Source organism: Theropithecus gelada, chromosome 1, assembly GCF_003255815.1.
Source record: "Theropithecus gelada isolate Dixy chromosome 1, Tgel_1.0, whole genome shotgun sequence".
Classification (NCBI taxonomy): Eukaryota; Metazoa; Chordata; class Mammalia; order Primates; family Cercopithecidae; genus Theropithecus; species Theropithecus gelada.
In genome coordinates this window covers 14,405,415-14,549,593 of record NC_037668.1, presented here as the reverse complement: position 1 = coordinate 14,549,593, position 144,179 = coordinate 14,405,415, and the positions used below count along the sequence as shown (strand labels likewise).

General features: G+C 41.0%; 2 protein-coding genes, 2 non-coding genes and 4 pseudogenes across 6 annotated transcripts; 3 read left to right on the top strand and 5 right to left on the bottom strand.

Moving 5' to 3' along the window:
- Positions 1-33,641: 33,641 nt before the first annotated feature.
- LOC112618590 (olfactory receptor 6P1-like) lies at positions 33,642-34,605 on the bottom strand. The gene is given in 3 exon segments (XM_025375796.1): positions 33,642-34,426; positions 34,429-34,563; positions 34,566-34,605. Coding segments are annotated over 3 exon segments (960 nt in total).
- A 12,127-nt stretch (positions 34,606-46,732) lies between these two features.
- On the bottom strand, positions 46,733-66,333 carry LOC112612340 (annotated as a pseudogene).
- A 2,341-nt stretch (positions 66,334-68,674) lies between these two features.
- LOC112618736 (neuroblastoma breakpoint family member 6-like protein) lies at positions 68,675-79,149 on the bottom strand. Its single transcript, XM_025376159.1, has 5 exons — positions 78,972-79,149; positions 76,617-76,719; positions 73,691-73,926; positions 69,661-69,712; positions 68,675-68,720 (listed from the first exon to the last, which is right to left on the bottom strand). Exons 1-5 carry the CDS (start codon positions 79,147-79,149, stop codon positions 68,675-68,677), a joined length of 615 nt encoding a protein of 204 aa, XP_025231944.1.
- A 12,209-nt stretch (positions 79,150-91,358) lies between these two features.
- Positions 91,359-97,814, bottom strand: LOC112618636 (annotated as a pseudogene). Its single transcript, XR_003118108.1, has 2 exons — positions 97,549-97,814; positions 91,359-92,429 (listed from the first exon to the last, which is right to left on the bottom strand). The product of XR_003118108.1 is annotated as an uncharacterized LOC112618636 (transcript).
- TRNAN-GUU lies at positions 92,504-92,577 on the top strand. The gene has a single exon. It is a non-coding gene; the product is annotated as a tRNA-Asn (tRNA).
- Positions 97,815-98,517: 703 nt separating the features above from the next.
- On the top strand, positions 98,518-98,681 carry LOC112614755. Its single transcript, XR_003117127.1, has one exon. It is a non-coding gene; the product is annotated as a U1 spliceosomal RNA (small nuclear RNA).
- Positions 98,682-127,811: 29,130 nt separating this feature from the next.
- On the top strand, positions 127,812-128,889 carry LOC112618578 (annotated as a pseudogene).
- Positions 128,890-140,572: 11,683 nt separating this feature from the next.
- On the bottom strand, positions 140,573-142,711 carry LOC112618605 (annotated as a pseudogene). The gene is made up of 2 exons (XR_003118104.1): positions 142,679-142,711; positions 140,573-142,611 (listed from the first exon to the last, which is right to left on the bottom strand). The product of XR_003118104.1 is annotated as a protein FAM45A-like (transcript).
- Positions 142,712-144,179: the final 1,468 nt, after the last annotated feature.

Below are 144,179 nucleotides of genomic sequence, written 5' to 3'. Positions count from 1 at the left end.
TTTCTTTTGCTGTGCAGAAGCTCTTTAGTTTAATGAGATCCCATTTGTCAATTTTGGCTTTTGCTGCCGTTGCTTTTGGAGTTTTAGACGTGAAGTCTTTGCCCATGCCTATGTCCTGAATGGTACTACCTAGGTTTTCCTCTAGGGTTTTTATGGTATTAGGTCTAACATTTAAGTCTCTAATCCATCTTGAATTAATTTTCGTATAAGGAGTAAGGAAAGGATCCAGTTTCAGCTTTCTACTTATGGCTAGCCAATTTTCCCAGCACCGTTTATTAAATAGGGAATCCTTTCCCCATTTCTTGTTTCTCTCAGGTTTGTCAAAGATCAGACAGCTGTAGATGTGTGGTATTATTTCTGAGGACTCTGTTCTGTTCCATTGGTCTATATCTCTGTTTTGGTACCAGTACCATGCGGTTTTGGTTACTGTAGCGTTGTAGTATAGTTTGAAGTCAGGTAGCATGATGCCTCCAGCTTTGTTCTTTTGACTTAGGATTGTCTTGGAGATGCGGGCTCTTTTTTGGTTCCATATGAACTTTAAAGCAGTTTTTTCCAATTCTGTGAAGAAAGTCATTGGTAGCTTGATGGGGATGGCATTGAATCTATAAATAACCTTGGGCAGTATGGACATTTTCACGATATTGATTCTTCCTATCCATGAACATGGTATGTTCTTCCATTTGTTTGTGTCCTCTTTTATTTCACTGAGCAGTGGTTTGTAGTTCTCCTTGAAGAGGTCCTTTACATCCCTTGTAAGTTGGATTCCTAGGTATTTTATTCTCTTTGAAGCAATTGTGAATGGAAGTTCATTCATGATTTGGCTCTCTGTTTGTCTGTTACTGGTGTAGAAGAATGCTTGTGATTTTTGCACATTAATTTTGTATCCTGAGACTTTGCTGAAGTTGCTTATCAGCTTGAGGAGATTTTGGGCTGAGACGATGGGGTTTTCTAAATATACAATCATGTCATCTGCAAAGAGGGACAATTTGACTTCTTCTTTTCCTAACTGAATACCCTTGATTTCTTTCTCTTGCCTGATTGCCCTAGCCAGAACTTCCGACACTATGTTGAATAGGAGTGGTGAGAGAGGGCATCCCTGTCTTGTGCCAGTTTTCAAAGGGAATTTTTCCAGTTTTTGCCCATTCAGTATGATATTGGCTGTGGGTTTGTCATAAATAGCTCTTATTATTTTGAGGTACGTTCCATCAATACCGAATTTATTGAGCATTTTTAGCATGAAGGGCTGTTGAATTTTGTCAAAAGCCTTTTCTGCATCTATTGAGATAAGAGATAATCATGTGGTTTTTGTCTTTGGTTCTGTTTATATGCTGGATTATGTTTATTGATTTGTGAATGTTGAACCAGCCTTGCATCCCAGGGATGAAGCCCACTTGATCATGGTGGATAAGCTTTTTGATGTGCTGCTGGATTCGGTTTGCCAGTATTTTATTGAGGATTTTTGCATCGATGTTCATCAGGAATATTGGTCTAAAATTCTCTTTTTTTGTTGTGTCTCTGCCAGGCTTTGGTATCAGGATGATGTTGGCCTCATAAAATGAGTTAGGGAGGATTTCCTCTTTTTCTATTGATTGGAATAGTTTCAGAAGGAATGGTACCAGCTCCTCTTTTACCTCTGGTAGAATTCAGCTGTGAATCCATCTGGTCCTGGACTTTTTTTGGTTGGTAGGCTATTAATTATTGCCTCAATTTCAGAGCCTGCTATTGGTCTATTCAGGAATTCAGCTTCTTCCTGGTTTAGTCTTGGGAGAGTGTAAGTGTCCAGGAAATTATCCATTTCTTCTAGGTTTTCTAGTTTATTTGCATAGAGGTGTTTATAGTATTCTCTGATAGTAGTTTGTATTTCTGTGGGGTCGGTGGTGATATCCCCTTTATCATTTTTTATTGCATCTATTTGATTCTTCTCTCTTTTCTTCTTTATTAGTCTTGCTAGCAGTCTCTCAATTTTGTTGATCTTTTCCAAAAACCAACTCCTGAATTCATTGATTTTTTGGAGGGTTTTTTGTGTCTCTATCTCCTTCAGTTCTGCTCTGATCTTAGTTATTTCTTGCCTTCTGCTAGCTTTTGAATGTGTTTGCTCTTGCTTCTCTAGTTCTTTTAATTGTGATGTTAGAGTGTCAATTTTAGATCTTTCCAGCTTTCTCTTGTGGGCATTTAGTGCTATAAATTTCCCTCTACACATTGCTTTAAATGTGTCTCAGAGATTCTGGTATGTTGTATCTTTGTTCTCATTGGTTTCAAAGAACATCTTTATTTCTGCCTTCATTTTGTTATGTACCCAGGAGTCATTCAGGAGCAGGTTATTCAGTTTCCATGTAGTTGAACGATTTTGATTGATTTTCTTAGTCCTGTGTTCTAGTTTGATCGCACTGTGGTCTGAGAGACAGTTTGTTATAATTTCCATTCTTGTACATTTGCTGAGGAGTGCTTTGCTTCCAATTATGTGGTCAATTTTGGAATAAGTGTGATGAGGTGCTGAGAAGAATGTATATTCTGTTGATTTGGGGTGGAGAGTTCTGTAGATGTCTATTAGGTCTGCTTGCTGCAGAGATGAGTTCAATTCCTGGATATCCTTGTTAACTTTCTGTCTCGTTGATCTGTCTAATGTTGACAGTGGGGTGTTGAAGTCTCCCATTATTATTGTATGGGAGTCTAAGTCTCTTTGTAAATCTCTAAGGACTTGCTTTATGAATCTGGGTGCACCTGTATTGGGTGCATATATATTTAGGATAGTTAGCTCTTCCTGTTGAATTGATCCCTTTACCATTATGTAATGGCCTTCTTTGTCTCTTTTGATCTTTGATGGTTTAAAGTCTGTTTTATCAGAGACTAGTATTGCAACCCCTGCTTTTTTTTTGTTCTCCATTTGCTTGGTAAATCTTCCTCCATCCCTTTATTTTGAGCCTATGTATGTCTATGCATGTGAGATGGGTCTTCTGAATACAGCAAACTGATGGGTCTTGACTCTTTATCCAGTTTGCCAGTCTGTGTCTTTTAATTGGACTATTTAGTCCATTTACATTTAAGGTTAATATTGTTATGTGTGAACTTGATCCTGCCATTATGATATTAACTGGTTATTTTGCTCGTTAGTTGTTGCAGTTTCTTCCTAGCATCAATGGTCTTTACAATTTGGCATGTTTTTACAGTGGCTGGTACCAGTTGTTCCTTTACATATTTAGTGCTTCCTTCAGGATCTCTTGTAGGGCAGGCCTGGTGGTGACAAAATCTCTCAGCATTTGCTTGTCTGTAAAGGATTTTATTTCTCCTTCACTTATGAAACTTAGTTTGGCTGGATATGAAATTCTGGGTTGAAAATTCTTTTCTTTAAGAATGTTGAATATTGGCCCCCACTCTCTTCTGGCTTGTAGAGTTTCTGCCGAGAGATCTGCTGTTAGTCTGATGGGCTTCCCTTTGTGGGTAACCCGACCTTTCTCTCTGGCTGCCCTTAAGATTTTTTCCTTCATTTCAACTTCGGTGAATCTGGCATTTATGTGTCCTGGAGTTGCTCTTCTCGAGGAGTATCTTTGTGGTATTCTCTGTATTTCCTGAATTTGAATGTTGGCCTGCCCTACGAGGTTGGGGAAGTTCTCCTGGATGATATCCTGCAGAGTGTTTTCCAACTTGGTTCCATTTTCCCCCTCACTTTCAGGCACCCCAATCAGACGTAGATTTGGTCTTTTTACATAATCCCATACTTCTTGCAGGCTTTGTTCATTTCTTTTTCTTCTTTTTTCTTTAGATTTCTCTTCTCACTTCATTTCATTCATTTGATCCTCAATCGCTGATACTCTTTCTTCCAGTTGATCGAGTTGGTTACTGAAGCTTGTGCATTTGTCACGTATTTCTCATGTCATGGTTTTCATCTCTGTCAGTTCATTTATGGCCTTCTCTGCATTAATTATTCTAGTTATCAATTCTTCCACTCTTTTTTCAAGATTTTTAGTTTCTTTGCGCTGGGTACGTAATTCCTCCTTTAGCTCTGAGAAGTTTGATGGACTGAAGCCTTCTTCTCTCATCTCGTCAAAGTCATTCTCCGTCCAGCTTTGATCCGTTGCTGGCGATGAGCTGCGTTCCTTTGGAGGGGGAGATGTGCTCTTATTTTTTGAATTTCCAGCTTTTCTGCCCTGCTTTTCCCCCATGTTTGTGGTTTTATCTGCCTCTGGTCTTTGATGATGGTGACATACTGATGGGATTTTGGTGTGGGTGTCCCTCCTGTTTGTTAGTTTTCCTTCTAACAGTCAGGACCCTCAGCTGTAGGTCTGTTGGAGATTGCTTGAGGTCCACTCCAGACCCTGTTTGCCTGGGTATCAGCACAGAGGCTGCAGAAGATAGAATATTGCTGAACAGCAAGTGTACCTGTCTGATTCTTGCTTTGGAAGCTTCCTCTCAGGGGTGTACTCCACCGTGTGAGGTGTGGGGTGTCAGTCTGTCCCTAGTGGGAGATGTCTCCCAGTTAGGCTACTCAGGGGTCAGGGACCCACTTGAGCAGGCAGTCTGTCCGTTCTCAGATCTCAACGTCTGTGTTGGGAGATCCACTGTTCTCTTCAAAGCTGTCAGACAGAGTCATTTCCATCTGCAGAGGTTTCTGCTGCTTTTTTGTTGTTGTTGTTGTTGTTTAGCTGTGCCCTGTCCCCAGAGGTGGAGTCTACAGAGACTGGCAGGCCTCCTTGAGCTGCTGTGAGCTCCACCCAGTTCCAGCTTCCCGGCAGCTTTGTTTACCAACTTAAGCCTCAGCAATGGCGGGCGCCCCTCCCCCAGCCTCGCTGCTGCCTTGCAGTTAGATCGCAGACTGCTGTGCTAGCAATGAGAGAGGCTCCCTGGGTGTGGGACCCTCCCGGCCAGGTGTGGGATATGGTCTCCTGATGTGCCCGTTTGCTAAAACCCTTGGTAAAGCGCAGTATTGGGGTGGGAGTTACCCGATTTTCCAGGTGTTGTGTGTCTCAGTTCCCTTGGTTAGGAAAAGGGATTCCCTTCCCCTTGCACTTCCCAGGTGAGGTGATGCCTTGCCCTGCTTCAGCTCTTGCTGGTGGGGCTGCAGCAGCTGACCAGCACCAATTGTCCGACCATCTCTGGTGAGATGAACCCAGTACCTCAGTTGAAAATGCAGAAATCACCTGTCTTCTGTGTCACTCATGCTGGGAACTGGAGACTGGAGCTGTTCCTATTCGGCCATCTTGCTCCGCCCTCCAGCAATTACATTCTTAATTCTCTTTCTTTTTAAAATTTTGACAGGATTTAGTTTTTATTCATCTCTGTGAGCCCTGGTATTATGCTAATGTCAACAGATGTTTATAAAGTATACTCCACTAAAATTTATCTGAAAATTCTAACAAAAGCATTTGAAACAAGGGTTAGAGAGGTCAATTACAGTTTCACTCAGAAAAAACAATAGCACTCTTGATTTATTCAATAATTGTTTTTTAATATAGCATGGGTCACAGGTATGCTAGTTTTTCAACTAGGTCAACACTGACTTTTTTTGTGTGTGGTAAGAACATTTAACATAAATCCACCCCCTGGTAAAATGGTATTGGTAACTGTAATATATTACACCATTCTTGCATTGCTATAAAGAAATACATGAAACTGGGTAATTTATAAAGAAAAGTGGTTTAGTTGGCTCATGATTCTGCAGAATTTATAGGAAGCAGAGTGCTGGCATCCACTTGGCTTCTGGTGAAGCCTCAGGGAGCTTTCAATCATGGTGGAAGGTGAAGCAGGAGTGGGCACATCACATGACCAGAACAGGAGAGAGAGAGATGGGGGAAGGTGCCACAAATTTTGAAATGGCAAGATCTTGTGAGAACTTGCTACTATCATAAAACTAGACCAAGCCATGTGAAGTTCACCCCCATGACCGAAACACTTCCCACCGTCAGCACTGGTGATTACAATTCAATGTGAGATTTGTGTGGGGACAAATATCCAAACTATGTCAATATTTCTTTGGCTCCTCCCAAATCTGTGTCCTTCTCACATTGCAAAATATATTTATGCCTTCCTAACAGTCTATGGCTTTGCAGGGTTCAGTCCCCATGGCTGTTTCCGTGGGTTGGTGTTGAGTGCTCTTGGCTATTCTATGTGCAGAGGGCAAGCTACCAGTGGATCTTCCTTTCTGGGGTCTGGAGGGTGGTGGTCCCCTTCTCATAGCTCCACTAGGCAATGCCCCAGTGGGAACTCTGGTGGGGGGCCCAAACCCACATTTCCCTCTGCATTGCCATAGTAGAGGTTCTCTGTGGGGTTCTCCACCCCTGCAGCAGGCGTCTCTCTGGGCACTTAGGCTTTTCCATATGTCCTCTGAAATCTAGGCAGATGGTGCCAATTCTCATTCACTCATGAACTCTGTGTGCCTACAGGCTTAAAACCATGTGCAAATTGTCAAGGCTTACAGTGGCTTGAATTCTCCAAAGTGGCATGTTGAGCAGTACCTGGGCCCCTTTGAGCTCCAGTTGAAGCTGGAGCAGCAGAATGCAGGGAGTAGTGTCATGAAGCTGTGTGTGGCAGTAGGACTTCTGGGCCTTCAATGGAAGGGGCTGCTGCAGAGGTCTCTGAAATGCCTTCAAGGCTTTTTCCACATTGTCTTGGCTATCAGCACTTGGCTCCTTTTTAGGTATGCAAATTTCTTTAATAAGTGGTTGTTATACAACCTACTTGAATTCTTCTTCCCTCAAAAGCTTTTTTGTCCTTTGCCACATTGCCAGGCTGCAGATTTCTCAAACTTTTATTCTCTACTTTCCTCTTGAATATGCATTTCAGCTTTAAACGCATCTTTGTGCCCACATCTGAGTGTAGGTTGTTAGAAGCAGCCAGGTCACATCTTGAGTGCTTGGCTGCTTAGAAATTTCTTTCATCAGATACCCTAAATTATCATTTCAAAACTTTAATTTCCACACATCCCTAGGGCATGAATAGAAGGCAGCCAAGTTCTTTGCTAAGGCATATCAAAAGTGACCTTTGCTCCAGTTCCCAGTATGATCCTCATTTCCATCTGAGACCACCTCAGTCTGAACTTCACTGTCTATATCACGCATCAGCATTTGGGTCACAACCATTTTACAAGTCTCTAAGAAGTTCTAAACTTAACTTCAACTTCCTGTCTTCTTTTGAGCCCTCCAAACTCTTCCATTCTCTGCCCATTACCCAGTTCCAAAGCTGCTTCTACACTTTCAGGTATCTTTATAGTAATGCCCCACTCCTCTGTACCAATTTCTTGTGTTATGCCATTCTTGCCTTGCTATAAAGAATATACCTGAGACTGGCTAATTTATAAAGAAAAGAGGTTTGATTGGCCCATGGTTCTGCAAACTTAACAGAAAGCATGGTGCTAGCATCTGCTTGGCTTCTGGTAAAGCCTCAAGGAACTTTCAATCATGGCAGAAGGCATAATGGAAGGAGGCACATCACTTGGCCAGGGCAAGATCGAGAGAGAGAGAGAGAGAGAGAGAGAGAGAGGAAGGGAAGGTGCAACACTTTTAACTGACCAGATCTTGTGAGAACTCAGTTACTATCACAAAGAAAGTACCAAGCCATGAGGGACTCATCCCCATGATCCAAACACCTCCCACCAGGTCCCATCTCCAGCATTGGGGATTATAATTCTACATGAGATTTAGGTGGAAACAAATATTCAAACTATATAAAATCATAATGTTTTACAGTTGGTTTCTAGAATTTGTTTATCTTATGTAACTGAAACTTACATTCAACAAAATGGAACTCACATTTTCTCCTCCTTTGCCTAATGGCAACCGCTGTTCTACTCTGTTTCTATGAGTTTGACTAATACTGTATCACTTTCTCTTCTGGGCATATATTCAAAATAATTAAAATTGGGATTTTAAAGTGACATTAACAATCCCATGTTTATTATAACATTATTCACAATAGCCAAGAAAAAAAATAACCTAAATGTTCATGAACAGATTGATGGGTTAAGAAAATGTAGTATATACTTACAATGGAATATTATTGAATGTGATTAGTAATCTTAGAAAAGACAAGAAAAAACTTGTTGCCTTTTCTCTGTTTTTCACCATGTGAGGCTATAATTAGAACACAACTATCTTAAAACCTGAAGCAAGCCCCCTTAGTAGATGCTGAATCTGTGAGTAGTTGAGCTTGGACTTCCCTCCCTGCAGAACTGTGAGAAATAAATGTTTGTTGTTTAAGCCACCCAGTCTATGGTAATTTGTTATAGCAGCTGGAACTGATTAAGACAGATGGTTTTCACCACATGTTCTCACTCATAGGTGGGAATTGAACAATGAGATCACTTGGACACAGGAAGGGGAACATCACACACCAGGGTCTATTGTGGGGGGCGGGGGAGGGATAGCATTAGGAGATATACCTCATATAAATGACAAGTTAATGGGTGCAGCACACCAACATGGCACATGTATACATATGTAACAAACCTGCATGTTGTGCACATGTACCCTAGAACTTAAAGTATAATAATAATTTAAAAAAAGATTAAAAAAAAGACAGATGGTTTTCATTTCTGTGGCATCAGTGGTAACGGCTTCTCATTTGTTTCTGATTTAATTTATTTGAGACTTTTTTTTTAGCCTACATACCTTTTAATCATTTTTTTTATCTTTTCAAAAAACTAATTCTTGGTTTTAAATATTTTTCAATTGTTTTAATATTCTCTATTTCATTTATTTCTGCTTTAATCTTTATAATTCTTTTAGGTATAACGTTAGATGGCTTATTTGAGATCATTCTTTTTTAATGAGAGTGTTTCTTGCTATAAACTTTTCTCTTACTGCTCTTTTTGCTGCATTCCATAATTTTTTTTAATTTGTCCTGAGATACTTTCTAATTTCCCTTTGATTCCTGCTATGACTCAATGGTTGTTCAAGAGTATGTTGTTTAATTTCCACATATTTGTAAATTTTTCATTTTTTCCTACTGTTTGTTCCTAGCTTCATTCTATTGTGGTTAAAAAATATATTTTTATGTGTATCAGTCCATTCTCACATTGCTACAGAGAAATACCTGAGACTGAGTGATTTATAAAGACAAGAAGTTTAATTGACTCATGGTTCTGCAGGGTCTACAGGAAGCATGATGCTGGCATCTGTTTGGCTTCTGAGAAGACCTCAGAAAAATTACAATTATGGTAGAAGGTGAAGGGTGAGTAGGCATATCACACAGCCATAACAGGAGCAACAGAGAGAGTGAGGAGAAGGTGATATACACTTTTAAACAACCAGATTTTATGAGAACTCACTCATTCATTATCACAAGAACAGCACGACGGGGATGGTGGTAAACCATTTATGAGAAATTCATGCCCATGGTCCAATTGCTTCCCATCAGGTTCCACCTTCAATACTGGGAATTACAATTTTACATGAAATTTGGGCAGGGAGACAGATCCAAACCATATTCATATATGATTTTAATCTTCTTTTATTTTTTGAAACTTAGCACATGATCTTTCCTGAAGAATGTTCTGTGTATTTTTTGAGAAGAATTTGTATTCTGCTGCTGTTGTCTGGAATATTCTGCATATGTCTATTAGGATCATTTGATCTATTACATTGTTCATGTCCACTGGTTCTTTATTGATGTCCTGTCTGAATGTCCTATCTTTATTGCTATCACTGTGTATTTCTTTCTTCAGATCTGTCAATATTTGTTTTATATGTTTATGTGCTTAGATACTGGATGCACACACACTCATATTTAGATTTATAATTAGTGTATCTTCTTATGAATTGACCCTTTTCTTCCGTCCTTTCTTCTATTGTGTAAAAGTAATCTTCTCTGATAGTAAGTATTAATTTCTTACTTTTTATTTTTTGTGTATTTCTTGCAGATTTTTGAGTTGCTGTTACTGTGAGCTGGTAAATGACATTTTATAACCAAATATTTTAAATTGATGTCTACTTAACTGGTTATTTAAAAAGAAAAACAAATAAACAAAGAGAAAACAAAAAAACCCCTACACTTTGACTCTATTCTTCCTGCTTTTTGAGTTTTTGTTGTTTTTATTTATAACTTTTTCTACACTCTACCTCTTAAAAAGTTGTTGTAGTCATTATTTTTGATAAGTTTGTATTTTATTCTTCCTATTCAAGATATGAGTGGTTTACACACCACAGTTACAGTGCTAGAGTATTCTGTATTTACTTATTTATTTACTATTAGCAGTGAGTTTTATACCTTCAGGTGATTTTTTTGTGGTTCATTAATGTCCTTTTTTCGGATTGAACAACTCTCTTTAGCATTTTTTTTTGTAGGATCAGTCTGGTATTGATGAAATCTCTCAGCTTTTGTCTGTCTGGGAAAGTCTATTTCTCCTTCATGTTTGAAGGATATTTTTGCTGGATATAATACTCTAGAATAATAGTCTTTTTTTTTAGCCCTTTATATATATCATCCAACTATCTCTTGGCCTGTAAGGCTGCCACTGACAGGTCTTCTGCCAGACATGTTCAAGCTCCTTTTTATGTTATTTGTTTCTTTTCTCTTAGTGCTTTTAGGATTTGCTCTTTATCCTCGATCACTCAATTTTGATTAATAAATTGCTCAAGATAGTTTTATTTGAGTTGAGTCTTCTTAGTGTTCTGTGACTCTGTATCTGGATATTGGTATCTTTCTCTAGATTTGAAAAGTTCTTTGTTATTATTTGTTTGAATAAACTTTCTACTCCAATCTCTCTACCTCCTTTTTAAGACCAGTAAGTCTTAGATTTGCCCTTTTGAGACTATTTTCTCACTCTTGTAGATGTGCTTTGGTTTTTTCTCTTTTCTCCTATGACTGTGTATGTTTATATATCCTGACTTCAAGGTCACTAATTCTTTCTTCTACTTTATCAATTTTTCCATAGAAAGACTCATGCATTTTCACCTTTTTGATTGAATTTTTTAGCTCCAAAATTTTTGTTTTTTTATTATTTCAATTTCTTTGTTAATTTGCTCTGATAGAATTCTGAATTCCTTCTCTATGTTATCTTGTGATTCATTGAGCTTACTCAAGACAGCTATTTTGAATTCTCTGTCTGAAAGGTCACATATCTCCATTACTCTGGGATTGATCACAGGAGACTGATTTAGTTTGTTTGGAGGGGTCATGTTTTCTTGGATGTTCTTGAGGCCTGTGAATGTCCAGCAATGTCTGGGCATAGAGGAGTTAGGTATTTGTTTCAATAGCACCAGTCGGGGCTTGTTTGCACCAGACCTTCTTGTTTTCCATGTATTCAAAGGGAAATGAAGGTTGGGTTGTAAGCCTACTGTCACCACAACAATATCAGCATGAGGGGGCCCCCCAATCCAGTCATGCTGGGACTCTTTTGGACTTCTGGAGTCACTGCCTTAATGGGCTTGGGTAGAATCATGGAGAATTATTTGGATTACCAGGCAAAGTCTATCACTCTCTTCCTTCATTTTCCTTTCATCAAAAAGTCTCCTCTCTGCACTGGGTTGCCTGGAGTTGGGGGAGGGCTGATGCAAGCACTTCTGTGGCTACACAGCTGGCATTCTGCTGGGTGATACTTGAAGCCAGGAGAGTACTAAGTCTTGCCCATGGCCTGTGGAAACTACTGCCTATCTACTGATGTTACTTATTCAAAGCCCATAGACTCTTTAGTCAGCAGATGATAAATCCTGTGAGGACTAGGTCCTTCCCTTCATGGTAGCAGGTTCCCTTCTGGTCTAAGGTGGGTCTAGAAATGCTATCTGGGAGTTAAGGCCTGGATGGGGTCTTCAGGAATTTGCTTGGTGCTTTGCTTTACTGTGGCTAAACTGGTACCCAATGTACAGGACTCTTCCCTCTCCTTTCCCCAAGCACAAAGGGTCTCTCCCCAAGCTGTGCAAACACTCCATTGGCCACCACAGTTTGTGTCTTACTGGGTCTTGTGTGCCCCAATTGCACTGCCTCCAAGCACAGTACAGCACTAGGGCTTGCCCAAAGATTGCAGTCCTTAGGACCTAACTACCTCTGAAATCTATTTTCGGTCCCAGACCACATTAGTGAGCTTGTGGTAGAACCAGCCAGAACTTAGTTCCCTCCTGCCAGGGTTGATCTAATTGCTTCCTCCATGGGTGCTGGCAGAATTCTGTCCTGTGTTGAGCTCTGCTGTGACAGAGTAGCGTTGAGTTTCAATGCATAGTCTCCTAATCACTTTCACTTCACTGTCCCTTCCCCAAGCACACAGATTCTTTTCCATGTGGTGCTGCCAGGGATTGGGGGAGAGGTGATGTAGGCAAAGGAAGATTATCTTTCCTAATCTCTTCAATGCCTCTTTCCTTGACATTGTTAACAACAGATACTGTGATTGCTCACCTGATTGTTTGGTTCTTATGAAGGTGCTTTCTTGCATGGATGATTGTTCAATTTGGTGGTCCTATGAAGGGACAATTGCTGGATGGTTCCAATCAACTATCTTCTTCCCATGACTTGACACTTTTGTCATTATATAAAAAGCCTCTCTTTCTCTTATGATAGTTCTTTACTTAAAGATTTTTTCATGTAATGTAAGTATGGCCACCCCTTCTGTCTTTTGGTTAACATTTACTTAACTATCTTACTTTCAGTTCACGTGGGTCCTTAAATACAAAGTGAGTCTTCTGTAGATAGCATAAAGTTGGATCTTGTGGTTTTTAAATCAATTTAGCCTATGCCTTTTAATTGAGGTGTTCAATCCATTTAAGTTTAATATAATTATTGATAAAGATTTATTGTTGCCATCTTGTTTTCCATTTTCTGTCTTATTGTTCTTTTGTTTCTCTTTTTCTCTTTTGCTCTTTTCCTTTATGATTTGTTAATTTTTTGTAGTGATATGCTTTGATTTATTTTTAGTTTTCTTTTGTGCATATTGTGTACTATTTTCTTTGTAGCTACCATAAAACTTATATATGACTTTTCAAAGTTACGGGTATTAATTTCAAGCTGATAACAACTTAACTTCAAATGCATACAAAACTCTAAACTTTTACTCTTCCCTTTATACATGTTATTGAAGTCACAATTTACATCTTTTTATGTTGTGTTGTGGATACCTTGACAAATTATGTAGTTTTAGTTATTCTTAATAGTTTTACCTTTTAAATTTTATGTTGGAATTAAAAGTGATATTGCTACATCACCATTACAATATTACAGTATTCTGTATCTGTCTATATACAGATGATTCCCTATGTACAATATTTCAATTTATGATTTTTTTACTTTATGATGGTACAAAAGTGATACACATTTTATATACTCCTTGAACATATGATTGGGGTTATATCCAGATAAATCTGTTGTAAGTTGAAAATATTTTAAGTTAAAAACACTTTAACTTAACTTTTAACTTAAAATATTGAAACATTGTACATGGAATCATCTGTATATAGACAGATACAGAATACTGTAATACTGTAATGGTGATGTAGCAATATCATTTTTAATTCCAACATAAAATTTAAAAGATAAAACTATTAAGAATAACCAAAACTACATAATTTGTCAAGGTATCCACAACACAACATAAAAAGATGTAAATTGTGACTTCAATAACATGTATAAAGGGGAAGAGTAAAAGTTTAGAGTTTTGTATGCAATTGAAGTTAAGTTGTTATCAGCTTGAAATTAATACCCATAACTTTGAAAAGTCATATATAAATTTTGTGGTAGCCACAAAGAAAATACTGTACAATATGCACAAAAGAAAACTAAAAAGAAATCAAAGCATATCACTACAAAAAAATTAACAAATCATAAAGGAAAAAAGAGAAAGAGAAAAAAAAAGGACAAAACACTTTTAACTTAAAATATTTTCAACTTATAGTGGGTGTATCAAGATGTAACCCCACAGTAGGTCAATGAGAATCTCTATTTACTTTGACCAGTGAGTTTTATACTCTCATATGCTTTCACATTTCTGTTTGACACTCTTTTTTGTCAGTTTGAACTCTCTTTAGCATTTTATGTAAGGTAGGTCAGTTGATGATATACTCTTTCGGTCACTGTTCTGTCTAAGAAATTACTTATCTCCACGTCAATTCTAAAGACGGTTTTGCTGGACATAGTATTTTTGATTAGCACATTTTTTGAAAAGCATTTTGATCTAACCACTTAGGAACACGGGATGAGTTTTGTTGTAATCATACAGTATTAACTCTTAGTAGACTGTGAAAATTAAAAATGTTATACCATTTACATGTTTCTAATTGCCAATTAATTATTCATTCAGTTAAAAATTAATAAAGAAAATATAAAATTTTATATAAGTATTTTATTATTTATTTATTTATTTCAATAGCTTTGGGGGTACAAGAAGTATTTGTTTACATGGATGGGTTATATGATGGTGAATTCTGAAATTGTAATGCATCTGTCACCTGAGTAGTGTACATTGTACACAATATGTAGTTTTTTATTCCTCACCTCTCTCCCATCCTCCCATCTCTGAGTCTTCAAGGTCCACTACATCACTCAGTATGCATTAGCATACTCATAGCTTAGCTCCCCCTTATAAGTGAGAACATATGCTTTTTGTTTTCCATTCCTGAGTTAGTTCACTTAGAAAAATGGCCTCCAGCTCCATCCAAGATTCTGCAGAAGGCCTTGTTTTATTACTTGATGGTTGAGTATTCCAGGATGTATATATACCACATTTTCTATATTCACTTATTGGTTGATGGACACTTATGTTGGTTCCATATCTTTGTAATTGTGAATTGTGCTGCTATAAAAATATGTGTGCATGTGTCTTTTTCATACAATGACTTATCTTTCTTTGGGTAGATACCCACTATTGGGATAGCTGGATTGTATGGCAGATCTACTTTTAGATCTTTATGGAATCTCTATACTGTTTTCCACAGAGGTTGTACTAATTTACATTTTCACCTCCAGTGTATAAGCGTTCCTTTTAAATTTCTTTAACCACATCTACATCAACGTCTATTGTTTTTTGACTTTTTAATAATGGCCATCTTGTGGAAGTAAGGTGGTATCTCATTGTGGTTTTAATTTTAATTTCCTTGATGATTAGTGATGTTGAACATTTTTTCATATGTTTCTTGGCCATTTGCATACCTGCTTTTGAGAAATATCCATTCAGGTCCTTTGCCCACTTTTTGATGGTATTATTTCTTTTTCTTGTTAATTTGTCACTACTTGTGTGCCAGTATCATTCTGCTTTGGTAACTATATCCTTGCAGTATAATTTGAAGTCCGATAATGTGATGCTTCCAGATTTGTTCTTTTTGCTTAAAATTGCTTTGTTTGTTAAGTCTCTTTTTTGGTTTTATATACATTTGAGGATTGTTTTCTTCTAATATTGTGAAAAATGATGTTAGTATTTTGATGGAAATTGAATTGAATCAGTAGATTGCATTGGGCAGTATGGCCATTTCCACAATATTGATTCTTCCCAGCCATGAGCATGGGATGTGTTTGCATTTGTTTGTGTCATCTATGATTTCCTTCAGCAGTGTTTTATATTTCCCCTTGTAGAGATCTTTCACTTCCTTGGTTAATAATATTCCTAGAGTTTTTTGTTGGTGGTTTTTTTTTGTGTGTTTTTTTGTAGCCATTTTAAAAGTGTTTGAGTTTTTTATTTAATTCTCAGCTTGGTTGTTGTTGGTATATAGCAGTGCTACTGATTTGTGTACATTAATTTGTAACCTGAGATTTTACTAAATTTGCTTATCAAATCTAGGAATCTTTTCAAGGAATCTTTAGGATTTTCTATGCATACAATCATATCATAGGGGAACAGCAATTGTTTAACTTCCTCTTTTCCAATTCAGATGTCCTTTATTTCCTTCTCTTGCCTGATTGCTCTGGCTAGGACTTTCAGTACTATGTTGAATAGAAGTGGTGGAAGTGGGCCTCCTTGTCTTGTTCTAGTTGTCAGAAAAAAATGCTTTCAACTTTTTCTATTCAGTAAAATGTTGACTGTGAGTTTGTCATATAATATGGCTTTCATTATTTTGAAGTAAGTCTCTTCTATGTGTAATTTGTTGAGAGTTTTTATCATAAAGAGATGCTGTATTTTATTTAATGCTTTTTCTGCATCTATTGAGATGATCATATGGTTTTTGTTTTTAATTCTGTTTAAGTGATGTATTTTAATATTTATTTATTTATTTTATTTTATTTATTTTTTTTGAGATGGAGTCTCACTCTGTCACCCAGACTGGAGTGCAGTGGCACGATCTCAACTCACTGCAAACTCCGCCCCCCAGGTTCATGCTATTCTCCTGCCTCAGCCTCCTGAGTAGCTGGGACTACAGGTGCCCACCACAACGCCCAGCTAATTTTTTGTATTTTTTAGTAGGGATGGGGTTTCACCATGTTAGCCAGGATGGTTTTGATCTCCTGACCTTGTGATCCACCCACCTCAGCCTCCCAAAGTGCTGAGATTACAGGTGTGAGCCACCATGCCCAGCCTGTATTACATTTATTGACTTGCATATGTTAAACCACTCTGCATCCCTGGGATGAAACCCACTCGATCATGATGTATTATTCTGATGTGCTGTTGGATTAGTTAGCTAGTATTTGGTTGATAATTTTTGCATCTGTGTTCATCAGGGATATAGGTTTATGGTTATTTTGTCGTTGTTGTTGTTGTTATGTCCTTTCCGGATTTAGGAATCAGAGTGATAATGCCTTCATAGAATGATTTAGGGAGGATTTTCTTTTTCTCAGTGTTTTGAGATAGTTTCAGCAGGTTTGATATTAATTCTTATTTGGATGTCTGGTAGAATTCAGCGTGAATTAATCTGGTCCTTGGCTTTTATTTGTTGGCAATTTTGTAAATTGCTAATTCAACCTCACTACCTGTTGTTGGTCTGTTCAGGGTTTCTATTTTTTCCTGATTTAAACTAGGAAGGTTGTATGTTTCTGTAATCTAGGAGGGTTGAATTTATCCATTTACTCTAGGTTTTCTAGTTTACATGCATAAAGATGTTCATAGTAGTCTCAAATGATCTTATGTATTTCTGGGTGTCAGTTGTAATGTCAACAGTTTCATTTCTAATTGAGCTTATTTGAAACTTTTATCTTCTTTTCTTGGTTAATCTAGCTAATGGGCCATCTATTTTGTTTATATTTTCAAACAACCAGTTTTTTTGTTTCATTGATATTTTTGTATTTTTTTGTTTTAATCTCATGTAGTTATAATCTGATCTTTGTTATTTCTTTTATTCTGTTATCTTTGGGTTTATTATGTTCTTCTTTCTCTATTTCCTTGAGGTGTGGCTTTAGGTTGTCAATTTGTGCTCTTTCACACTTTTTGATGTAGGCATTTAGTGCTATAAACTTTCCTCTTAGCACTGCTTTTGCTGAATCCCACAGGTTTTGATAACTTGTTTCACTATTATCATTCATTTCAAAGAATTTAAAAATTTCCATCTTGATTTCATTGTGAATACAAAAATCACTCGGGAGGAGATTATTTAATTTTCATGTATTTGTATTGTTTTCATGATTTCTTTTGGTGTTTTATTCCAGAGTGCTCTGAGAAGATACTTCATATGATTTTAATTTTTATTAATTTATTGAGACTTGTTTTGTGGCCTATCATACGTTCTATCTTAGAGAATGTTTCATGTGCTGATGAGAATAATGTATATTCTGCACTTCTTGGGTAGAATGTTCTGTAAGTATCTGTTGAGTACCTTTGTTCTAGAGTGTAGTTTAAGTCCATTGTTTCTCTGTTGACTTTCTGTCTTGATCTGTCTAGTGCTGTCAGTGGAGTATTAAATTCCCCCACTATTATTGTGTCACCTTCTATCTTATTTTTTAAGTCTTATGGTGACTGTTTTATGAATCTGGGAGCTCCTTGTTAGTTGCATATAAATTTAGAATTGTAATGTCTTCTTGTTTGATTGATCATTGATCATTTTGTCATTACATAATGACCTTCTTTGTCTTTTTTTTTTTTTACTATTGTCACTTTAAAGTCTGTTTTGTTTGAATAAAGAATAGCTACTTCTGCTCATTTTTGGTTTTCATTTGTGTGGAATATCTTTTTCCACCCCTTTACCTTGAGATAATGAATCCTTACATGTTATGTGGGTTTCTTGAAGATAGCAGACATTTGGTTTATGATGTTGCTTTTTTTTCTTTCTTTTTTTTTTTTCTTTTTTTGAGATGGAGCCTCACACTGTCTCCCAGGCTGGAGTGCAATAGCGTGATTTTGGCTCACTGCAACCTTCGCCTCCCAGGTTCATGTAATTTTCCTGCCTCAGTCTCCCAGGTAGCTGGGATTACAGGTGCACACCACCACACCAGGCTAATATTTGTATTTTTAGTAGAGATGGAGTTGCACTATGTTGGCCAGACTGGTCTCAAACTCCTGACCTCATGATCTGCCTGCCTTGACCTCCCAGAGTGCTAGGATTATAGATGTGAACCACTGTGTCCAGCCTGGTTTATGACTTTTTTATCCATTCTGCCATTCTGTATGTTTTAAGTGAAACATTTAGGTTATTGACGTTCAACATTAATATTGAGATATGAAGTACTGTTCTTCTCATCTGTTAATTGTTACCTAGATACTTTGTTTTTTCCATTGTGTTATTGTTTTATAGGCCCTGTGAGTTTTATGTTTTCAAGTGGTTCTGTTTGGGTGCATATAGAGAGTGTGCTTCAAGATTTAGAACTCCTTTAAGAAGCTCTTGCAGGCCGGGCGCGGTGGCTCAAGCCTGTAATCCCAGCACTTTGGGAGGCCGAGGCGGGTGGATCACAAGGTCAGGAGATCGAGACTATCCTGGCTAACATGGTGAAACCCCGTCTCTACTAAAAATACAAAAACCTAGCCGGGCGCGGTAGCGGGCGCCTGTAGTCCCAGCTACTTGGGAGGCTGAGGCGGGAGAATGGCGTGAACCCGGGGGGCGGAGCTTGCAGTGAGCCGAGCTCGCGCCACTGCACTCCAGCCTGGGAGGCACAGTGAGACTCCGTCTCAAAAAAAAAAAAAAAAAAAAAAAAAAAAAGAAGCTCTTGCAATGCTGGTTTGGCAGTGTAAAACTCCCTCAGGATTTGTCTGAAAATGACTTTATTTCTTCTTCATTTAGAAAACAGTTTTGCTGGGTACAAAATTCTTGGTTGACAGTTATTCTGTTTAAGGAGGCTAAGGATAGGACTGCAATCCTTTCTGGCCTGTAGGGTTTCTCCTGAGAAATCTTCTGACAGGTTTTCCTTTTTAGGCTATCTGATGCTTTTGTCTCATTGCTCTTAGAACTTTCATTTATGTTGACTTTAGATAGCCTGATGACCCTGTGCCTTGTTTATAACCTTTCCGCAATGAATTTCCCAGGAGTTATTTGAGCTTCTTGTATTTGGATATCTAAATATCTAACAAGGCCAGGGAAGATTTGTTCAATTATTTCCTCAAGTAAGTTTTCCAAAGTTTGGCTTTCTCTTCTCCTTGAGGAACATCAATTATTCTTAGGTTTGCCATTTTAGATAATCCCAGATTTCTTGGAGACTTTCTTCATTTATTTAGATTCTTTTTTTTATTTATTTTTGTCTGCTTGGGTTAATTCAAAAGCCTTGCTTTCAAGTTCTGAAATTCTCTTTTCCACTTCTTCTAGTCTATTGTTAAAACTTTTCACTATTTTGTAATTCCCTAAGCATGTCTTTCATTTCAATTTGGTTTTGGAAATGAACTAAATTCCATTTGGTTTTATTTATGATATTTATCTCTCTAGGAAATTTTTATCTATATCCCGAATTGTTTTTAAAATTTCTTTATGTTGGTTTTCACCTTTATCTGGCATCTCCTGGTGTAGTTTAATAATCAATCTTTTGAATTTTTTGTCTGGTATTTCTATGTAAGTATTCTAATAGAAAATTTAGTGTAAAAAATTACATGCTTCCAAATTATTGGGAAGTTTGAAAGAGTCAAGGGACTATCACTAGAATTTTGGCTTTCAAGAACATATGATAACTGTAATCCACAGGTCAAGAAAACATTGCTGCTACTGGTGGAGCCAACATTTTTTTCAGCTTTCTCTAAATACCTAACAAATCAAGGGAGCAGAAACTGAGTCTAACTTCCACAATATAGTGTCAACACACAGATTTCTATTATTTTGCTTCTCTGTAGATGCAAGATAAAAGAAAAGTGACTTTAATTTTTCCTTCCATATTAAGTATCATAAGGAAAACCAGGCAGAGAATGAAGTTGAAAGACAAGAGAAAGAATAGTTAAGAAAACAAGTAAACTGGATCTTAATCATCTTAGCCTACAATCCACAATTTGCCTACAGCTCATCATCTGATGTTCTGATGTATATTTTGATATAGGAGGTTACAGATTCCTCTTCCTGTTTATATGCTAAGTCTAGTTTGAGTTAAATTTAAAAATTTTGCAGTATAAGACTTAATCTGGAAAACTTTTCAAATATATAGCTGGGGGACTAACCTACCTCATCTATTTCTTACCCTAGGATTGGGTAAAAAGGCCTGTGAAATCAATCACACATTGTTTTAACTTTTAGCCAAAAAAAAGAGATTTTTTTAAACTTTTAAATTCAAGAGCACATGTACAGGTTTGTTATACAGGTAAATGTGTGTCTTGGGGGTTTATTGTGTGGATTATTTCATCACCCAGATATGAAGCCTGGTGCCCATTAGTTATTTTTCCTGATCCTCTCCCCTATCCCACCCTCCACCCTCCAATAGACTCCCATGTGTGCTGTTCCCCTCTATGTGTCCATGTGGTCTCATCATTTAGCTGTCACTTATAAGTGAGAACACATGGTATTTGGTTTTCTGCTCCTGCGTTAGTTTGCTAACGATAGTAGCTCCAGCTCCATCCATGTCCCTGCAAAAGACATGATTACATCCCATATATGGGAGACATAAGACTGAGAATGTTTCAGCTTTTTGAATTGCTAAGAACATATATTTAAGGCTTTTACCTCCATTTTTTTCTGCAATTTGGATAAAGCCACAGCAATGAAAAAGAAACATAGCACATATAGTGAAACTTAATCAAGTGAAACAGAGAAAGAAAAAGTATTTAGTTATTCATTCAAGAAATACATATGTTACCTTTTTACTATGTATCCTAAATGATGGGGCTAAACATTCAGCAAAACTTTAAAAAGTAACCCCACAAACCAGAAAATAGAGATATGTAAAGGAAAACATGTAATGATAATTACACAGAAATTTCTAATATATGTTAAGAAGAAAAAGTAAATTATAAAGGGGGTGTTTTTCAGAGGTTGACCTCTGAATGAAGACTGAGCATAATGAAGTAATTCAAGTCCCTTTCTCTGAATATAGAAATAAAAGATATTCTTTGTTTGCACACTTGAACTATATTGGAATATTTGAGATGAAATATGTATCATACTAAGTTTACTGGAAACCTGGTTAAACTCTAGTTTAAAAAGGAATGGCTATCTTTAATTTCCTGGAAAATTATCCTCAGGTGTATGAGACTGTGATCAGAGGCAGCTACTGGTTTGGGGTCGTGGCCAAGTTCACCCCAAATTGTGTCAAGAAGTATTCCAATCAATGTGACTAACTATAGTATTTTTTTTCCAGGTCTATTTCCATCCTGATACTTTAGAGGTTTTTGGACAGTTTTCTTTATAGAGTTATGCAGTACCAAGGCTGGAGATTTGGCCAGCATCCTGTGGGGAAATGTTTATTTGGGAAGATGCAATGAGCAGATCAGATGTCCAAAAAACACCCCAAAACTCAGCTGCAAATGGAAGAAAAAAACAAAAACCTGTGTGAACATTCGAAAATTGCTGGAAGCAGCAGTAGCTGCTGTGGGATCTCCATAGGTAACCTGTGACAATGGTTAGTATAATTGGAAAGAAAAAGACTCTGAGACAGGAATCCTCTCATTTGGGAGTTTCTGCTGCTCTGAGGGCAGCTGCTGGGAACAATGCCAGGAAAGTCCCTGCTGGGAGCCACTGACAGAAACTGCAACAAATAGAGTCAGGCTGGGGAAGACCTGGATGCTAAGTGCCTTCAATTCTCTCTTCCATCCCCTTGCAAGTCACTCATAACAAGCTGAGGGAGAACAGAGAGGGCAGATTTTCCTCTGTTATCTCAGAAAGGAGGAAGAATAACAATTTCCAGGAAACTTGACGATCTGGACACTGTGTTACCTGAGTCCAGGAATGAAAAGCTCGACCTTTAACCTAATTTCAACTTCAGGGTAACTCAACAGTGGCACACAAATGTAGACAGGTACTTAATTGTTTTCTCTCCAATCCCAAGTCCCTCTCATCTGTCTTGAGTCAGACTATTAGAGAGTTGCAGGAAAGAATGAGAATAACTGGGGGATCACCCAAGCCCTCTAGGAGGTTACCCATCATGCTTTACTCCCATTCGCAAATGCTGAGGCGGACCCTTGATTGAAGATATTTTCACCTCCAGAAAGCTAGAAAAAAGCAGAGTATCACTTCTGTGACCTGCACTTAAGCACTCCAAAATTTGTCTTCAGTCTCTAAATATATATTATTTGCTGCTGTTCTTCAAGATTTCAGCTCTGTCATCAAAACATTGCTCTTTTCCCCATCCCTCATGCTGTGCTCCTATGCTCCTCTCCTTGGCATAGCAACTGAATTGTTAGGCTTCAGATGAACACAGACTAAAAGAGAGAACTTTGTTCTTTTTTGACAATAATACAGCAAGACTTTGTTTGTCCTGATGAAGTCTAAGAAAAAAAGAGCTTCTGCTTCACTAAAAAAGGCCTCATAAAAAACAGGCCTGCATTATCTCCTGTAATATGGTTTATATGGTTTTTTCTGTATTCGCTTGTACTTCCTTAATTTACAATAGCCTTGAGCCTCTAAGAGCCACCAGGGAACTTGGAAGAGATGATCAATTAATTACCAATGCCATTTTTTTCCTTTTTTTTTTTTGAGACGGACTCTCATTTTATTACCCAGGCTGGAGTGCAGTGGCACAATTTCCGCTTACTGCAACCTCTGCCTTCTGAGTTCAAGTGAGTCTCCTGCCTCAGCCTCCTGAGTAACTAGGATTACAGGCACCTGCCACCACACCCAGCTAATTTTTGTATTTTTAGTAGAGATGGGGTTTTGCCATGTTGACCAGGCTGGTCTCAAACTCCTGACCTCAAATGATCCACCTGCCTCAGCCTCCCAAAGTGCTGGGATTACAAGCTTGAGCCACTGTGCCCCGCCTTCTGTTTTTTATTTTATTTTATTTTTCTATTAGACCTGTGAGATTTTGGATCTGTGGTGTTTTCTGCATCCCGTTTGCTAAGTGAGAGAAGTACAGAACTGTGCCAAAAATAATATTGCGATAATGACTCCCTGGAGTTTTGGAAAGTATAAGTACCAAGCAACATATTGGGGCCCCAGCTAATAAGAGACTAAAGAAAACTTTTCCAATGGTGATTTGGGAAATGCTTCTCATAATTATCAGAAGAGCAGGTAGGGATACTATCCCGGCCCGCGGGATCGTCACTGCAGGCCCTGGAAGAGGGGGTGGGAATTTGGGGAACAAGAGATACGAGAAATGGAGACAAGACAGTGCTCTGATCAAGTCTTTCTTTTAATGGCGGTAATGCAGTGCCTTATATACACTTGGAGGGGAAGGGGTTGGGCCAAGGCGAAAATGATCTCATCGCGGAGGGTGTGGCCAGATAGGTATTGGTTTCTCTGGTCGAACGTCATGTGGCGCCTGCGCTGTCAGGTAGCAATTTTCACGGGCGCCGGAAAAATGGGTGAAGAAGAAGCAGGAAGAGCGCCATCTTTTATGAGGTATTAATACAGGGGAAAAGGCAAAGATAGGGAGGAGGTGTAAGGTGGAAATGAATAAAGCTCAGGCGTTTTTAATCGTCAATTAGTATTCGCTATGGCCGGGGCGTGCAGCTCCGGACAGGATACACAGTTTGGGGCCTTGAGAGGTTAATAGTAGAAAAAAATAAAATAGTGTTATTTCAATATAGAAATGGTTGTGATAATATTAATTTTTGAGTCTCGTCTCATTAGAAGATTTCACTGGATTACAATAGCTATGTTATAGGGGACATAAGAAAATAACCCTGTTTGTATTATTTTATGTGGGAAGTGGAATGAAGATAGTATGTGAATTTACTAACAGAAAAATACCAGTCACCATGATAATTTTAGAAAAGCTCTTATTCTCCCGTGAGTTTTAGTTTGTTTATCTAGTTACTCAGTGACACTGAAATAATATGACAGCTTGAAAAATGGAAGCTAGTATAGGGCTTGGGATAAAATAGAACCTCACCAAATGAGCTACAATAAGCTACTGCTTCAAGCAAATGCCATAAAAAATGTTCTCTTGAGCCCATAGCACTGACTACTTCTCTATGAGCCATCTTAGAAAGACTGATTCCTTAAACAACACTTCTCTGGGTAACTGAAAAAGGAAAAAATAGATTCCCATGACTCTCCATCAAGAATGAGCTTTCAACATTTCACTCATTTTTCATTCTCAAATGTCACATGACAGTATTATCTGGTGACAAAGGTATATTAGAAATGTCTAATAAGCGATGAGGAGGTAAAAAAAAAATGACTGTCTAACTTGTCATTCTTTACAGACCTTCTGCTGTTTTTGAATCTCACCATCCTAACATTCCATGGACAAAAAAATCTACTGCATAAGCCTCAGAGATGGCAACTGAGGAGGTAAATAAATTGCACTCCTCAGGGAAGATCCTGGTGCTATTTGTTTTGTTAGTCACCAGTTAATACATAAAGTATTGTGAAGAGCCAGACTGAGAGACAAAAAGATAAAAGTAAAAATAAATGCCACAGTAGGGAAATTCATGAGAGCTAGATCTGGTTCATATTCCACAACTCCTTGGTCGTGTGAAAGATCAAAATGTGGGCAGTACAATTATAAATATGCAATGTGATCTAGTAGGTTTCAAACTGGCTCTTTATTCCCATCAATTTCCTTTTGAGGCTTAAAATTCCACCATACCCTTCATGAGCTTAAATAATGCCTTTTACAGATGCCCTTTATATAATAAAATATTTAATAATCAACTAATTAAACAAATAGCTTTTAGATAGCAATTTGTTTGTAAATGTTATGGGGAATATAAAATTACTCCCAAGGCCTTTATGCTCTGGTATATGAAAAAATGCATTTCAAGATCATGCAATTGACTATTCAATCATTGTATATTAATAATTTTTGTGAATAGCACTGTGCTGGGCACTAAAGAAAAAAATTAAATTTATATAACTAATTTTATGAACTTGGAGTTGCACTTTGTGAACTTAGAGTTCATGTCTATCTTCTGTGATTCACTCTAGTGTAGAATAGAAAGTTGCTAAATAATTTAAAAGAAAGAAAAGTTAATATCACCCTTATCTTCAGAGACCAGAGTTGCCAGAGGTTATAGTTCTATTTGGGTTATCAAAAATGAATGCAAAGTGGGTAAAGATTTTCCAGGTAGAGGGAAAGAGATGAGCAAATCACAGAGGTGAGATGCTGTGAGATGAGGAAACATAGTCTTAGTAAGAAAAAAACCTCATTTTTTTAATTGGAGCATTTAAGAAGAACAGTTGGGGAGAGGAGAGAACACTTGGTGAAGAAAGTAAGATGCTTTAGCATCATTCCTGCTAAGAATTATACTTTGCTTATACAACCTAAGAAAGTTGTGTAATATAGACAGTAAGTATTTATTAAATGTGTTTATTTAATAAAGTAATTAAATTAACATGTTAATTTCCTGTTTGCTATTTAAAGTAGGCAATGTGAAAAAATCACCTAGACTTAAGCACTATAAGATATGTAAACATGTCACTGGAAACAAATGTAATCTGAGTATTTTGAAACAATACAATGAATAGATATGATCAGTAGGGCATTTACTACTACAAGTTCTACCCCCTTCTCTGATTTATTGTTTCTCAATCCATAGTGTAACTAACTCTCTGCCTCTTTTAGGGTAAACTGTCTGTTCTTTCATTTTTGTTCCCTGTAGGTCAATCTCTGGGATCAAGTCAATCAAGCTAACTTCTCCTCTGTCGAAGTTCCTGCTTCTTGGGTTCTCCAGCCTTGAAGAAATCCAGCAGATCCTTTTTCTGTCTGCTTGTGCCTATATCTGATTGTTCTGAGTGGAAATATCCCCACTGTCACTGTCATCCGCTGGCTCAAAGCCTCCACATACAAGTATACTTCTTCCTAGGGATCCTCTCCATTTCTGGGACATGCTATAGCTTTGTCATTCTGCCCAAGATGCTCATAGATGTGTTGTCTTTGCTCAGAACAATCTCATTTATTAACTGCCACTCCGATGTTCTTCTTTCTGGGTTTTGCTGTCACTAATTTCATGCTCCTGGGCATGACGGTTTATGATTCCTATGTTGCCATCTGCCATCCACTTTACTACCCTGTCCTTATGAGCTGCCAGATATGTAAACAACTGGCAGCAACATGTGCTGTGATTGGTTTTTTCGTTCTCACTGATAGGCTCCTTCTTAGTTTTTCAACTGCTTTTCTGTGGCCCAAACAAGATCAACCACTACTTCTGTGACATCTCATCAGTTATTTGGCTTACCTGTACTGATACCGACATCAGGGAGCTAGTCATCTTCATTGGTGGAATTCTAGCACTTATGGTTTCTCTGATTTTATTTGCATCTCCTATGGCTTCATTGTTCACACCATCCTGAGGATCCCATACGTGAAAGCAAGCAAAGAGCCATTGTCCATTAAGGCTGTGCCTCCTTTGTCTACCTGCGACCATCAGCCAAATAATCATCCAGCAAGAACAGGCTGGTGATGGTGACCTTACACCGTTGTGACTCCATTGTTGAATCCCATGGTGTATAGCTTCAAGAATAAGGACATTCAGATGGCCATTTGGAAAGTGATTTGCCAAGGAGGAGTTCCTCCTAAAGCTGTAATAAGATTATTTCGCATCTACAGAAAAACTATTTCAGAGGACATAGTGATAATTTTAATGTTAATAATACTCTTGTTTTTCATTTACATAGCACTTTACTAGCCTCATAGTACATGCTTCCCACTATATTATTTCAGTGAGCTTTGTGGGTTGCCATCTCAAACTCGGGTTTATTAAAAATCAGGTTCAAGCCTCAAATACTTTTCAAACTTGAACAAATAAGTATTTTGATTTCTCAGTATACTTAAAGAATGGTTTTAGTTTCTTTGGTGACAAGTAAAACATCATGGGTTGTAATTTAGTATAGAAGATTCAACTATTACAACTTCTCTATAGTCTAGAAAAATGTTAGTAAGACACTTTACAACAAGATTATAAAGAAAATGGAACCAATATAATGGATTTTTTTTATAATTATGAGCTACCCGTGTCAGAGAGAACCCGGAGCTATCATTTCCACTTCTCAGTCATTGTAGGATTCTCATCTGCAGCATTCTAGCCTCAATTATTTACTCAATAGGGAGTTATATCACAGTTAAATATTTCTAAGTGTTACAAAATTCTACTTTTATGTATCATCCTCCTTTTGCTCCTATTGTCTCTAGAGATGTACAACTTGCATATAATATTTAACCTACACAGCAACAATTCAAATATTTGAAGAAGCATAATGTATGCCTCAATTAAACACTTAACCTACCTGAAGATGCTTTTGAACTGCATGATATATCTGAGTTCACAGGCTCCTCAAAATCCTGGTTATCTTTCTCTAGATTCTTTATAGATACTTTCCACTTTGTTAATAGTGTTCTTAAAATGACTTACCAGGAAATGAGGCAACACTGCAGGTGACTTAAGATAATCACTTTCCTTATTCTGGAAGTCAATTTTATGTCAATACAACTTAAAGTTCACTACTTCTCTATCAGTTCTACCACATATGTGCTCTCCTCTGACGCTGAGGTTGCTTAGACTAAAGAGTTTAATGTTATATATCTACAACCCTATGATTATGAAACCTATTATGCTTAGTTTAGTTTAATTTTATCCTTTAAAACAATATTATATTTGGAATTTGTTCTTTTACATTATTGTTTTTGATTTTAGCATATAGTTTAAGAATATGAAGGTCTTTTCACATCCCATTTATAATATGCAAAGTACTGGTGGCCTCTCTTATTGTTTGCTTGTATCTCTTCTAGACTTGAATAGTAAACAGTATTTGTATTGTATGAAAACACAATTAATAGTGGTTGCGTGGATTCCAATAGTTATTTACACTCAATGGCAAAGAGAACTATGGCTGAATACTGATGCCTGGCAAGGGGTGAATGTGAATCATGGTAATATGGTCAGATGTTTCATACATTTGTCTTAGATACTCAAGAAAATGAAATCACTTATCAGTCAGTCTCCACAAGCTCCATTTTGGACACCCTCATGCTTGATTTCTGCTCCATCACATCATGGGAATCATTGAAACTATGTTGTTCTTTAACATACACAAGTTCTAAAATGTAATAGGTAACCCTTTTAAGAAACATATTCTTGGGCCAGGCGCGGTGGCTCACACCTGTAATTCCAGCACTTTGGGAGGTCAGGACATTGAGACCATCCTGGCTAACACGGTGAAACCCCATCTCTACTAAAAATCCAAAAAATTAGCCACGTGTGGAGGCACGCGCCTGTAGTCCCAGCTACTCGGGAGGCTAAGGTAGGAGAATCACTTGAACCCGGTAGGCAGAGGTTGCAGTGAGCCAAGATCGGGCCACTGCACTCCAGCCTGGCGACAGAGAAAGACTATGTCTCAAACACAAACAAACAAAACACACATTCTTGGAAATAGTATAAAGCTGGTGGGTGAAGTAGAACAGATTAATTCATGATACCATAAGAATTACCTGGATTGCCAGATTACCTAGGCAACTTTGTAATTATCAGGATGGTAGAAGCAGGACCTGTGGGTGGATGGGACATGATCTTATGAAGTGAAAGTAAGAAATTCCCTGAGGTACCTGGAAAAGTTTCTTCTATTGCCACAGAGAAAAATGCCATGGCATTATTTTCTGTCAAGTCTCTCATGTCTCCCACCACATATCTCTTATAACCTTCCTTTGTGGCAGTGATATTCTAAAACAATTATGCCATTTACAACTATTCTTAATGCTTTTGTTACATGTTTTGTTGGTCAAGATTTACTTTTCTCTTCATTTTAACAAAAATACACTATGCTAAAAAGTAAATGAATAGCAAAACATACAGAGAATGATATTTCTCTGCCTTTTTTTTTTTTTTTTTTTCCTGTCTTGAAAAGCAGGAATTAAGAATCTAACATTCTGGCCGGGTGCGGTGGCTCAAGCCTGTAATCCCAGCACTTTCGGAGGCCGAGGCAGGCGGATCACGAGGTCAGGAGATAGAGACCATCCTGGCGAACACGGTGAAACCCTGTCTCTACTAAAAAAAATACAAAAAACTAGCCGGGCGAGGTGGCGGGCGCCTGTAGTCCCAGCTACTCGGGAGGCTGAGGCAGGAAAATGGCGTAAACTCGGGAGGCGGAGCTTGCAGTGAGCTGAGATCCGGCCACTGCACTCCAGCCTGGGCGGCAGAGCGAGGCTCTGTCTCAAAAAAAAAAAAAAAAAAAAGAATCTAACATTCTGTGAATAAACACAAAGAAAGAATGTGTATAAATTGTTTTCAGGTTGGATACTTTCAGACTGGTTCTATCTACCCACACTTACCCTTCAGTAATAGATCTAACAGAAAGCGGGAGCAAGTCAAAGGAAGCCAACCAATTATTCCTACAGGAAGGCATTCTTACTATCCCTTGATTTGTCAAGCTTTTTTAGGTAGGAAAAGCAGCCTTAGTATAGATATTGGAAAATAAAGGAGAGAAATTGACTGACTACAATAGTAATTTAATAAATAAAGCTGCCTTTAAGAGTCTATCAATTATTTACTCTTTCATCAACTATGTATTGAGTTTGACAATGGAAGTTACAATAATGAAAGATCCATTTTCTCTGCTTTCAAAATATTGAATCTACTACTTACTTCCCCTAAATCCTCACTCAGTAAGAGAGTAGTTTTCTTTTTTTCTTTTTGGCTGCATACCCTGTTATTATTCGTACTGAACCAGTAGTAACACAATATACGAAGTACATTCTCTTGGGCGTAAGGCCAGTATATAGGTGGGAATCCCGTAAGCATCAAAAGAAAAACAAGCTAGGGTTTCTGGATGTGCTCTAAAGTGGCACCTTCTAAGCTGCAGTATTTGTTCAACAGTGTTTTTCCAACAAAAAAGAGGATGTGCTCACCTGAGAAGCATCCTGAAGGGAAACACCGTTGCACTGGGCAGGGATCAGGAAACCTAGATATTCTTCTAATACAGTCTGTGACTGTGTGCTGGTTTCTTTTATTAAGTAAAAACTGTTGAAAGTTCTATTTATACACATTTTAAGTAATGCTTTTTTCTTTTTCTGTGGCCTCCTTTTCTACTTATTTTACAATTACTATATTCAAAAGTATGTTATGTAAAAGGCATTGAGTAAGTTAATGAATATCAGTAAGATATAGAATCCTATCAAGATGGATTAATATAAATTGTACTTAACTTTCTACCCTAAAAAACTAAAAGTTAGAAAAATATGTGACACAACAGTTTGTAAACATTAGACAAGAGACAGAATAAGACTGTTATTCTTGAGAAAAGAGAAATGATTTCCACATGTTATGACTTAGAAAGTATGTGTAGAGTACAAACCAAAGAAATGTGGACCCCTGTAACAGATCCTGACAATCCTAATTTTAGCTCTAAAGAAAAACTGAAGGTGAAAATGGGAGTTAAGAGAGTGAAAGAGAAAAAACAGCCCATGGTTAACTTCGGCTGGAATTATTCCAACACTTATGTCTCAGTATTATCCAGTTGAACATAAGTAATTCCATAGGACTTTAGTCCTGGACACTGTGTGACCATGATGGAGTGAGACAAAATATGTTAAAATCTTTTAAATATAAGAAATTTATATACTTCTTATATTTAAAAATATAACAACACTGAGCTAATACTAGATAATACTGAGACATAACTGTTGGAATAATACAAGCTCTATATGTGTATATACATGTGTATGTATATATATGTATGTGGATGGATGGATAGATAGATAGATAGATAGATAGATAGATAGATATGGACAGAGACAGAAAAAGAGAGAGAGAGATAGGCAGCAGAGGACACAAAAATATATCAAGTAGTCTTACTGAATTAAGGATTAGATTGGACAAAGATTGCAGAGAAGACTAGATTAGAGTATTAAGGAGACTAGATTAGATAAAGATTAGAGTATAAAGAAGACAAAGGGGCCATTTCAAGACAGATAACTAGAGAGAAGGGATTAGCACCCACAGAGGGAGGTCTAATAGCTGCAAAGGGATCTCCTCAAATCTTTGGAAGAGTGCTAATTTGTACATTTGTTAGAATAAACTTCTTGTAGAAGATGAACAACTACTGGGGAAGAAAAGGCACATACATTGTAGATGTAGTAAGGAGTCTAGATTCCTAATTTCTAGGGCTAGATTGTCTGAGTCACATCTTAGTGCCTTCTAAGACTGTTTAGACAGTCTGTTGGGCAGGCTTGTGAGGAAGAGAGCAAGGCTCACAGAGTTAACAGCCTTCCTTCCAGTGGAGGTTTCATAGGAACTGGATTCTGAGGAGGCTCTGCTGAATATATGGAAGCATCTTTACCGCCAGATGGTAACTCACATTTGTGTATGTGAAAGCACATTCACATCGTTCTGTCTGATCTTCACCATCGTGGAGTTAGCACCAATGTCACGGTGCTGACTTAACCCAAAGATATTAAATGTCTAGCTGAATGGTACACAGCTAAGTTGCCTGATGGCAGAATTGAAATTAAATAGCAAGTTTAATTTTTATAATCCACTGACTTTTGTGTATGAGTATGTAGAGGATGATCTATGAATTGGGTGAGGCTTTTTTTTTTCTTCTGGGAATTAAATTGTACCTTTAAAAATAGTTTTAATGGCTCTCTATGCAAGTAATGAAAATTTAAGGAGAATCAAAGGGCTGGGCTGAGAGCCAAGAGCCAGTTGAAGGTTCCAGTACTCTGGATCTCAAACATATTACCTAGCAGCAGGTTAAACCATCTCACTTTTTCTTGTAGCCAACTGTCAGTCACACATTGTGGACTTGTCTCATGAAATAATAGCATTTTAAAATCAGTGGTATTTTAATTCAAACTTCTTTTTTTTCCTCAGATAAGGAAATCCCAGAGTGATTTAAGTGATTTTCTCTACGTTTAAACAACTACATAGTGGCAGAGTAGCAATTTATTAATGATTACATTTTAGTCCCTGGCAAGCTTTAATCCCCAATTGTCTTACACAGTTCATTCAATTTAATTCCTTCTATGGCTCGCTGTTATCTTACACACTTCTTTCAAATTAATTCCTTATCTGACCCAATTATTATTAGCTCAGGAAGGACAAATCATCTTAAGTTTTAGCCTGATTTCAATAGAATCAATGCATTGATGGACACATGTCTTTTTCTCCCTCAAAACCTGTCTCAGAATAGGGAAATGTGCACTGACCAACAATCTGTGTTTATTGGAATTTGTTCAATTGCATATTTATTTTGTTTCATATATCTCATATCTAAATAGTCGTTGAATTTGATTCAAGATGCAGAAATTTGTGTAAATGAGCCTAGATTCAAGATAAGAAAAATTTCTCTAAGCAATTCAAGCAACTTTCCAAAAATCAAAGGAACTTGCTAGAATACCTATGATTCAGGCTATGAACCTGAGACATCCCAATTGCCATAGAGATATCTGCATCCTATCTATGGCTCTTCAATCTTCTTTCTTATGAAGGCATTTTCTGTTCTTAGAGTTCTTTGACTAGGAACACAATGTAAAATATTTGACAACTGGTATGGCCCTGGCACTAATTAGTTAAAACGGGTGCTGGCCACAGTGAAGGAGAAGATCTATATACAAGCTTTCTAGAACATTTTACCTACTACCTGGTCAATATTTGTTAGGTCAACAAGCTTTATATCTCCCTGAGATTCAAAGAAGGGAGATGGAGAGGATATTTAGTCATATTGAGTCGTGAATATACAGCTGAATATCAGCACTGCATCTCTCTCTGCTTTGACTTTCAACGAATATGAGTTTTGTAGCGGTAAAGTGTATTGATGAGATGATATGAAATTTAGTTCTTGGGGTATAACATACTTGTGCAGTTTCCTATGAAAGTGGGATTTGAGAATCTGGATCTTTGAAATTGTCACATTGAAGTCTACCTAATTTTTTTTCTTGACATGTCCACCAGTAAGTTCCCTTTTTTTCCTCACATTATATTTTCACACTTATAAAATAATGGGCTTGGTCTAGACTAGGGAATCCCAAACTGTCTATGAAATAGGAATTCCCAGGAAGTTCTGAAAACTATTCACAGCAGGGTCACATTCCAGACATACTCAGTAAGACTCTCCATATATTTTTTTGGTGGGGGGGAATCTTTATTTTAACAAATTTCCAGTTGATTATTGTGTAGCTAGTCCAACCTCAGTTTGAAAACCCTGTAAAAAATAAATGATTCGCAAACTTTCATTTCTATCAGAAGGTCCCAGACAATATTTAAAGAAAATGTTGGCAAATTATATTTGTGTTCCCTTTAAGCCCATTCTGATTCCTTAAGGAAGCCCTATTAAGATTCTGCAATTTTTGCCTCTCCCAGGACCTGTTGTATATCAGTCTGGAACATCCCTAGGATAGTGACATCTGCCCATCACTGTCTTCCTGAAGGCATCCTTCACCTCCTTGTTCCTCAGGCAGTATATGACTGGGTTGAGGGATGGTACAATGATAGTGTAGAGCACAGAGATAGTCGTGTTGTGGTTGAAGGTGTACATGGCCCGGGGCCGTGCATAGGTGAAGAGAGTGGAGGGATAGTAGATAACAACTACTGCCAGATGAGTGACACAAGTGGAAAAGGCTTTGCAGCGTCCCCTGGAAGTAGGGACCCTCAGGATGGCTGCAATGATGGCAGCATATGATGAAACCACAGCCAATAGAGGGAGGAGAATCATCACCAGGGCCAGAAGGAAGTCTACTAGCTCTGTTTGCTCCTTGTCAGAGCAGGTGAGGTTGAGTAGTGGGGAAATATCACAGACAAAGTGGTTGATAATGTTGGGTCCACAGTAGGACAATTGGGAAATAAAGAGACGCTTCATCATGGAGCTGAAGAAGCCACTGCCCCAAGAGGCAGCAGCAAGGTGAGTGGCCAGACTGGAAGGCATGAGACTAGGGTAATGGAGGGGTCCACAGATGGCCAGGTAGCGGTCATAGGCCGTAACTGCCAACAGCACACATTCAGTACAGGCTAAGGCAATAAAGAAGTAGAGTTGGGTCATGCAACCTACATAGGAGACTCTACTATCCTGGCTAAGAAAGGCTGCCAAAAGCTGAGGAATGGTAACATTGATGTACCATAGCTCCAGGAAAGAGAGATGACCAAGGAAAAAGTACAGGGGCAATGAAAGCTTTGACTGAGCCATATTGTGAAGACAATGAGTGCATTCTCCAACAATGTCAGAAGGTAAATTGCACAAAAAAAAAAAAAAAAAGGAACAAAGTGGAGCAGCTGGAGGGGTGGAGCGGTAGGGAATCCCCCAAGACAAACTCCTCAACGTGGCCTCCACTCAAATTTCTCATGGTCTCTGTCCACTTAAGTGCCTAAAATAAATCACAGGAAGAACAAGAGGTTTAAAAGACAGCTGCAACAAACCGCCAACATACCCTCACAGTTTATAACCACTGAAGATGCTTAGTGGTATATTAATTATTGTATCATTTTTCCTCTTCACTTTACTATTTTGTCTCTCACCTTATAGGAAACGTTAACAGACTTGGGTACTCAATTACCTAGCAATCTTAACTACAGTGGGTATTTGATAAATACTTTCTGAGTGATTTCAGAACTGCCTTGGCATTTTGATTCTTGTTTTCTTGTCCAGGACATGCTCTTCCTTTACATCCCTTAGAAACAATCATAAACTCCTAAGCCTACAGCACCTTTACTCAATATCTGTTGAATGAGTGAATAAAAGAAGGTGTGACCTCAAGCTGGAGCCTACAAGCTTATTTCTCAAGGGAAATTATACTAAGAGGAAATAATAACTCAAGGAGATTGCTTGAACTCTAATGCAAGACAACATGGCAGTATGAAGTCGGTTTGAAAAATATTCATTTCCAAATGGAGAGACAATTCAATGCAAAGGAAATTATCTGGAGATAATGAAGCTCTAGAGAACAGTTATTTTTCCATTCACTTTACATATCTATTTGAACACATTTTTGGTGCTAGCATTAGACAGTCTCATTTCCAGGAGATATAATAGGTTGAAAAATGAACCTTCTAAAAGTTGTACATGTCTTAATTCCTGGAATCTGTAAATGTTACACCATATAGCAAACATTTCGCAAATGTGATTAAATTAAAGACTTTGAGACGGGGACTTATCCTGGATTTTCTAGGTGGGCCTTAAATACAATCAAAAAGGTCTTTACAAGACAGAGACAGAGTGAAATTTGAAACAGACGCACAGAGGAGAAGGCAATGTAGATAAAGCAGAGAGAGATTTAAGGATGCCGGCCTTGAAGACTGCAATGCTTTGGCCACAAGATCTTTATCTTGAATGAATGCCCACAGCTATCAGAAGCTAAAAGAGGTAAGGAAGTGTTTCTCAAGAGCCTCCAGAAGGAGTGCGGCTCTGCCCATGCCCTGAATTGAGCCAAGTGATACTGATTTTGGATTTCTGGCCTCCAGAACTGTGAGACAATAACTCTCTGTTGTTATAACCCACTACATTTGTAGCAGTTTGTTACAGCAGCCATAGGAAACTGATGCAGCTGGTGAGGCAGGAAAATGAAAGAGGAAGTCATTTTCCCAACCATTCTTCTGTGCTTTTCCAGTCTTCTATTAACATTGCCAGTGACCTGACATTTCCAGGGAGACCCTGGTAAAATTACAAGTCTGACTTGGGATTGGGTCACATGTCATTAAGCATTTTCATTTTTGGTGTGATTTAAGTACCTGTCTTTAAACATTATTTTCCTCTAAGACACTTAAAAAATGATATACTAATTTGCATAGTTTTAACTTGACATCAATTTTTTTGTAAGGATGAGTCCTTGCTGTGTTGTTCAGGGTGGACTCCAACTCCTGGGCTCAAGGAATCCTTTCACTTCAGCCTCCTATGTAGCTAGGACTACAGACACAACATCTATTTTTTATCAGACATTTATGTGGCCACAGGGAATCTAATTTTTTACTGCATTATGATCATCGAACTTTTAAATGAAACTATTATATTACTTCTTTATGTATTCAATGAAATCTAAATATCAGTGCTATGGTAATGATATCCATTATACTTGTTTAAAGAAGTACACAAATGAGCATATCTTTGTAAAACTGGAAATTTAACATTGTTTATTTCACCAAAGTCACAATTCATGGTATTGTAATATATTTATAATTGCAAGTCTTTTATTGATTTCTCTGTATCTACCTACATGTTTTTTGTTCCTGTACTTTTAAGACTATGAGTGCTTCATGTATACATATGTAACAAACCTGCACGTTGTGCACATGTACCCTAGAACATTAAGTATAATAATAATAATAAAAAAGAAAATGTGGTACACATACACCATGGAATACTATGCAGCCTTAAAAAGGAACAAGATCATATCCTTTGCAGGGACATGGATGGATTATCCTTAGCAAACTAACACAGGAACAGAAAACCAAATACTGCATATTCTCACTTATCAATGGGAGCTAAATTATGAGAACACATGGACACATGGGCAGGTGGGACAACAACATACACCGGGGCCTGTTGGAGGTTGGGGGGGGTGGGAAGAGGGAGAGTATCGGGAAGAATAGCTAGTGGATGCTGGGCTTAATACCTGGATTATGGGATGATCTGTGCAGCAAACCACCATGGCACACGTTTACCTATGTAACAAGCCTACACATTCTGTACATGTACCCCTGAACTTAAAATAAAAGTTGGAAATTAAAAAAAAAAAAAGACTATGAGTGATTTATAAAAGATTTTCTCTAGCTGTTATATAATTAGAATACATTTACCTAAAGCAATATACATATAAATAAAACATTAAAAAATATATTGGACAAAAATTTTTTAATTTACTGGAAAACTATCTCATAATAATGTATATTATGCTTTTGTCCAATGTTTGCGTGCATTGTAAGACTTATTACCACAATGAGAAAGATTTTAGCATCAATTCTATTCTGAATTTTCATTTTGGAGGTGTAAACCCTAAGAAAACTAATTCACATATAAGTGATATTGATGTACCATAGCTCCATGAATGGAAGTTAGTTTTGTTATCGACATAACACTAGATTATTTAAACTTTTTATTAGTTGTGTGCCAGAAAATATCCAGTAACATATCATCAAAATTATTTTCATTCATCTATTAACTGACAACTTGATTAGCTTCTATTTCAATTGCGTTGAAAGGAATAGATTGTAAATCACTGACCTGCAAAAGGATCTGATACCCAGTTATTAACCCTTTACTTTCTCGACACTGACGTTGGCATTGGCACTAACTTACACTCTTGGACACTTCCATATGGCAATATTTTGCTATGCCTTTCCTTGTTAAAAAAATTGAAAAGAGAAGTGGGAAAGGAAAAGACACTTTCTCTAGCAGATCAATTTTAAGAGCTCTTAAGGGAGTTGAAGATGAGAGAATCAGTCCTTTGGAGCTATTCCTGTCTGGACATTAGAAGATTTTTATATTTATTTTTGTACCCTCAAGTGTCCAAAAAGTCCAGTTTGGAAACAGTGACTTTAATGCATCGGATACTTTTCTGAGTGAGAGTTTAAAAAGAAAGTATGTGTGGTAAGGTTAGGGACAGGGTAGGAAGGAAGCCCAGCATGACTCAGGAGTAGGTGATAACAGAGGATGGGAAAAACTTGAAAATGATGGCTGGAAACTCTCAAGAGAAAAGGTAAGGGAATTGAAATGCTAAGGCCGACTGAAAAATGACAGAACATCTGAAGAGGGACTTGTCCTCAACCCTCTATTATCAGTGTAATAGAGCAGTAGCAAAACATAGTAGACACTCAATAAATATTACTGGAATGAGTTTCAGTCTTGATTTGTGTAGCTTGAATTCACATCATTCAGCTTCATATTATACTTTGAAAATATAGATAATTGAACTAAAGGAAAACCAACATTCTTTTTCAGTTATTGCACTGGATAAAATTGGTTGAAATTCCAACTTACCAGGTCAGTCCTGAGGGATGTGGAAGAGAAGTTATTGGAAAATGAAGTGAAGGGTGGGAAGCAGCCTTACAAATTTACTGACCGTTCCCAAGTTTGTTGGAAGCCAATCTTGCTCTGTAGCCTACCATGGCTTGATTGTCTGCTGATTCAAAGACAAGCCTGCAAGTTGGTCCCCTTGTGCCCAGAGGTGCCCATACCCCTACCTCCTGCCCACTCTCAGTAATATTATATCATCATCTTCGTAAGTTTCAAGCAAGCTCAGTTGCTCAAAACTGAACCCTTTTTGCTATTCCACCTGGCCTGCTACTGCCAAGAACTTTCTTCTCCGACCAAGGCAACTTCAGCCCCTATTGTCCACCAGAAATGATCTGTTATTTTATTCTTTTCCCACTCCCAGTCTGCCCTCCCTTTTTGAAGAGGCCCTCCTCAATAGACTACTTCTGAATCATAGTACTTAGATCCGTTCTGTAGCTCTGAGTGTATCACAGCACTGTGCCCACTGATCTTTTATTGTATTTGTTCTTTTGTTTGTTTGTTTCTTATTTGCTTTAACTTTTAGGTGTGTCTTTTCTCCATCAGCAGTTGGGAGCCCTTCCTCCTCTATTAGTGCTACAAAATTTTTATATCAGGGGAGAATTCTACTATCAGGGCAGCAGAGTACAGCTTAGTACACTGTGTTAACAGTCACACAGTGATGATCTCTTTAAACACACCCTTCTCATTTGGCAACTTAGATTCCAAGTAATAATTAATGGGGAACACCTTGAAGACTTCTCCCGTTGCATTTTCCCTCAGAACCAAGAAGAGCTGTTTATGGGTTGGTCTTCTCAGGACTAGATGATATTGATGCTATTGTACAATTTATTTTTTATTTGCCTTTGAATGCTCCCCTTCAACATTACCCTCCCCTTTACTCCTGTTTTCCATTCCTCTTATTTATTCCTCTGGTCACATCAGAGTTCTTCAAGACACCACTCTGTTATTTTATCTCTGGTCTTTTGCACTTGAATAAACCTAGTAAACAACAGTGCCTCTGTGAGGGCTTTGTCCAAAAGGTCCTTCACAATCACAGCTGCTATTACGACCATGACTCCTGTGGGGTAGCTATGTAATCTTCCTGGATTTTTCCTCCTTGGTAGCAGAGATCTCACTCATTGCTCTATTCTAGTTAAGTTCATTGCTTTGGCAATAATACATAACCAATGCATATTTATCAAATAAGTTAAGAAATAAATAAGGTAATACTTTAAGAACTTGGAAATTTAAAAGGTAGAATGTCATTTCAAGGGTAGAATGTCGAACCTGTTTTATTATTTGTGAAATAGTTCTGCTGCTGCAGCTGCTGGTAATATATGTCATTCCTACTTCATTAGATTATATCACACTAAAAGAGATAATTAGCTGATAATTATTTGCCCATAATATGAAACAATTTATTATCGTAAAGCACACTGGTGATGCCATAGCTCTGTGGGTCTTAAATCATGTAGACATCACTTGGATCATCCAAATCAGCTATTCACACCAGCACATTTACCTGGATTCCTGTTTAACCTCTACCTTCTAGATGTCACATAAGTGAAGGTTAGTAGCAGATTGCCTGGTGTTCAGTAGTGCTCTATGGAAAGCAACACAAGCCTTCTTGTGGAGACACATTAGGTAGAGCCCTGTGCATAGGCATATCCCACTCCCAGAGAAAACTGCCTGTTTTGTTTCTCTTTATTTCCCTTAAATTCCTCATTTTATCATCGCAAATTGAACAATCTTAATGCACCTACCAAAAAAACTGGTGAATTAACAACTGAGGACTGTCTGAAGTTATTATAATTACTGTCTTCGTCTGTATCTACAAGGCATATAAAGAAGATATAATAATAATTGATTAGTCTGTGTAGGGTAGTATTTTTCATATGCTAACTTAATTCTCACAACAGCCCAGTGAGTTTAAGCACCGTTTTTTCTATTTGTAAATGACACAGAAAGATGAGTGCTTTTTTTCTCAAGATCATACATCTAGAAAATTGTAGAAGTAGAATAAACCTAGATAATCTCTCTGTGAAGTTATGGTGGGAAGTTTAACCTCTATCCTTTACATCTTCCACAGAAATAAGTTAAATGCCTATGGGTGTAGCCAGATGGACTCATTTATATAAGAATAAAAGGTTTTTGTTTGTTTGTATTCTCTGTGTATGGCAGTCAAATTCATTCAATAGTTTTTTTTTTTTTTTTTTTTTTTAAATCTTGTTCCAATTCATAGATATAGACTTAATATGATAGGTATTTCTTTGGGTCTTGCCTTAGGGCAAGAGAAGTGCCACACCCTAAACACACCAAGATTGGCTTCTGCCTCTCTTATCATGGCTTTCTGCTTTCTGATTTCCCCTTTCCCACACATATTTTCCTGCCCTGACCAATGTCTTTACAAATCTCTAACTTTTTACCACATTGCCACTTAAAAAAAAAAAATCCCTCACTCTTGTGAACATTTCAAATGCATTTCTCAGGTGCTATCTCTAGAATCATAAACATATGAATAAAGGATTAAAATGACAGGGTACTCACCCTGAGATGTTCGAATGATTAAGCTTTTTCAAATTTTTAGCCCATTGTATACCTCGAGAAATTCAGGTGATTTTCAGGATTATAAGGAACTGAAAATTGTAGGGAATGGATGAAGGATTTGAGGGTGTCTAACCTGAATAAGGACAAAATTTGTCACATAAGTTCACCTACTTCTTTGCTTGACTGTCTTCCACATTCACACACATACCCTGCCTTTTGATATTTGTCAATAGACTGTTTAACTTTTACCTCTGAGCAGGTATGGCTTGCCCTAGAAACTCTTCAATAAAGTTGATACTTCATGCTGGTCTCTAAGTCGTTTGTGGCATGGTAGGGCTGAGGTTTTGCAGATGGGGTCCTGAAGCAAACAGAGGCAGCAGTAGCCAGCCCTTATTACATTCTCATGAGGGACATAGCCCCGTATTACGCATTGTCATGGTGACCTAGCTCTCCCCAACAAGATTGTGTCCAAGTCGCCTCAGGGACCATTTGTTCTAGGGCATAGGTGACACAGTGAAAATAAAATGAAATAAACGATGTTTATTTGTTAAACTCTGTTCACCGTTGCCTCTTATCACTTGTTTGTGTTTATGTATAAGGGAGAGATGTTTTATCTCTCTTCCATAAGTCTACAAGCTCCATGAAGGAAGCCTGTTTGCTGCTTGCCCTTCTTTACAACCGTTTGTAAATAAGACTTGATGCACAGGGAAGATCTCAGGATAATTGGTGGGAAGATATGTACAGGAGTGCTTGTGAATTCCTGATTCCTGACTCAGATCTGAGTCTGTTTCTGAAAACAATGGGGTTTTCTTTCTCTTTCCACTCTGGTATTCCTGACTGTCATTCACACCGAGGTTGCTTCTTTGCTTCTTGGTCTACTGAACTGTCACGAATGGAGTAGGGTACCTCGTGGGGCATGTGCTAACTAGCCTATCACTGAAAGTGTTCAAGCAGAGCCCAGGTGACCGGTTTAGGATGCAATATTGGAGAGGAAGTGCCTGCAGTAAAAATGATGGCTCTCTCCTCTTGGCAATAATGACAATTTGTTGTTACTACAGAATAAAAGAGTTATAAGTAAGTACTTTGCAAAAGATTAAATGGTGCTATAAGGAGTTGGAGAAATGCAGTTATTGCTGAGATTTTGGCTCAAAGTGGTAAGGAGATGGTAACTTTCAGAAAACACAGAAGGCAGAACAACATGAGAAAGCCAGGGATGAGTTCAGTCTTGACATATGAAGCTCAAGGGAAAGGCAGATATACGCAGCAATAAATCAAAAATATTGGCTTGGATCTTAAGTCTGTCTTCAGTTTATAAACTTGGGAGTCAGCATTAATAAATATGTAGAATCACACTTGATAAATGTAACCAGAGGAAGAGAGTTGAGAACAAAAAGAAAGAGAAAGATGGAACGGAAATGCTTGAGAAGTGTAGACCAAAGAAGGAAAAAGACCACAAGTTGTCCAAGAAAGGAATTGTAAGAGTACAGTGGTTTCTGGAGGTTAAGAGACTAGACAATTTCAGGAAGGTGAGGGTGGTGAAAAAACAAGAAAAAAGTATTAAAATAAAAAAGAGGAAACTGTTTTTATACTTTTTCCTATTGCTGCAAAAAATACACAATTGCTATTTACTGAACAATCACTATATACTATATACTGGGCATTTTGCTAAAAACTTTATATATATTTTATTTAATATCTTAGCAATACAATGTAGCTATAATCTAAACTACCAAGTTTAGATTGGTACAAAAACACATCTGCTTAAATAAGATAGAATTTATTTCTCTTTCATATAGCCCTACAGTGATGAGTGGTTCACAGTTGGCAGGGCCTGTGGAACAGCTTGACTTCACAAGAGTGTATAAAGCACAGGCAGATAGGTGGTCCTCCCAGACTCAATAGAAAGTTTCTATTGGAAGTCCAAGGCACTGTTCTCTTTTTCTATATCCTCGCCATCAGGAAAGCAGAAAGAGAGAAACTGATCTTCAGAGAGCGATACAGAAGTTTCACCCATCGTTTCCACTTATATCTCATTGATAAAAACTTGGTCACTTAATAGTCAAATCTGGCCACAAAGAAAGCTAATAAATGTAGTAACTAACTGCCATCTGTGTACTCAGCTAAAATTCCAGAGGGTTCTATTACTAAACTCATAGTGAGAATATATATTAGCACTGGCAGTTTCAGATACAAGAAATTATGATCCCGTTAAAGAGGTAAAAATGATGCTTAAAAAAGGTAAGTGATTATCACAGAATCACACACTTAGTATGTGGCAAAGACAGAAATTAAACTCAGATCATATTGATTCCAAGTTTATTTTTAGATGACCGTAGATTCTTATGCAATTATGAGAAGTAATACAGAAAGATCTCATGTATCCTTTACCCAATTATCCTCAAGAGTAATATCTTTCAAAACTATACTATGCTGTGACAGCTAGGATGTTGACATTATTACAGTGAAGGTACAGAACATGTCAGTCACCACATGAATCCCTCCTGTTGCTTTTTTATAGGCACATTCACTTTTCTCTCACCCACATTCCATTCTTAACCCTTAGCAGCTTGGCAATCACTAATCTATTTTCAATTTTAATAATTGCTTTATTTGAAGGATGCTATACACACACACACACATATCTCTGTGTGTGTATATATGATGGAATCACAAACCTAGTATGTGACAAAGACAGAAATTAAACTGAAATGTAAATATTTATATATTTATAAATATAGTATGTATTTATAGTATAGTATATATAAGTATGTATTTATAAATATAGTATGCATTATTTTTCATTTGGCATAATTGTCTAGAGATTGATTTAGATTGTGTGTTTCTATCAATAGTTTGTCCCTTTTCATTGTCGAGTCAAGATATAGATACACTACAGTTTAAGTAGTTTCTTCTTGAAGAAAATTTTGGTGGTTTCCAATTTTTTTTAAATTTCTTGCAGCTTTATTGAGGTATAACTAACAAATAAAAATTGTATATATTCAAAGTATACAACGTGAATACTTAATATATATAGCTATTGTTTAATGATTACCACAATTGAATTAAGCAACACATTCATCACCACACATAGTTACCCTTTTGTGTATGTGTGTGCATATGGTGAGGACATTTAAGATCTAGGACTAAGCAAATTTCTCCTTCTTCTTCTTTTTTTTTTTTTTTATTTACAGAGAGAAGGAATTTATTTCTTACAGTTATAGAAGCTGAGAAGTCCCAGGTCAAGGGGCCACATCTGGTGAGGGTCTTCTTGCTGGTAGGAACTCTCTGAAGGGTCCTGAGGTGGCACATGGCATCACATGGTGACAGAACTGGGTATGCTAGCTCAGGTTTTTCTTCCTCTTCTTATAAAGTCACCAGTCCCAGTATAAAGACACATGCACACATATGTTTATTGTGGCACTATTCACAATAGCAAAGACTTGGAACCAACCCAAATGTCCATCAATGATAGAGTGGATTAAGAAAATGTGGCACATATACATGATGGAATACTATGCAGTCATAAAAAAGGATGAGTTCATGTCCTTTGTAGTGACATGGATGAAGCTGGAAACCATCATTCTGAGCAAAGTATCACAAGGACAGAAAACCAAACACCACATGTCCTCACTCATAAGTGAGAATTGAACAATGAGAACACTTGGACACAGGAAAGGGAGCATCACACACCGGGTCCTGTCATGGGTTGAGGGGAGCAGGGAGGGATAGCATTAGGAGGAATACCTAATGTAAATGATGAGTTAATGGGTGCAGCACACCAACATAGCACATGTATACATATGTAACAAACTTGCACGTTGTGCACATGTACCCTAGAACTTAAAGTATAATAATAATAATAATAATAATAATAATAATAATAAAAAGAAGACCAAAACAGGCCCTTGTCCCAACTGAGTCAGCTTCCTTTAAGCAATTGCTGTGGTTTGAATATTTTTTTGTTTGCTTCAAAACTCATGTTCAAACTTAATCCCCAATGTGACAGTACTGAGAGGTGGGGCCTTTAAGAGGTTACGGGGTCATGGGAGGTCTGCCCTTATGAATGGATTAATCTGTTCATGGATTTAAGAATTAATGGGATAATGGATTAATGGATTTTTTTTTTTTTTTTTTTTTTTAACACAGTTTCACTCTTGTTGCCTAGGCTGGTGTTCAGTGGTGTGATCCTGGATCACTGCAACCTCTACCTCCTGGGTTCAAGTGATTCTCCTGCCTCAGCCTCCTGAGTAGCTGGGATTACAGGTGTGTGCCACCATGCCTGGCTAATTTTGTATTTTTAGTAGAGACGGTATTTCACCATGTTGGTCATGCTGGTCTTGAACGCCTGACCTCAGGTGGTCTGCCTGCATAGGCCTCCCAAAGTGCTGGGATTACAGGCTTGAGCCACCACGCCTGGCCTCCAATGTTTGATTATTTTAACTGAAGACAATTTTAAAATCCTTGAGATTGAATTCCTAGTTGACAAGTTTTGTTTTGTTTTTTGAACACTGAGTATGTTATCCCATTGCTTTTTAGTCTTCATTGTTTCTGCTGAAAAGTCAGCTGTGAAACTTACTGGGGCTGACTTGTAAATAATGAGCCATTTTCGTTTGATGCTTTTCAAAATTTCCTCATTGTCTTTGACTTTCAGGATTTTTACTATGATGTGTCTTTTTGTGTACCTCTTTGCATTTATCCTATGTGAAATTTGTTGAGCTTCCTAGATGTGTAGCTCTACGTTTTTCAATAAGTTTGGAAAGTATTCTGCCAGTATTTCCTCAAATATTTTTTCCTTCTCCTTTCTCTTTGCTCTTTCTTCTTGGTACTCCGATTACACCAGTTTTGGTGTGTTTAATTGTGTCCCAGATTTCTCTAAGGCTCTATTTTTTTCATGTTTTTAAAAAATTTTCCTTTGAACTGCATAATCTTTATCACTCTAACTTCATTATTTTCTTTTCCTGTTAGTTCAAATTGATTGTTGAGTGCTCTTGTAAACTTTTCAGTGGTTATACTTTCAATTCCAGAGTTTTAATTCGGTTTTTATTTATAATTTCTATCTCACTGTTGGTATTCTGTATTTGATGTGACATTGTCATGTATCTTCCTTTACTTCTTTAATCATGATTTTCTTTAGATCTTTAAATGTATTTACAATGGTTACTTTGAAGTCCATCTTTTAGATATGGCATCTAGTCACATTTTCACCAGCAGTTTTTGTATGGGTCATATTTTTCTCTTTCTTTGCATAGTTTATAGTTTATATTGGAAACTGGAATTTTGTATAATATATTATGGAAACTCTGGTTACTGGTCTTTCTCCCCTCTCTCCCCACTAGGTCTTGTTTTCATTATTTGCTTGTTTACTTGTTCAGTGACTGGCTGGATTATTTTTGTAAAGTCTATCCTCCCCTATACTTCTGCTGTGTTAAGTCTTTGATGTTGCTTTTCAGAGGACACACATATGCCTAGTCACCTTGGGGTGACAATAATTTTGGCAGAGCTTATGTTGTCCCCTTTCCTGACTACATCCAGCTTTTAATGTAATTAACTACCTGCTGATTGTTCCATTGTTTCCAAAATACCCTAGAACGTAAATTTCTCTACTGAGTAATTTAATAAAATTCAGACTTCTTTGAAGGAATAATTACTGAGGTCAGTGTTTGTGATTTGTTATTACCCAAAGAGGGTTCCTCCTGGCTCTTTCTGTTTCCTGTTGAGAGGACATATTAAATGATATTCAGGTAGAACAGTCTATTCTGGGGATGTTGGCCAACAATACGGGTAAATTCTGTAGTGATCTTATGTGGGTACTGTATCTCCTGAGTGCTCCCATAAATCTGCATAAAACTTACCTCATGTTACATCATAATTTCTTAGCCTCCCCACTAGTAGAATGTAAGTTTTTTGAGAGAAGAAAATATATCTTGTGTGTTTTTGTTTTCCTCAATGGACTGCTGAATGGACTGGATCAGCTGTGAGCCTTCTTTCATGGTGACAGAACAGGTGATGACAGGCCTGGAGACCCCACAGGCCCGCCCCAGGGCCTACCTGGAGTGCACAAACATTCCAGGCAGGCCCGGCACATTCTTGTCTTCACACAGCAGTGGGAGGTGCAGAATGTTCTTTAGCGGCTCGGTGTCTGCAGCCACCACAGTGAATTCACAGACAGCCCTGTTGAGGGTTTTGATGGCCTCATTGGCTCCTGTCTGTAGCTGCTTGTAGTTACATGACTGCTGAAGGAGGTCCGATGGTTTCACGGTGAGGTGGTGGACATCTGCCAGGGGATAGGCCTTCAGGTTTACATTGGCCTCATAGCTGCAGTTCCAGTGGCTCCGCACTCCTCAGGGAGCACAGCAGACTTCAGAGCCTCTAGATCAGTTTTGACTGGTGCATCTGGCAATCTTCGTGAGCATTGCGTGCAGGTTCACCTTTTGGGGAAAACTTTGGAAGACAAGAGGAATGAAAAATGCTGGTGATTCCCCGATCTTTTGGAAGATCTCCAAAAGCAGGAGATCTTCCCCCTTGTTACTGGAACTTGCTATGTGCCCCAAGGCCCAGAGCAGGAGAGTTTCTGTAGCCTTTTGTGCTAGAAAACTCTGGTGAAGAAGGGGAGTTAATGGCGACGCTCTGCCTGTTTCTCATGCTCCTGACCGAAAACCTTGTTACCTACTCTTTTCTCCCTTGGGCACCCAAGCACTCCTGTTCTTTTCATATCTCCATTTCTCACACATCAGTACTGACTTCAGAGGTTAACTAAGCAGCTTACTCAAGGTTATACAGCCATGCATTGATCCACAGCTGGGTGGGGCTCCTGCGCCATTTGCTGAGCTGCCATTACTGACAGAATGAGTTCTGCTTCTGGTAATGACTGCTTGCTGCTTTCAGAGTAACTCTCCCACAGATAAGGACTATAAACTAGAAAAATTTATTTCCAAAAAAAAAAAAAAAGTGAATGTGCTGGAAGACTGAACAAAAGCAGGCAGACATATGGAAGAACAGCATGTAGTGAGTTTTCCATTTTGCAAACTTTCAGCAGACAGCTGTTAACTGAAAAACCGTACAATTTGTGAGGTTACAGAGGAGAATTTATTTCTTATAAAGGGTTACAGCGTGTAAGGTGGTCGTCCTGACAGGCTGGGAAATGCAGGAAGCCCAGAAGCAGGCACTTGGAGGCAGGGAGGGGCAAGACAGGATTTAAGTTGAATGGGTTGGCCTAATATACATATTCAACAAGTTATAGGAGGATTCATGAATATTTATGAAGGGGATCCTGATGCATGCTTATTCAACAAACATTCACGTAATATACAACCTTGTTCACCTTGTTACGGATACTTAGCATTTTAATGCATTACAGTTAGGCCCTATACACAAAGGTCTTTTCAGGACACAAAGGCACTCAAATGCAGAAATACTGTAAAACTGACAGAACCAGTCCATGGTGACTGGTCTTCTCATCAGAAGAAAGTTACTGAAATCAGTCTCTTGTCAGTCAAGGCTGTAGTTATGGCTTGTGGAAGAGTGGGGTTCAGTACCTGGTGAGGGGTGAGCAGCAAGTGCTTCAACACTCCCTATTCTCAAGGCCAGTGCTTGTTTAGCTGCTAGAGAAAAACCTTGTGGCAGTTAGAACATAGTTTATTCTTTGCATGTAGGGGGTGTGTGAGTTAACCCTTGCCTGGCATGGTGTCTTATTTATCATTTGGTGTCTTATTGCCATAAAGAGTCGGTTCTGTCAGCGTTATGATCTCTGTGATAACATTAATATTGGTCAGTTTTGTCTAAACAGCAAAAGGCTGGGAATGTGATGAGACTTGTCTGGCCTCCTGTTCCTTCTTGGCCTGGGACTCAGTTTTTAAGGTTTGCCTAGGGTCCCGTTGGCCAACAGGGGTCCATTTAGTCAGTTGGGGGACTTAGGGTTTTATTTTTAGTTTATAGAACAAACTTTGCTCCACCTTACTTGGGTTAGCTAAATTAGAATACAAAACCAAACTGTCTTGCTAGATTAAAGGAACAGAGGAGAAAGTTTTAGACAACCACAGCAGCTGGAACATCAAGGGTTAGGTGGAATCTCAGAAAAGAAACAGCACAGTAGAGTGACTACAGTTAACAGCAGTATATTGTACATTTCAAAGGAGCTAAGAAGAGAGAATTTGAAATGTTCCCAACACAAAGAAATGATAAAATGTTTGAGATGATGGATATCCTAAACATCCTGATTTGATGATTACACATTGTAGGCATGTATCAATATATCATATGTACTCCCATAAACATGAATAATTATTTTGTATCAGTTAGGATATAAAACAAAATAATAATAAGCAAAGAGGGCAGGAGAGAACTTTTAGAGGTGGTAAATGGCTTTGTTTGTTTGTGTTTTGTTTTGTTTTGAGATGGAGTCTTCCTTTGCTGCCCAGGCTGGAGTGCAATCTTGGCTCACTGCAAACTCCATCTTCCAGGTTCAAGTGATTCTCGTGTCTCAGCCTCCCGAGTAGTAGAAATTACATGTGTGCACCACCATGCTGACCAATTTTTGTATTTTCGGTAGGATGGTGTGTCACCATGTTGGGAAGGCTGGTATCAAACTCCTGATCTCAAGTGATCTGCCAGCTTGGTCCTCCCAAAGTGCTGGGATTATAGGTGTGAGCCACTGTGCCCAGCTGAATAGTTTCATTGCATACATTGTGGTGATGATTTAATGGGTCTATACTTATTTCCAAACTCAGCAAATTGTGTTCATTACATATGTACAGCTTTTAGTATATGAAGCATACATCACTAAATTAAAGAAAATATAGTTATTATAACTGTCCTGTGATGAATAGATGCCAAATAGAGACAAATACAAAATCTAAGAAAATATAGGATATTTGTTGATAAATAGATTTGTTCAAGAATATTCATGCACAGTAGCCTTCTTCATAATAGTCCAAACTAGAAATAACCAAATTGTCCATCAACTGTGGCGTATTCACATGTTGGAATAACACTCACCAGTAACACCCAAATAAACTAGATACATATAATATTATGGATACATTTCAAAGACATGAATAAAAACCCATAACACAAAAAGTGAATTTATGTGAATTTCAAGAATAGAACAACATAATCTATGGTGATAAACATCAGAATGGTGATTAACTAAATGGAGAAGGGTAGGATTGCCTGGAGAGGCACTCTATGGAACTTTTAAATTTTTTTATTTTTTTAATTTGAAAATTTTTTTTTTAAATAGAGATGGGATCTTGCTGTGTTGCCCAGGCTGGTCTCAAACTCCTGGGCTCAGTTAATCTTTCCACTTCAGCCGGCCAAGTGCTGGGATTACAAGCATGAGTTACTGCGCCTGGCGTCTACAGACCTTTTTGGGATGATGGAAATTTTTTATAACTTGATCTGTGTGATGATTTCATTTGTCAATATTTAATAACCGGTCTAGTTAATATGTTTGAATTTTACACTATGTGAATTACATTTCAAAAGTTAGCTCTTTAGCGTAAACATGGGGGGTGGAGGATGGAAGATGGAGACAAGCCAGTGTAGACCAGGGAAAGGAGTTTGGATTTTATTTTAAACTCACTAAAAGCTCATTTTCTTTCCCCCCACCTCACCAAAAATCCCTGCTAATATCTCAACCAGAGGAACAGCCATGACTACACAATTTCATTAGTGGAAACTACAGACAAGTCTCCTTGAGAAGAGCATTTCACCTTGTGGGGTGGTTCAACACATGCCCAGACGTGAGGCACCTCCAAAGTTCCCAATGACCTAGTCCAGGAGTGTTTTTGATGGTCCTGGCTGTATCACGCTGGCAAATCAGTGGTAAGCCTTGTTCTCTAGTCACCAATAAGGCTTGCAGCCATTGTGAGGAACAGTAAAAACCAGTTATGACCACACCACTGCATCAGTGGAAGCTACCAACCTGGCAGATCGAAAGGTGGCATTTTACCCTTTGGGATATTTTCTGCTCAATGGTGAGACATAGGGCATGTCCCGGGCCCTAGGAGTGTGCAAGGTGGGGTCTCCTTCTTTTTGGCTGACTGCACTGCATTGCAGGAGTCAGTGGTAAACTCTGCTAAAGGACTCAGTCAGTGCGGAGATTGAAAGCAAACCAAAAGACAGCTCAGTTTCTACCCAAAAAAATGCCAGACACTGCCATTTTGGATTGGAACCGAGGTTCTCATTCACAACGCCAAGTGTCAATCACTATACTACCAATGCACACCATGAACTTGCTGGCAGATGCTGAGTTTTCTTTAATAATTTCAATGTAAAAATATTCACAATATTTTGTTCTTGCATCGCTTACTTTCTGACAGGTTGAGTGGTAAGAAGCACAAACTCCTATTCCCGTTCTTTCCAAAAATGTTTAGTTAGATCAGAATGCAGGATATTGAACAAGATAACTAGCTTATCCACTTCAAAAACTTAGCAGCAAAAACAAAGAAATGGAGGCACAGTTCTAGGTAACTAAAGTGCAATTGAACTTTACTTGGAACCTGGGGAAGCAACATCAGTACCACAAGTCACTTGTCTCTCTCTCTCTTAAATAAATACTATATATACATATACGCATATATAGATTACATATATATAAAATATATAACACACACACACACACACACACACACACAGAGTTTAATCAAAGAAGAATTCCTGAATCAGAAAGTTCCAGAACCAGAATAGGTTCAGAGAGGCTCCAGTGCTACCATGTGGTGGAAGAAGATTTACGGATAGAAAAGGGAAAGTGACTTATGGAAAACAGAAGTGAGGTACAAAAAGAATCGGATTGGTTACAGCTCTGAGTTTGTCTTATTTGAACCCAGTTTGAACAGTTGACCATCTTTAATTGGCTAAAACTCAGTCATTGGCACAAGAGTAGGTTACAGGTTGTTTATACATCCAGTTAGGTTACAGTTCACTACATATGGAGAAACCTTTAAAATATGGATAGAGGCAGCTTCCAGATAATGATATGTATATATCTTTAAGATATTTATACATATAAGTATCATTAAATTAGGACATTTATGCATATGTAATGTGCATGTGTGTTATATATACACATATATACACACATGCACACACTATATATGCATAAATATCTATATACATGCATACATATGTGTATAGGTGTGACATTTTCTAAACAATTAGAAAATTTTTACCTGGACTATATATTAGAATATTATTGAATTAATGTTAATATCCTTAGGTTTGATAATTGAATTGTATTATAATTATATAGGATAACATCCTTAATTTCATGAAATAGATGCTGAACTATTTAGGGATGAAGTGGAGTTTTTTTGGTCTGCATTTACTATGAAATATGAATGTGTGTGTAGGTGTGTGTAGACAGAGCAAAAAGGTAAAGGAATGTTAATTGTTGAACTTGGGTGAACAGTGCACAGGTGTTCTTTTTTTATTTTTCAACTTTTCTGTAGGTTTGAAATCTTTCAAAGTAAACAATTGTGGAGGAAAATGTAAAACTTGGGAGATTGTGAAGAGCTGACTGAGTTCTAGGCTAAACTTTGGCTCTCTCTGGGTCTCAGCCTTGCAGGAGTGGGTGACAGATCTCAGTACTTCTCACTGCTAGAAGAAAGTATAGGTTACCCGTCTAGTGGACAAACCTACCTAAAGCATGCCCTCCTGTTACCCAGGATATGGGTGAAATGTCTTCTTAGTCCTTCTTACATGAATCAGCCTTCTAGCCTGGAAGTCTGGTAGGTATGTTTGAGGCTAATTTGTATGTTTCAAAGCTTCTGAAGAAGATGTCCCACTTTTACATTGGAATGCAAAAGACAAGTCAATGTGTATGAAGAATTTATTTTCAGAAAAAGAAATCCAAAGGACAGTAAGTTATTTGAAACCTAACAGTCCCATTGGGGTATATTGTTTTCACCTGTTGGTCATTCAGAAATCTCAAGAGTGGGAATTTGGCCTATGCAGGAAGATTTTTCCAGATCATGAGTAAACAGCAAACTTTCAAGATCTTTCTTTGGCAGAGATTCTACTGAGGTAGGAAAGTGGCAGGATTATTTTCTGGTTGTGGCCGTTTGATCAGAGCAGGATCTCATCCAAACAGGGTGCAGTGAAGAAGCTGACCAAAACCAGCAGATGGAGACAAAAGCTACCTCCAGTTGCCCTCACTGCTCATTAGCATAAAGACAATCCCACCAGTGCCATGACAGTTTATAAATGCCATGTCAACATGCCATGGCAATGGCCAGGAAGTTACCTTATATGGTTCTGGAAACTCCTCATCCCTTTTCCAGAAACGTCTGAATAACCCACCTTCTTATTAGCATCTAATTAAAAGTGGGTATAAATACAGCTAGCTAGCAGCCCACACACTGCCCATGAGTTAGCCCTGCTCCACAAGAAGCAGTACCAGTTTAACAAAAGTTGCTTTCTTTCACTGCGGGGTTACCCTTGAATTCTCACCTGGACAAAGCCAAGAACTCTCCTGGGCTAAGCCCCAATTTTGGGGTTGTCCTGTCTTGCATCATCTGGTGACCACCAAGACAAGACAAGACAAGATGGGATGGGACATGACATGACACAGGACAGGACAGGACAGAGTCAAGAACTGTTTAAGGCAGGACACTTGGTTGTGAAAAGTCCTTTACTGTGTTGACCCTGAGATGCCAGAGTGACATTGTTCGGTGCCCCCAACATGGCCTTTGGGGTTCACCATTGGCTACCCCCTGGAGTTTCAGCATTTGGTGTAGGAACCCTCATTGGCTGATACTTGGGTACTCTGGGTTTTTGGCATTTTGTTGTGGGTGAGAGTTCCACTGTCACTGTTGGTCTCCCCCTGGATGCTCTGGGGTTTTCGGCATTGACATTCCCTATAGGATTGTGGATTAGAGCCCCTCCCCTAGGGAAGTGTCGATGTCATCTTCTCTGCCCTTAAATTAAAAGATTACAGTTTTCCATAACAGCCAGTTGTGGCTTCCTGTGTGACCTTGCTCAAGCCCATATTGAACTCTTGGTCACAGGGACCAGGGGTTCCTGGACCCTTGACCCAAGTGACAACTACCCATAGTGGCTGACAAGCAGCAGCCACTCAAACATTTTGCCCAAATATTTTTCTTCAGTGTCTGTGGCTGCTGGGTAGATTCTCTGGCAGCTCAGCAGACAACATTGTTCACACCTTCCCTTCCTCCCTTCCAAGATCACCTTGTTTCTTTTAACCCCTCTTTGCCCAAACTAAAACGCTTTCTTCACTCTCTGGGGAATTCAAACCCGTCATTTTACTTCCCATTCATATTTCATAATCTACTTTCATAATGCTTTGCTACCTGTACTTACATCTTCTCTGCAGGAGGTAGGAATTTGAGGGGAAAAGTAATTGAGGTTTTGCTAGACTTAGAAAAACTTCTGGGTGTAGTAGAGATCCTTGTTAGACATGGGTGAGCATCCCAAAGGACTCCCCACTAGTGTGTCTTTAAGGCAATTGGAGCAAATTCAAATCAGATGGCTCAAAGAAAAAGAAACACATTTTCTTGGGAGAACAAGAAATTTGGCCTGAAACTGGTTCTTTACATGATAATACTATTTTACAATTGGACTTATTCAGTAAAAAGGAAAGAAAATGGGAAGAAGTTCCTTACGTACAGGTTTTTATGGCCCCCTACCAGGATTCTGACTTAAGAGCCAACTGCAGGATGTGTCTGGCTCATGTTACTTCCAGGAACCAAGAAACTGCGTTGGATATCCTCGATGCTCCCTTCCTAGTGGCACCCCCTGGAAGGCCCATGCCCTCCCCAGGGTCTTCTCAGTCCCCCAGTTCTGAGAGGTGTCCTGCCAGTTCTCCACTGTGGGATTCCACCCCAATGTCCTCAGGAACCCCTCCCTTTTATTCAGCTAGCTCCAGCCTATATCCTCCACTGCCCAAGGAAGTAAGCCCAACCAGTACCACCAGGAGTGGAGCTCTATATCAGCCCCTGAAATAGAATCTGTGTCCATTGCAGGAGGTAGCTAGCAGAGATAGAGGAACAATCAGAATATATGTGCTATTTCCTATGTCCAAATTGACTTCATTGAAGAAGAAATTTGGCTGGTTTTTGAAGGATCCAGGGAAGTTTATAGAGGAGTTTGTTAGGTTGATTGTGTCCTTTGATTTAACTTGGTACCATTTGCAAATATTATTATCCACCTGCTGTACTATAGAGGAGAAGCAAAGGATTCTGGGTACTATTTGGTGAATATACAGAGAGAGTAGTTGCTCATATCCAAGGCCATGCCATTTATGTAGGAGGAGATGGAGTTCCACATAGAGACCCTCAGTGGGACTACCAGAAGGGTTCCCAAGAATTTGAACATAGAAATCACATGCTAACTTGTTTAGTAGATGGTTAATTATGACAAGGAGAGAGAAGTAACTCAGTGGAAGGATGAAAATCCCATTCGGTTTTAGGGCTGCTTGGTTGAGGCACTCAAGAAATATACTAATGTAGACCCAGGCACCCAGGAAGGGCGGGCTCTTCCGGGCATGCATTTTATTACTCAATCTACGCTTGACATTAGGAGGAAGTTACAAAAGGCAGGAATGGGACACCAAACTCCATGAGCCAACTCTTAAACATGGCCTTTGGAGTTTACAACAATAGGGACAGGGCAGAGGAAGAGGAGAAAACCAAAAGAAATTGCCAAAAAGTGCAATTTTTAGCAGCTGCTTTTAGTTTCCTTCTGCTTTTGAACTGCTCATCCTGGGAAAGTGTTGTAAGAGTGGCTTTGGGATGCCCAGACAAAAGCCAGCTTGCCAGCCCCTGGGCCGGAATCAGCATGCTTTCTGTAAGCAAGAGGCCACTGGAGGAAAGACTGCCTCAGTCTCCAAAGGGAGTCTGAGCTCCCCGGACCCCTAATGGCTGAGAGAACAGACGACTGACAGGGTCCAGGGTTCCCTGCAGCTTCCACCAGACACCTTACCATCTCTACAGAAGAGCCTCAGGTAACTCTTGACATGGCGGGTAAAAACATTGAGTTATTGGACATGGGAGCCACCTTCTCAGTTCTGATCTAGTCCTTGGGGCCACTGTCTTCCCACTCCTGTACCGTAGTGAGGACTGATGACCATCTAAAAGCTAGGAGACTCACCCATTCCTTTAGTTGCACTGTGGGGAACCATATGTTTTCCCACAGATTTTTGCTTATTCTTGAGTGCTGTATTCCTTTACTGGGAAGAGACTCACTTTCCCAATAACAGCCTGCAGTTCAATTTGGAGCACCTCAAGAGAAGGCCACAGGCTGGGAAGGGACACTTCTCCTAGCTCTAAGTTCACATCTTAACACAGATAAAGAGAAGACGTTCCTTCCACCACATACTACTTCTTAAGTAGACCCATCTGCTTGTTACATGGAAGTTCCTGGAAGAACTGTAAATGTACTCCCAGTCCAGGATACTTTGAAACCCAATGTTAATTATCTATGGGAAAGACAATATCTTTTTAGGTGTGTTGGCTCACGCCTGTAATCTCAGCACTTTCGGAGGCCAAGGCGGGCATATCACTTGAAGCCAGGAGTTTGAGACAAGCCTGGCCAACAAGGCAAAACTCCATCTCTACTAAAAACACAAAAATTAGCTGGGTGTGGTGGCACACATCTGTAATCCCAACTACTCAGAAGGCTGTGGCAGGAGAATTGCTTGAACCTGGAAGGCAGAGGTTGCAGTGAGCCTCGCATCACTGCACTCCAGCCTGCATGGCAGAGCAAGACTCTGTCTCAAAAAAAAAAAAAAAGAAAAAAGAAAAGGCAAAAAACAAAAAAATCCAGTATCCTTTTAGATGTTAGGCTCCAAGGGGCATCCATCCCCTGATAATGAAGTATGGATTATTATGATCCTGTTAGTCCCAATGTAACACCCCTGTTTTTCCTGTTAATAAGGCAAACGGGGAATACAGATTTGTTCAGGACCTTAGAGCAGTTAATGAGGCAGTAGTTCCAGTCACCCCATAGTTCCTAATCCTTACCCAATAATAACTCAAGTCCCTGAAGATGCTCATTGGTTCATAGTATTCATTTTAAGAGATGTTTTCTTTTACATACCTTTACACCTAGACTCCCAATACATTTTTGCATTTGAATGGACTAATCCAGACACTCATGCTGCATCTCATCTTACCTGGACTGTCCTGTGTCCCCAAGGTTTTAGGACAGTCCCCATCTGTTTGGCAATACATTGGCAAAAGAGGTAAGGGAACTGCAGTTAATTAATGGATCCCCCTTACAGTATGTTTATGACCTATTAATTTCCAGCCCTACTAGGGGAAGACTCTGATAAAAGTACAATTCAAGTCCTTAATTTTGAAGCAAAACAAGGGTATCAGGTGTCCCCCCCAAAGGCCCAATTTCTGTCCAAATGGTCACATATTCGGGACACATGCTCACTCCTGGGACCAGGATCTTGGCCCAGGGATGAAAAGAGACCTTGTTGGCATTCCAGGTCCCTCAAATTAAGAAGCCTTTTTGAGAACAGCTGGATTCTGCTGGGTTTGGATTCCCAGGTTTGGGCTCATAGCAAAGCCACTCTATGAACCTCCAAAAGGGAATGGTCACGAGCCTTTGAATTGGAGTGGAACCTGTCAGCTGGCTTTTTTTTTTTTTTTTTTTTTTTTTTTTTTTTTTGAGAGGGAGTCTCTCTCTGTTTCCCAGGCAGGAGTGCAGTGGCTTGATCTCGGCTCACTGTAAGCTCCGCCTCCTGGGTTCACACCGTTCTCCTGCCTCAGTCTCTCCTGCAGCTGGGACTACAGGAGACCGCCACCACACCTGGCTAATTTTTTTGCATTTTTAGTAGAGACGGGGTTTCACCGTGTTAACCAGGATGGTCTGGATCTCCTGACCTCGTGATCCGCCCATCTCGGCGTCCCAAAGTGCTGGGATTACAGGCGTGAGCCACCGTGCCCGGCCTCAACAGGCATTCTTAATCTTAAAAGAAAAGCTAGGGACAGTCCCTGCTTTGGGACTCTCACACTTAGAAAAACCTTTCACCCTCTGTGTGGATGGAAAACAAGGGACTGCTTTGGATGTTCTAACTCGAAGACTCAGGAATTACCTTGGACTAGTGGCTTATTTCTCTAAACAGCTAGACTAGGTGGCACCTGGGTGACCAGGAAGCTTGAGATCTGTGGCTACCATCACTCTGTGGGTAGAGGAAGCCAGTAAGTTTAACTTGGGACAATTAGATGCCGTACCAACCCCCGCCCCACACCACCCCATGAAGTACAGTACAGAGGGTCTTAGAAGCAAAAGTACACCATGGCTACCAGGGGGCCAGTTACTGAAATGTCAGGCCCTTCTGCTTGACACCCCAGATGTTACCTTTAAAGTTTGCTGATTTTTAAACCCTGCTACTCTGTTGCTGGACCTCATGTCCCAAGAAACAGATCCTCAACTCATCGACACCTGTGTGGAAACCATGGAAGAGATCTACTCTAGAAGGCCCAACCTTGAAGACAAGCCCTTGTCTAACCCCAGTGTTGAGAGATTTAGATGGAAATAGCTTTATTCATGAAGAAGTAAGAGAGGAAGATTAGCCAACAAGAAGTCATTGAGGCCAAGGGTTTACCTTCTCAGACTTCTGCTCAAAAAGCAAAATTAACTGCTCTAATTAGGGCCTTCCAACTATGAAAAGACTTAAGGCTGGGTGTGGTGGCCTGTAATCTCAGTACATTGGGAGGCCAAGGTGGGTGGATCACCTGAGGTCAGGAGTTCGAGATCAGCCTGGCCAACATGGCAAAACCCCATCACTACTAAAAATACAAAAATTGCCGGGTGTGGTGGTGGGCGCCTGTAATCCCAGCTACTCAGGTGGCTGGGGCATGAGAATTGCTTCAACCTGAGAGGCAGAGTTTGCAGTGAGCTGAGATCATGCCACTGCACTCCAGCCTGGGCGACAGAGCAAGATTATTCCCAAAAAAAGAAAAAAATATCAAGAGTCAGTGTGTTTACTGACTCCAAATATGGGTTCCTGGTGCTCCATGCTCTTGCAGCCATATGGAAGGAAAGGGGACTATCAAGAGCCAAGCGATCCCCCATACAACTTTACTCAGATCTTGGAACTTTTAGATGCCGTCCAACTTCCAAAGTAATAGCAAGTATTCACTGCAGGGGACACCCGAAGGGAGACACTTTTATGTTTAGAGGAAAGTCCCTGGTGGAAAGAGCAGCTAAGGCCACAGCTAAGGACACCCTGGTATTTCAGGCTGCTGCACTACTACGAGGTACTCCATCCATGTCAGTGGCACCATACTATACCCCTAAGGACATTAAAGGAACTGAGTAAAAGGCTTCCAGTGAGACCTCTCTGAATGGTTGCTAGAATATAACAAACTCTATTCCTGAGGCTGAGAAATGGGAAATAATTAAACGTTTTCACGATTCCTCACATTTGGGACAGGATTCTCCATTCAAATTAGTTTCCTAAATATTCTTGGGGAAGGGACTCTTCCAAACTATAAAAAGGGTTACCATTCAGGAAGCCACCCCATACCCTGATCCCTGCTTAAACCTGTACAACTCCAAGGAACATACCATGGTGAAGACTGCCAGACAGATTTAACCCAGATGCCACCTTACAGGGGACGACAATATTTGCTAGTATTTATAGACACTTTCACCAGGTGGATAGAAGCTTTCCCCACAAGGACAGGAAAAGTACAGGAAATGTCTAAATTCTTACTTAAAGAAATCATCCCAAGATTTGGATTACCAAAAGTTTTGAAAGGTGATAACTGACCTCCCTTCACAGCTAAGGTGACCCTCCTATCTTCACTCCTCACGGAGATCTCAATCTTCAGATAACATAGAAAGCCAATCATGATATTAGCAAAACTCTTTCAGGGGACCTCAGAGGCCTGAGTTTCTCTACTACTTATAGCCCTTTTGCATGTGAGGATGGCTCCAAAGGGAACTTTAAAGCTTAGTCCATTTGAAATGACTTATGGAAGGCCCTTTTTAACTTTAGACCTTCTGTTTGATGAAGAGACACATAGATTATCACTTAGGCCAGATTCAAAAGGCCCTTCAACCATATGGAAATGAAATGTAACCTCCTCCCACAAGGATAAGGATTAACTCCCCCATTTGACCTGGAGAATTAGCCAAACTTCATAGTTAAATTTTTCTTTTCTTTTTTTTTTTTTTTTGAGATGGTGTCTTGCTCTGTCACCCAGGCTGGAGTGTAATGGCTCTATCTCAGCTCACTGCAACCTCTGCCTTCTGGGTTCAAGCAATCCTCCTGCCTCAGCCTCCCGAGTAGCTGGGATTACAGGCATGCACCACCATGCCCGGTTGGGTTTTTTTTTTTGTATTTTTAGTAGAGACGAGGTTTCACCATGTTGGCCAGGCTGGTCTTGAACTCCTGACCTCGTGATCTGCCTGCCTCGGCCTCCCAAAGTGCTGGGATTACAGGCATGCGCCACCGTACCCAGCCTCAAAGTTTCTTACGAGTCCTCACAGATGCCAGAGGAAGATGCCATGACCTACACTTGCAAACTCCCAGAAGACTTAAAGCTATTGTTTTGCAAATGCACAGGTAAGTATTAATAACATGATGCTGTGGATGAGCATGAAAGTTTTTCTGTTACTCCTAATTACGATGTTTTCTATCTTACCGCTTTGCCCTGCTGATGGAATTCAATAAAGGAATCTCTACCAGCAGGCACTTAGTTTTTACCCTTCCTAGGACCTTTAACAGATATCTTGTTATTACTAATCTTTGGTCCTTGCTTGTTTAACCTCCTTGTAAAGTTTGTGTCTTCTAGATTACAATAATTCCATGTAAAGATGATGCTGGCACAAGGCTTCCAACCCATCCCCTCTTCTGACCCAGAAAATAAAGACATCCTGCCTTTGGGCCTTTTAGAACAGGTATCCAGAGAGTTTACTTCTCCACTGCTAGGCAGGGTCTACGCCCATAACATCAGCACGAAGCAGTTACAGAAGATGAACCTCCACCCTTCTGCAAGCCCCTTAAGATTAAGGAGGAGTATAGAATCTCTGATGGGGAAATGAGGTGGGAGACCAGTAGGACTTATTTTCCAGTCACCATCCCATTGAACAGAGCAGGATCTGGTCAAAACAGGGCGCAGTGAAGAAGCCTCTGGAACCAGCAGATGATGATGAAAGTGACCTCTAGTTGCCCTCACTGCTTATGAGCATAAAGACACTACCACTGGGACATGGCCAGTTTACAAATGTCATGGCAACACACCTTGGCAATGACCTGGAAGTTACTTTATATGGTTCTGGAAACTCCCTGCCCCTTTTCCAGAAAGTTCTGAAAAGCCTACCTCTTAATTGGCATGTAATTAAAAGTGGGTCTAAATACAACTAACTAGCAGCCCACAGGCACCAACTCTGGACACACTGCCTGTGGATTAGCCCTGCTCTGCAAGAAGCAGCACCAGTTCAATAAAAGTTGCTTTCTCTCGCCAGCGACTTACCCTTGAATTCTTTCCTTGGCAAAGCCACGGAAACTGCAGTCTGGAAGAATTTTCCCAGGTTATGAACCAGTTTTGGGGCTCGCCTGCCCTGCGTCACTACCACTGTTTCCTTGGGTTTCCCAGGAATGTACATGTGTGACACTGCTGCCCTGCTTATAGATCTCTTTCCTTGCAAGGAAACAGGAATATCTTGCCTGCGGCTTCTGGAGTTGAAGATACATGCAGTTTCACTACTGAGTGCTAACATTTAATTTTGGAATCAAGTGATGCATTCAGACTGGTTGCTATCATTTTGTGGTATACATGTAGTGAACACATTCGTGACTGAGTTTCCTGCTTTTAGCTGGAGCAAGAAAGTTTTATAATTGTGATTTGTACAAAAAAAATCATAGGCAAGAGAATGTGTGTAAAATAAACTTTATTGTCAGAGGTTTCTAAACGCTCATCCTTCAAGGAAAACGGACATACGCTGAAGAGTTGATAAACAGTCTACAGCAATGTTATTCTAAATCTGATTCCAAGTCCTTGCCATTTTCCTCCAGCTGCTGTTGACTCCAGTTACATATAGGTTGGGGAAAAGGGGATTATCTATGAATCTAGGCATCACTGTCTCTTGGGCAGTTATCACATTTGCAGGCTGAAGGGATGTGATTTCTACAATCAAACTATCCATTTGGAGTACAAATCTGGAGTGGCTGTAAAATTTGGTTCTCAGAGATGGAGCTTTCAGATTTGGACTTTCAATTGTTCTGTTCTTTCAGTTTTTCTCATCAACTAGGGAACTGTTTGTGACTAAGCTTTGTTAAAAGTAGAGAAGAGCTTTTCATAGTTCCAACATTAGTTGTTACCTGAAATAAACAAAAACACACAGACACACAACTAAACGATAGTGTTTGGTGAGGTTTGCTGATACCTAACTGAGGCTGGAGTGAGAGCTAAGTGGTGATACAGGCCAGGTGCAAACTTGAGTGCAGCTAAGTGGATAATCTCTGGTAGTGAAGATAATCGCTCTCCTAGAAGAAGATAGTAATAATAGATTGAAAAGAAAGTCTCCTGAAATGAACTAGCTGGCCTGTGGTGTAGGACACAGGACCCCAGCCACCTTATGATTCTAAAAGCCTTGCTCAAAGCCACTGCAGATGAGTTAGCTAGGTCTCTACCACCTCCTCAGTAATAATTGACTCTTCATAATACTCCTGTGGAGAGAAATAAAGGTCTTTCACACCTACCAGGAAGGGATTTGTTTAGCCTCAAATGTGCACATTCAGAAATAGCTTGTCATCAGAAAGAGAGGACAGTTTGCAGAGAAATAACCCTCCTAAGTCCACATTCTATTCCTTTTAAATAAGAGCGTGGTGCCAAGGGAAGAGCCCTAGATGTGAAAGCCAGCAGGGTGCTCAGATACTACCCAAGTACAGTTCCATCTTTGACCATAAGGAGACAATGGTGTCAAGAGGCTCAGGCCATATGATCTGTGGGTGAAAAACCTGGGATGAGAATCGAGGCTTCAAACCTCTTCCACTCCATCACAGAGTTTAGGAGCAGTTAGAAGGAAGTCTTCAATCTGGAGAACACTAACAGGCTCTAGAGATTATTGGTTCATGGTGGCTGGGACAGAAATAAGGATTCACAGAAAGATGTTTATAGTAAATGTTCTTTTACAGTAAATCTTATTTCGGGATTTTGCTTGATAAAAAGGCTGAGCAAAAGTAAACAACTTTTGTTTGTTTGTTTGTTTGTTTGTTTGTTTTTTGAGACAGTTTCACTCTTGTTGCTCAGGTTGGAGTGCAACGGTGCAATCTCAGCTCACCACAACCTCCACCCCCCAGGTTCAAGCGATTCTCCTGCCTCAGCCTACCAAGTAGCTATGATTACAGGCATGCACAAGCATGCCCAGCTAATTTTTTTTTTTTTTTTGTATTTTTAGTAGAGACGGGGTTCCTCCATGTTGGTCAGGCTGGCCTCAAACTCCCGACCTCAGGTGATCCTCCCTAAGTTCTGGGATTACAGGCACAAGCCACCACACCTGGCCAAAAGTAAAAATTTTCTAATTGCAATTCTGAACCACTTATGAGTTGTGAAATCAATATACTGGACTGCATACTACTACAGGCTTTATTTAAATACTAGCTAGGGTGGATTACACATAGTAAAAGATTTTCAAAAAACTGATCACGAAGAATTGTGTATTTCTCGCTGCATCTTGTGGTCAGAAAAGTTTGAGAAACTGCTCTACATAGGCAAATGATAGGTTCAATCTATCTGTCTACCTCTTTTTCTCTTCTCTTTTTTCCATGCTATACAAGACCATGGAGAGAGGAAGGCAAATTCCATCAATGGGTGGTGTTAAGCCTTTTCTATGAGGTAGTTGTACATTTGGGACACCTCTATGCTGGTGACTTGAGATTCTAGTAGATAGATGGTCCTTTTCATCTCTAGCCACATGTTAAAATTACTTGGGAACTTTTCAGTACTACTAGTGGTTTCTACCTACCTGGAAGCATTTAAATCAGAATCTCTGTGTAGAGTCCAGGCACTTGTGTTAGTTAAAACCTCACCAGGCTTTATAATATGACAGAATGGTTTAAAGCTACTGAGTAGACCCACCTATTTCCCACCATTCTGTTTCTCTTTCACCATAGGCTTCTTTCCCATGAGAAAGTGAAGACGTCAGTCTGTCTTTTCACAGTCTTAAGTAAATCGCTATCTTTTCTCAATCGGACTGCCAAGGCAAAGATTTCTTTCCATTTATCTATCTGAATTTTTACTAAGTTGTCCTCTGGATTCCCTTTTCTCAAAGCTAATTCACCACAAAGGCACTGATCAAGTCAAGGAGCTGGGCTTTCATACACCTGCACCTGTCAATCATGGGTAAATACTTTGCAGGCGGGGTTGCTGGGTGCTGTGGGATTGACATAAACTCCCAGATATTGCCAGCTGTGAGCCTCAGGCAAGCTTGTGACTAAGTGACTCCAGTAGTCTGAGGACAGTCCTTAGAAGGGTCTTTGGAAGCAAAAGCAAACATAGGCATGAGAGGTTGAAAAACAAAAAAAGAAATCCCATGTGGTCTTGGCTTATACCTAACAGAACTTGTGCAAGAATGGATACTAAGGTGGGTATTGTACACAGCAGAGCTTAGTAAATACCAAGTGTGGAGTTTAAGGGATAGGCTGAAGAGATTTTGCAGGTTTGTAAACATTTTTGCCAATTTGAACATACTTTTGTTTACGTTTGGTTTTTCTCCTCAGTGGTAAGAGCTAGGCACAGAAAGGTAGCTAGGATATTATGATTTAAATCAATAAATTTGTATTTTGCCAAGGACCAAGATGAACTATGACTATTTCAATTTTTTAGTACTTTATTTTCATCAGTTTGAAAATTAGGACTTTTGCTCCTTTTTTGGCTTATGATATCTTTTTGGTTTTCACACTTTCTCAAAGACCAGTAACTTAGAATCTAAATTATGATTGCTTATTGTTTCAGTACTCTAAGGGAAAGTTGATTTAATCTTGACAAAATGTATTCAGTTAAAATAATTGTTCTCTTAAATTTTTTTCTTTTTTTCTTTTTTTTTGAGATGGAGTCTTGCTTTGTCACCCAGGCTAGAGTGCGGTGGCACAATCTTGGCTCACTGCAACCTCCGCCCTGGGTTCAAATGATTCTCCTGTCTCAGCCTCCCCAGTAGTTGGGACTACAGGCGCGTGCCACCATGCCCAGCTAATTTTTGTATTTTTAGTAGAGACCGGGTTTCACCATGTTGTTCTCTTAAATATTTTCACCTTTTAAGTTTGTCCTTCTCTTCTCCAATTTGCAATAGTGGAGTGTGGCTTGTACCTAAATGGTGTATTTCTTAGAGCTACTTATTCCTGGAGGCTGGCAGTCTGGGGGCTTGGAGGGGGTGCATCTAGAAAGCAGCCGTCTCTAAGTTGAGAATAACTATGAGAATCGGGTTATAAGGCTTTGAGCAGCTATGGCCTCCCCGTCCTCTTTTGTTTCTAAGTGGGGTGTGACAAGAGAAGGGACCCATCTGAGAGTGACTTCATATTGTGGCTTTTCACCACTTACCTCTGGAAATTTGATTCAGGCAAGCCGGGGGAGTCTCCGGTATTCTTCTCTGAGAACTCTATTTTCATTATACAGCTGGACAACGGAATCTATGATCTGCCTGTAGAGGTTAGAGTTGCATCCTGTTCCAGGAAATAATTACAGTTTCGGCAAGTCATACACGTTTGCTTAAGAGAATGCTTTCTGCACATTTCATGTTCTTCCTCTCTATCTTAGCCTAGGGAGAAAACCGTGGGGACTCAGGGCTGGAACTTTAGTGTGATGGGGCAGAAGCTTAATTTTCACATGATTCTGAACAAATGCCAGCACCTCACATGTACTATCATGTCCAATGGCTGCAATATGAAGGAGGCTTTCCTGAAATAGTTGCTGCTTTGGTATGGGAAGGGACCTGGTTACTGTTCTTCTGGCCCAGCATGATGTTGTGAAATGATGGCCTCTGTGTGAGAGCAATCGAAGAGGAGGGGGTTGGAGAGAACCACCTTGGGGTGGTAGAATGAAGAGTAACCAAGACATAAGGGAAGCTGATGAGGATGGCAGCAGAGGAGACTCTCATTCTGCTACATGAGGTGCTCAGAAACCTGGGTTCTACTGAATGCCAATCACATAAGAAGCAGAGAGACAGCAGGCGGTGTACAGAAGCAGAGAGAAGACGGCGGACAGCCTGGGAATCACAAGAATGATTTTAGAGGTAGACACCTCTAAGATGGAGGCAAATCTTTAAGCCTATTTATTCACCTATAAATAGGAATGATAGTAGCTGCCCTACCTCTCTAGCTGGGACATTTGTAATGAATAAGTGAAGTAAAGTATGTCAAAGTGCTTGAAATCTATAAAACTCTGCCCCAGTCACAGGCCTTTAGAACAATACATATTGCCAGAAGCAGATCACTTGGGCCTCTCCTACCATTTTCTTCATCAAAGCTGCTGAGATGACGTTCCAGCTTTTCTCGCAGGCAGTTGTTGATGAAAAGGGTTTCCTTCAGGTGCTGCCGCTGGCTCTGGATCTCATCTTCTGCAGCCATTCCACCAGGATATGGAATGAGATGGGAAATGAAGAATGCCGATCACTGAAGGGGTAGTCAGGGGCCTCTCATCAAGATCCCTGCCCTTCACCATTCTTTTGCCAACTTCATCTTCTCATCAGGGAACATAAGGCAACTTTCTTTAAGAGCTTTTAAGGTTTCAAACAAAGCATGGCCAAGTGCTAAGCAAACTCCACAGGGATGCCTCCCACATGGAGATATGGGAAGTATAAGGCAGGTTGACAGGAGTTGGGAAAACACTGAAGGTCTCTGAGTAGGGCTTTTCTAGCACTAGGAAAGGTATGACCACCTCCTTGAGATGACTTTTAGGTACTAGGGAACATCTTCCTCTCTACAAAATATCTCTCCTGAATGTCTTTATTTTGTTGTTGTTTTTTGACAGAGTCTCATTCTGTCACCCAGGATGGAGTGCAGAGGCACCATCTTGGCTCACTACAACCTCCGTCTCCCAGGTTCAAAGGATCCTCATGCCTCACCCTCCCGAGTGGCTGAGACTACAGGCGTGCACCACTATGCCTGGCTAATTTTCGCATTTTTAGTAGAGACAGGGTTTCACCATGTTGGCCAGGCTGGTCTCAAACTCCTGACCTCAAGTGATCCACCCACCTAGGCCTCCCAAAGTGCTGGGATTATAGGTGTGAGCCACCGTGCCCGGCCCTGAATATCTTTAACAGATGGTAATGACCTTCCTCTGCACCTTATTGTGAAATTGTAAAGAGAAATAAGGATGCCTTTGTCAGAGGATGGTATGAGTAATAAAAGCCACATACTTATACCCATCCCTGACAAAACGACAAGCCAAATATGGTTTATATTACTATGAAAGCTCAGTGAGTGAATTAATATGGTCTCTTTCTATTGTGTAGAAGAGTATATTATAGTCCCCTAACAATCCAAACTTTTGCCCCCAAAGTAAAGTCAAACATTCAAGTAAGGGAGAGGAGATATATAGGTCAAGGTTTTAATCTATACACACAGCAGTGAGGCTACCAACCCAAAGGGCTCTTATATACCTAGAGAAGCTCCAATGGCTAGCGTGGAGTTATTCTGGGAAGAGGGCATGCTGGTGACATTGCTATTAGATTCAGCCTTTTCTCCAGCAGATAGCCTCGTTGTTTATTTAGATTGAATTACAGCGTTGAGACTAAACTAACGGAGATCATAAAAATACCTTGGTGCTGCACAAAGATTGAGAACCCTGGCTCAATCAACCAAAGGGTTGCCAAGATCAAAGTCTTGTCTTTATGGAAATACCCTGATATTTTACTAGTCAGATGGAACCTTATGGGAAAGCAAGCACCTGAGGGGAGTTGGAGACTGGAGCTTGAAATTATAATTGTACCTCCAAACATATGGACAAGCCTGCCAACATTCTTGGGACGGCTAGAACAGCTTGGGAAAACTGTTCAGGAACTATAATTATCAAGAATATTTCAGGAAGGCTGGGCACGGTGGCTCACGTCTATAATCCCAGCACTTTGGGAGGCAGGGGTGGGTGAATTGCTTGAGCTCAGGAGTTTGAGGCCAGGCTGCGCAACAAGGCAAGACCCTGTCTCTACCAAATAGGCAAAAATATAGCCGGGAGTAGTGGCATGCATCTGTGGTCTCAGCTACTCAGAAGGCTGAAGTGGGAGGGTCATTTGACCCTGGGCTGTAGGTTGTGGTGAGCTGAGATCATGCCACTGCACTCTAGCTTGGGTGACAGAACAAGGGACTCAGTCTCAAAAAATTTATATATTTCAGGAAAGATAAGATGTCCCGTTTTAAAGAAGGAGATCTGTTAAACGGATTTGTACATGTGCTGCAGTAGTGGCAGAGAGTCTGCCATAATCTCTTCACTCTCTCCATTCTGGCCTACTTTGAGTATACCAGCTTGCAGATGCCAGTCCGGGCCAGAGGGACTGAGGTGAGGACAGGAACAGAACAAATTACCTGACCCACACTAGGGACCTGTACTTGAGACTTGAAACCAGAGCTGTGTTCAGCCTAATCACTTTTTTAAAGTGAATCTTCAGGGCCTGCTTGCAGAGAATAACATCTCTCAGTTTAGACAGAGGTGTTGAGCATGTAGAATGTAGGAGCTACCGAGAGATTAATGGAGCTTTATTTTTCTTATCAAAGGAGCACTCACTGGCTATATCCAGAGCAGAGGGGTCTTCCTGTGCATCAGAGAGGAAGGCATTGCTGCTGGGAAGCTGGTGGGAGTCATGGTGGCTGGAATGAGTCAAATACTGTTCATCTAGTGAGTCCTCCAGGACTTCATCCATTTCTTCCTCCTGGGCCTCCCTCCTGAGCCTGGTGGAGTAGGCAAGACAAGGGATTAAACCAAGGCAGCCTGGAACCACAGCTTCATAGCTAGTTCTGATCTGAAGCTCATGGAAGAGGCACCAAGAGGACCTCTTGGTCCATCATATCAAAGAGGGACCATCATATCAAAGAGGAAGTATACAATCCACTTTTGACTGGGAGTATAGTGAGTCGAGAGTTAGTATAGAAGTGAAAACAGCAAGTGATCAGTGCATTGATCTCATCACACACAGATAAGGCAGCAGACTCAACAACTACTCTGAAATACACTCAGGGCACACAGGACACAGAGAGCCATACTATTGGATTCAAAATGCTGTGTTCAGATTTTATTTAATATGATGTGGAGTGGTCCATTGAATACTGGCTCTTGAGACAACGTAACATCCCAGGGCTTTTGCAGATTTTAGACCCCTAGCTCTAAATACTTGCTATGGTTTCAATTTATTTTTCAAGGTAATTTTCTGGCTATAAAATATGTGCCAACATAATTCAGGACAACTGTGCAGAAACCAGATAGGCATCTCACTTTGGTTTGCAACCATATAGGATTTAAAGATACAGAAACTAGGGATCCCTGGTTAGTTTACTTTTTGGTAAGACTGACTAGTTAACTAAGTGTGAGAAATTACTAGGAAATAGGAACCAATACAAGAACTGCAAAGAGAGCAGAGAACCGTTTTTAAAAGGACACATTGTATAATCAGTCAACAAAAAAAGGAACACTCAGCAGTGTCTGCTTTTTCCAGATCTGGGACCTTTAACCTCTTGAGCCCTTGCTTCTGGAATTCTCTCTAGATTTGAGCCCTTGCTTCTGGAACCCTCTCTAGATTTGAGTCCTTGCTTCTGGAATCCTCTCTAGATTTGAGCCCTTGCTTCTGGAATCCTCTCTAGATTTGAGTACTTGCTTCTGGAATCCTCTCTAGATTTGAGTCCTTGCTTCTAGAATCCTCTCTAGATTTGGTGTCCATTATCAGCCCCTTCATCATTCAGAGTTACCTGGGAGCCAGTAGCTTTTGCCTGTCTTCATTTTTCTTACCATTGTGATTTTCTGCAAACCAAAATTAAAAGAGCTGGTCAGAAATTAAGCAGGTCTCATTTCACACATTGCACACATGGGGCCTGTATGATCAGGGACATAACACTTTATATGTGTGTTCAGAATGCTCTGCGAGAATTTTTGCAGGAGGCCTCAGGTTGTGTTTTTAGAGAAGTGGCCTGGCGGGCTTGCCTGAGCCCACTGGACAGGGTGTTCCTGATGTGGTGAATCATCACCATGACATCAGCTGCCTGAAGCAGAGCAAAAGTCTTTTGTTTCCCAGCTCAAAGAATACTTGCCTGGCTGCCCTTTGGACTTCTCCAGTTGTAACCTTCCTTCCTGCCACAGGCTGGTTGCCAGACCATGACTGTCCCATTGCTACTCACACACAGAACCTGCTCCAGTCTCTGAGAGGACAAATAGCCCTGTCCTACCTCTACTCCAAAACCAGAGGACTGCCCAGTTGCCTTCAAGTCTGTCCCTGTTGTGCTTCCTCAGATGTTCTTGGGGGTAATTCTTGTTTTTTTTTTTTTTCTTCTCAGTTTGTTAGTGAGAATTGGGGGTGATTCCATGAAAAACGTTCCAGTATAAATCAACTTTTCTAACATCAGCTTCTACTATATCCAGTGCCTAAACTAACCCCAAAAGATTTGGACAGTTTATTGGGACCTGAAAATAAATAAATAAATAACCCTGAAAGAGAAATACACTCATGAACATTAAGACACTACTTCAACCGATCTGTACAGCAGCCGTGGAATTATGATTTGACCCACTTTACAAATGAGGAAACAGAAATTCAAGAAGGATCAATCACTTGCACAAAGTTAGTAAATACAGCGCTGAGGCTAGAGCCTAGGTAATTCTGATTCTTAGCCCAGGGGTCTTCCCATTCTAACAGGCTGCCTTCTCTCATACTGTTCTTTCTGACCACAAAGATTGAACGGAGACTTCTGCTTCCGGCCAAGTTGGAGTAATAGGGACCAGATTTGTCCTCCACGTTAAACAACTAAGAAACTGGAAAAAGCATTTTAAACTCTAGCTTCAACACTGGATATAGTGCAGTACAGTACAGTGATCCCTGAGAGAGAGAAAATAAAAGAGGTGAACCCTATGATTGCTCCAGTTTCCTGCCTGAGATTGTCAAGTGCAGAGCAGGGAGGGAGGACCCAGGCAGAGCCTGGTAGTAAGCTTGAAGAAGTCAGGGTGGCTAGACATCACAGGACAGACTAGAGAATAGATTGCTGCACAGACAGAATGCCTTGGATAGCTGTCTTCAATCTTCAGCTAAGTACTGATTAGTACATGTATTTGAGGGAATTATGCAAAGCAGGGGAAAGAACTTCCCAAAAGGAATAATCTCTGTAGCTCACACAGAGCTTGCAACACTTGGTGTTTCCATCAACTACAGTGAAAATCCCTTTTAATAGAGGAACATTGGTTAGAACAGGAGTCCCCAACCCCCAGCACTGGTCCATGGCCTGTTAGGAACGGGACTGCACAGCAGGCGGTGAGCAGCCAGCAAGAAAACATTACTGCCTGAGCTCTGCCTCCTGTCAGATCAGCGCTGGCATTAGATTAGCATTGGAGCACAAATCCTGTTGTGAACTGTACATGCCAGAGATCTAGGTTGCACGCTCCTTAGGAGACTCTAACTAGTGCCTGATGATCTGAGGTGGAACAGTTTCCTACTGAAACCACCCAACTCCCAACCCCTACCATCCCACCCCCACCTTGTCTGTGGAAAAATTGTCTTTCATGCAACCAGTCCCTGGTGCCAAAACTGTGGGAGATCACTGGCTTAGAACCTTCAAAAGAGTGTTGCCCCCAGTGTAAACTATGGACTTTGTGTGATAATGACACGTCAATGTAAGTTCATCAACTGTAACAAATGTACCATTCTGGGGAGAGATGTTGATAGTCTAGGAAGCCATGCATGTGTGGAGGCAGGGGGTATATGGGAACTTTTTGTACTTCCTGCTCAATTTTGCTGTGAATCTGAAACTTCTCTAAAAAATAAGGTCTATTTTCTTAAAAGGCATATTGCCCCCTTAGTGGGAAAAAAATAGCCGTTGACTAATAGCTGCTCTTATCCTGCCTAAAAAATTTAAAAAGCCGGCTTGAAAAGATGCAAATTGTTTTTAAGTAACTTTATTATATACTAAAACAAAGTCAAAAGAATTTTAACACAAAATGCAAAAAATCCAGCATTCAATAGGTTACAATTTGAAATGTCTAACACCAAATCAAATAATGTTAGGAATGCAGAGAGACAGAAAACCATAATCCATGATGAGAAGGGAAAAAAAATCAATCTACTTAAACTGACTTAGAAAGGACACATCAGGTGAGAATTAAAAAACAATAGAAAGGACACAGATGACAGAATCTGTAGACAAGGACATTGAAACAAATATAACTATATTCCTTGTATTAAAGAAGCTAGGCCAGGTGTAGTGGCTCATGCTTGTAATACCAGCACTTTGTGAGGCCAAGGTGGGTGTGTCACCTGAGGTCAGGAGTTTGAGACCAGCCTGGCCAATGTGGTAAAACCACATGTCTATAAAAATTACAAAAATTAGCTGGGCATGGAGGCAAGTGCCTATAATCCCAGCTACTCAGGAGGCTGAGGCAAAGGAATCACTTGAGCCAAAATCTCACCACTGCACTTCAGCCTGGGCAACAGAGTGAGACTCTGTTTCAAAAAATAGAATAAAATAAAATAAAGAAGATAGAGGAAAATATGAAATGATGAGGAGTTACATAGAAGAGTTTAAAAAAGACATAAATAAAATTTAGATGAAAAATAAAGTCTGAGATGAAAATACACTGGACAGGATTAATGGCAGATTAGATGCTGCTGAGGAAAGATTAATCAATTCCAAGACATGGAAATAGAAAGAAAGAAAGAGAGAAAAAAGAGATACAACAAAAAATGAACAGACCATTAGTCAACTGTGGTAAAATTTCAAAGCAGCTAATACAAACATAACTGGAGTCTTTGAAGGAGAGAATAGAAAGAATATATATTATATATATTTGATATATATATATATGCCATATATAATATATATTGTATATGCCATATATAAGACATACATGTCATTATTATTCAAATTTGATCAGAACTATAAACATGCAGATGCAAAAAACTAAATAAAGTAAAACAATACATAAAAGATAAAACTATATAAGGTCTTATCATAATCAAACTGCTTAACACCAGTGATAAATAGAAAATCTCAAGAGCAGCCAGTGAAAAATGACATATTATGTACAGAGGAACAAAAATAAGAATTATGGCAGACTTCTTGTTGGAAACAACGTAAGCCAGAAGACAGTGGAATATCACTTTTCAAACACTTTAAAAACAAAAACTGTCAACTAGAATCCTACGCCCAGTGAAAATATCTTCCAGAAGTGAAGGTGAGTTCTTATGCTCATCAAGATGAAGTAATCCACTATACTCTATCTCTCTTACTGATTGAAACTAAGAACTCTGAGGCCAGGCACAGTGGCTCACATCTGTAATCCCAGCACTTTAGAAGGCCAAAGCAGGTGGATCACTTGAGCTCAGTAGTTCAAGACCAGCCTGGGCAACATGGAGAAACTCTGTCTCTACAAAATATACAAAAATTAGCCAGGCGTGGTGGTACACACTTGTAGTCCCAGCTACTTGGGAGGCTGAGGTGGGAGGACTGCTTGAGCCCAGGAGGCACAGCTCACAGTCAGCCAAGATTGTGTCACTGAACTCCAGCTTGGGTAAGAGAGCAAGACTCTGTCTCAAAATAAAAAACAAAACTAAGAACTCTTCAAAGAACATTAAAAGTGATTACCTGAGTGCTCTAAAGAGAAAACAATAGAATGCAGGTTAAGGACCATAGGCAAAACTAAAATAAAATCTACAATGGAAATAACTTTGCATTTTTTCTCCTCACTTTGGGGCACTTGGGAGGAGCTAAGGGTCTTCAGAGCCTGTAGCCAACTTACCTGTGGCCAGTTTTCTGACAAGGATCTCTGTCAGCTGGCTTCCTTGTACCATTTGCTCACAGAATCTCTGTCTCTGGTAGTAGGCAATGCCAGTGTTCCTGAGAAGGCCCTCAAAAGACTTGACTGTGTTTTTCACATGCTGGGTGAAAAGGTAGCAGACACCTGTCCCTTCCTGTATCTTCTGTCGTAAGTGGGTCAGTTCTTCAGCCTGAGCCTGAATTAAGGGATCCTGTATCCTAAGGTGGGAGAGAGGAGTAAAATGTAAGAGGGAATGTAGTGAATAACAGATTATAGAAGTTTCAGAGGAGAGATCTCTTAGAATCCCTGTGAGGAACTCCCAAGTTGAATTCTTTTTTTAATTTTTATTTTTTGAGACAATCTCACTCTGTTGCCCAGGCTGGAGTGCAGTGACACAATCTTGACCCACTGCAACCTCTGCCTCCGCCTCCACCTCCCAAGTTCGAGCAATTCTCTTCCCTCAGCCTTCCAAGAAGCTGGGACTACAGGTACCCATCGCTATGTCAGGAAAATTTATATATTTTTTGTAGAGGTGGGGTTTTGTCATGTTGGCCAGGCTCATCTCGAACTCCTGACCTCAAGTGATCCGTGTACCTTGGCCTCCCAAAATGCTAGGACTACAGGCAGGAGCCACTGCACCCGGCCCAAGATCAGTTCTTGTACAAATTGTGTGACTTGCCTGTGGCAGAAGGAATGAAGAAACAGCCTTGGGTTCTGGATTTGTCTGTTATTTTACTAACTTTGCATTAAAAAGATGCCCCATGGGTTCCCCACTTTAGTCCAAGTACATTTTCATATGATATACATCAAGCGTTATGCAGTAGCTGGCAAAAAAAAAAAAAAAAAGGAAAAAAAAAAACAGAAAAAAAGCAAGCCAGGATCAAACGTGTTGGGCAGGTATCTCTGGTATGAATTGAAAATTAAAAAGAAAAATCAGTGAAAAAGTCAAGAAGGGCAGTATTCTTTTGAATGACCTGAAGATAGGCCGTAATCAGTAAGAAGGCTGTTAAAACTAAAGTTCTGGCCAGGTGCAATGCCTCATGCCTGTAATACCAGCACACTGGGAGGCCAAGGCGGCAGTTCACCTGAGGTCAGGAGTTTTGAGACCAGCCTGGTCAACAGGGTGAAACCCCATCTCTACCAAAAATACAAAAATTAGCCGGCCTGGTGGTGTGCACCTGTACTCTCAGCTCCTTGGGAGGCTGACGTAGGAGGATCGCTTGAACCTGGGAGGTGGAGGTTGCAGGGAGCTAAGATCATACCACTGCACTCTAGCCTGGGCAACAAGGTAAGACTCCATCTAAGAAAAAGAAAAAAAGTAAAGTTCTGAGTAGTAATTTCATTATTCTATGTTGGATTTCATTGTTTTCTAATTATTGTTTAAATATTTCTCATGGTGATATGGTTTGGCTCTGTGTCCCCACCCAAGTCTTACGTTGGATTGTAATCCCCAGTGATGCGGGAAGGACCTGCTGGAAGGTGGAAGGTGACTGGATCATGAGGGCGGATTTCCCCCTTGCTGTTCTCGTGATAGTGAGTGAGTTCTCATGAGGTCTGGTTGTTCAAAAGTGTAGCACCTCGCTCTTTGCTCTCTCTCTCTCCCCCCGGTTCTGGCCATGTGAAGACCATGCCTGCTTCCCCTTCGACTTCCACAATGATTGTAAGTTTCCTGAGGCCTGCCCAGAAGCAGAAGCCTGTACAGCCCACAGTACCATGAGCCGATTTTCTTTATAAATCTTTTCTTTTCTTTATAAATCACCCAGTCTCAGATACATGTTTATAGCAGTGTGAGAATGGACTAATACACGTGGGTTCCAACGTGGAGTGTGGGCTCTGTGAGTCTAAGGACAGTGCCACCTATGACCCAACATACAGCACCCGGTAGTATGTACACATGCAAGTAGTTATTCAGTTAATGTTTAGAACCATGTAGTCCCAGAGCTGGACTGAACATTTACAGTCATCTACCCCCTAACGCTTGATTTTTCTCCCTGATACTCTTCTAAGTAGTTATCCGCAGGTTCTCTTTCAAACTCTATTCCTTAGAGTTACTAGAAAGTGTCAGGGGAAGTAAAGACACGTACTGGGGAGAAGCAGGGGCTCCAGACCTGTCCCCCCTTCAATCAAATCTCTCTGCTTTGGTGAGTTTTACACATTTGAGCTTCTATGATTTCATTTCAACAAAGCATTAAAAGAAAGATTAAAAGAAGTTTCGAATGCTACAATCTACCTTATGTCTGAAACCCTCTAAGGATAGTCAATGCTGGTCCTGAGCAAATAATTCATTTTCCACACAATAGCTGCTCAATCATCTATCTATCCCATAGCCCTAGCAGTTAATACTCCACCTAGTATAACACTTTTGTAAAAAGTTTGGAGGAGAAACATTCTTATCATGAAAGGCACTTTGGAAAGTTTGAAAATATCTCTTATAGAAAATGTTAATGACAATCACCACATCTATAAATGGGAACAAACATAATAATTATAGAAAATAATTGTTCAGAGTTTTCTATGTGTTAGAGATGGTTCTAACTACTTGCAATTGTGCATTTAATCTTCATAATCCTCTAAGGTAGATACTCTCAGTATTTCCATTTTATAAATGAGGTAGCCTAGGTTGATGACATGCAGAAAAGTGAAGTAAATTTGACCAAGGACACACAGATAGAAGCCACATTGCTAGTATTCCAACACAGGCAGCTGTCTCCATTTTACTAATACGCTATTTAACGGAAAACCCCAGACACCTAACTGGACCATAGCCTCATTGTGTCTTAGTCTAGTTCTGTGCCTGCCTCATACATTTCTGCCCTTCTCCATGCACAAATTTTCTCTTTGTTCTATCAGCCTGGGCTGCCCCACTTCAAACAGTATTTATACACTTCCCACAGAGGTACCTCCTTACCGGAGCCTTGCAGCTGGCCTCGGCAATTCGGCCAGCTCCCTCTCCTGAAACTGCAGCTCCTCCTCCAGCACAGATTTTATAAGGTCTTTGCATTCTTCACAGTCTGAGAAAAGACAGACATGCCTGCATCATGGAAGGCTCACTGCCTGCAGGGCAGGAGGCAGGGTCTATCTCAAGGATAAAAGCATCCCCAGTACGAGGCTTTACACTGGGATTTCCATATCTTTATTCCTCAGTCTCTCAACTACTCCCCATTTTAGAGATCAGGAAAGAAAAGCCCACAGGCCGATAAAGTAACATGACAAGATGATTCAACTGGAAAGAGACAGTTAGAATTCACATCCCCTGAGGTTTGACTTCAAATCTCTCTTTTTCTTTTCTTTTCTTTTTTTTTTTTTTTTTCTCCTTTAGATGGAATCTCACTTTGTTGTCCAGGCTGGAGTGTAATGGCACAATCTCGGCTCACTGCAACCTGTGACTCCTGGGTTATTCTCCTGTCTCAGCCTCCCAAGTAGCTGAGATTACAAGTGTGCACCACCACACCCAGCTAGTTTTTGTATTTTCAGTAGAGACAGGGCTTCACCATGCTGGCCAGGCTGGTCTCAAACTCCTGACCTCAAATGATCCACCCACCTTGGCTTCCCAAATTGCTGGGATTACAGTAAGTGTGCCAATGCGCCCAGCCATGACTTCAAATCTTAAGGCCAATTTACCAAGCCTTACAGCCTCTTAAGTAAAACATGAACATAAGGCCATGAAATAATGACTTCCTGTGTGTTTGGGAAGATACTAAGAACTGTAGGACTGATATTTCTCCTGTTTCAAGAGTTTCAATAATCCCAAAATATTTCAAAGATTTAAACATTTATCTGTATACAACTGTGTAAAACTGCATATGGAGGAGAACGATCCAAATGATATATGCCCAAATGCTAATAGGTGGTAGGTGGTGTTTTAAAGGGAAAACCAACACGTAGTGTTTGTCATGGTACTGTTGCAGTAGGTTTTTAAGAATTATCATCATGTGATCATCACCACTATCCAAAGAGGTAGTTACTACTCTATTACCATTACAGATGAGGAAACTGAGGCACAGTGACAATAAGTTAGATTTGAACCCAGGAAATTTGGCCCTAGGGTATATGCTCTTTAACCACTGCGCAATAATACCTTTATACTAATGTCTTAGGTAATGTCTTTCTTCTTCTCTAGCTTGAGAAAATTTTGTCCTACAATTATAAGACATGAAGTTGTTGTTTTGTTTTGTTTTTTAAACTAGTTTTTCCACACACCAAAGCTCATCTTTTCCCTTCTTTAGTAAGTGGGCTTTTGGCTTTACTTTTCTGTGACAGTAAGTTAGACAGCAACTTTTAGCCACCACCCACCCCCACGCAATGATTTATTTTAAAATGATTGCAGAAATTGGAAAGAAAACTCAATTTAATGTTAACCAGAATCCTCTTCTAATATCCCTGTTCCTCTCATGCCCTTGTTCCCATGTTTCCTTGTCATTACAGCTTCTCTCTTCCCCGACTATTAGTAACAGGTTTGGGGTTTTATAGTGGATTTACAAATGTGAGAGCTGACTGTGGAGAGGAAAGGGTCAGCCCCTAACCTGGCCTGGCCTTCTACTGAGAACGGCGGTCTGCTCCACTTGGCCTTGTTCTCATTTTGGCCATATGTCTCATAGCTCTGATCCTGGACGTCCACCTGCAGTTGTTTGCTGTCTGTAAAGCTGATACTCAGAGACAGAAAGGGTGTTACAAAGTCTCTGATTTTCTGAAAATACCCTCAATCTAACCAGAGCATGAGGAATGGCTTATTTGAACTTATGTGGGAAGAGAATCTTGATCCAGGTATCATAAAGACTTTTCTGCATGTCTGCTATTGAAGTTCGCACCTCCACATATTTGTGACTCAGTTGAGAATAAGTAGTTTTAAGTTCCTTCAAGGAAGATAGGGTATATACTATTACCTCTTTCACCCTGGCACAGTGATTTGCAAATGGGTGTTCTTTAAAAAGTTTTAATTGAATCCTGAGCTGTTTTAACCAACAGTGATATTACATGTTTGTAGAAGCTGATACTCATTGCTGAGAAGGGAAAGACAGTTTCATGCCTAAACCAAGGTTTTAGTCTCTATTCCTCACTACACTTGCTCTGTAAACTTTACACCTTTGTGCCTCAGTTTTTCTGTCCTTGGCAAATTGAGAGTAAAATGCCCACTTCTACCTTTCTGGGAGTGCAGTTAGGATAAAATTAATTCTGATAGAGAATAAAGTCTGCAGTGTTCCATTTCACAGAGGAAAATGGACAATCATTTATCACTTTGGTGACCTTGCCCCATGGGACCTACTGTATTTCTGCAGGTGATTGGCCAGGGAGTAGGCAGTAGCTTTGGATGTCAGGAATTTCTCTGTGAGGTCTCGGAAGTTCTGTTTGCATTTTTCCAGTTCAGAGCGCAAGTACTGTTTGGTTTCTAGGATGCTCGTTTCTGCCCTTGGACCAAAACAAGTGGTGGGAGATACGGCCATGCTGAAGCTTGTGGAGGAAGTGGAATCAGAGCCTAGGGAGAATAAACCCAAACAAATAATACATTAAAAACAAATGCATGGATTATGGTAATGGTTGCACTACTTGGGTAAATTACTAAAAATTATTGAACTGTACAATTATAATGGGTAAATTTTATAGTATGTAAATTACACCCCAATAAAGTTTCTTTACATTAAACAAAGATTTAAATGAGTCAAAAGAAAGCAGATCTGATTCATAACTTACTTTTGGGATAAACTTTGTCAGCATCCCACAACTCTAAGAATCCTCAGCCACAAAAACAAGGCACAAGGTGCCTGAGCTTAGAGTCTAAGGTACTGTCTGTGGTTCAGGCTCTGATAGGAATGCCAAAGGTAAGACCCAGTGCCAGGTAACAGTCTGGAGTCACAATAACAGAATTAGAAGGTGGGGGTGTCATGGAATGTTAGGATCTCTGCCTTCCAGGTCTAGGCCATATGGAAACACAAGGTCTCTTCTGAAGGACACCACCAATGGAGACAACTCTCCCTCAGCAGTCATTCTCAGTATTTGTATACCTTTGTGACAATACCACAGGCCTCATTCTAAAATTTAACCATATTTTCATTGTTTATTATTGCAAATGCATAGAAAACATCAAGAAATACATAGTTCCCTAAGTTCTATCATTCTCCTGAGGACTGACATGAAGTCATTTTCTTCCTAATGAAAACTTTAAAACTTCTAGATAGTCTTGACGTTCTTCTTTGGCGCTCCCATTTTCCACATCATTTTAATATTATAAGAAAAAATTTCTGAATATTCTTCTCAGTGTGTGAATAATTGATGTATATGGATTTAGAGGCCAGGTGCAGTGGCTTACACCTGTAATCCCAGCACTTTGGAAGACCAAGGTGGTTGGATCACTTGAACTCAGGAGTTTGAGACCAACCTGGGCAGCATGGTGAAACCCTGCCTCTACAAAAAATCATTAAAAATTAGCCAGGCATAGTGGCACATGCCTATAGTACCAGCTATTCAGAAGACTGAGGTGGGAGGATCACTTAGGTCCAGGAGTTTGCTGCTGCAGTGAACCAAGATGACGCCACTGTACTCCATGCTGGATGACAAAGTGAGACCCTGTCTCAAAGAATAAAAACAAAATAAATAATAAAAGGATTTTGGTCAATGTCTTAATATACTTCTTGCTGCAAACCAATGTTATACTGGCATCTTTTCTCCCACTGGGGAAGCATGTTAGTTTTTTGTTTGTTTGTTTGTTTATAGACAGGGTCTAGCTCTGCTGCTCAACCTGGAGTGCAATGGCGTGATCACAGCTCACTGCAGCCTCAAACTCCCAGGCTCAAGGGATCCTCCTGCCTCAGCCTCCTGAATAGCCGGGACTACAGGCACATGTCACCACCCTCAGCTATTGTGTGTGTGTGTGTGTGTGTGTGTGTGTAGATGGGGTCTCACTATGTTGCCCAGGCTGGTCTCAAACTCCTGGGCCCAAGTTATTCTCACACCTTGGCCTCCCAAAGTATTGGAATTACAGGTGTAAGCCACCACACCTGGCCCATGTTGGATTTTCACTTAACTTGAGGACAAGTTTTATATTCGTAACTCCTAACCCCACTCCCCTATGTGTGGATTGCTTTGTGTTATGATCTCTATATACATATTTTGTGCTTGTCACTTATGATTTTCATTTTAACTCCACAGGTTTTCTTTCCAATTTGTCGTAATCACTGAAATAATGTATGTATATCTCTTTAAATACATGTAGTGGCCACCTAATTTGGAATGACTTATAAACTGTTACTATATGTTTGAAGCAGTTTTTATGGAACACTAAAGATCTGCATTGAGCCAAAGCCATTGGCCTGAGGATATATTCTCAGACAGAGCATGGTAAAAATCAAGGTCATGAGTCTGTGGTGGTTGGTGGTGATCAACAGCATTCCTGTGCAATGGGGTTTAGTGGGAGAGAAACTGAGGTTTTAAAGACAGGCTTATATAGACAGAAGAGAAGTGATCCCTGATGTACCTCTTCACTTCCTATGTATCAATTCCTCCTGGTTTTGTGCGACTGAGATAGGGAGACTCTTATGGAATATCTGTCCTTTCCCTTCAGCTGCCTGACTTTCCTGGGCTACTGGCCTACACTTGTGTAACCATGGTCACCTCCACATTCATGACAAACAGAAGGAAGCAGGACCAACAAACTGCATACCTTACATGCTAACCTGAAACTATAGTGCATGACAGTATTAGTTTGTGAGATATATCAGAAACTATATGATTTTAGTCCTTTTAAATTTATTAAGATTTATTTTAAGGACTAGCATATGCTCTATTCTATAGAACGTCCCATGTATACTTGAGAGGAAGTGTATTCTGTTTTTGTTGAGTGGAGTATTCTACAGATGTCTGGTAGGTTATGTTGTTTAAATCTTTTATTTCTTTATTGGTCTTCTTCGTAGTTACTCTATCCATTATTGAAAGTTGTGGTATTAAAGTCTCCATCTACTATTGTTAAATTGTCTATTTCTCCATTCAATTCTCTCAGTTTTTGCTTCCTGTGTTTTGAGGCTCTGTTAGATGTATATGTATTTATTGCACTCTCTTCCTGATTGATTAACCCTTGTATCATTACAAAATATCCTCATTGTCTTTGATAACTTTTTTGTCTTAAAGTCTCTTGTTTATTTTTTCTGGTATTAGGATAGTTGTTACTGAAACGCCAGAGGTTTGATTTAAGTCTTGCTGCTCACTGCACAGAAAGCCAATCACTGAATCCAACTAGTATTGCCAGGGAAGAAGGCTTTCGTCAGGTACTGCAACTTAGGAGATGGGAGATCAGTCTCAAATCCATCTTCCTGACCAACGAAAAGTCGGGGTTTAGATAGCAGGGAAGAAATGTAACTACATGCAGAAAAACAGGAATTAGGGAGAGGTAAGAAAGAGGAATTGGTCAACAGGAAGCAGGTGACCACTTAGGCATTTATGATGGGGTGAGGGGTCTGACATCTTGTTGTGCAGATGTGGTACTCCGGTAAATTTCAGTTCTTTGCTACTATCTGGAAGGCCCATGGTTGGTTTCCTGAGAAAGGAACTCACATAATACAAATGTAACTTTCTCAAATTTCAAGACTGAGGGGGTCAATTTCTATGTTTATTCAAAAGAAACCGTAAACATCAGTTCCATGGGACAATTGGGTTGGGTTAAAAGTCACTTCAGCTTTCTTATGGTTGCTAATTACATAATTATGTTACATTGTATGGCAAAGGGATTTTGCAGATATAATTACATTAACCTTAAAATGGGGAGATAATCCAGGTTGACTAATATAATCACATGGGCCTTTAAAGTCTGGGTCTAGAGGTCAGAGGTCAGCGATCTAGCAAGTCAGAGAGATCCAAAACATGTTAGTGATTCACTGAGGAAGAAACTCTTCATTGCTGACTTTGAAGATGGTGAGAGTCACAAATAAATAAAGTCCTCAGTCCAACAACTTCATAATTAGTGCTACCTGCAAATATGAGCTAACAATACTTTTAAATGCATTTACAATATGTGGTGAACAGATTCACATTGTCTCTGCCTACTCTTCTCTTTCGCTTTGTCCCTGCATGCTATGTCTGTCTGTCTAGATGGGGGGACACAAACACCAGGTCTTTGTGCAGCCTTCTCTCCTCTCCTGGAATGCTATGACTCTCTAGAGCCAAATAGCACTGCTGAAGGTGGCTGAGTACAGGCAACTGATGGTGTTAGAAGCCATAGGCCCTTGATTAATCCAGGCTCTAACCTTCACTCACCTCAAAGTCCTAAGAGTCCTCCTTATAGCTTCCTATCAGATTTATACAGATTATTACCCACAAACCTTGCTCTTCCTTGGACCCCTAAGGCCAGGACTTCTAATATCTTCATCATGTTTGAGGTATCTAGTAAGTCTTCTTTCTGGAGTTTCAGTTACTTCATCCCCACTGACGAGTGAAAACTTACCAGATGACCAGCCCAAAGCCTCATATGCAAATCAGGGCTAAACAGTGACTGGATGATATTTTGTCTAGATCAGCCATAGGTATTGTCAAATATGACAAGAATATCATTTCTAAAAGTTCCACACTACAGAAACACACTAGAACTTACTTCCCGCGTTAAAAGACAGGCTGGAAGAGTGGCTGTTACATCTCAGGCCAAGCATTAATCTTTCCAGGATTACAACTTGGCTCCAAAAGTTGCCAAGCTATTGCTTAGACAAATTATTTAATCTCTGTTATACCAAAATTATTGCCAGGTCCCCACAATTTGCACCTGGCTGCTATGCCTCTATGAAGACTGGAAATACCTATGAGTAAGAGTCCAAAATAAGCTTTCTAAATCAATTCAGACCTGTCTCACATACTTTTTAGTTTACAATTTATAACCATGAAGGAATTCTGAGTGGAGATGTCCTGACCTTTGGCAAAATTCTTATAGGTGCTTGGAACCAGCTTGAGCTATCTTTATTGCTCAAACCAATAGGACAATTTGCTGAGGCCTCAGAGATCCACCCCCTCCAGAGAATCCCTGATTTCCCAAAATTTGGTTGAGATCTAAGGTTTATTTTGCTGTACAGCTCATTTTCTGGAGTTTTACTTGCTTCCAACAATGAAGGCAGGTTTTCCTGCTTCCGTGATGATGGACAGCAGGCAATTCCTTTCTGGAGTTTCAGTTCACTTCTGACAGGGAAGGAGAGTTTGATTTTTTCCTTCTTCTAGGATGGTACAGAGCAGTCTTCAGCCTGGGCCCCATTCCTATAAGTAACTGAATCTGTGTTTTGTCTTGGAAATTCTCCTAAATGACTAAAGTTAAGATTAACAAGCAACTGGTCATAATTTCTTCTTACCATTAGAGTGCTCAGCAATCATATAAATTGTGTGATCATTACTTTTCTTAACTGTTTTGTCTGTCTGTTTCAGTTTTTGTTGTTGTTTCCTTCTTTTCCCCATTGGGTTTGACCCATTCTATCTGACTTGATCAAATCCAAAGGAAAGTTCCAAATTATGGGGACAAGGCCTCTGAATTGGATAAATCCATGCAGAAAAATAAATAAATAAATAAAATGTAAAAAGAGGGAGAGCGAAAGGGAAAAAAAAAACAAAAACAAATCCAGCCATCAAGAAAATAAAGGTTTTGTCCAGGCGCAATGGCTCATGCCTGTAATCCCAGGACTTTGGGAAGCAAAGGCGGGTGGATCACGATGTCAGGAAATCGAGACCATCCTGGCTAACATGGTGAAACCCCATCTCTACTAAAAATACACAAAAATTAACCAGGCGTGGTGGTGGGCGCCTGTAGTCCCAGCTACTGGGGAGGCTTAGGCAGGAGGGTGGCGTGAACCTGGGAGGTGGAGCTTGCAGTGAGCCAGGATCGCGACACTGCACTCCAGCCTGGGTGACAGAGCAAGACTCCTTCTCAAAAAGAAAAAAAAAAAACAAAAGAAAGGTTTTGACTACCTGAGGGGCTTTATTTATATAACAAGGCCACCTTTGCTGGCCAAACCAAACTAAAAGAGCAATGGTTGTCACCTCACACCCAGGCTGCAGTTCAGTAGCTAAGGGTCTGCCCCTTTTTTCACTATGACAATCTGGGTTCGGTTCCTAAATCAATTTTTTCCAGTTTGATATTTGTGTTACTTTTGAACATTTTTTTCCAGGGACCTTTCGTAGCAGGAACTTTGTTGGCTTTCACCCCAGCTGTTACAGAACAGCTTGACCGAATTCAAAATCCAGAAGGTCAGAGGGTATCCTGGGAAGATGGTGCAATCAGAAGCACCTGGAATTTAGACAACAACTGCACTGGCAGGATCTGTCTGATGTAAATATTTCAGAACTCTGGAGCCTACTGAAGGCTTGCAACTTCCAGAGGAAGGCCCAGATGGGAAATTGTAGGTAATTTCAGTCAATTTCATCCCTTAGCACAATAGCAGTTACCCAACACTACCTCCAAGGTAGGCAACTTGTGTTCCTACGGTAAGCTGCACACATCTTTCAGGATCCAGAATTGGCAAAAAAGGATGCTGTCTCCAAATATTGGGGGTCTGGGCCGAGTGCAGTGGCTCATGACTGTAATCCTAGCACTTTGGGAGAACGAGGTGGGTGGATTATCTGAGGTCAGGAGTTCAAGACCAGCCTGGCCAACATGGTAAAACTCTGTTTCTACTAAAATTAGTAAGGTGTGGTTGCAGGCACATGTAATCCCAGCTACTTAGGAGGCTGGGGTACAAGAATCACTTGACGCAAGAGGCAGAGGCTGCAGTGAGTTGAGATCACACCACTGCACTCCAGCCTGGGCGACAGAGCAAGACTCCATCTCAAAACACACACACACATAAACACACACACACACACACACACACACACACATTGGGGCTCTATTCTCTAATGGCTGACTGCAGCACAGAGGCACAGAGGCTGGAAGCTACTGTTGTACCTACCCCCGTTGTAGCAAGTTCTTCACCCTAAGCTGAAGCAACTTCCAGGAAGTTTAAAGGGATGGTTCCCTTTTTTCACCCTCCCTCAATTTTTCTCTTTTTCCCCTCTTGGGAGCCAGACGTTAAAGGATAAAATATTCAAGAATAGCTGCATATACAGGTAAAATTAGGGAGTGACCACACACCCAGGGAAAGGTTCAGGCTCAGAAAACATCTGTGAAGACCACAACTTTATACCTCAGGCTGATCCTTGGCATAGAGACAACCTACAATAATCAAAAAACAAAACAAAAAAATAACAAAGAAATAGCAAACCCTGAGGAAGGAGGAGAATCTAATTTCCAGAGTCAACCATACTAGTAGATTCAAATGTCCAGTTTTTAACAACAACAATAAAAATAAAAATAAAAAATGAACCAACAGAAACTCTTACTGAAAAATACCTGATAGTCAAGTTAAGATTAGGTCATGGGGGAATAAATGAAAAGAAAAATAATAAATAATTAAAGAGAAAAAACAAAAATTAAAAAAAAATCTGCTGGAAGTTCTACTAGACAGACTTTAAAACAGCTGTCTTAAAGGTGCCCAAAGAACTAACTAAAGGAAGATGTAGCAGAAGACAAGAAAATGACACATGAACAAAATGAAAATATAAATAAGGATAGAAAACCAAAAAAGAAAGAAAAAAGAAGTGCTGGATGTGAAAAGTAAAATAAGTGAAACAAAAAATTTACTAGAGAGATTCAAAGTCAAATTTGAAGAAAGCTGAGCAGGCAGAAGAAACAATCAGTGAACCCGATGATAAGGCAATGGAAATCATCCAGTTTGAGGAACAGAAATAAAAAAAGATTGAAGAAAAGTGAGTAGAGCCTAAGTGACCATCAAGAGGACAACATATGCATTGTGGAATTTCTTTTTTGTTGTTGTTGTTTTTTTGGGGGGGGGGGTGAGGAGACGGAGTTTCGCTCTTGCTGCCCAGACTGGAATGCAATGGCACGATCTCAGCTCACCACAACCTCTGCCTCCTGGGTTCAAGCAGTTCTCCCACCTCAGCCTCCCGAGAAGCTGGGATTGTAGGCATGCACCACCATGCCTGGCTAATTTTGTATTTTTAGTAGAGGCGGAGTTTCTCCATGTTGGTCAGGCTGGTCTCAAACTCCTGACCTCAGGTGATCCTCCCACCTCGGCCTCCCAAAGTGCTGGGATTACAGGCATGAGCCACCGCACTCAGCCTTACATTGTGGAATTTCTAAAGAAGAGGGAGAGAAGGTCAAGAGAGAATAGTTGAAGAAATAACGGCTGAAAAGTTTCCAAATTTGATGAAAGACATGAATACAAACATAGTAGCCTAACAAACCCCAAGTAAGATAAAGAGACCTACACCAAAACACATTATAATCAAACTTTCAAAAGTCAAAAACAGAGAATCTTTAAATCGATAAGAGAAAAGCAACTGGTCATATGCCATAAATATTTAATAAGATTATCAACAGGTTTCTCATCAGAAACTTTGGAAGCTGGAAGGACAGGAAATCAAAAGCTGCCAACAGCCAGGAGCGGTGGCTCACATCTACAATCCCAACACTTTGGGAGGCTGAGGCGGGTGGATCACTTGACGTCAGGAGCTCAAGACTAGCCTGGCCAACATGGCAAAACCCTGTCGCTACTAAAAATACAAAAATTAGCCAGGCATGGCCCAGCTACTTGAGAGACTGAGGTAGGAGAATCACTTGAACCTGGGAGGCAGAGGTTGCAGTGAGCCAAGATCTCACCAGTGCACTCCAGCCTGGGTGATAGAGTGAGACTCCATCATAATAAACAAACAAACAAACAAAAGCTGCCCATGAAAAGGAAAAGGATCAATAAATGGGTATTCCAAAAAGTCAAAAGTCACACAAATATCAAGCCAAAATAAACTGGTTCCCTGACTGCAAATTGAACCCAGGCTATGGCAGCAAAAGCACAGAACTTTAAGTACTGAATTGCAAGGTAGAGCAGACTTTACTGTGAATCCTGGAAGGGATCCAGAGCAGGCAGTTTAAGCTTATGAAGAATTTTAACTTTGTTTTGGGTCAAATTTTGTTCTTTCATTTAGTCAAGAGAATTTTTTCCCCTACACAACACAGATAATATTGTCAAGAGAATTTTTAAGGGTAGCCATGGCACTAGTATGTGCCTTTCTTTAAATTTGATCTTCCTATCAACTGTTTAAAATAAGAGATCTCTAAAATCTTTTTTTTTTAAATTCAGGTGTCTAAGGGATCCATCTTCAGTCCACTGTCAACTAGAATTTCCAATGGTGTAATTATTCCAAAAGCAATTCAACCAAATAGCCTCTTTGTGGAAAGCCCAGGATGTCATTTTCCAGGTTAACTTCCTGGGAAGGTCATACAAGAGGCAATCCCAAAGATTGCCCTCCAAGAAAAAAGTTCAATGCAAGGAGTAGGCCACAGATGGTTAAGGATGATGTTTGCCTCCAGTAACCCACACATTTGTGGGGGCTTCCAGTCACAGACCTGTGAATCTGTTATACCAGGTAGGTCCTCTTGGGATTGAGCTTTCCTAGGACTAACCAGGCAACAAAAGTTGAGACGACAAAAACCTTGACGGGATGGGATTTCTTAAGACAAATCCCAAGAGCCTGACATAGAGCAAACAGTGTGCTCACATTCCCAGCCATTTTCAGACAGGCCACTTACTATGACCTGAAAATTACCACCTCTTTCCAGATACCGGAAACCAAGAGAAAGTGCTCCCACAAGTCAAGCTCTCAAGGACATCAAATAAGATGAGAAGGAACCTCAACCAATACCCCCTTTTATGACAGAATAACACATAGAGACAAAGACAAAGGAACAGACAATTTCTGGGAAGAAAGGGATTAAACAATTTGAATTGGTGCCACAAAGTACCAAAAAGCACACCAGAGTCACTATACCCAAGACTAGTCACACAAATCCTTTTCTCCCATTAATCAAGATTTTGGAGAGGGAAAAGAAACAGTAATTTTTCCTGTCCACTTGATCAGATTCCACACAGAGAAGGAGGCCGGGAACCTGGCTGGTAAAAAAATTCTTACCCTTATGACAGCTGATCTGATCCTGGGTTCTTCACTGCAGCTTCCAGAAGAGCAGAGCTTTGCTATCCTGCTTACAGCTCCAAAACTGTAGAGGTCAACGGAAACCCCCTCTTAACCCTCTGAAGTTTCACTCCAAAATCAAGTCACAAAAGGCAGATTAATTGGAGAAAAGGCATAAAATGTACTGACATGTACATGGGGAGAGTCACAGAGTGATTACCCTACCCTACCCACAATGGGATGCAGAAGCTTATATACCATCTGAAGGTAACAGAATGAATGAGAGCTCAAAGCATGGCCAAAACCAGGTACCATCAGAGTCAGAGGTATATCCATTTATTGTGGGAAAGACAGGTTATGGGAGGGAGAGAAGAGGAGGCTTCGCTAGCAAAGTTGGTCTTAATATGTAAATGAAACCTTACAGGTAGCAGCTCTCAGAGAGAATAAACCCTAAAAGTTTCTTTCAGACCTTTACAGGTGTCAGGATTTCAGTTCATCTTTCCTAGATCTGGGCAAAGAAAGACTTGGCTGCATCAATGCAGACTCTCTACAGATGCAAATCTCCCCAACAAAAGACAACGTTGCAGGGCTACTTCTGCAGCTGGCTTTCTGAACAGACATCTTAAAATATGTCAAAGAAATGTATTTTGGGGTAAAATATTTTTAATTCCTTGACGTCTACATCCTGATGCACCTGCCATTTCAACACACCATAGTTGGTGGCAACTCCATTCTTCCCTACACTCAAGCCAAAAAAACAGACTCTCCTTGAGGCTAGTCTTTTTCTCATAGCACACATACAATTTGTCAGAAAAATTATGTTTCTTGGTTGGTTAATTACAGACTTTGATCTGCCTAATCTTTCTCTTTCTTGGTCTCTGAATTTTGGCAAAGGAGTCTCCTGATACAGGCGGGATCGATTCTAATGAGGAGTCTCAAAACCGTCAGACATTTAAGAGCCTTAATCTCTGGGTAGGTTTTGGGCCGCCCTTGAACCTTTCCTTTGGGCCTACCTGTCAAAATCAACCTGGCCAGGCCTGTCTTCAAGGCGCAGGGGCAGGGCCAGGTCCTCCTGATGCTTCTTGAAGCTTCTCCTGCCAGGTTGGCAGCCACCCTCCCCTTCCCTGTGACCTGCAGAGAAGCTCCAGGGGGCATTTATTCAATTTGCTAGGAGCCCATGAGGCGCAGGTGTAAGGTGACTCTGTGGTTCCCACCGCACCTGCCGCCCTCCTTGGTCCTCTCGCTGTCTCTGGCGGGCAGTAACGTTCCGGGTGAGCGTGGGTGAAGATACCCAGCCAGGGAAGGACCAGTAGGGAAGGGCACCAGCCCCTTAGGTCCTTTGCAGTAGGGATCCGAAAAAGGTCTTGAAGAAATAGAACGGGAGAGTTGGAAGTAGATCAAAGGGAAAAAAGGAAATCCTAGGAGATTTCCTATCTGAAGGCACCACGAAGAGAAAGGCCGCCTCCTCTGGGCCAGATCCTCACTTCACTGGTGAACCGAGTTCCAGTCTCCGTTGGAGACCAAATCAGTTGACTTTGGCTTGACTCCTAGTGAAGAAGCCACTCTGTCCTCCCCTGTTTAGCTCTTGATCCTGAAGGACTTGATTGTCTCTCTGGGGCTTTTGATGGATTCCAGGGATGCAACTGAGAAGTTTGTATTTAATGCACTTACTTGAAGTAAGAATAATTTCAAGTATTTTTGCAAAGAAAAATGTTTCCTTTTGCACTGAAGACATTCAGATGTGAGGAAAATCACTCGGCTGCGGAAAGCAAATGCTGTTGAGAATGTCTCATAAACACAAATTACACGTCAGCAGGTAGGTTTGACTCTCAGGTTGGGCACATTTTAAGTGCACTGTTGGTGGAACTAAAGATGAATTAACGACATTCATGATTATTATTTTTAGTTTTTTTAGTAAAATTTAATATTTTAATTTAAATACACAATCTGAAAATTATATAACCAGCACAAGAAACCGGCTTTATGCCATTTTTACAAACACAGGAAAGAAAGATACTATAATGACACTGCTTCATTAATGGCAACATTTTTAAAGTACCTTGAGAAAAAAAGTTAACCTAGAATTCTATGCAAAAATAAAATTTCAAAACTGTGAAATAAGGACAGTGAAAAACATACAAAAGCTAAAAGAATTCACCAACCCACACTACAAGAAATCTTAAGAGTCCTCCAGGCAGAAGAAAAAGGATACCAAATAAAATGTGGGCCCATACAAAGAAACCAATATTGGAAATGGCATTTAGAAAGCATGTACTACACATTTTCTTATAATTTAAATCTTTTAAAAATATTTGACATAATAAATAAAAGTAATAATAATGAATCCCAAAGCTTATAATGCATAAAGCAAAAATATATAACACTGGGATAAAGGCCAGAAAAGGAGGTATAATGACACTTGAAAGCAGACTGTGAGAAATTAAAGATGTATCCCAGAAACACTAAAGCAGCCACTGAAATAAGAAAAGGATTATAGCTAGTAAAGCAACAAAAGAAAGAAAACGGAATGAAATAAAAGCTGTGTAAACACTATCCTGGAACAACTGCTCTCCAGGCCTCCACCCTATAGAAATATACCAGTGGGCAATGAGAAATGTACAAGAATGATGCCTGCAGCACTATTTGTAATCATAAAATAATGGAACCAACATAATTTTAAAGATACATGAAAAAGGTTTTATTTATTTAGCAAACAGACAATTGAACAAACAAACAATGGAAGCAAGTCCTTTGCCAAAAGGAACACAGAGGGTCATGATGATGCAGCTACTCCAAGGATTTCAGGGTTCCCAGACGCCTAGTTTTCTGTTTAGTTCTGGAAGATGTTATTCTTGGGGAGCAACAGGTCCTCGAGTTTGGGGCTCTTTCAGGTTCTCTCTCCATTTCCCCATTCTGCTACAATAAATAAACAAACAAAAACAATTCTCACTTCCAGAAGATCCCGCCTGTGCCTCTGCACGAGCCTTTCAGGAGGTCTGGAGGTCTGTTCCGCCGCTCCCCGGCTTCTTTCCCAGCGCTTGCTTTTCCCTTCCCCCGCTCTCGCTCTACGGCCCCAGGACCAGACCACCGCCCAGCTGAGCCCCCGCGGCTCCACCGCGCAGAAGGTGCACCGGAGGCCCTGCCAGTTGCCCGCCCCGCGGGGTGCCGAGAAATCAACGCTTTGTAAACAGAACTTCCTCACGGAAAATATCTCTTGATTTCCACTCTCAGGGTTCTTCAAAGGACTAAAAGCTAAAGGCGACGATGGATTCATTCGGCAAGTCCTAGTCGGGCGCCCTGGTGAGTGCCAGACCCTGCTCCCTGCAAGGGGACCCACGAGCGACCCTCGCCACCATCCCTGCCCTGGTGGAGCCCCTGTGCGGGACACAGGATCCGAAGATGGCAGCGGCAGCTCCGCAGCGGCCCCGCAAGCGACTGGGCGGGGTGGGCACAGGCTCCCTCACTGGGTGAAGGCGGCGCAGAGAACGGGAAGAGCCATCCCGGGAGCCCGCCGGGCGTTCAGTTTCCCTTGGGACCCTAGGCGGCTCGGGCTGGGTTGCCGACCGGGGAGTTTCTGGGGGCTTCTGAGGAAGGAGAGGGGCAAGGCGGGCGAAGGCCATTCGGCTCTCCCTCTGGCTCCAAAATCTCCTAACGCGCAGGTGTCCAACGTGACCAGCGCGACTCACCGCTCTGATCTCTCTGGTTTTCCAAGGCCTTGCTCAGTCGTCCTGCCGGGCGGGCCCTGAGAATAGAAGGAAAGGAGGAAGTTTAGTGAGTGCACCCTTCCTGTATCGCCTAGTAAGTTCAAAAGCACTTGTCTCTGTGGCGCAATCGGTTAGCGCGTTCGGCTGTTAACCGAAAGGTTGGTGGTTCGAGCCCACCCAGGGACGCTTACTGCAACTTTTAAAGCATGCGCGCATTGTCAATCACTAGACCAACGGGGAAGATTTTATCTTCCTGGAGTACCAAACCACTAATTTATGACTGATCCATGTCAAGGACCAGCCCACCTCCCGGACCAGATTCTTAACAGGGTATCTCCTGAAATGGCAGGTTTACACCTGCGTAACTCAAGAATTCTGAAACAGAGACCTAGGAACCCACTTGTGTTGTGATAAAATTCTAATTCAGTCCATCATACGCTTAAACAAGTAATTTACGTGCCTCCATTTTTTCATATTTCAGTAATAGGAGTCCAGTAGTATCTCCAGGATGTGCCTGGATTTACTGATTGTTCTATCAATAATGTGACCAGTGGAATCAGTCATCATCATAGTGATCCTCTCCATCATTTTTGAAAACAGTATTTTTCCTCAGTTTGTGCATGATTTATTTAACCCTTTTCAAAATGTTTTTGCTAGCCAGGCATGGTGGCATGCACCTGTAATCTCAGCTACTCGGGAGGCTGAGGCAGGAGAATTGTTTGAACTTGGAAGGTGGAGGCTGCAGTGAGCTGAGATCGCTACACACCAGCCTGAGCAACAGAGTGTGACTCCATCTCAAAACAAAACAAAACAAAAAATGTTTTTGAGATGAGGTTGGTTTCATGGTTTTAGGATTACAAAGAATGCTGCAGTCACTATTCTTGTACACATATCTTTGGTCATTGTGGAAATGTCTACACCGCAGATATTTCTATAGTGTAGAGAACTGGATGCACCATTGCTACATTATAGTGTTTATATAACGCTTCTAATTTGAGTACATTCTGCAAATGTATCTTTCACGGGAGCAATACCTAATAATATTCCAATATGAATATTTACAAGAGGAAAAATGTGCAGATGTGCAACTGAGTTTCGTGCCTCTCCATGGGGCCCATGTTCATAAAATGGTGGCATTAGCTATCTGAGAGTGGAGTTTGTGGCCCTCTGACGTCAAAAGCTGAAGCAGAGGACATGAAAACCCTCACTGTACATCCTCTGTAGTCTGGCCAGAATCATTCCTAGGTCGGTGGTCTCTTATCAGGAGGAAATGCTGCTTGCTTGCTTTGTCAAAACCACAAAAGGAAGGGAAAGTGTCAGGCTGCTGGTTGATAACAGTAGTGAAGCAAGTCTTTCAAAAGGGTTGGTTGGTTAACCCTTAGGGAAAAAAATCCTAATTCTTACCAGATGGTGCCGTGCAGTTCCAGGCTCTTGGTGTCCCAAACAAAGAACTGTGCATGACACACACAAAGCAGCAAAGCAAAACAAAAGTTTATTAAGCACAGTAACACTCTCAGAGTGGGGAGAGTGGGCTGACCTCTGGGAGATGAGATCAGTATTAGTTTGATGTACTTTGGGTTTTTTCATGTGTGGTTTTTATTCTTCTCTTCACAAGGATGCCTACTCTTTAGCCAGTGTTTGCCTTTAGATTGATAGGTGGGTTGCTTAGTTACTTTGGCCCTTGTGTGCTTGCACATTGCCTCCATCCCATAATTTTAAGTACATGCATGATATGTAGTCCATATACATGAGTTTTAATGAGCTGATTATCATATGGAGTCAGGTTAAGGATACTTTTTTTCTCGAATGCACATGTCTATCTCTGAGGAGCTGCCCCTTTACTGCTTTGGATCTTGCCAGCAATAGGGATCCTTGCTGGGTTTTTTTGTTTTTTTTGTTTTTTGTTTTTTTGGTTTTTTTTTTGAGACAGAGTCTGGAGTGCAGTAGTGCAATCTCGGCTCGCTGCAACCTCTGCCTCCCAGGTTCAAGCGATGCTCCTGTCTCAGCCTCCTGAGTAGCTGGGAGTACAGGAGTGCACCACCACGCACAGCTAACTTTTTGTATTTTTGGTAGAGACCAGGTATCTCCATGTCGGTCAGGCTGGTCTCAAACTTCTGACCTCAGGCGATCTGCCCGCCTTGGCCTCCCGAAATGCTGGGATTACAGGCGTGAGCCACCGCACCCAGGCTTGCTTGCTTTTTTTAATCTTACTTTTTGTTTTGGCTACTCAACTTCTGCCTTTTATTTTCCTTCTTGCTCTCCCACCCCATCACCTTGCTTCTGTTTCTGCTTTTACTAATTCTGCCTTTTATCCAACTTCCAATTCCCTCGCTGTTCTGCCTATAATGGCAGTTAGTGAGGGAGGGGTTTTAAGGGGGCATGTCCGACATCCTATCCTGTCACAGCCAGAAACAGCTTTCAAGGCTTCTCTGAGGTCCTGTCAGCCAAGAGGGAGTCCATTCAGTTCGTTGTAGGGCCTAGGGCTTATTTTTATTTCTCAATCCTGACAAGGGAAGGCTGGATTAATGCAGATTCTCTGCAGGTGTAAATTTCCCCTACAAAAGACAGTTTTGCAGAGTTACTTCTGCTTGCTGGCTCTCTGACAGTCGTCTTAAAATATGCCAAAGAAATATATTCTGGAGTAAAATATTTTGATTTTTTCATCTATCTACAGCTTCACCATGCTGACAGCCTCCAGTCCAAGCATACCTGAAGCCTTTCTTTTTAAAAAGCTTTCCCACCCTTCTGACTGCCTTCAGGTCTCTACCAAAACACAAGTAACAGTGGCTGACTCCCTGCTATAGCAAGCTCAGAATAAATAGCTTTTGCTTTTTTTCATTTGGTTGGTCTTCGTTTATTTGCAGAAGCTTCAATGTAGAGTTGACAAGGATTCCATCTTTGACCAAACCTTAGTGCTTTCCTCTGAGCCCTTTTCTCTATTGGTTTCTGAAAGTCCAGTTTCAGAAAGTAATACTGTTGAGTCTAGCTTAGCAAAAGTCCTCCCAACCACCTTTGATAGCTAATCAAGTTCCTCTTAGTAATTTTCCATCCACTGACTTTCTTATCTTGCAATTGGCTATAATCTTCAACTCTTCCTGCTGTATTTGAGGTTGAGCTCAGCTCTCTGCTGGTCTCTCTTGCCTACTGTAGTACATAAAATCCATCTCATGTTTTTAACAAGTGTCCAGGGTAGTCCCTCTGAAACTACTTTTGCAAAATTCTGACAATAAGAGAAAGCTGACATGGCTGACTCCATCTTGGTTCTAGCCTCACAGGCTGGCTGTCTTTGCTCATTCCTGTGCAATTTCTCCCAAGCTCTCTTTGGGAAAAATTGAGTTTATAGTTTAAATAAGAGGTCCCCAACCCCCAGGGTCACAGGACAGGTACTGGTTCATGGCCTGTTAGGAACCCAGCCGAACAGCAGGAGGTGAGCTGCAGGCTTTCAAGCATTACCATCTTGTCAGGTCAGCATCGGCATTAGATTCTCATGGGAGCTCAGACCCTATTGGGAACTGAGCATGTGAGGGATTCCAGATTGCACACTCCTTATGAGACTCTAACTAATGCCTGATGACCTGAGGAGGAACAGTTTCATCCAGAAAGCATCCACCACCCCCTTCCATTGAAAAATTGTCTTCCATGAAACCAGTCCCTGGTGCCAAAAAGGTTGAGGACAGCCAAAAAGATTTGTTTAAATGATAACCTTCCCCAAAACTAAGTTACCCCTGTAAAACTAATGAAAGGCCACCAAGTTAGAAGGATGAAAGGGGCCTGAATTCTACTAAGATGTATGCCTCATTAAATAATTACCAGTCATTATTCCAGAGGTCACAAGATTTGCAGCTTCCCCAATTACTGCTGTGAAGAACATCACTATTGTAGAACCTAAGATTGGCCTCTTGAGATGTCTTTTCAGGCTTTTGCATTTCTGACTACTGGATGGCACCATTTGGCCTGAAAATCAACCAGTCCCTTAGCCCCCACCCAGAAGCTGACTCAATGCAGGAGGGCCATTTTCCACTTCCCTGTGATTTCATCCGTAACGATCCACACTGCCCAAACCTTAGCGCCCTCCCCACCAAACTGTCTTTGAAAAACCCCTTACCTCCAAGCCTTCAGTGAGATCGATTTGAGTAATAACTCTGTCTCCCACAGGTTGTGGCTGGCCTGTGTCAATGAAACTCTTTACTGCAATGCCATGGTCTCCATGAATTGATTTTGTGTGTACAGTGGGCAGGAAGAACCCATCAGGCGGTTACATCTGCAGGATGGTGCCAGTTCTTTCCACAAAGGCTGGTCAGATACCCAGAAAGTATTTCTCCACTACTACCTGGACAATGTGTCTCCCTGTCAGTCTCCAGGGAATGGGGCCTGGATCAAGTATTTAGTATTCAGCAGTTGCTACACTGTCACCTAATCCCTCATTTTCAATATTTTGCCATGCCTTCCAGTGGCCTAACTGGCCACCATGCCACAGAATCTTTACTTTATGGTCTCCAAGGAGAACTCTCCACTCGATGTTTTGTGATTTGAGCAATGGAATAGAATCTGATACTGGTGGGCCAGGGGAGGTTCCCAGACTCTGGTTTGACCTTGATCATAGCTGTGGTGTCCAGGCTCTTGACACCATCTTGAGAATGAAGTCAAGGATGAGTCAGCAAATAGTGAAAAAAGAGATTTATTGCAAAGCAAAAAGTACACACTCAAGAAAGGTGAGTTCGGGCATACCCGAGAGAGAACAATGGGTTCTGGGGTTTCATCTTGATGGGTTTCTTTAACCAAAGAGTGGAATATTCATGAAAATTCCTGGGTAAAGGTGGAGATGTCTCAGAACTGTGGTGCCATTCATTTTTACATCAAATATTGGTCTCAGAACTGTCATGGCACTGGTGGGTGTGTGATTTAGTATGTTAATAAGCATATAATGAGGGCCTAGGTAAAACCTGTGTCAAATCCAGCACCACATTGGGTTTAGTCAGTCTTAGCCAGCTTGGTCCACACCCTGGTTTTTCAGCATCTTCTCAGCCTGTAGCCTCAAGTCATGTAAATCTGCTGCCTAGAATTTGTTATCCTGTGACCACTCTGTATTATTCCTGTCTCAAATCTGCTTGTAAATATTCAAATGGTTTTTGACTTGGGCATTCCAACTTTGCTTACTTCACAGTGTTTCCTGTGTTATAACCCAATATAAGAAAAGATGATCCAGATATGTGTTAAACATCTCAAATAAGATGGATCCCAGGTATTTGTGTCAAATTTGGATTATTTTGGTTTTTGTCTTTGCAGAATATAAAATACTAACATGAGGTAAGCACTAAGGTCTGGAGATGGCTGTGCAAGAGATGACAAAGTCCAACACCACGCTTGAGAGTGTCCAATCATCTCTTCTGGGGCAGCATATTTTTCTACAATACTGAATTTGGAAAGGAAAAAAAAAAACTACAAGATTCATGAAACTGGACAACTGTCTTTATAACATTACCAGTGATAAAATCACTAAGGAAGGCTGGTTTACAGTCATCTGAGCGGCCTCTTTACTTTCATAAATATGGTTTCTTGCTGATATTGAATGGCTTCCAATTTCAAGCGTAATGCTACATTACATGGCTAACGGTGTGAAGAGAACCGGTTTCTTTTGTAATCTTAAACGTCCTAGTCCGAGAATTAAAAGCCATTATTTGAAGAAGGGTGCCCAGGGTCCAGCTGGCCGCCCAAAGGTTGCTTCACAACATAGGATAAGGACCCGCTTTTTTGGGAGAGAACAGATGCGGTGGCTGAGGCAAAAAGGGAGAGGCAGACGTCACTTCCTCTTGCCGGCTCCCGCAGCGCGTTGGTCGGCTAAGCGACAGAAAAGCAGGCGGGGACTGGGAAAAGCACTGTCGGTGACATCACGGATAGGGCGACTTCTATGTAGATGAGGCAGCGCAGGGGCTGCTGCTTCGCCACCTGCTGCTTCGCCACGAAGGAGTTCCCCTGCCGTGGGAGCGGGTTCAGGACCGATGGTCGGACCTGAGAGTCCCAGCTGTGTGTCAGGGCTAGAAGGACTCGGGAGTGCGCGGGGCAAGTGACCGTGTGTGTAAAGGGTGAGGCGTATGAGGCTGTGGCTGGGCAGAGATGCCGGAGCTCATACTTACCTGGCAGGGGAGATACCATGATCACGAAGGTGGTTTTCCCAGGGCGAGGCTTATCCATTGCACTCCGGATGTGCTGACCCCTGCGATTTCCCCAAATGTGGGAAACTCGACTGCATAATTTGTGGTAGTGGGGGACTGCGTTCGCGCTTTCTCCTGAATTTGTTGTAGTTTAAAGAATAGGCTATACGCCAAAGGTTAGTTTCTTCCACTACTGTGGGTTTTGGGTGGCGTCTTAAGTGTAATTCTTGTACTCGGAAGGCTGGGGAATAGTAAGTAACAAGTCGCCATTCTTTCCCCCGCAAGAGAAATATGAAGCGACAGCCCTTGTGAGCCTTTTTAATACAAGCTAACTCGTGCGAAGGTCGTACAGCTCTTCCCTTTCTAAGAGGGACTGCTTCTTGCAGAGATTGGTCCATGGTTTCCAGTCTCTTGGGTCCTCACGCTGTGTAAAAATCTTCGTGTTTTCCCCTAGCCCCCAGTCACCTTTTACACAGACCCTGCTTCTAACCGCAGCCCCCACAGGAGTTTGTAGGATTTCTGTGCTAGCGGGGAATGTGTTCTCACCTCATAGAGTCAGGTAGAAACTAGGCAGACGGGCGCTGTTCTTTGGGGTGAAAGCAGAGCCTTTGGGGCTCTTAGTGTCCCCTTTGGCTGTAGACATAACACGCTTACTTTGTGTAGGGGAACGGCCCTGCTGGCGCCCAGGTGCCCTAACGCAATTCATCCAGGCCCCCAGGTCAGAACCGCAGTCTCAACTGTCTTAGCGGAAATGCGCTGCGATCCGCCCTGAAATATAAGGCGGGAAATTTTATGAGGAGCCGGGTCCAGTTTCCCTGCTGTCTCCTGCCGTTTACATATCTAGTCTTTCTTCAGACTTTATTTAAGCGACAGCTTCTTGTTTGATGTCTCGCTTCCACATCCTACATCCATTGCCAGGCAGCTTTCTAGATAGCATCCCGACCCATCCTTCTGCCTCCAAGCAGCCCTTTCCTATTTCTGGCGCCAGCGTCCTCCCCCTTCCCTCTTTCTTCAGGCCCTCGCTTATCACCTTCATGGACAGAAAATACTTAGCTCTCTCTCAACCTGCGGTTTACACCTGACACGCGTCAGTACCCTGGCAAATTCCTTAAAACCCCTTCTCAAATGGCACTGTAAATTCATCTCTTTTTAACTCCCAGAAGTATCTAATTGGTTAGTCCCTGCACTACATGAATACTAGCATCCACTACAGAAGAAAACCCCAGGCCTAGCAATGGCGGTTCTGGACATTTTGCCAGCCTCTCCCAGGATGTGTTTTCTGACCTCACCTACTTCTGATCAACTGAGGTCAGGAGTTCGAGACCAGCCTGACCAACATGGCAAAACCCTGTCTAAAAATACAAAAAAAAAAAAAAAAAGAACGAAAGAAAGAGAGAGAGAGGAAAGACAGAAAGAGAGAGAGAGAGAGAAAAGGAAGGAAGGAAGGAAAGAGAAGGAAAGAAAGAAAGAGGAAGAAAGAGAGAGAGAAAGAAAGAGAGAGAGAAAGAGAAAGAAAAGAGAAGAGCCGCGCGTGGCAGTGTGTGTCTGTAATCCCAACTACTCGGGAAGCTGAGGCAGGAGAATCGCTTGAACCAGGGAGGCGGAGGTTGCAGTGAGCCGAGATCGCGCCATTGCATTGCACCCCAGGCTGGGCGACAGAGCGAGACTCTGTCCAAAAAAAAAAAAAAAAAAAAAAACAATTAGTCTATCTGTGACATATTATTGGAGACAGTAGAATCCTGCATGCAACAGGCACTTGGTGCAGATGTGAACCCACTGAGCTGTTGGCTTATGTTCCCTCTGTTCTATTAAGCAACATGAGCAGAAATTGAGCTCTTTGGCTTTTACCCACTAAGTATGGCTATAGGACAGGTCTCTCTCTCTCTCTCTCTGTCTCTCTCATTATTGTATCATTATTTTTTGCCATCAGTGTGGGTTTTTGATTTTGATGTTATGAAGTGAATTTCTGGGGACAATCTCTGATGGGTGTTGTTGACAAGGATCCAATCCCTGTTTGGTAATACATGACAGCTAATCTGCTCTGTGAGTCTCTTTTATTGTCTATGTATTGTCCTGAGAATAATGGTATTTCCTGATATTTGAGACTGCAGCAATGGTAAGTTGTTCATATCTTGTCTTTCAAATGTCTGGTAAAAATTTTATGGGCCCAGTAGTTGTCAATATCTGCAAGAGTGGCATCATTGTTACAAGAGTGATCTTACTACTCAGTGCCCCCCCTCCCACCAAACTTCGTTCCACAGGAGCTCTTGGCTTTAACAAATTTACTTATATCTAAAAGAAATCTTAGTACAGGAAAAAAACTGAATCTGTAGCATGTAAGGAGCAGTGTTCTGTGATTGGTATATTCAGGTTTCTAACCAGCTTTAAAATTCAAATACATGTCCTTTAAGGATTAAGTTTAAACCACACTACAGAAAGGAGAGAAAAGATTTATATGATCACAGATAAGCAATGGAATCAGCAATATGAGCACTTTTCACAGCTATACAAATCAAACGTAGTAATCTCCAGAACATTAAGGAAATTCAGCGATTAATGAAAATGAATGAAAAGAAGTTATTCACCCACTGTTCTATGCCCTGGAAAGAGAATGTCCTGCCGGACTCAAAAGGGTATCACAAAATCACTCAGATTTTCAGCGATGAAGGCCCTCCAAGGATCTAATGATGCTAATATTTTCAGTTTATTTCCTTCACTGATAAACATTGTTAATAGATACCATTGCCTCTGTTTTCACCTTAAGTGATGATACTTAGTACAATTCGTTTCTTTAGAATGCCCCCTAGTTTGGTGGAAGGAATTCTCCTGCTTTATAAATATAGGATATTTTCTCATGAAACAAACTGTCATACTCTTTCAGTGAAGTGAATAGACAAATTAGGTCTCCAAAATTTTAAAGGAGTCACTGCCCCAATTATCTTAGGAACAATAATAATCACTAATATAAAATTAAAATAAGAATATTAAGCCAGGTATGGTGACTCATATCCGCAATCCCAGCACTTTAGGAGGCTGAGGAGGGAGGATCAATTGAGGTTAGGAGTTGGAGACCAGCCTGGGCAACATAGTGAAACCCCTGTCTCTACAAATTTTTAAGTATTAGCTAGTTTTTAAAAGTTGGGGCCGGGCGCGGTGGCTCAAGCCTGTAATCCCAGCACTTTGGGAGGCCGAGACGGGCGGATCACGAGGTCAGGAGATCGAGACCATCCTGGCTAACATGGTGAAACCCCGTCTCTACTAAAAAATACAAAAAACTAGCCGGGCGCAGTGGCGGGCGCCTGTAGTCCCAGCTACTCGGAAGGCTGAGGCAGGAGAATGGCGTGAACCCGGGAGGCGGAGCTTGCAGTGAGCAGAGATCCGGCCACTGCACTCCAGCCTGGGCGGCAGAGCGAGACTCCGTCTCAAAAAAAAAAAAAAAAAAAAAAAAAGTTGGCCGGGCATGGTAATGCATGAGGGAGACTGAGGCAGGCTGCAGTGAACTATGATTGCACCACTGCCCTCCAGCCTGGGTGACAGAGTAAGACTCCCAACTCAGGAAAAAAAAAAAAAAAAAAGAAAGAAAATTAAGAATTTGTTGAAAATTGTTTTACTACAATGCTAGGCTGTATGTCTTGCGCCTGTACTCCCAGCAACTTAACAGGCTGAGGCGGAAGGATTGCTTTAGGCCAGCAGTTGGAGACCAACCTGGGCAACAGGGCAAGACCTCATCTCTAAAAATATACAAGGCAAGCTGAACCAGGAGGATCTCCTGAGTCCGGAAGTTCCAAGCTGGTCAGCTATGATTGCCCCGCTGCACTCCAGCCTGGATAACAGAGCAAGACCCTGTGCCTTATTTTTTATTTTATTTTATTTTTTACTATTTATGCTTATTTATTTATTTAGTTTTGAGACAGAGTCTTGCTATGTAGCCCAGGCTAGAGTGCAGTGGTGCGATCTGAGCTGACTGCAGGCTCTGCCTCCCAGGTTAAAGCTATTTGCCTGCCTCAGCCTCCAGAGTAGCTGGGATTACAGGTGCACGCAACCACACCCAGCTAATTTTTATAGTTTTAGTAGAGCTGGGTTTCACCATGTTTGCCAGGCTGGTCTCAAACTCCTGACCTCAAGTAATGCACCTGTCTCGGCCTCCCAAAGTGCTGGGATTACAGGTGTGAGCCACCTCGCCCAGCCTACTTATGCTTGAAATGTGAGGTTTCATTAGGGAAAAATTTTCTTGTTGAATTTCTAACATGAAAAAATACTAGATTTAGCTGTAGATTAAATGAATGGTCTTGATAGTTTGGTACAACAAAATAAATGAAATGAAGTTGATAGCAGAGAGGAATCTTTGATGCTTTTGAACAATTTAAATAATGTAAATATTTAATATATAAAGACATGAAAAAGTTCATTATCTTATTATTTATTTATTTATTTATTTATTTATTTATTTATTTGAGACAGAGTCTCACTCTGTCACCTAGGCTGGAGTGCAGTGGTGCAATCTTGGCTCACTGCAACCTCTGCCTCCCGGGTTCAAGCGATTCTCCTGCCTCAGCCTCCTGAGTAGCGGGGATTACAGGCTCACACCACCACAGCTGGCTAATTTTTGTATTTTTAGTAGACATGGGGGTTTCACCATGTTGGTCAGGCTGATCTCGAACTCCTGACCTCGTGATCTGCCCACTACGGCTTCCCAAAGTGCTAGGATTACAGGCATGAGCCACTCACCTGGCCCATTACATTATTTTTTAAAAATCAATGTGATTCTTTAGACAAATTAGAATGGTTTAATAATCTTGGTTAGGCTGGGCAAGGTGGCTCATGCCTGTCATCCCAGCACTTGGGGAGCCCGAGGTCAGGAGTTCAAGACCAGCCTGGCCAACATGGTGAAACCCTCTCTCTACTAAAAATACAAAAGTTAGCCGGGCATGGTGGCGGGCTCCTGTAATCCCAGTTACTCAGAAGCCTGAGGCAGGAGAATTGTTTGAACCTGGGAGGCAGAGGTTACAGTGAGCCAAGATCGCACCACTGCACTGTTCCAGACTGGGCGACAGAGTGAGACTCTGTCTCAAAAAAAAAAAAAGTATAAAAAATTAAAATTACGTATTCAAGTAAATTAAATATATAATAATGAAAAAGGAGGCCTAGCGTGACTAACTGCGTTTTATCCTAACCCTTCCTACCCTGTGGTGATATCTTTCAGGCTAACTGCTTTTTCTCATTTCTGCACATAGGCCAAGCTACCATGGGAGGGATTTAGCTTACAGTTTACCTTTAAAGCACAGATGACAATAATCACTTCCCCAAACTGACTCCTGAGAAGATAAAGAGGTTGTATGCACAAGTAACAGTGTTATGTTGAAGATTTATAAGAGCAGTGTGATCTGACAAAGGACAAAGAAGTTTCACCATCCCCTTGGGCTCTCACTGCAGCCCATAAGTCTGTCATTGTCAGACCTCTTCACCTCAACCACCTCCTTCTTCCTCCCTTCCCTAACATACAAGGAACTTGAAAATTGTATTAATTTAAGATGGTTCTTTAGGATATTAGTTCACCATCTGTTCAGTTTGGTGGCTTTCTGGAATAACGTCACCTTCCCTGCCCCTACACCTTGTCCTTCGACTTGCTGGCTGTCATGCAGCAAGCGGTGAGTGCCGTGAGCCAATATCACACCACTGCACTCCAGTCTGGCTGACATAGTGAGACTGTCTCAAAAACAAAACAAAACAAAACAACAACAACAACAAACAGAGAGAGAGAGAGAGAAATTTGGTTTTAGAACCAGACAAATTAAATGGGAGACTTACTTCCAATGAGACCTAGAAATTTCTAAATTTCCCAAATTTCTAAAAGAACTGAGAAAATTGCCTCCATTGAGGAAGGAAGCTGAAGGAGGTAAACTGACACGTTTTCTGAATTGAGAAATATTGAGGAGGCTTTGTCTCTTTCGCCTCCAACTGCTCCTTCTTCTCCTGCCCCTGCGCCTGCATAGTATTTCTTACCTGAGCCTTCCTGTCCTGCCTTGCCTCTTCTTCCATCACCATCACCTGAGGAAAGTCCCCAGGGCTCTGGTCCCTTCCCTGAAACTTCCGTTCTGACAGCCCCTTTCAAGGTAAAACCCAAACCCACAGGAAGAGGGGAGCCTATCATTGTGTATACCGCTTCACCAAAACGTGAATTAAGAATATTATAAAAGACTTCCCTGATCTAAATTTAAATACATTTCGCTCTTCTGTTACTAAAGCAGGCTCCAAGATCCTCCAAGATCCTTACAGGGTTTGACAGAAAATTTGACTTAACTTTTGAAACCTTTGAGCCCAAATATTCTGACCTTTATCAATTAATTCACATGCTGGTGAGAAAGGCAAGGCCACTAACTGGTTGCAAAAGTCAAATTGGAAGGATTTTCAAAAGAGACTGAAGCAGAACATGAAATGGCTCATATTTTAGCCAAATATCTCCATGTTGCCATTCCCCAGGTCCTTCCTAAAAATATAGATTGGAGGATAATTCAGCAATGTACTAAAAAGCCAGACAAATCTGTCTTTGCTTACTTAAAATGGTTTGAGAACCAGGCGTGGTAGCTCATGCCTGTAATCCCAGCACTTTGGGAGGCCGAGGCGGGTGGATCACTTGAGGTCAGGAGTTCAAGACCAGCCAACATAGTGAAACCCTGTCTCTTAAAAAATATAAAAATTAGCCAGGTGCCTACTTAGGAGGCTGAAGCAAAAGAATTACTTGAACCCGGGAGGTGGAGGTTGCAGTGAGCTGAGATCCTGCCATTGCAATACAGCCTGGGCGACAGAGCGAGATCCCATCTCAAAAAGAAAAAAGAAAAAAAGAAAAAAATTAGCAGGGTAGTAGAAATATAATGCACATGAGAATGATAATCATGAAGACAGTCTGTATTCCAGAATAGTAAGGGAACCTATTCCGTTAAGGAGCCAACTGAAAACATCAAATCCCAGTTCACACCCCAGGGTGTGGTGTCACCTGCCTGTAGTCCAGCTACTCAGGAGGATTAGCAAAGAGGTTTGCTTGAATTTCTGAGGTCAAGGCAGAAGTGAACCATGATCGTGCCACTGTACTCCAGCCTGGGCGACAGTGAGACCTTGTCTCAAAAACAAACAAACAAAAAAATCCCACAAAACCAAACAATAACAACAACAAATTGTCACCTCACTCTGAAATGACAGTGGAAACATCACTTTGCTATTAGAAAATTAAAAGAAAAACACTCCCTCTTATTATCAACCTGCCCTCTTGCTCTAACATGTCTTACCCACGGTTTAAAATGACAAAAGCTGATGTACTCGAATTATAGTACACTTACCTGTTCTTCACCAGCATTTATTTTTGTGTGGAGAAGATCACCATCCATGGTCCTATAAATGTCTAACAGCATGGAATGATGGAAGGAAGTATCTTTTAGGATATTTGGTCATATATATATATATCTGAAGAAACCCCACATTGGGCGAGTTCCCTCAAATTTTTCACTAGGCATGACCACTGCTGTATTTTAGATAGAGATTCTGGGGGGCAAAACCTGAGAATTATCTGCCTGGCTATCAAGAAGATAGCTCCTTGCATTTTTAGGGGAGAACACTTTTGCTTCAAGGGAGTGTTTCCTCCCAGGATTACAAATCTTTCTGTAACCTCAGGAAACATTGCTGATGAAAACCAGGCCTGGTGGCTCTGGCCTGTAATCCGTAATCCCAGTGACCCAGGAGCTGAGGCAGGAGGATCACTTAAGCACAGGAGTTCGAGGCTGCAGTGAGCTATGGTAGCACCACTGCACTCCAGCCTGGGCTACAGAGCCAGACACTGTCTCTGAAAGAAAAAGAAAAAGAAAGGAAAACATTGCTGATGAAACTGCGGCCTCTTTTGCAGCTCAATAAAAAGGCATTTTATTCACCGCCTTAGGTTGTACGGGAAATCTCATTCTTTGGGCCCAAGATTTCAGCCGGAAAAAGAAATCCGCGTGGCTGCTTCTTCAAGCGCCCGGGCTGGGAGCGCGGGTTCTGATCCTCGGTCGCCAGGCCGGGCTCCCGCGGGGCCACGGGTAAAAGGAGCCTGAGCAGCTCCGAGGGATGAGTGCGGGACGATGGGGCTCCCCCTGGTCCCGCCAGGACCTCTCCCCAAGGAGAAGACACCTCAAGACAAGACAGATGCAAAAATCCTTTCTTCTGCTTGGCAGAACACTTTGGATTCGGCTCATGGAAATCTGAATATGAAGAACAGAGTAAATTAACATTCGGAATAGGATGGGCCATCTGAATAAAACAGTGTTACTCCTAAATTAGGTCTCAAACCATCCACCCTAAATTTAGACGCAATCACCAATGATTGAGCTAACCCCATCAAAAATTTTCACCCCACCGCTTACTTACCAAAATGACAAGATTACCAGATTTCCCGGGTGAAAGGAATGTCGGGGTCTAGGATTGAGGGGCGGCAGCCTTTTTAGTGGAGGAGACCTCTCATCCCGAGACCCAGGGTCGCCCTGAGAGTGGGTGGGGACTTGTTCAGTTGCTGGGGCGCTGGCTGCGGGGTCCGGGCCTCCCATTGCAGGGGGCCAGGAGGCTCGCGCAGGACTGGGACCAGGATTGGTGACTACCATTAGGTGTTTGGGCAATTTCTCTGTGGACCAGACCCCTGCGAGAAGCCGGTTTCTGGGACCCGGACCTCTGAGGAGGGGACGGGAGAGGAGAAGGGACATCGTACCGGACGCATTGCGAGGCGGGAGCAGGAGGGACGAGGGTACCTGCAGCAGCAGAGCTTCCTTCCCCGGGACCCAAACCTTCCTTTCTTTTCTCTAACCCAGGACTTAGTAGTAAGGGCAAATGTAAGCCACATCCCTTTCGCTTTGTCTTTGAGGCGGGGGTTTGCTTCCCAGAGTGGCTTCTGGCTCACTGGTAAAACACCAGTGAAAGCAACACCCCACCGAGATTCGAACTCGGATCGCTGGATTCAGAGTCCAGAGCGCTCTCCGTTAGCCCCTAGAACCGGCTGTTTGGAATGTTTTCAGTTATTGACTTTTGGCAAGCCTCCATAATCACCAGAATTTCCTTTGCAGGTATTCTTTTCTCCTTGCCACACAGAATTTGAGTACCTGTAACCTACAATAGGTGTAAAGGTAAACTGAGGCTGGAGCCGAACTGGGAACGAAGACACAAGGCAAATGGCAGTGAGAATAGCCTTTTATTAGGGCTTGTGGGCGGGGTTCCTTGGTCCAAAGGCGTGGGCTGAGGAAGTCGCGCTGAGGGAGGAGGGTAGGGGCTTCTTATAGCCTGAGAGGTAGGGAAGCTGGTTGTGCAAACAGGGCCTGGGGGGTCTTGACACTACTAGGGCAGGAGTTGAGTAAGGGTCATGAGGAAGGGGTCTTTGGAAACTGTCAACCAAAACTGCTGTTTAGGAACTTGTGGAATGCAGGTGAGCTGCAGGTCATGGGGGAGTGTGACTGCCCAGCTGGAACCTCTGATGTATGTAAGTGTGTTCAAAGAGGGAGGAAAGTCTGGAAACAAAGGGCCCGCTGGAACAAAGGGCCTGCTACGCCAAGTGGCGCCGCCATGTCAGGTCCAGGTCCCTGCCTAACAATAGGAAGAGTCGCCCCAGACTTATGTCTCTCTGATCTTCTCTTTAGGTTTCTATCTCAGAGAATGAGATTAATCTCCTTTCCGGATTAGGGACAAGGAAGAGCTATATTTAGGTCTCCACTAAAGCCACCACTTCTGCCTGGGTTGCCAGAGTTTCCTGCCCTGAAATAAACATTCTGCCCAGACCTCCTACCCGCTGGGGTTTCTTTCTTTTTCTTTGCAACTCTCCTTTTCCCTTTATCCATGAAGCACTGATGACCATTTCCGGAACAAGATTTGGGATATGCTGGAATTTCCACTCTTCTTCTGCTTTCTTCTCCTCCTCTTTCTCCTCCTCCTCTCATTCTGTTTCCAATCCCCTCTCTCCTGCTCCCTGTCTTCCTCACACTACCCCCACACCCATTTTCCCCAGCTCCCTCCAGCTCTCCACACTTCCTGCCTCCCTCTCCTCTGTTCCTTCTTGGCTACCATTCCTCTTCCTTCTGTAGGCTCCCACCCTTCCCACCACCAGCCTCCCACACGCAGCCTACACTAACAGAAGAATTGGCTATCACAGTCTGAGAGGAAGTTGAGGAATATGTTGCCAGTCAGGACACTTTGGGGGATCTTTGCTGGGGAGTGTGAGTGTGGTGACAGCAACCTAGACAATGACCATCAGCCAGTCCTTGAGGCCTGGGGAGGACTGGCAGATCCAAGGCCACCCCATACCTTGGGTGACGCAAAGAGTCATGTTCCCATTCCAAAAGGATAAATCTGATTGCCAAAGTCCAAGGAAATTGAAAGCAGCAGGAGTCATTGTCTTTGCAAGTCCAGTTCCAAGTGGAAGGGGTCCCAGAAACTGGACCCCTTCCAGCCACCACAAGGTCAGCACACAGGAATTTGCATTGCCCAGGACTCAGCCAGTACCCTGGATGCCTGACTGGGGCCTGTCCAGAGAAAAGCTGGGCGTGGGGCCCATTTCCACCTAGGCGGAGGTTCCTGGGGAAGTAGGCGCTCACCAAGAGATTACCCCTTACTGTCCTCCTGAGGGTGTGTGGAGCCTCAGCGCTGCTACCTCTTGGACTCCACCCTCTGGATGCCACCAGCTACTACTGCCCAGGGTTCCCAGTGAAGTCTCCAAGGCTCTGGTTTTTGAATCGTCCTGATCTGGTGTGCCAAGAGCTGCCTCCCACAAAGTGAGCAGATGTGGAGAGCTGCCAGATCCGAAAGGGAAAAATCACAAGGCATTGCCAGCTAGATAGAGACAGAGTCCCCTCTATTATGATTCGGATTCAAAGGGTAGGTGTCATGGCCCCTAAACATCACAGCATGACCAGGGCATGCCACCCACCACCTGCAGTGCCCTTGCACCTGGTTAGGTGTAAGTGATTTTACTTTAGCAGACAAATGTTCTCTTCTGGATTTTTCCTTCCTTTATGGCTAGATCTGCTTCTCTCTCTCTCTCTCTCTCTCTTTTTCCCCTCGAAGCCCCCCATTCTCTACCCCACCTTTATTTTCTCTCTCTGTTTCCACCCTGCTGCCCCCTTCCACCTGTTTTCTCCTGTTCAGCTTTCATAGTTCACCCCTTCCCTGCCCACTGGCATCCCCCAAACTAATGCTGCTGCACTGTCCTGGGTAGGGAGATGGGTATGGCTGTAGACGCTGCCCTCCAGAGTGTCCAGGATGGGAAAACATGGTGCAGCGGCCAGTATAATGGTTTAAAAAGAATGGCCACTTTCTTTCTTTTTTTAATTTTTTAATTATACTTTATGTTCTAGGGTACATGTGCACAACGTGCAGGTTTGTTACATATGTATACATATGCCATGTTGGTGTGCTGCACCCATTAACTCATCATTTACATTAGGTATATCTCCTCATGCTATCCCTCCCCGCTCCCCCCACTCCACAACAGGCCCCAGTGTGTAGTGTTCCCCTTCCTGTGTCCAAGTGATCTCATTGTTCAATTCCCACCTATGAGTGAGAACATGCAGTGTTTGGTTTTCTGTTCTTGCAACAGTTTGCTGAGAATGATGGTTTCCAGCTGCATCCATGTCCCTACAAAGGATACGAACTCATCCTTTTTTATGGCTGCATAGTATTCCATGGTGTATATGTGCCACATTTTCTTACTCCAGTCAGTCATTGATGGACATTTGGGTTGGTTCCAAGTCTTTGCTATTGTGAATAGTGCTGCAATAAACATATGTGTGCATGTGTCTTTATAGCTGCATGATTTATAATCCTTTGAGTATATACCCAGTAATGGGATGGCTGGGTCAAATAGTATTTCTAGTTATACATCCTTGAGGAATCCCCACACTGTTTTCCACAATGGTTGAACTAGTTTATAGTCCCACCAACAGTTTAGAAGTGTTCCTATTTCTCCACATCCTCTCCAGCACTTGTTGTTTTCTGACTTTTTAATGATTGCCATTCTAACTAGTGTGAGATGGTATCTCATTGTGGTTTTGATTTGCATTTCTCTGATGGCCAATGATGACGAGCATTTTTTCATGTGTCTGTTGGCTGTGTGAATGTCTTCTTTTGAGAAGTGTCTGTTCATATCCATATAAGTAGAAAGCTGAAACTGGATCCTTTCCTTACTCCTTATACGAAAATTAATTCAAGATGGATTAGAGACTTAAATGTTAGACCTAAAACCATAAAAACCCTAGAAGAAAACCTAGGTAATACCATTCAGGACATAGGCATGGGCAAGGACTTCATGTCTAAAATACCAAAAGCAATGGCAACAAAAGCCAAAATAGACATTTAAATGGGATCTAATTAATCTAAAGAGCTTCTGCACAGCAAAAGAAAATCCCATCGGAGTGAACAGGCAACCTACAGAATGGGAGAAAATTTTTGCAATCTACTCATCTGACAAAAGGCTAATATCCAGAACCTACAAAGAACTCAAAACAAATTTATAAGAAAAAAACAACCCCATCAAAAAGTGTGCAGGCCAGGCGCGGTGGCTCACGCCTGTAATCCCTGCACTTTGGGAGGCCGAGGCGGGCGGATCACGAGGTCAGGAGATCGAGACCATCCTGGCTAACACGGTGAAACCCCGTCTCTACTAAAATACAAAAAAAATTAGCCAGGCGCGGTGGCGGGCGCCTGTAGTCCCAGCTACTCGGGAGGCTGAGGCAGGAGAATGGCGCGAACCCGGGAGGCGGAGCTTGCAGTGAGCCGAGATGGTGCCACTGCACTCCAGCCTGGGCGACAGAGTGAAGACTCCGCCTCAAAAAAAAAAAAAAAAAAAAAAAAGTGTGCAAAGGATATGAAAAAGCTCATTTCTTTTCATCACTAATATTCCATTGTATGGATACAACACAATTTGTTTATCCATTCACTTGTTGAGAAGGATATCCTGGTTACTTCGAGTTGTTGACAATAATAAATAAAACTGCTGTAAATATTTGTGTGCAGGTTTTTGGTGAACGCAAGCCTTCCTCGCATTTGGCTAAATAGGTCAAACTGCCATTGCAAAATTATAGGGTAAGACTATGTTTAGCTTTGTAAATGAAAAAACAAAACAAAACACAACAAAAACTGTTCTCCAAAGTGACTGTACCATTTTGCATCTCCACCAACAATGCCTATAGCCCTGTTTGACAGCTTTTGGGATTGTCACTTTTTACAGATTTTAGTCACTCTAATAGCTGTGTTCTGTTATCTCATTGTTTTCATATGCAATTTTATTACCATTTTGCATATCCACCAACAATTCCTATAGCCCTGTTTGACAGCTTTTGGGATTGTCACTTTTTACAGATTTTAGTCAGTCTAATAGGTGTGTTCTGTTATCTCATTGTTTTCATATGCAATTTTCTAATGACAAATGAATTTGAGTATCTCTTTCATTTACTTATTTACTATCTGTACATCTTTTCGGTGAGGTGTTCAGATCTTTTGCCTTCTCTTAAATTGGGTTGTTCACTTTCATATTATTGATTTTGAAGTTCTTCGTTTATTTTGGACACCAGCCCTTCATCAGATCTGTATTTTGCAAATATTTTCTCTTAGTCTGTAACTTGTTTTTTCATTCTCTTAACAGTGTCTTTCACAGAGCAGAAGGTTTTAACTGTAATGAAGCTCAACTTTTCAATTTTGTTTCTTTCATGGATTTTGCTTTCAATGCTGTTTCTAAGAAATCATTACCAAACCCAAGGTCACCTGGCTTTTTCTCCCATGTTATCTCCTAGGAATCCTGTGGTTTTGAAACTTACATGTAGTTATAAGATCCATTTGTGAAAGTTTTAAGATTTGTGTGTGTACATTTATTTATTTTTTCATGTGGGTGTTCAGGGGTTCTAGCAGCATTTGTTGGAAAGGCCATCCTTGCTCTATTAAATTGCCTTTGCACCTTTATCAAAGATCAGTTTATTATATTTATGTAGGTCTATTTCTGGGCTCTGTTTTCTTTTGCATTGATCTATGAGTCTGTTTTACCTTTTTTCACCAACTCCACACTGTTTTGGTTACTGTAGCTTTAACAGGTGTCCTGAAGTTGGCAGAGCCAATCTTCAGGGATTTTTTCTCATCTTCACCATGAGAACCTTGTTGAGTTCCTAGTGGTCAGACTTAGGAAAGTGTGATATCCCCACATGGCTGGTTCTCAGAGAGTTTTTAATGTTCAAGCCAGGCCACCTTCAGCTTCTAGTAATCTGTCAATACCATTTAAGTGCTCCTCCCAGGTGCTGGCTCCGGCAGCTTCTGTTCCTGGCAAGCTGTGACTCCCTGTGTTTGCCTGTCTTTCTAGTTTTCAGGGTGGCAGTGACCTCAATTCTCTGGCCATCTAAGAAGAGTTGTTGGTTTTCAATTTGTTCAGCTTTTGTCTTGTTGTGAGGACAAATGGTGACTTCCCACCTTTTTATATGCCAGAGTTGAAACCAGAAATTTCATTTAAAAAGTTACTTGTGGCCAGGTGTGGTGACTCAAGCCTGTAATCCCAGCACTTTGGGAGACTGAGGTGGGTGGATCACAGGGTCAGGAGTTCGAGATCAGCCTGACCAACATGGTGAAACCCCATCTCTACTAAAAATACAAAAATTAGCCAGGCGTGGTAGCGCGTGCCTGTAATCCCAGCTACTCAGGAGGCTGAGGCAGGAGAATCTCTTGAAACCAGGAGGCGGAAGTTGCAGTGAGCCAAGATCACGCCATTGCACTCCCGCCTGGGTGACAGAGTGAAACTCTGTCTCAAAAAATAAATAAATAAAAATAAAAAATAAAAAGTTACTTGTAATAAAACTCACCAATTTTAACTCTACGAAGTAATCATTTAAGGAGGTTTCTAGAATTGTGCAGACATCAGCAGAGTCACACTTTAGAATATTTTTTCTTTCCCCAAATTCCCTCAAGCCTCTGCACAGTCATTTCCTAATCTCTGATGCCCATGACTGGGCCCCAACAAAATAAAAATTTGGAAAACCGACATCATTAAATTTCAACTTTTCTTAGATTGGGAATTTTTATAGTGACTCATTGTCTTAGTTTTGTGACATTTAGAGGAAATATTGCATTTTAGGCACTTTTTTGAGGAACTTAATAATAGTCCTTTTCATTGTTCTTTGCGAGTTGTTTCATTTTTACTGATAACTGATAGTTGCTACCAAACCTGGTCTGGCAAACCTAAATGAAGGAGCTAAAAAAAAATAATCTGCTATAATAAATAGAGATAGATGATGACTTTGCAGATAAGATTATGTGGAGTTAGTATTGTACCATCTTTATTCTTTCAGAAATTTGGTTGGTAACATTAGACATACTCCTCACGTGCTTGGAATGCCTCTCATTATCTTCTTCAGGTTGCAAGGGCTCCAGAATAGTGACATAAAGGTGAGTGCAAGATTTTTGCTGTAGTGAATTGAAACCACAGAAGTCTGGAACAGAGGCTGGGTTCCATGATAAGAGTTTTAGGAAGCTGAATCCAGGTGTGTCTGGCTATGTAATTATGTGCTCAGGCAACTTCTCCAAGTTCTCTTCAGATATAGGAGGAATTGGTTTTTAGGGGGTTGAAAGACTGTGTTTTCTTTTTCTGTGCTGGCTGTCGGGCAGGAGACGCTCTGACTCCAGAGGCCACCCGCATTCTTTCTCACCTGGCCTTTTCCATTTTCCAACCAATAACAGCTCATGAAGTCCTTCTCAAGCTCCCATTCTTTGTGACGTCACCTTCTCCTGACAGCTAGAGAAACCACTAGCATGTATGCAGCGATGTGATAAGATCCAGTTTACACAGGGAATCTCATCATCTTAAAGTCATATAACTGCCATGTAACAACATAATCACAGGAATGATGTCTCCTCACCTTAACAGGCTTCAGAGACAAGGGTGTGGCATGTCTGGGCCATTTCAGAAATTCCATCTACCACAGTCAGACACTTACATTCCCCCATCTGCAAAATACATTCATCCTCTCCCCTAAGGTTTCCAAATTTCATGTCATTAAAGCATAAGTTCAAAGTGAAAAATGTTATGTAGACCATATCAGATCAAAAGTTTAAAATCTCATCTTAATCATCTACACCAAGTGTGAATGAGGCTTCTGAGGGTGTCCATTAAGTCCAGATCCTTGACATAATCCCCTTCCCTCTATCAACCTATTAAACTCAACAAACAGCTTATCTGCCCTCAGTGTGCAATGGTGGACAGACATAGAAAAACGATTCTAGTGATTCTTGTTCACAAAGGGGGAAGGTGGAAGTACCAAAGAAGTCACTGATCCAAAACCTTTTTGAAATGGGGCTGAGCAAAGCCCAGTAGGAATTTCTTTTTTTTTTTTTTTTTTTTTTTTTTTTGAGAGGGAGTCTTGCTCTGTCACCCAGGCTGGAGTGCATGGCGCGATCTCGGCTCACTACAAGCTCCGCCTCCTGGGTTCACGCCATTCTCCTGCCTCAGCCTCCCGAGTAGCTGGGACTAAAGGCGCCCGCTACCACGCCCGGCTAATTTTTTTGTATTTTTAGTAGAGATGGGGTTTCACCGTGTTAGCCAGGATGGTCTTGATCTCCTGACCTTGTGATCCGCCCGTCTCGGCCCCCCAAAGTGCTGGGATTACAGGCTTGAGCCACCGCGCCCGGCCGGAATTTCTTGATTAGGATCCACAACCTGGAACTAACCTCTATTACACGGGCTTTGCCTCTGGGCTCTGCATTTCTTTCTGTCTTTACAGAAATCATTTTATTTTCCTTCTTCTCCTACTCCTTTGGTTCTTGCCCTTTCTCCTTATGGCAGCATCCTCCCCTTAATCCTTGGCACATCATCCCCAGCAGAATTAGTCAAATGTTGCCCGTGGCACGATCCTGACCATCTCCATGAGGGCCTGTCCTTGGAACTCCTGCTCCCCTTGGACCCTCTTCACTGACCTGACCTCTCTGTCATGATTGCTTTCAGCTGACCTGGCTGGTTTAGGAAAAAACCTAGAATTGTGGAGACCCAGAACCAATCTCTGCCCTCTCTTATCTCCAAGAGAGGAAGAAAATAACAGGTATCGTCATGGAGAAATGACCCACGTGAGGGCTGAGACTCTCCAGCAGTTACAGCAGAGGAAACTCCCTGAAGAATGGTGGAGCTGAGATCCCAGACTGGGAAAGCAGGCTTGTGTTAAGCATTATTTAATCTTTATGTCCTCCCTGCCCCAATCTACCAGCCAGCGAATGACAACTGACTGAGTATAAATACTAGAACTACAGAACCGTGATAAAGGGTTTGTCCAGTGAAATGCCCTTTTACTTTATTTGTTTTCACAGTGGAAACTGCTGTTTTTCATCCAGAGTTTTCTGAAACGCAGCAGTGAGTTCCTGGAGGGTGAGTTAGGTGCTTTGGACCTGGAGGCTGAGGCCAAGGCTTGTGTGGTCGATCTGCTGCCACCATGTGGTGACGGAGCCTGGGAGAGTCTTAGTCTTTCTTGGCTTCACTTTTCTTGTCAGTAAGGTAGGGGCTTATTGCTCCTCTCTGAGGTCCCTTCCTGCTGTGTTTTCTCTGAGTCTCTGAGGAACTGAGATGGTTTTAACGCCGCACAGCACCGGCAGCTGAGACCTGACTCTGTGTCTCCTGCAGGGTCCTGAGCTGAGTCCACCCCCTGGAAGCCCAGAACTGAGGGAACAGATGAAAGAAAGAAAGTCAGCAGGTTTAGGGGATGAGACAACCCACAAAGGACAAGCCATTGTTACATGGAAACCAAAGAAGGGGGGAATAAGGACAAATTGGGACAGAAGCCTCAGGGGAAATGGACAATGCCTATCATCATCCAAACCCTCAAGGAGCAGCGCGAGCTGAGCAGTGGGACTGAGAGAAACTTACTCCACAGGAGTCTCCTGCCCCTGGCCATGGAGAGCCACGGGGTGGATCAGAGCTGGTTTATAGTGAGGGGCAGCAGCAACTCCAAGAGGGGGAAGATGTGACCATGAGCCCCCGCCCCAGACCCAGGAGCCTCGACCTTGGGGCTGCCGTAGCAGTGGATGCTCTTCAGGTCAGTGTGGGTTAGAGGGAGTAACCATGCTGGGAGAAGGGTTGGAGACATCCATTCTTACATTAAAAAGCTCTGCCCTAGGTCAGGTGCCAGAGTAAGTGTCCCTTGCTAGTATACAAAGCAGTGATACTTATAATATAGGTGCCAGAGTAAGTGTCCCTTGCTAGTTTACAAAGCAGTGATACTTATAATATTCTTCTGTACTTACAGTTGAAGGAGGTTTCCAAATGGTATCTCAGGATGTTTAATTTTCTTTACACTGTGTTAAACACTTGGGATTCAGATATTAATGTCTCCCCAAAGGGACTGAAGCTCATGAGAGAAAGAACACAAACATAGCATTTTAAGAAAATATGGAAGTTCCTCCACATTGGGGTGTTGCGGCAACCCAGAGAATGGGAGTTTAGGTGCAGACATTGCTCCTAATGACAGGGGGAACCATAAGAGGACTTCTTCAGATCAGACTCATTTTCCTCCAATGTCCCAGAGAGAGGGATCCTGGAGCATGAATGGTGTAAGGCAACGGCCAGTCTAAGGAAAGGGATTTGCTGCATCCTGGGAGAAATCTCAGCACCCCTGACAGGACATTTGGGACACGAATGCAGGTGAGAGGAGGTTTGCAATCGCTTTCATTCAATAACTGATGAACACTCTCCTGAGAACTCCCTCAGTGCCAGACCCTGAGCTGGGCACCACGAACACAGAGATCAGTAAGACATGATCTCAGCTGTCACAGAACTCTCAGTCTAGTGACCAGCGATTCCTGAGAAGTATAGTGATGGTGGGTTCATTGGAACCAGTGGCCCATGCTGCATGGAGATGACCGCAGTGGATGACCTGGTCTCTTTTCTGCTTTTTTTTTTTTTTTCAAACAGCTGAATGACCTGTCCTGGGCCAGTGACCCTGGACTTCAGCCAGATGTCAGCATCTCAAGGCACAACCAACAACTTGGCTCCATGTTGGGTCAAAACAGTTAACACAGCCAAGGTATTCAAGGTATCAGTAGATACTGACTATGTCCTGGCTAGCTGTGAAAAGAAAGAGGTGAGTTTAACAAGTATTCTAAAATTGTCCTTGACATAGTAATCACAGATGATCTATCTTCTGTCTGGCTTTATTTATATATATATATGTATATGGTGATGGAGTTTCACTCTTTTTGCCAGGCTGGAGTGCAATGGAATGATCTCGGCTCACTGTAACCTCTGCCTCCAGGTTCAAGTGATTCTCTTGCCTCAGCCTCCTGAGTAGCTGGGATTATAGGCGTGTGCCACCACGCCTGGCTAACTTTCTATATTTTCAGTAGAGACGGGCTTCCACCATGTTGGCCAGGCTGGTTTCGAACTCCTGACCTCAGGTGATCCACCCACCTCGGCCTCCCAAAGTGCTGGGATTACAGGTGTGAGCCACCACGCCCAGCCTCTGTCTGGTAATTTAAATGCTTTTCAGACTTCAAGAGTCACCTGTGTCCAAAATAAATTCTGTATCAGTTATAGTACTAGCATTTAGAAATTGTGTATTTTATTTTCTAGTTATAGATTAAATAACTAAGGCGGAAAGGAGTAAAGCAGCTTCCATGAATGTAGTGAGAATGTAGGGGGGGTCAGGGACTAGAGTGCTGCCTTAGGATTCCCCAGCAGTTGCCAGTCACAATTTTTGTAGTATTAGAAACAACAACAATAACAACAAAATGACAACCTGTTTTGTTCCTCTGCTTACCCTATCCAGTTCTCTACACTATAACATCTCTGCTTATCGAGACAACTTGGATTCTCAATTTGTTGAGCTCAACAAATGCATCTGCTGAGCCCCTGTGGGTAAAGTGTTATGCTAGTTACAGTGGGTGATACAGAGGAAGCCCAGAAGAGTCCTTAGTGACAAGAGCTTGAGATTTCTGCTGCCAGCTCAGCCTGAGTTGCCTGGAGATGAGAAAATCAGTAGCCGACACCCACAGGTGTATTCTGGTGAAAGGGTCGATGAATTGAGTGTCACCAAGTCTCAGCCTGGATCCCCTCCCTTTGTTTCATTTCACAGATTACATGTTGACAGTGGGAAAATCAACAGAAAGACCATGAGGCTAGACTAGAAAAGACTTAGTAATGCTGCTGGGTGGGCCATGAATTTTTAAAAACACGTGAAGGGCCTTCTCAGAAGTGAAGTTTTAGGAAATATAAAATGCGTAGCTGGGATACATTATAGTGTAATGATAGAAAATATATTGTATATAACAGCATCTAATAACTTCCGGAGGAAAAAATATTTTTCACATTACTCCAATTATGGCCTTATATGTCAAAAAAACACAAAAACCAAAAAAACCCCAAAAAACCAAAACCCTAAGAGAACCATTAACATCCATTGGTTTTGCAGAAACAGGATACCCTTAGTGCACTTAAAGTTGGAAACATGGCTCTGCCTTTAGGGCCATGCAATGAAACAGACTGTGTGGTAGTTGACATAGGAGGAGCAGAGTGGAGTTTATAACAATGGCCACAAGACGGTGAAGAAACTGCTTTGGGATTTTTAAGCAGCAGACGAGGTGACTCAGAGGAATGTTAGACAATAGCACAAAAGCAACTTTAGCAAAGTTTTTCATTCAGTGGGCACCACATAGTTAGTCCACGCTCTGCATCCATTCTTTCACAGTCTGCCCCTTCATCGACTTGGGCCTACAATGACATTTCTGAGACAGGAGAGGCATCAACACAACAGCACACACACCTGAAATAAAGAATGAATTTCTAATTTTCAGATTTTAGTCTCTGACCTAACCAAAGAAGTGACTACCATAGATGTTAACTATTAATAACATAAATGATGCTCACAAATATGCAGATCTTATAATAACAAGGTAAAACAGCTTAAAAAGTAGATAGTAGAACTGTAGTCCAGGGACGCTAATAGAAGTGACCCATAATATTACATCATCTCCACTTCCAACAAAAATCAGGTAAAAGAAGGAAGGAGACTGGCAACCCAATGCACAGAACTATATATAATAGGCATACTATTTATTGGTTGGTTATAAACGAATGGAAATAAATCTTTTTATATACTGACTCTTGGTTTATGTCACAGAGGCACAGCATGGAACAATAGACAACCAGACTGTCAGATAAATTCATTTGAATAACTGGACTTTTGTAAACCCTTAGACATTTGAGAAACCAAATTTAAAGCTGTTTGTGAGCCATGTTGCCTATCAAGGTGGAAATTCAGGAGAGATACATAATGACAAATAAATGCTTTTGTGTGTGTGTGTGTGTGTGTGTGACACAGTGATCTGATGCACTGGGAATGTGATCTTGTGAATCTCTCAGGTGAGCAAGCCTGACATGATTGGGCATAAAGGTCAGTAACTGAAGAGGTACCAAATGTGCTCCATGTGTCAGTTGTGACCTAAGGAACTGAAGGCTTTCACCCTCCCTTGAAGTAATGAAGCTGACACAGCAGGGGGCTGCAAATTCCACTGCAGATCAGGGTCTTGATGCTGACATACTGAAGAGGGGACTCCCACTTGAGTTACAGAGTAGGAACTACTGTTTCCTATGGCTACTGAATATCCCACAAACTAACCGCCTCAGCTTGGCATTATTAATTATTTTAAAGCTCTCAGTGGTCTCATTTTATAGTAGATCACATCAGAAATAAGACTAATAAGGATCAGGTACAAACTCATATTTGCTGGACATATCATTGCATTATCATCCCAAAGTTTCTGGCACTATATAATGCTGGAGTAGATTCTTCAATATTACATTTTAAACTAAGGGAGAACGTTGGCTTCTAAATTTTACAACTATAGTATCGCAGCTAAACACAAGTGCAAATGGGCAGCCTTATCAACTGCATGAACAATCTTAAGGAAAACTTATTGGTGAACATACAGAACATTTCACATGCATTTGTCTACAAAGTACAAACTCTTCCCAACCTCAGAACTTGATATGGGTTAGGACTTTCCTCTCCCTTGGGCTGGTGATAAAGCTCCAATTGAAATGAGAAAGATTCTTCATACCTGGTAAATATGCAAGTTTCCAAAGATATTGCCATTGGCCAATCAAACCTGAATCCGAAAAGCATTTGTTTCTAGCAGGATATAAGATCAATATGCAAAAATAAATGGTATTTATGCAATTGCACGGCAGAATTTAAATGTAAAAGGAATACCATTTACGATAATGTCAAGTGTATAAAATCCATAAATATGAATATGACTGAAAATTAGAGCATATTTCACACAGAACATAGTGCAGGTCTAATAACTAGAAAAATATTGCTTGTTCATGTGTAAGAATATTGTTGAGATGTTCGTTTCCCCTAATTTGATCTATGAATTCAATGCAATCCAACTCAAAATTTCAGCATGCATCATTGGTAGAAAATGGTCAGCTGATTCTAAAATTAAGATGAACTGGCATAACCAAAATGCCTGTATAACGAAGAACAAAATTGGACTGCTAGCTCCAACTGATTTAAAGAACAATCATAGAGTTGTAATGGCCACAACAGAATGCTTTGGCATGTGATCAATTAAATAGATCAAAAGAAAATAGAGTCAAAATATAAACCAATACATATATTGAGAACAGATTTTTGAAAATATTGGAAAAGCAATGTATTTAAAAATGATGCATAATATTTCAACAAATGATTGAGAATTTTCTTTTTAAGCAATGGATGTGACATATTTGTAACCATATAAAAAAAAAACAAGTAGAAAAAACTGAATTCATGTGTCATTTCACATAGAAAAATTAGTGGTTACCAGAGGCTGTGAAGGAGATAGGGGAGAAGGAAGAAAAGATACTGGTTAATGCATATAAAATATAGTTAAATAGAAGGAATAAGTTCTAGTATTTGATAGTATATTAGGGAGACTATAATTCAAAATAAGTTACTGAATATTTTTAAATAACTAGAAGAGAAGAATTGGGATATTCCTAACATAAAGAAAAGATAAAGTTTTCAGGTGACAGATATACTACTCACACTGATTTGATCATTACAAATTGTATACATTTACCAAAATATCATGTGTATCCCCAAAATGTGAACAACTATTATACATCAATTAAAATAATGAAAAGTACATCTTAGATAAATTAACAATGATTCCAATCTGATCAGTTATCTTTTCTGACCACAATGGTATGAAACTAAAAATTAACTACACAAGGAAAACTGGAAAATTCAACAATACATGGAAATTAAACAACATGCCTCTGAACAACTGATTGATCAAAGAACAAATCAAAAGGGAAATTTGAAAATATATTGAGGCAAACAACAGTGAAAGCAAACATAACAAAATCTTTGGAACAGCAAAAATAGCTCTAAGAGTCAAGTTTACAACCATAAATGCATACATTAAAAAAGAAGAAAGACTTCAAATATACATTACACCATTACACCTCAAGAAACCAGGAAAAAACAACAAAACAAATTCAAAATTCACTAAAGAAAGGAAACAAAATCAATGCAGAAGTTAATCAACTGAAGAATAGAAATACTATAGAAAAATAAACCTGAGTTGTTGGTTTTTTGTTTTTTGTTTCCTTTTCCTTTTTCTTTTGCTTTCTCTTTCTCTTTCTCTTTCTCTTTTTAGGAGAGACAACGTCTTACTATTCTTCCCAGGCTGATTGGGAACTACTGGCCGCCAGTGATCCAACGTAGGCCTCTCACACCCAAGTTGTTTTTCTGGAAAAAGTAAAATTAAGAAACACTTGGCTAAAATAACTAAGAAAAAAAATACAGAAGACTCAAATAAATAACATCTGTTTTTTGTTTTTTTTGTTTTTTTTGTTTTTTGTTTTTTTTTTTTTTTGAGACGGAGTCTTGCTCTGTCACCCAGGCTGGAGTGCAGTGGCCGGATCTCGGCTCACTGCAAGCTCCGCCTCCCGGGTTCACGCCATTCTCCTGCCTCAGCCTCCCGAGTAGCTGGGACTACAGGCACCCGCCACCTCGCCCGGCTAGTTTTTTGTAATTTTTAGTAGAGACGGGGTTTTACCGTGTTAGCCAGGATGGTCTCGATCTCCTGACCTCGTGATCCGCCCGTCTCGGCCTCCCAAAGTGCTGGGATTACAGGCTTGAGCCACCGCGCAAGAAACTATTATTAACAGCTCTATACCGTCAAACTGGATAACCTAGAGTAAATGGATAAATTCTTAGAAACATACAACCTACTAGGATCGAATCAAGAAGAAACCGAAAGCCTGAACGACCAATAACAAATAAAAGGACTGAAGAACCTCCCAACAAAGAGAAGCCCAAGACCAAATGGCCTCACAGCTGAACTCTTCCAAACATCTTAAAAAGCCACCGGGTGCGGTGGCTCACGCTTGTAATCCTAGCACATCGAAGGCCAAGGCAGACAGATTACCTGAGGTCAGAAGTTTGAGACCACCCTGGCCAACATGGTGAAACCCCATCTCTACTAAAAAAACTACAAAAATTAACTGGAGGGGGCGGTGCGTCTGTGTAATCCCAGCTACTTGGGAGGCTGAGGCAGGAGAATTGCATTGCAGTGAGCCGAGATGGCGCCACTGCACTCCAGCCTGGGCGACAGAGCGAGATTCGGTCTTGGAAAAAAAAAGAAAAAGAAAACCACTGCAAATCACAATGCATTTAGTCCACTTTCTGGGAGTGTGATTTCCTCTTCCTGTGGAAATAGCGATAATTTTTATGAGGGATGCTGCCTGGACCCCACTGGAGGAGCGGGTAAGATGAGGACTGTGCTTGGTGTTAGCTCCCTACAGAACCACACACGCTGATCGGTGATACCTGTGGCCCCTAAGTGTCCGTGAGGGGACTGGTCCCTCTACAACATTGCTTATGGCTGCGGACACCCACCTATATGGCAACAAGATGTATATGTGTGGGTAGGTGGTAAAACCATTATAGGCAATGGAAATTCAAAATGTTCCAGCACCCTACAAAGTTCGCCTCATGTAGTATTTGGTCTATTGCAGGGGGCCCCAAGCTCCCGGGGCTGTGGTCAGCTACCTGTCCTGGGCCTGTTAGGCACCAGGCCGCACAGCAGGATATAAGCGGCCAGCAAGTGAGCATTCCAGCCTGAGCCCCGCCTCCTGTCAGATCAACGGAGGCATTAGATTCTCATAGAAGCACAAACCCTATTGTGAACTGTGCATGAAAGGGATCTAGGTTGTGCGCTCCTTATGAGAATTTAATTAATGTCTGATGATCTGAGGTGGAACAGTTTCATTCAGAAATGATCCTTCCCTCTTTTCACATCCCCCACCCCTGGACCAAGGAAAAATTGTCTTCCATGAAACCAGTCCCTGGGGCACAAAAGTTTGGAGACTGCTGGTCTGCAGTGTCCCAAAACCCTTTTCTATGGTTCCATCCCAAAACCTAGAGGCTCTGAGTCCTGCCTGTTCTTATACTCCTGTGTGTTGAGAAAAACAGCATTTTCTATGCTCTGAAGGCTCTCCAGAACATTCTTTCTAGGCTGCAGGATGGAGATTAATAATAACAGAATAATCGGCATGGCCTTGTTAGCCAATCCAAAGCCCTCTAGGCTGAAGTGGGGGATTTTCACTTCAGTGACATCCAGCCTGGGTACCTTCCATCTCAGCATCCCCAGGCACAGACAGGAAGTGACATCACCCATTTACATGATGTCTGTCTTTGTGGCCTGGGCCACTGGGTGGCTCACCTCAGAGGCAGGGACACCAGAGATGGCTGTTCTGGGCATGATTAACAAAGGGAAAAGTGAGAGCGTTCCTACTGAAGCCCCTTCTCCTTTCAGCTCACACCCAGGTGGCCTATCCCCACAGACCTTGGAGCGGAGACTTGAGCCACCACCTGTCAGAGGTACAGGCTTCACAGGCACAGCCAGGGCTGAGAACCCTGGTGCCCAATTGTCTGCAACTGCAGCTGGATCAAGGGTTTGACTGTGGCTATGGCTTAGCCAGGCCGAGCGTTTCCTCCACCACCTGCAGCTTCACAGCCAACGCTGGTCCTGGGAAGCAATGGCCCTTCCAAGGTAGGGAAGGAAAGGGGACCACGAAGCTCTAATCCAGATGTTGGTGGTCATGGTGCTGTGAGGGGAGGAGGCAATGGGGTCTCTTCATGCTCCCTCAGAGTCAAGTAGAAATCCACAATGTTGCAGCCCAGTGAGGTGAGCAAGAGCCTGGGGTTTAGGATCAAATCTGCTCTCAGGTCCTGGGTTTAACCCTTACTCATTATTCCCCTCGGCCAAGTCATTTGTGGTGTTGGCATTTACTTCTCAGTTCTGTCATCTGAGAGACCTGAAAAATAATATCTACATTCAATCATTGTTGATAGCATTAATTATGATAATTTCCAAATGGCTAATTCAATAAAAATTACTCAATCTATGAATACATGTTATCTAATTGTGTTACCTTTCTGGTAAATTAGCACTTAGGAAGTGACTTCACATGCAGTTTCATCTGAGGAGGAGTAACTGTTAGGATCTCTACTTTCTAGGGACCCCCTTCCTGTGTTTTCTTAGAAAGTCTCTTTTGCCAGTTTTCTTCCTCTCCGTCAGCGTCCCTTTTTAAGTCAATTTTCCCCTATCGAGCATTTTCAGTAACAACCTATTAGGCACATTCAGTAAAAGTGCAAATCCTGGGCCCATAAGTGAGTCTCCTGCTTCTTGCTATGTTTTCTCGCCTTGTTTTGAAATAAAAGAATAAAAGGGCAACCTTCTCATTGAAAGTGTATAAATCTGTCTCTTTTATGAAACTCCATTTAGTTCATCATCTCCACTCATGTCCACGGCCATGTACTCCATTTTCTTCTCACAGGGATCCACTTCTGCTCAGATTTCCTTAAAACCCTGGGTCGTGTTCATCCTTACTCTCTGTCCCACTCAATATCTCCTCCTGGAGCCCCTGGGGCTGCCTGATGCTCATCTGTCAAGTGATGCCCCCAGCTGAGGAATAAGGAGACCCACGTCCTCAGGAGGGAGGGTCACGTGATGTAACGAGCACCATCTGGATCCCTGGAGAGGACACACGGAAGACGCTCAGTGAGTGTCGGGGGATGCGTAGTCCCTGACACGTGCCCTGATAACTTTGAGTATTTAAACTGATTTCTTCCCACTGATGTCTCTTTTGCTTCTTCATGGATTCCCACACCCCCAGTCAGGACTCACCCACCTGGCTCCAACACTCTCACCTGCTGGCTTCCCCAGGAGTCCAGAGCACTAACCAGGCTCCAGGCAAGAGGACAGAGTGAATGCCTTTTGTTTCATTCTCCTTTACCTGGTGACTTCTCCCTGCTAATAGGGCATTTGTTTCTCACCTTGTCTTCCCTCTCTCATTCATCTTATTTTTCTAAATTTTTTTCCAATTTCAATGGACCAGATTATAATGGTAGTGACTATAATGTTAATTCAACATCTTCCACATCCCTATGTAATTTCTTCCAATAGATTTTTATATATATGTATTTATGTCATTTGTCATATACATTATGCATATTTGGCATATGTTTTTAATAAAATGTAGATATATGCATTATACCTATCTGTATGATCTTTTCATCAATATCCCATGTTTAGTGCATCCAATTCTCCTCTCTCACATGTTCATTTAATGTTGATTTTTAGAATCTCCTCCCTCCCAGAACACAGCCTGTATCCAGTGTGATTTCCTTGCCTTTGCCTTGTCTACCTGGAAGTTATTTGTGTTTATTAATCCTAAGTTTTTAAAATATGTTTGTCAGTTGGGATCACCTTTTCCTCCTGGCAATCTTATCATTAATGGGTGATGCATGAAAAATCAACAATACAGAAAATACCAAAATGTCTTTCTTGGTTTCCCTTTACCCCTTGGACTTTCTTGTTCAAGGCCACTTTCCTTCTCTGATGATCCTCTTGGGTGGAAGAGAAAGTCACAGTAAGATCATGGATGACAGTGAACCCTGTTGGGTGTGGTTTCATTTTCAGAGCTGGGTTTAGAGCTTTCCCTTGGAATGAAGAACCCTCCCCAGCTGGAAGGTGAGGCTCTTGAAGGCTCAGCTGACAACACACATGGGTATCAAGTCATTGGCCACATTCATGCCTCAAGTGTCCTAAAACCAAAGATGATCAAAAGAAAACTGCTGTTCAGCAAGTGGAGACTGGCATGCAGATTCCCTGGCCTGCAAGCTTAGGCTACGAAGGTAATCACATCTATGGCTGTTAGCTGCACTCGCTCCTTATTTCTGTCTATGATGACAGCTCCTTCCCTCACTGCTTTTCTCTTTCCTATCTGTTCTCTTCAGAAGCCGCTGTCACCTTTGTCTGGTCTTACCTCTGTGTCCCATGGGCTCCACCCTGTCAGGCCCTTCTGGTCCCCATCGCCTGTTTGCTCTCTGAACTCTGCTCTGTTCCCACTACTGCTGTCCTGAGAGTCCCTTTCAAGGCCTCAGGAGAACCCAGCCTCCTTATCCCCCTCCAAGTGCATGGTGTGAGCTGTTAAACACAGGATTCTGTGCATGGAATCACACAGTTTGAGTAATTTGCCTTTCCTTCCTCCATCCCAAACTCCATTGCCCCTTTCTGCCGGAAGCATTGCTTTAATACGCCACTTATACACAGAATTTTCTCTTGGGACAGTATTTGAGCAACCCAAAAAATCAAACTTTAACCCTCACCTTGTACATGGGAATGAGAAATGTTAAAACTGAACACTAAGAACCCCAAATCAGGGGAACCGAGTCTGCGAGCAAGCCGGGCAGTGGGCGCGAACAGGGCCTAGGGCGCCCGGGAGCCCAGTCAGGCGGCGGCGAGGAGCGGGCGCGCCCGGCGCGGGGAGCAGTCGGCGGCCGCTCGCTGCGGGGACATCCCAATGGATGAGCTCTCGCCTCCAGGCACACGGCGTACGGGAGCCTCGCTGGCGGCGGCGGTGGCGGCTAGTGGGGCGAGGCTGGCCACCAGTTCCCGGGGAAAGAGGCGAGGGCGTCTGAGCTAGGCCGATAGCGGCGGCCTTCTCTCACGCGCCCCCGCCCGCCGAACCAGGGCCTGCCTCCGGAGCCAGCGCCTGCCTCCCGCGCCCGCCTCGCTTCTCCCGTCTGCCCAGGCCATCCGCTCCCTTCGCGCCCACTGCCCACCTGGTGGCCCCAGCCGTGGCCGCCGCCCCCGCGGCGGTTCCCGGAGCTCGTCCTGGATGCGCGCGAGGGTGTGTGTGCGCGATGTGAGCAGGGGGTCCCGGCAGGGCTGCAGCGGAGGCACGTTGGAAGAATGTCTCTGGAGTCCATCAAGGCGTGCTGCCTGAGCAAGGAGGCCAAGGAAGCCGAGCGGATCAACTACCAGATCGAGCGGCAGCTCCGCAGGGACAAGCGGGTCGCCCGCCGGGGGAGCTCAAGCTGCTGCTGCTCAGGACAGGAGAGAGTGGCAAGAGTACATTTATCAAGCAGATGAGAATCATCCATGGGTCAAGATACTCTAATGAAGATAAAAGGGGCTTCACCAAGCTGGTTTATCAGAACATCTTCACGGCCATGCAGGCCATGATCAGAGCCATGGACACACTCAAGATCCAGTACAAGTATGAGCACGATAAGGCTCATGCACAATTAGTTCGAGAAGTTGATGTGGAGAAAGTGTCTGCTTTTGAGAATCCATATGTAGGTGCAATAAAGAGTTTATGGAATGATCCTGGAATCCAGGAATGCTATGATAGACGAGAATATCAATTATCTGACTCTACCAAATACTATCTCAATGACTTGGACGCGTAGCTGACCCTGCCTACCTGCCTACGCGAGAAGATGTGCTTAGAGTTCGAGTCCCCACCGCAGGGATCAGCGAATAACCTTTTGATTTACAAAGTGTCATTTTCAGAATGGTTGATGTAGGGGATCCAAAGTCAGAGAGAAGACAATGGATATACTGCTTTGAGAATGTCACCTCTATCATGTTTCTAGTAGCGCTTAGTGAATATGATCAAGTTCTCGTGGAGTCAGACAATGAGAACCGAATGGAGGAAAGGAAGGCTCTCTTTAGAACAAGTATTACATATCCCTGGTTCCAGAACTCCTCGGTTATTCTGTTCTTAAACATGAAAGATCTTCTAGAGGAGGAAATCATGTATTCCCATCTAGTCGACTACTTCCCAGAATATGATGGACCCCAGAGAGATGCCCAGGCAGCCCTGGAATTCCTTCTGAAGATGTTCATGGACCTGAACCCAGACAGTGACAAAATTATCTACTCCCACTTCACATGCGCCACAGACACCGAGAATATCCGCTTTGTCTTTGCTGCCGTCAAGGACACCATGCTCCAGTTGAACCTGAAGTAGTACAATCTGGTCTAATTGTGCCTCCTAGACACACGCCCTGCCCTTCCCTGGTGGACTATTGAAGATATAGAAGGACTGTGTTTCTGTGGAAAACAATTTGCATAATACTAACTTATTGCTTTCCTGGACTCTGTGTGAGCATGTCCACAGAGTTTATGGTAAATATTATGATTTTATTTAAACTATTCAGAGGAAATACAGAGGATGCTGAAGTACAGTCCCAGCACATTTCCTCTCTATCTTTTTTTTTAGGCAAAACCTTGTGACTCAATGTATTTTAAATTCTCAGTCATGCACTCACAATGATAAGGCTTTCTCTCTCTCTCTCTCTCTCTCTCTCTCTCTCTCTCTGTTTCTCTCTTTTTCTTTTCTATGGAGCAAAACAAAGCTGATTTCCCTTTTTCCCCGCCCCCCAATTCATACCTCCCTCCTGATTTTTTCCCCAGGTTACAATGGGCTTTCTCCTAGATCCATTCTTGGTCAAGTTTTTCTCCCCACTGATACAGTCAGGACACATGGTTCGATTTAAGCCATCATCAGCTTAAGCTAAGTTTGTAGTTTTTGCTGAAGGATTATATGTATTAATACTATGGTTTTAAATGTGTTGCTCTGGATACACACATAGTTTCTTTTTTAATAGAGTATACTGTCTTGTCTCACTCTGGACTGGGACAATGGATGTCTGTCTAGCCGTTAAGTGTCATTTCTTTTAGATGTTTACATTCAGCCATAGCTTGATTGCTCAGAGAAGTGTGCAGAAGGCAGGATCAAAGACACACAGGAGTCCTTTCTTTTGAAATGCCATGTGCCATTGTCTTTCCTCCCTTCTTTGCTTCTCTTTCTTTTTTTCACCCTCTCTTTCAATTGCAGATGCCAAAAAAGATGCCAACAGACACTACATTACCCTAATGGCTGCTACCCAGAAACTTTTTATAGGTTGTTCTTAATATTTTTGTTGTTATTGTTTAAGCTTTTCTTTTCTTTTTTTTCCTTGGTGTTTGTGCCACAATTTTAAAATGACTTTTATTATGGGTATGTGTTGCCAAAGCTGGCATGAATAAGAACTTAAAAAATAAAAGCTGGTATCTTAAAATTTAAGAGAGTAAGACTGTGGAGCCTAAAATGACTGGCTGAGAATGAACCAGAAATGCCAATTGCCAAACAGTTGGTAACTGTAGATTTGATTCTCATGGTCCATTCTTTTCTTTGTCCTTAAGATGACATGGTTAGTGTCCCTGTCCCATGTTCAGTGTCCAAACCGGCAATGTAAAAAGTATCCTGTGTGGTTTAACAGGAAATCTGTTTGTGTCTCTTTATTTGAAACCAGTTTTACTCTCAATGGTTCTTTAAATTCAATTAAGTCTGCCAGGAACATTGGTTGATAGTATTATTCTGACACCTTTAATTTCCAAAATCTGAAGTCCCTGCTAGTTTACTACCTTCAAGATCTTCTTGAACTGGTAACTGATTAGGTTGAACTTACGGAAGATTTGTGGACTTAACTCAAAGGTAACTTCTCGGTGTTCTATAGAACATGTATTTGTGTAACTGAACTTACTAGGAGAAATGTTTGGAATTCTATATGTGCAATTTTTCAACAAATGCAAAGAAATACAGCACATGTATTGACGAGCTTCTGTCAAGCAGCTTGAGTTGAAATTTGATTTAAGAAAATAAATCATGGTTATTTAAAGCTGCTGGGACATTAGATTTAGGCCATGATAACTGGTCTCATTTTAACTATAGTGGTATTTGGCACTAGTCTAAACTTCCATATAAATCACTTTTTTGGGATAATAAAGGGGGAGGGAGAATATTAATGGCCTGTTAGATGAGTACCAAGCCACCAAACAGTAATGAAATGTTCTCATTCTTGATTCTCTCAGCCTCAAACAACACAGGTTACTTTTTTTTTCCCTTGCTCAGAAAACACCTGTAATTTAACAAACTGACTGCCTGTAGGTATAGTGCATTACAAATGTTCTAATCATTGTACATACATCTCTCTTGGTATTGCAGCATCCATACTGGCTTTGTAATCATTAATTTTTTGACAGATTGAATGTGCTGCATTGATATGTATCTATGTAATTATATTGTATGTCTATAGCTAATTCACATTTTGAATAATGTTATTTTATTTACTTTTTTAAGAGAGGAGAATGTGAATTTGTCAGTTTATTTCTGACTAGGGAAAATCATTTGCACGTTCCTGAGTAGAGATATACTGATTATAAGACCCAAAGGTAATTTCATAGCAAAATACATAAAATCAGTCCAAACTTTTATACAAATATGGAAATCAACTTTGTAGAACTTTCTCCGTTTGATCTAGAAATGGAATATGAGCTTTTATACAATTTATATTCTTATTTGGCAAATGCACAGTTTGGTATTACCTCTCTGATGGCCTTTACTAGAAAGGCAGTTTTAGAACTATTGTGATCCACTAAGGACGTGTTTCAACAGCTAGAGACCACTGCTTGCCTGAAAAGGAGTTCTTAAATTTGGTGCAGGGAAAAAAAAAAAGTAAACAACAACATCTGAAGGCCTACAGTGTGTATAGAGAAAACCTCATCACAAGATCATGAGTGTCGCAGTTTTAGGGGATCAAGATATTCTATTTAATAGAGCTATAGTAGATATAGTCAATTAAACCTGATCTCAAAGTTTGAAGAAGCTGAGCAAAACAGGGAAAGACTGTTATATTTGTCTTTATGAAATTGGGATGGAATTTGCTATGTAGAATTGAGGTTTGTGGCTTCACTGTTCCTATAGGGTGCATGACAAGATCCCTTCTCTTGAGAAAGGAAAAAATTGATCACCCTAGCAGCAGTAATGCATAGAAACCTAATTTTAGCCACACTAGTCAATCGAAACTAAAGGATTTTCTTTTTTGTTTCTTTGGGGTTTTATTGAAGGGGCTAGGGGTGGGATGGGATTCTTTTCAGTTTTGTATAAAAACAAAGTTTACTCACGCTTTAGATTATATTGTGATTGCAAGCGTTATAAGCGTTATAAGGAGTGCCACTGGCCTCCTATTGTTGATGCTTAGGTAATGGAGGCCTGTGGTGAGTTTTATGGTGACTTGGGTATGTCTTATTCAAAAACAAAAACATAAAACACAGAAACCTTTCTTCAGCACACCAAGGCAAGCAGCCATTTCATGACTCACTTAACACATTGCAGTGTACCAGTTTACAGATGATTTTTCCCTTTTTGCATGACATGGCAGTTCCAAACCCCAGATAATTCCTTATTTGTAAATTGGAAGTTTCTACTATGCCTTACAGAGCTTAAATTCAGCAGTTTGTGCCTCATATCTGAAACAAAGGGAAACAACACACCCATTCAAAAGTAAATAAATCTAGAAGTTTTTGTTTTTAATATTTCCATATAAAGAGCTCTGTTGAATGTCATGAATAGACGGGAAAAAAAATCTTAGGAACCTGCATATGTTGTTTACTAGCAGATGACAACTACAAAAGGAATTTGAAGAACACGTGAAATTTGTTTTTTGTTTTTTTTTTTTGATAGATTAACCAGCAGGCCTATTTTAAAAAGGTAATTCAGCTAAAGGGCAATTTACTTTTTTGTGCTTCACACTGTCTTGATTGTCAAAGTGTACGAACTGTAATTTTAAAATTTATACTGCCACATGATTGTAAATTTTAGTTGTCTTAAGTTAGGAATTGGTGAAAAGCTATGCTGGATTTGGGTCAAAATGACTTATTTGCAAAAATAAATAAATAAATGAATAAATAAATAATGGGAAGAAAGGGCTGTATAATGAAATACTGCAAGACTCACATATTGGTTGGAAATTTCCCTCAAATCACCTACCGATTACCCTTGATTTCCCTTTGTTTTAAGTTTCTCAAAATGAATGAAATGAAATATAGCAGAATGTTAACCCATACAAAAATAAAGTGTACCCAAATATTGTAATGTATATTGCTGCTCTTCTTCAAATTAAATAAGGGTTTAAAACCACTTAATTAGTAATCAACATCTCAGTGGATACAAATAAGGTGTGTTTGGTATACATTACTATTTTCTTCCAAAGATATATCTCTGATTAGAAACACACACAAAAATAAAACTAGTAATATTGAATGTTCATCTAGCTCTACATATTTCCAGCATATGTAGCATTAATAGATCTGTCCTGGTAACTGTGTCTTTGGGATTTCATTTTGGTTCCATCAAATTAGCAAAAGAAATGGCTTAGTTGTATATGATTAGCTAGACATTTTTGGAGCCAGACACCTGCTGTTTAGTAGATAACTTAGTACACAGTCTAAACTTGTCATTTGTTTTTCTCACAGAATAGCCATTTCCTGCTGTCTTCCGAACGATCACTATCCTTTCAATAACACTCTCACCTCTAGAATCATACGTTCAAAGTGTGAATACACACCTAGCACATAGTAGGTGCTCAAATATTAATTTCCTCCTTGCCTTCCTTATCTATCCTGTGTTCTCCATTTCCCCATATGATTCCAACCCAATAGCAAATGACATTTATATGTTATGAAAACATCTATTGGGTAAAATCAGATCTTGGATGAAGAAATTCTGACTTTTATATAAGCTTTTGGTAGACAGAAAAAACAGGAAGGTATTGGTCAGTAGAACATTTTTAAGTTCAGGAAAGAATGCTGGAATAATACTATGTAACTTTGTCCAGGTTAATTTGACTGAAACACATTTTTGGTGGATTTCTTTTCCTCAAAGAACTCTCTAAATGTAACTCTTTGCTGGATTCCTCACCCATCATCCTATTGGAAACCCTTACTAGACCTATGTATTTAGGGAGTTTTGTCAGAAAAAAATTTTTAACTTGCAGTATTTAAAAGAATATTTACTGTTCCTAAAATGTCATTCAAATGCATGTAGTATCTATTGTTTGGGGATGGGAACTAGTTTTGTGAAAAACACCTGATGTTGTATAATAATGCACCAATGATCTTGCTGGTTAAAAATACAGTATTTTTGGCCATAATCTTCTACTATAGTATTATTCATTGTTGAGTTTTGCTTCTGTTGAAGTTGCCCAAGTCCCTCTCAGAATGTTTTGGATTTGCAGGAGTATTGAAATACATCCTGTTGGGAACAGGCCCCCCAAAATCTGGCCATAAACTGGCCCCAAAACTGGCCATAAACAAAATCTCTGCAGCACTGTGACATGTTCATGATGGCCATGACACCCACACTGGAAGACTGTGGGTTTACCAGAATGAGGGCAAGGAACACCTGGCCCACCCAGGGCGGAAAACTGCTTAAAAGCGTTCTTAAACCACAAACAATAGCATGAGCAATCTGTGCCTTAAGGACATACTCCTGATGCAGATAACTAGCCAAACCCATCCCTTTATTTTGGCCCATCCCTTTATTTCCCATAAGGAATACTTTTAGTTAATCTATAATCTATAGAAGCAATGCTTATTACTGGCTTGCTATTAATAAATACGTGGGTAAATCTCTGTTCGAGGCTCTCAGCTCTGAAGACTGTGAGACCCCTGATTTCCCACTCCACATTCTATATTTCCGCATGTGTGTCTTTAATTCCTGTAGTGCCGCTAGGTGAGGGTATCCCTGACCGAGCTGGTTTTGGCAAGAGGTGCCCAATTTGGGGCTCGAATCCAGGTCAAAGGGTCACCGGAGCGATGGTTGGAGAATGTGGAAAACTAAGCTGGAGGACACCTGAGTACTGTTAAAGCAATCCCCGTGGTGAGTAAGAAGGGGAGTTCAGAAGCATCAGGGTAACAATGGGACAAGTGTGGGCTCTGGTTCATTCCACCTTGGAACCTTTTCACACTAATGATGAGGAGGAAGGAGAGTATAATGAAGTAACAGAAGAGGTTACTGTTCAGGTTTGTTTGCCAGCTAAAGCTAAAGCAGCAAAGGAGGGAGAGGTTGATCCCTACCCTTCTGCACCCCCTCATTATTATTTTGAAGAAAAAGAGTGGCCTGACCCTCCAGATCTTTCTTTTACAGAGGACAACGGGAGAAAAGCAGTTGCCCCAGTGACTGACTGAGCAGTACCTCAAGCAACTGCTCTCAGCTCTATTCGGGCAGGAATTCAGCAAGCTAGAAGAGAGGGTGATTTAGCGGCTTGTCAGTTCCCTGTTAGAATATATTGCCCCAGATCAACAGGGAAATATTATAGCTACACTTGAGCCTTTTCCTTTTAAATTACTCAAAGAATTTAAACAAGTTATTAATCAGTATGGACCAGGTTCTCCTTTTGTAATGGGACTGCTAAAGAATATGGCTGTTTCCAGTCGGATGATTCCTACTGACTGGGATGCTCTTACTCGAGCTTGTCTAACTCCTGCTCAGTTTTTACAATTTAAAACTTGGTAGGTAGATGAAGCTTCCATTCAGGCTACTTGCAACGCCCAGGCCCAACCTCAAATTAATATAACCGCAGGCCAACTTTTGGGGGTTGGCGGCTGGGCTCGTTTAGAGGCACAAGTGGTCATGCAGGATGCTGCCATAGAACAGCTTAGAAGAGTGTGCATTAGAACTTGGGAAAAAATCACTTCAGGTGGAGAACAATACCCTTCCTTTAGTGCTGTAAAACAGGGACCAAAAGAACCATACGTGGACTTTATAGCTTGGTTACAGGAGTCTTTTAAAAAGGTGATTGCAGTTTCGGTTGCTCAAGAAATAGTGTTGCAATTATTAGCTTTCGACAATGCTAATCCTGATTGCCAGGCTGCTCTGCAACCTATTAGAGGGAAAGCACATTTAGTTGGTTATATCAAGGCCTGTGATGGTATTGGAGGTAATCTGCATAAAGCTACTTTGTTGGCACAGGCAATGGCAGGACTGAGAGTAGATAAAGGAAATACTCCATTTCCTGGAGCTTGTTTTAACTGTGAGAAGCATGGTCATACTAAAAAAGAATATAGAAAAAAATTAGCAAGTCAGGTCACCAGACAGGGGAAAAAAGAAAACTGCTGAGCCTGAAATAAGTCCAAATTGTAAAAAAGGAAAACATTGGACTAATCAGTGTCACTCTAAGTTTGATAAAGATGGGAACCTGATTTCGGGAAATGCCATGAGGGGCCTGTCACAGGCCCTATTCCAAACCGGGGCATTTCCGGCTCAGACCATTCCCTCACCCCTGTATAATGTCTGTCCCCTGCCACAGCTGGTAGTGCTGCAGTAGATTTATGTTGCCCCAAAGCTGTGAGCCTTCTGCCTGGGGAACCCCCACAAAAGGTCCCAACAGGAGTCTGTGGATCCTTGCCAGCAGGGACGACAGGATTAATTATAGGAAGGTCTAGTTAAAATTTAAAAGGGGTACAAATACATACAGGAGTCATTGATTCGGATTACAATGGGTAAATCCAAATTGTTATATCTACTTCTGTTCCTGGAAAGCAGAGCTAGGAGAGTGCATAGCACAGCTCCTGGTTGTGTCATATGTGGAAATGGGGAAAAGTGAAATTAAACAAACAGGAGGATTTGGAGCACAAATAAACAAGGCAAAGCAGCTTATTGGGTAAATCAAATTACTGATAAATGTCCTACCTGTGAAATAACTATTCAGGGAAAGAAATTTAAAGGTTTGGTAGATACAGGAGCAGACATTTCAATCATTTCTCTACAGCACTGGCAGTCCATGTGGCCAATTCAACCCACTCAATTTAACATAGTTGGAGTTGGTAAAGCCCCTGAAGTATATCAAAGTAGTTATATTTTGCATTGTGAAGGGCCCAATGGACAACCTGGGACTATTCAACCAATTATAACTTCTGTACCTATAAATTTATGGGGAAGAGATTTATTGCAACAATGGGGAGCACAAATTCTAATTCCAGAACAATTATATAGCCCTCAGAATCAACATATGATGCATGAAATGGAGTATGTCCCTAGTATGGGACTAGGAAAAAAATTGCAACGTTTGAAAAAACCACTTCAAATGGAAAGACAAAGTTCCCACCAAGGTTTAGGATATCATTTTTGATGGCGGCCATTGTTAAGCCTCCAGAACCTATACCTTTAAAATGGTTAACAGATAAGCTAATTTGGTTAGAATTGAGTAAAAAGAGTAAAAAGAAACTGGAGGCTTTAGAGGACTTAAAATTGGCCTTCAATAGTCATAGATTTAAAAGACTGTTTCTTTACTATCCCCTTAGCTGAGCAACACTATGAATGGTTTGCATTTACAATTCCTGCAGTAAACAACCTGCAGCCTGCTAAGCATTTTCATTGTTTCACAGATGGGTCTAGTAATGGTAAAGCTTCTTATTCTGGATCAAAAGGTAAAGTTTTCCAGATGCTCTATACTTCAACTCAAAAAGCGGAGCTTGTAGCTGTAATTGAGGTATTGACTGCTTTTGATATGTCTATTAATATAATTTCTGATTCATCATACATGGTTCATTCCACACAGTTAATTGAAAATGCTTAGTTACAATTTCAAGCAGATGAACAGCTGATGACAAAAACAAAAAAGGGGGAGAAATAGGGATTATGGGACAGCCCATACACAATTGAATCTAGCATTATTAACTTCAAATTTTTTGAGCCTGCTCAAAGGCCAGATGTTACCAGCAGTTGAACAGCATCTACAGAAACCAGCTGCAAAGACAGAAGCAGAACAACTGATTTGGTGGAGAGATCCAATAACAAAAAGTTGGAAAGTAGGTAAAATAATAACTTGGGGTACAGGTTATGCTTGTGTTTCTCCAAGACCGAACCAACAGCCAATTTGGATACTATCAAGACACCTGAAACCTTATCATGAGCCAGATGCCAAGGAAGAGATTCCAGGAGGATCCCAAGGACCCCCTGGTTGCAGCTATGTTGAGGCTGATACTGAGGAGGACCTCAGTTGTCACAAGCACCACCCATTGAACACAGCCATCTACCTGTGGACAGATCAAGAAGTTGTCACAGATGGTGGAAGAAAACCTGAGGAAAGTGGGACAACCAGTCACAATGAGTAATTTAATGGTAGCGATGATGGTGGTGATCACCATTGCCATGAGTATTCCTTCAACAAATGCTGACATGGAAAACAGTTATACATATTGGGCATATTTATCAATCATGGCTGGCAATAATGCCTGGATGCAATCACTCTATGACACTGTTACACATGTTTTCTGGTCTCAGTATTTACTATAATAAATCTGCTCCTATAATTGAGGCATACCGCCCTCAAAAACCTATTCATAAACAAAATTGAACCCAGTTAGAAAAAATGAATGTACTTGTTTAGGAAGACTGCATTGCAGAGCAGGCAAAGGTGCTGCACAACAATTTCTATGGAATCATTATTAATTGGTCCCTTAAGGGGACGTTTAGCTTGAATTGCACCTCTCAGTCTGCATGCCACGGCCACACTATGTTCAGCTGGTCTGAACAAAACAGTCAAATGGTAGAAATGATAAGAAGTACACCAACAGTTCCTATTACTGGAAAACATGGTGGTACAGGGCACCTTAACCTCAAATGATATGGCCTGTTGTAGGAGCTAAACATCAGGATTTGTGAAAACTATTAATAACTCTTAATAAGATCAAAATTTGGGAAATAATAAAAAAGCATCTAGAAAGACACTCTACAAACTTGTCTTTGGGTATTGCAAAATTAAAAGAACAAACATTTAAAGCATCCCAGGCACGCCTGACCTTAACGCCAGGAACAGGAGTGCTTGAAGGAGCTGCAGATTAGCAGCTAGTAACGCATTAAAATGGATAAAAACACTTGGAAACTCTGTGATTTCAATGATGGTTGTGCTTTTAATCTGTGTTGTTTGTTTTTGTATAGTCTGCAGATGCAGATCCCGACTCCTGCAAGAAGTAGTTCACCATGACAAAGTTGCCTTTGCTTTTATAACTTTGCAAATCAAATAAGGGGGACATGTTGAGAACAGGTGCCCCAAAATCTGGTCATAAACTGGCCCCAAAACTGGCCATAAACAAAATCTCTGCAGCACTGTGACATATTCATGATGGCCATGACGCCCACACTGGAAGACTGTGGGTTTACCAGAATGAAGGCAAGGAACACCTGGCCCACCCAGGGTGGAAAACTGCTTAAAGGTGTTCTTAAACTGCAAACAATAGCATGAGTGATCTTTGCCTTAAGGACATGCTCCTGCTGCAGATAACTAGCCAAACCCATCCCTTTATTTTGGCCCATCCCTTTATTTCCCATAAGGAATACTTTTAGTTAATCTATAATCTATAGAAGCAATGCTTATCACTGGCTTGCTGTTAATAAATACGTGGGTAAATCTCTGTTCGAGGCTCTCAGCTCTAAAGGCTGTGGGACCCCTAATTTCCCACTCCACACCTCTATATTTCTGTGTGTGTGTCTTTAATTCCTCTAGCACCGCTGGGTTAGGGTCTCCCCAACCAAGCTGGTCTCTGCACATCTTTCCTTCAAAAACAAAAACAAAAACAAAAACAAAGCAAACAAACAAAAAAATCAAAAACTAAATTGGAACCTGGATCACAGATGAGAGTCCCCCGCTAGCCTGGAGTTAGGTGTAACTTCAGCTGTAGATGGGCAACCCTATGGCAATGTGGATGAAGTTTCCAGGGACTCAGTGTCTGCTCCTCATGGACTTACTTAGCTTACATAAACTGGAGAACATTTATGACATTCCAAAGGGACCTCAGCCAAAGGTAGATGCAGAGGGCAGGGCAGGACTTTGAACCTGCATAGACCATGAGGTACATTCTCCTTTTGTTCACGTATCTACTTCTACAAGCTCAGTAAGAGTCTAAAGGACAACTAAGGTGACTCTTGAGGTCAGAGAAATAAGAGAGCATTTAATGAATTAACTTTGAGAGAAGTGAGTCCAGGGACCAGCTTTATGTCTATACAAGATGATAGACAAGAATGTATCTATAGGATAGTCTTTGCCTCAAACCAGCCCAAGTGAGAGATTTAACTGAAATTGTCAGAAGAAAGACTAAAATCCATAGAGCCACAGAGAATGAAGGCAATCATGAAAGAAATGAGGATACGAAAGAAAATGATGGGAAATCAGGTTGGTTAATTCATTGTCTCTAAATCTGCTACCATGTAATAAGCACCTGGTGAGATTTCAATAAAGATGAATGCCTTGAACTGATATCTTGAGATTCTCACTTAAATGGTCTGGGGTGTGATTTGAGCATCAGTACCTTTAAAAACACTTCCATGATATTCTAATACATAGCTGAAGATGACAAGGACCACTGGTCTACTCTGACCTCAGGTTTTCAACATGGAGATGACCACATGTGTGGCTACTCCACACAAATGCTGAGCATCCATCAGACATTGATGGGATCTATATTCACCTCTCAACAGTAGCATTTGTAGAATGTAGAAAAAAATCAAAAAGAAAAACAAGAAAATAGATGGATTAGATCTATAGTCTCTCTACTTAAAGCACACTTGCTTAATTTTGAATACAAGTAAAATAAGAAATAGTCATTATACTGAAACCCAGTATACAGAAAACAACACCTCATATATTACACATATTCAAATTTAGTATTTTCTTTTCAATTTTATTTTATTGTACTTTGTTTTTAATTTAATTTTATTTTTTTAGTTGAATATCGAAATATTTCCTTTTTATTTCTGCATCATAAATTTATAATTTTAACAACTTTGATCATTAGCTAGTATAGTAATACAAAAAAAATGAGGAAAAAGATGTTAGTATTTTTCATTTCCATAAAGTGCAGATTTAATTTTCTATAATTTGCCTTAGTAAACATCGTCTTATTTCAGGTCCTCCCCTGCCCTCACTCAAAAAGGGAGGGTGTTTAATTTTTATTTAACAAATATGTAATACCAAGAAAAAAATGAAAGATCCAATAATGTTTTTTGCAAACATGTTTCCAGGTAAGATTTCCAAGGACATCAGTACTGAGTGAAAATAATCCCTTACAATCAACATGAATGACACACTAACAAGCACATAATTGAGGCTTCCATGCTGATTTGGCAATTTTAAGGTCTCCAGTTGTGAAAAAGGTACATAAATGAATACAAACAGTTGGCTTGACTTGTGGCCAAATTACTTTCACCAAAGTTGTTGGAAGCCTTTCTCTGGTTTTGGCCCCTGTAGGAAGTTAATCTCATATTCCCTTAGCAATAATATAAGGTCACTGTTTCAGTCCTACACACTGTTATATTCAATGGGCTTCTTAGTTTACCACATAAGGACTGGCACCTTTTTCAAAAGAATATTGCTAACAGGGTCAAATGAGTGTTAATGGCTGAACATTTGCCAAATGCTTACATCTGCGATAGTATAAATATGGACTATTAAAGTTGTCTACTCAAGTATAAAATATATGCAAAACTCTCATAGGCAAAATGTTCAAAAGCCGGGAAAAACCTTTTTTTTTTTTTTTTTAACTTTTACAAGAAAGTGCAACTGCAGGCTCTCTTGAATGATCTTCTAGACAGTTCCACAGAAAACTTAGCAGTTGGGCTCAGAAAGTAGAGTTTCTCAGGAGGAATTAAAGTTCTTCCTAGAATACAAAGCAACGTTTCAGGCAGCTTTCTGAAAGTAAACCATTAGCTTATGACTACACAGTGAGACAAACTGGAACGTGTAATAATGAAAGCTTTCGCATTTGTCATGATGTGCTTTTTTTCTCTTACCCCAGGACCTCTAGCTGTTTTGTAATGTTATATAAAGTAGTTACAGCACTTTGTCCAACACTGAGAGCAGGCAGGAAACTAATCAGCTGGAAGAGAATCAGAAGTGTGTTCATGTGTTTCATTGTTTTTCAGGTCAAATCTCAATACCTGTAAATAAATCATTAAAAATATATAACAGTTTCTCTGTTATTTTCAGGACTTTATGTAGTTAATGGATAATCAGAGTGAAAGAGGGCTTTCTATCAGTCATCAGTGATACATTCTGTGACACAGTCAGATTTTCAGCATTTGTTCGGCTGCTGCTAGATGATAAAGGAAGTTTTCTGTTGCTGGCGGAAATCGTTTTTGCTTTAGCGCCTCCAAATTAAGGACTCTCTTTTCTCCATCAGCCGAAACTTCTGAAAACAGTGGTAGGTTGGTAAAGATTTCTCTTGTTTTTAGAGCAATATCCTGTATGACCTGGCTGTCTGATTTCTCTGGATCTTCTGCAGACTGAACAATTAGCTGACCCATTTCTTTGTGCAGTTTGGCCATTGCCATGGCCTCTTTTGCAAGGGGAGCAATGGTAATCTCACTCTTTGCCAGATTCACAAACACATCATAGAGGTCTGGTCTGTTGCTCTCCTCCAAGTTTACAAATCCAGCAATGTAACCTGTGCACATCTGCAGGGCTTCCAGCTCATCAGCGTTGACGTGCACATAAGAGTGAAGGATGGTCCAGTCCTGTCGGTGCCACACCAGGGCAGGCAGAGTCCTGGTAAACTCCTGGACTGCTTCTATTTTGGGGTGATACACCACAATTCTTTTCTTTAGCATCAGTGCTGTGTGTAAGATAATAGTTTCCATTCCAAACTGAGATACAATGTCTCTGATGGAGCCAGCCAGGTAGGCCTTTCAGACATCAAAATCCTTACTAAGGAAAGAGCCATTTTCTTCACTCTGGCACATCCCCTTTGTGAGAACTGCAATATAACTCTCCATCATTTTAACTGGGCTCCCATGTTTCGGGTACATTCTACACAATATCCTAGTGAAGGCAGCATACTTCACTGGGTTAAAATCTTTGGTGGTCAGAACAACAGAAAAATGAGTCACCTTTTTCAAAATGGAAGACTCTGGAAGTTCAATTGTTGTGATATAAAACCATTTCTTCCGTACTGACCAAAGACAAAGGGATGGAGAAGTCTGTTTTCATCTGTAAGGCAGCGTTTTCTCAGCAGCAGGTTCCTTAATGTGGCTGTCGTGGAAGGATAACACCACATCCAGAGAATTTCTCCATTTGTGTCCTTTTGGATCAGCCCGACTCTAAGCATTAGCTCAGTGTCCACCACCTCCGCGCAGCCATCTTCCACCACCGCGGTGCGCAGCTCTGGCTGCCACCTGCAGGACCTACCTCGCACCGGAGTCCCGCCCCGCCCGCCGTAGGACCCGACCCCATAACAGGCCATTTTATTTTAAGACAGAGTCTCACTCTGTCACCCAGGCTGGAGTGCAGTGGCACAGTCTCGGCTCACTGCAACCTCCATCAAGCAGCTTCAACAATTCTCATGCCTCAGCCTCCTGAATGGCTGGGATTACAGGTGCATGCCACCACACTTAGCTAATTTTTGTATTTTTTAGTAGAGGCACAGTTTTACCATGTTGGCAAGGCTGGTCTCGAACTTCTGGCCTCAAGTGATCCATCCACCTCGGCCTACCAAAGAGCTGGGATTCAGGCATGAGCCATTATGCCCAGCCTTCTTTTCAATTTTAAAATAAATTCTGCAGTTTACATTTTCATACACTGATTCCACAGCCCATTAATGGATTCAGCACTGCAATGTAAAAATTCTGCTTTGCTCAATTCTTTTCATTCAGCCAAATCCTCAAAGAGAACGCGTAGGTCTTACTTCACTAGAGAGAATATAATAAGTAAAAACTGAAACTCGGCTGGGCATGGTGGCTCATGCCTCTAATTCCAACATTTTGGGAGGCCAAGGAGGGTGGATCACCTGAGGTCAGAAGTTCGAGACCAGCCTGGCCAATATGGTGAAACCCCATCTCTACTAAAAATACAAAAATTAGCCAGGTATGATGGCATGCGCCTGTAGTCACAGCTACTTGGGAGACTGAGGCAAGAGAATTGCTTGAACCTGGAAGGCAGAGGTTGCAGTGAGCTGAGATCGCGCCACTACAGTCTGGGTGACAGAGCAAGACTCTCTCTCAAAATAATAAAAATAATAATAATAATAGTAGTGGTAGTAGTAGTAAAACTGAGGAAGAGATGATATATGAATACTTTTTAATGCTACCCTTGATGCTGGCATAAAATACTAAAAAGAAATCTTTCCCAACAAACCACTTTGGGAAAAATGTAACAGGGAGAGGAGAATGTAGTAAAACACAAACTAATCCTTTTCACTTTCTACTTCAGAGTTTTGTCAATCAGATATTGAGAATATTTCTAGAAATGCATTAAGGTGTAACCAGGTGTGGAATCAACTTCTGGGAATTAGGGATAATGGTTACAATCACCACCCTTCCTTTGTAATTCAATTTGACTCTTTCTTTTTCCTTTTTCTCTGATCATTTTTGGAAGAACACATATTTCTTTTGTCTTTTTCTCATTTTTTATTTTAACCAACAAAACAAGCAGCAGTGACATCATATTTCTTTGTCAAAGC

Coding starts and splice junctions, on each gene's coding strand:
- LOC112618736 (XM_025376159.1), bottom strand. CDS start 79,149: ATGGCCGTATCTCCCACCACTTGTTTTGGTCCAAGGGCAGAAACGAGC. Junction 73,927..76,616: donor AGGCCAGCTGCAAGGCTCCG/GTAAGGAGGTAC, acceptor CTCCCACCTTAG/GATACAGGATCCCTTAATTC. Junction 69,713..73,690: donor TGTCAGAAAACTGGCCACAG/GTAAGTTGGCTA, acceptor TTTGGTTTGCAG/AAAATCACAATGGTAAGAAA.